The sequence below is a fragment of the Amborella trichopoda genome, chromosome 12, assembly GCF_054954075.1.
Source record: "Amborella trichopoda isolate Santa Cruz 75 chromosome 12, AtrichopodaSantaCruz75HAP2 v2.0, whole genome shotgun sequence".
Lineage (NCBI taxonomy): Eukaryota > Viridiplantae > Streptophyta > Magnoliopsida > Amborellales > Amborellaceae > Amborella > Amborella trichopoda.
The window spans coordinates 34,108,797-34,252,975 of record NC_142347.1 but is presented as its reverse complement, the minus strand read 5'-3'; the positions used below and the strand labels follow the sequence as shown (position 1 = coordinate 34,252,975).

Below are 144,179 nucleotides of genomic sequence, written 5' to 3'. Positions count from 1 at the left end.
TTTGAAATAAGCTTGACAGAATGGGACAAGACGTGGTGTCTTAATTTTTGCATTGCCCGCACGAGGGTTAAGCAGTGCTTCTCCACATCCGTGTATCTTATATTTACTGACCAAATGGTATCCAAATGGTCTCAAATCACTTTTAAATGAAATATAGGTGAGTATACTTTGCATTTGGTTTTGGAATTATGCCAAAATTCTCTGTGGATTGCAAATTATGCCTATTTTTCTATTAATATATCACTGTTGTGAGTTGTAGTGAATTTCTAAAACTATTACATGCATTATACTGAACTGTTTACAAACCAAATAGTATCCAAATGATTTCAAACTACTTTTAAGTGAAATATGGGTGAGTCTACTTCAAAAATGGCTCTGGACTCATGTTGAAATTCCTTATGGTTTAGGACATATGCCCCTGTATGTGTAAATATATCACTGTTGTGAGTTGCAATGAATTTCCAAAACTGTTGCATGGTTTGTACTGAATTTTTTACTGACCAAATGGTGTCCAAATGATCTCAAACCACTTTTAAATAAAATATGGGTAAGTCTACTTCAAAAATAGGTGCGGAACCATGTTAAAATTTCCTATAGTTTGGGAATTATACCCCTGTATGTATGAATATGTTACTGTTGTGAGTTGCAGTGAATTTCTAGAACTATTGCATGTGTTGTACTGAATTGTTTACTGACCAAATGATATCCAAATCATCTCAAACCATTTTCAATTAACTATGAGTGAGTCTATTTCGAAAATCGTTTTGGGACCATGTTAAAACTCCCTACAGATTGAAAATTAAGTCTATTTTTATCAGACTATCACACTTGAATTCCTACTCTGTTAAGGGCAAGTGAATGTGCACCATTAAAGTAAGAAATGTTCATGAATCAGTGAATGTTGATGAAAGTGTGAATGGGTATGATTGAAATTTAGTTATGCCACAGATGTGGTATGAAGCACTATGCTATGGGTTATCCATTGATAGTGTGGGGTGCTATGGTAAGAATGTAATATAAGACTTATTCCATTATGAAATAGGAGTATGCTCTATTATGAAATGAAAGCATGGAGTGAGACATGTTCTATTGTGATAACTGTACATGTTATATATTCTGTTGAGACATGTGTATGTGATTTTTGAGACGTGCCATGTGGTAAGACCTGTGTTGTCAGATGTATAATATGTGGATAAGCACTTGTGTGAATGATGGTGCTGGCAACTGCTTGTTAGGTAGGGTATCTACTGTGTGAATGATGGTGCCGGTAGCTGTGATCCTTCTCGGACGCCCCATGATAGCACGGGGAGTTAGGAAGTGAATGTGAAAGTTTGGGAGGGTCGCACCCCTCCAAATCTATATGGGCACTATGAGATAGCCATGTCTTGCAAGGCCACAAGCCTATCAAAAGCCCCAAAGCGTGCTGGGGAAGTGTGCGTATGATGGCATTATTGAATGGGTCACCCATTGTCATTGTCTTCTCTCCTGAGTGATAGTAGAAGTTTTAAACAATAGGATTGGCATGGCCCGATGATTAGGGCTTCTACCCCGAGTGTAGATGGTCAAAGGAGTGAGTTAATAGATAATTGTTGACGTGTACATTATAATATTGACCTGTTAAGATTTGCATGTCTAATAGCGTGATATCTCATTGGTTATGGCTTCATTGTAAATCATATATGATACACTGATAGATACGAATTGGGCACATGATTACATGACATCTTAATTATTATAAGATAATGCTCATAGGCAAGAGATATGGTTTCTTGATCTACTTACTGGGCTTTTTAGCTTATTCCTTGACATTTGTCTCTGTAGAGTGATATCCTGTGAGTCGAGCAAGGACTGTTGGGTGATCGCCGCTGGCAGTGGAGGACCCGGACTTGACGAAGAACTTTCTTTTGACTGTAGGTGTAGATGGCAGTTGGCCATATAGTTGTTTTGTCTGAAACTTTGTATTTCGTTGTTGGGGCGTTTGGTGCCTTGGATATTTTGTAATACTCTAGAAACTATATATATAAATGTTTTGGGTTTTTATTTGATCAGTTTTTGTATGGTTGTGTTTGGAGTTTTTGTTTTCTTTTGTGGTTTGCTTTGATTCTGTCTTTCTAAAAGCGTCGAGCGCACTTCCACCTGAGTGGCTTTCGCTACCTTTAGTCGTGGTCCCGCACTCTGTTGCCCTCTAGCGGGCAAGGCAGAAATCAAAGGGCGGGGTCGTGATAATTTCACTCCTTCCAAGGTGTCCACACGACTGTTGAAAGGCTAACACCCACCTAAGGAAGAGGTGGAGAGCTCCACTAAGGGCATATTTGTTTCGCATGAAAATATTTCTCGAAAAATATTTTCATGTGAAATAATTCCCTTATATGGTAAGGTGAGGAATATTTTCACACTAATGAGTCTCAAGAGATCTTTTTACACCAATTGACAGCCAGTTGGTATGAAATTGTTCTCACACCTAACCACAAAAGAAATGTTTTTCACATGAAAATATCTCAAAGAAAATATTTTCTTGTGAACCATATGTGCTCTAAGTGAAAAGTTAACTTATGAAACTAGGCAAAACGCAACGAAAATCAAAGGAGGTGAAAAAGCCAAGACCATTAGGGGTAGACCATTGGATGCGGAAGCAACATGTGGTCATTGGTTTTAGGATTGCTTTTGGAAAAGATACATGCATTCCTCAAAATCTCGTGCATAGAGAGCTCTATTGTTGCAATATGTTAAAAGCTTGTACCCTCCGAGGCGTAGGTATTGACCATATGTTTTTTGTGCTGGAACAATCAAGCTTGTACTGTATCTTGCAAAGTTGTTCCTTCTCTAAGATTTCCTTGGGTATGTTGAGGAGATTATATTTCCATTTTTTGGAATCTTAAAAGTGTTCCTCGATATGGTTTTAGCCAAGTTAGTGAATGTATTGTGTACTCCTTCGGATACGTCATCTTTTGCCTTCTTTTGCAATGCGAGATTTCCTATCTTTCATAAATATTTATATATGTGAAATAATACAACAAGAGAAACATTAGATTTGTTGAGAGAATCATGCCCATCTCCTGATCTTAAATAAATAAAATTTGTAATAGAAGATCAAAGGATTCATAAAGGAGGCTGGGTCATTGTGGTTGCACCTCCAATCCTTGTCACCATGGTGTGATTTTCATTTCCATTGACACCACCCTACTAACATCTTCATAAAACTAACTCTTAAACTATTTAAAAAAATAGGTAGAGCCTGTCTTCCCCACTAAATTACCAAAAAGAAAAAAAGAATTCCATTGTACATGTGCATAATCATTAGCAACCATTGCAAAAACTTGTTGTATTGTGAGAGAATGACATACAAGTGTCACACAAGAAGTAAGATGGTCATTCTACAATGAAGATTTGTGCTTGAGAATGCAATCGGCAGGACTGGGTCATATATATATATATATATATATATATATGGTATTAAAGTTTTTGTTATAAAATGGAGAGAAAGCGTGTACTGAGTGAATGAGTGAGTGAGAGAGAGAGAGAGGGAGATACTTGAAAAACATTATTAACATAGAATGAGAGAAATAGTGTATCTTTAACATTTGGATATATGATGATTATGAAATGAACATATCTGCCACCACATTAACTTCTAAATAAAGTGAAAGACAGAGATATGGGGCAGGTTTAACTGGTCTAGAGACATAAAAAAATGATTTTTTACCCTTGAAGTCTACAAACGTGATTTTTGTAAAATATTATACCTCATATTATGATTTTAAAAATTGACTATTCGGATTGGGAATTGCATATTTGAATCAGGATCAGAGTGTGACTAGGTTGACTCCCTTTCGGGGATTAAGAATTGGCCCTAATCTATCTATTACACCAAATAATTTATTCTTTAATGATTTAAATGTAAGTCATCATAAAGATGTAAGAAATATTGTTTTCCTTTAATTCCTTCTAATTTTTTGTTGCATCACTTATTTGACTGATCTGAACTGATGTTACTGAGCTTGTGGAGAGCTGACCCAACCGGCTGAAAAACTTATCCATTTTCTTAAACCTTGATTCATCCAATGTCCACATTGAAGCTTTTCATGGAGAAAGGAAAAAAAAATATAATTGCATGGAAGAGAAAGAGATGTGCTACCGCCACCAATTTATACTTTCCTTTTGCCTAATGAAGCATTACCCATTAGGTGTAACTCCCGCTATCACCAATGACAAGTTATCTAAACTATATTTTTTTGGGGGAATGATACCATGTATTTACATTGCCTTAGGGTATATAAGATTTTTTTCTATCCTTCTTTCATGAATTTTTTTTACCCTTTTTTTTTATACCAAATAATGGGGATTAATTATCAAATGAGCACTTATTTGTCCGAAATTATGAGCACCAAATTTTTTTTTTTTTTTTCAAAATTACCTTCTTGTCTGACAACGCAAACATCAGACAAAAAGATTTTAAACTTTGATTTTATTGCTCGATGTTCGAAATACCGAACCGATATTTTAACTCCTGCATTTGCTTTGGCGGACCACTAATTCCGCATCAATGAAAAGGAGAGAGAGCGCATCGCCTATACATTGTGTAAAACGACTGCGTGTCCAAAGTGTAGAGAGAAAGGCGTACTATGATGCTCAATCCATTGAGAGATGTACACGTGCATTCACAGACTTGCTTGTCCATTGTCTGAAAGCTTGGGGACTAAGACTGCAATTCTTCGAGCTAAAACTTAAATCCCCTTATACCTATCAAAATTAAATAAACTCAGATCCCCTTCTTCTCTGAAAGCTCTTGTTTGCTAAAGTTAGGTCCTTGTGGTGAGATTTCAATACCCAAGTACCCGCTCGTCACTCTAAAACCCATACCCTCCAACAATTCTTCGAGAGACTTGTTTCTTTCTAAAACCCATATCCCCATCTATTCTCCAACTTTTTTCTCGTCAATGGTAGCTTATAAATCAAAACCCATTTCTCAGTTTTAAAGCCCAATCTCTTGATGCTTTGAGGAAATTTGTGTATTACCTCCAAAAGCTCTTCAACGTTCCTATAACCCAAATAGCAAGCAGCCAAGAAGATAAAAGACAGTTTTTTTTTTTTAACAGAAGGGGTAATGTTACAGAGAGAAACTGATGAGAAATCTGTCCCTTTTTACAAAATATAAATTTTTAATGTTCACTCCAATGGCCATACAAATTCTATTGTCCCTGCTCTGTGCCTCCGCAACATCAGTTCCTGCCTTAGATAAATTCAAGCCCTCGAAACACACACAAGCAAAGAAATTAGATCCAGTAATCACAAAACACAAGTGTTTGTTTGTTCTTGGCGCAGATCTCCTCCTGAAGAGTGGCAACTTTTGAGTCCCCTCTGCGAAACATGAGGTTGACTGCAACAAACCCATATGTCTTGGTCGCTTACTTCTTGGGCTTATCATGAGGTTGACTGCAACAAACCTATACGTCTTGGTCGCTTACTTGTTGGGCTTCCCATCCCACGAGGGAAGAACGCCGATACAAATACAAATAGTTTTTTTTGAAAAGGACAGTTTTGGAAAGATAGATCTATGACGTGTGGATCAAGTCATGATCCCATGATCTATGAGAAGTCCATTGATGTGGGTTGATATTTTTTTGTATAATTCTCTTATCCGATTGACCCATACAAGTTAAAAAAAACGTGGGGCTCTAAAATGATATTTTCATGTGGTTCAAACAAGATAAAGATAAATAAGGTAGTTAAATATTCCATTTCTATTTATCTAGATAGTTGAGAGATACATTAAGCTTTTTTTTGTAGAGAAGAAAAAGAGAGTGATAATTTGTAAAGAAGAAAAAAAAAATGAAAGTTATCCCTCTTTTAGAGAGCTTTTAGAGAGAAGAAGAAGAGAGATAAAATTATCATTATTTAAGAGATAAAAAAAAGACAAAAAAAGTTAATCATTCTTTGATAGAAAAGAAGAAGAGAGAGAGTTATTATTTCTAAACAGAAGAAGAAGATTAAGAGGGCAAGTGATCATCTTCTTAAACCTTTATTTGTAGCGATAGAAAAGAGAGAAGGGAAGAAACATCAGAAAAAGACAACCTTTTATTTTATAAAGAGAAGCATCTAGAAAAAAAAAAACTTTATGAGAGAGAACCTCATAAAGGAAAAACATTGAAAAGGTGAATCATGTAAAATATTAGTGCCATTAAGTTATTTGCTTTATTTGTATGTTTTATCACTCATACACACACATCGACTTTGACATAATTTTGTACTCCATATATCATCATTATGTTATGTACATTCGCATTCATGCGATAGGGCTTTAACTGGGTGAGGCCAACATCACTCTAACCCCATCCCAGCTGCTCTGTGCATTTGTGTGCATTCGCATTCGTACGTGAGGGCTTTAACTTGGTGAGTCCAATATCACTCTAACCCCATCCCAGCCTCGACCTTCAATGGAGGTGAATTAGGTTTTTTTTTTCTAGAGAGAGCAATGGATTTGAATGAAAGAAAGAAAAAAAATCATGTCCAGTATTTGCATTGTCGAACAATAAGCAACTTAGTAAAAAATAAAAAATACGACAGGAGGGAGGAGGATGCTTGTAATTTCCCCAATAGTGTTTATATGCGATTTGCAACCTCACCTTTTATGCTAACCATAAAGAAAAAGCTCTTTACCTTTTTCTTTCCTCATCTTTTTCTCCAAAGTCTCTCATGTTAAGGAAGGGATTGTCCTTTACTATCTTTCACAACATTGTATAGGGTATTTATTTTATTCTTTACCCTCAGAATGTGTAAGTGGTTCGTGGCGTTGAATGAAGGAGGGTTCACTTTCTATCTCTAAGGTTTTAGAAATTTTACATGGTATCAAAGCTTTTCATGTTCTTTCTCTAAACAAAGATTTAATCTGTAAGTGCTTCCTCACTCTCTACATTGTTCTTTCAATCGATTCTACATTGTTCTTTCTCTGTATTTCTTTCAATCGATTCTACATTGTTCTCTCTCCAACCTCTCTGTATTTCTCTCTATGGTTGTCTTTGAAGTCACATCTTGGTTTATTAAGGTAGCCTTTGTTTCTTATTCTCTCTAGCATTTTGCTTCTTTTTCTCTTTCTAGCATTTTGCTTCTTATTCTCTGTCTAGCATTCTCTGTTTTTCAGTGGCCCAATTTCAATGGGTTCTTTGCTCCTGCCTATGTTTCTGTAGCATTTTCTGAACTGTCTCTCTATCGCCCGTTCCCTCTCTAGCGTTCTCCACAATCCTCTCTCACTGTATTTCTTTTCTCTCTCTAAACTCCTCAACTTAAACTTTGGAACTTGGTGCAAGCTTTTTTTGGCTGTCGATGGACCTAACAGAGATTTTGAATTTGAAGCCTTTCTCTTGTTGGCATATGAGGCTTTAATTGCATGCTTTGGAATATTTGATTGTATGGAAGGAGTTAGTATTTGGTAAATAATTTGTTGGAGGGACACCTGAAGCAACCCCAACTTGACATTCCACAGTAGAATGAAAAGAATGAGGCATCTATGAAGCTTGAGATGGAACAACACCAATGAAAACGCAGTATCTCAAAGTATTGGTTTAGAGAGAGTATCCAGCAAACCCACCTCATATAAAAATAAAAAATAAAAAAAATCGAACTGGGATTTTTGGTGTGGCCGTAGAGACCTGCGATTTTTGGGGTGTTTTTATGGTTTGTGGAGCTGGTTTACTCTACTGATTGAGAGTTTCTAGAGGAGTTTTTCTTTTCTCTATGTTTTTTGTGGTTTGTGTTTTTTTTCCTTTTAACTATGGTGTTTTTAAGCTTTCCATCTTTTATATCTATTAAACTCAGTAAAGACAACTATCGCAAATGGAAAGCCCAAGTTTTCAATTATATTGAAAGCTTGAATCTTTACCCTTCAAACTATGCTATCAAATTAAGAGCCACGTAAAATTAGGCTAACTATACAATAAAGGGCAAGCTTTCTATGTTTCTTCTACAGCATAAAACTTATATACTTCCTCTTATCCAATCTTCCACTCTAAATGGAGGGCTAAGATTGCTCCAATCACAATGTCACGTCTCTACACTATTTTATTACTAATTTTTTTTCTATAAACTATTTTGACACTAAATTTTAGACGTCCAATCCTCTATTAAACTCACACTAACGAAAATTATAAAAAAAATATTTTCAATAAAATAAAATAACCAAAATACCCCTAAAAATTTTAAGGGGTATTTTGGTTATTACATTTTATCAAAAAAATATTTTTAATATTTTTTATAGGTGTGACCCAATGAGAAGATGGCAAGTGGCTCTCTTTATCAAAATTGGACGGCTGAATGGTAGGGGAAGCATAAATCTTCTATGTTGTAGGGGAAGTATAGAAACCTTGTCTATGCTTTCTCTATAGCATAGAAGTTCTATCCTCCCTTTACCATCCAGCCGTCCAATTTTGATTAAGAGAGCCACTTATTGTTTGATCTTAGATTCGATGTCACAAAGTATTTTATTTTTAATTTTTTTTATACAAATTTTATGAATATGAAATTTGGTACGTGCCATCTTCTCATTGGGATGCACCTATAAAAAATATTAAACATATTTTTTGATAAAATATAATGACCAAACTACCCCTTGAATATTTCAAAAGTATTTTGGTCATTTTATTTTATTGAAAATATTTTTTTTTTATATTTTTCGCTAATGCAAGTTTAATAGAGGATCGGACATCCAAAATTTGGTATCAAAATAGTTTATAGAAAAAAAATAAAACTAAAATAAAAATAGAGACGTGTGAAATTGTGATTGAGGCAATCTTAACCCTCTATTCAGAACGGGCGATTGGATAAAGGGTAGGACATCAAACAAAGCTTGCCCAAAAAAGAACACGTGGCATATAAATTTTGAATCCTTATTTATTTATTGTTTTGACAAAAAATGAAGACCTTATGGCCTCCTGTTTCATTACTATTTTTCTAGGTCCGCACACAAGAATGAATAACTCTTCCCAAGTCACCAATCTACTCATATATCATCCCTAATCTCAACTCCAAAGACATTAAATGAATCTTTATTCCTAAACTCAACTAATTTAAAGATCCTCTCTCCATAAGTATAGGAAAATAAAGATTTCCATCAACTAATTAGGAACCAAACGTACTTCTAAATGGAGTTTGGGCTGAGGCAAACTTTGTCATGTCTCGGTATTGCCATCTCGTGTTGTCGCCTTCAAAGTTCAAACAAAGGGGTATCTTTGACAATTTCAATATTGGTAGTGGCGGTTTTGTCCATTTGAATTTAAATGTGGGGTATTTTTGTCTTTTTCGTCTGGTAATGCCAGAGGCTCTGCTCTGAGTCTGAGGCTCCCACGTTCTCACAACCTTGAGCATCGTGCGAAGAATCATAACTTTTCAATTTAAAACTGGTCAAACAAACCATGGTAAACATAGCCCTTCTCTTTACGAAATTTAACTAAAATGCCCCCAAGTTTTGGAACACTCGAAAATGTGCTCATCCTAACGATAGTGTGCAGCGTGCACAAGTAAATGGAAATTAGTCTGCCCCCCAAATTTTACATAAGATGATGTAAGTATTATGCACCAAAGAAATTCACCTTTAAGGAAATAGGGTTGTCAATTTGCCAGACAACTTAAGCCTAGCCCTAAGAAACTAAAGCTTGAGTGGCCCAGGGGTTGAGTCAGGGTCAATATAGGGTTGGGGTGGACGACACCTACATTAGGGGCACAACAGGGCTAGGCCAGCCTAAACCTTATTATTTATTTATTTTTTATTAGTTTTATTTGTTGTTGCCCCACCCGTTTTTTAGTAGATAGGTTTTTTAGAAATAATTGGTGGTTTTCAAATGCGTTAGTGGGAATGACAACTTAGGTCGATAGCTAAAACTCAAGGACTAACTTCAACCCCATTCACCCGCTTGAATAGGCCCAGGCCCTACTCCTCAAGTCAGTTATGGGAAGCACCAGATCAGGTGCCCTGGCCCAGACTAGCCCAGCCTGGTCCCAAGCCCACATGTAAATGACAAATCCTACAAAATCTTGCAAAAACTTGAGTTTCCCAAATATTTATAGAAAAATGATCCTATAGGATCTTCCCTCATATGTGTAGGACTTCAAATGATCATTATTAAATTTGACACAGATCTACAGAAAAGTCAAGTCCTACATCTATGTGATAATTTTTTAGAGAACTGTGCTAAATTTAATGGTGATTATTTAAAATCCTATACATATAGGTGGGGGAAGGTCCTATCGAACCATTACTCGTATTTATATTTCTTGTATATCATAATTTGCCCAATATAATGAAAATAAAAACTATAGGCACCTTGGATATTTATTACAAAAATAGGGTTAATTGTTTAACTTCTCCATCTGTGGTGAGGTGCACCGCGGGAGGCTCCAAGTCCCACTTGGTTTCCGTTATTCAAACTTCCAAATTTCAAAAATATCGAAAGGAAAAGTTTTGGTAATTCCCAAAAAATTTATGAAAACCATTTTTTTTAAAAACAAGAAGAGAAAAAAAAAATGATTTCGACTGGTTAAATGCCACGTTCCAAACTAATTTAAAATTGGGGAGAAAAAAATTCCCATTTTTGGCATGAAAAGGAGTCCCAAAAACTAATTATGGTAAAACCAGCCAAGATGGTAAATCAGAAACAAATGAAGTATTCAACAAAAAAGAAGAAGAAGCCAGTTTTGATTGTTGTTGGATTCAAAATTTCTGGTTTTTACTGATAGCTTTCTCTGTACTTCATTTTCTACTTTGTCTCACCCTTCCCATGTCATAGGTGCCCATCCCTCTCTGTCCTTTCCCTTCTTTAAAGTTGAATTCTTTCATTTTCTTATTCAAAATTTGTTTCTTTTGCCCCTCTGTTCTTGATCAAATCTCTCTTTCTCTCTATACTATTGGCTCTTTTGTCGGTTTTATCAACGTGGATCTTTGGGTCTTTTTCATTTTTTTATAGATTTGATTCCTGCAAATGTACGGTTGACCATTGGATTTTAGTGAATAAATCTATTCTTATTAGCAATATTATGTAATTTTGGGGATTTTGTTGTTTCATAAATGCTTTAAGTTTGGTTTTTTAAACGATACATTTGAGTGGGAAAATTTGTTCATCAACCGAGAAGGAAACATGGAAGACGATGGAGTTTTTGTTTGTGAAATTAATGATCAGAAATGGGTTTTTGGGATTCATAAGTAAGGCCAAGACTGGGTCTTCACCTTCTTATTTTTTCTATTATATACAGGAATTCTGAGGATTTCTTTGGTTTTTTGGCGAGTAAGAATCATTTTCTTCGTTTTTTAATGTCTAGTTATTATTATTATTGGTAGTGGTGTTTTTATTATCTGATGCTTTCTTTAATCCCTTGGGCTCTAAAACTATATCTCTGAAACTTTTTTTTTGTTGTTGTAACGAGTATATGCTTTCACAATTCATAACTTCTGAAACTCCCTTCTAGAGATAATTTCCTAACTCTAGGAATGGATATTTAAAAGCTTGATCTCAATGGGTCAAAATGTTCTCATTTTCAGGCTTTCTGACAGGAAAATCTGTGACTTTTCGAAATTTGGGTCACTTGATACTTGATAGCAATCACAAATCATGTTGTGTGCTTGTTCCGGAGAACAATTCAAGTTCGAGGAGGTTCCACAATCGCCAGAATCACTTGCTACAAGGGATTTCTCGGCGAGTGCCCTCTCTTCAAGAACATGGGATTGGGATTCGAGGTTTGAAGAAAGCCAGCTTGAAGATGTGGAATGCACTCTTAAAGAAGCTCTCTCTCTGAATTATGAGGTTGGTTTCTTGTGTTTTACCAAAAACTATGCCTACCCAAAATCGAAAATATTTTTTCTGGGGTGATTTCAGGTTAGATTCCATGAATGTGGAATTTTCGCTTTTTTATTTCCTCAGAACGAAGAGGTTGGGTCGTTCAGTTTCCCTGATTTAGAGGGTGGTTTATCCAAATTCAGGTTGTTTTTTTTTCTTTGCCCACCAAAGGCAAATGGTTCTCTGATTTGCAGACTGAATCCTGAACTGTGATATTGCTTTGTTTTCATAAAAATGGGGGTTTTCCTCTTTTTCATGGAGGTTCTATTATCCGAAATTCTGGATCGTTAGTACTTAAAAGTTGTATTTGATTCACAAGAAAAGACGTTTGGTTTTTTGAACATGTCTATGTTGATATCTTTCAATTCTTAAACCCACCCAAAGTGGTTGGGTTTTTTCATATTTCTCTACTGTGGTTTCAATTCCTTGTGCTCTGAAATGGCTTTGTTGTCTTTTGCCTTTTGTTTTTTTAAAAATAAAACAAAACCACGCACTGTTGAAGAAGAAGTATACTCAGCTTTTTATGTTGCACATGCCTTTTTATCCACCCAAAAAGATGTTACTGTTTGCCAGCATTTTGTTTTTTTTTTTTTTTTTTTTTCTTGTTTTCTCTCCTGTGATAATTACATTCTCTTCTTTGCAGGTGTTATGATTTTTTTTTTCCTTGTTTTTTAATCTTCTCTAGAAAAAATTTGGTTTTTATCAGCTTTCTCTTGATTTTCCTTAGCTTTGTTTGATTTGCAAGTTCAACTCTCTGAATTGTGGGGCTTCTTTTCTTTTTCACTCTCCCAAGAGAAAGTCTGTTTGTTCTCTTTTCTCTGTCTATTTTTATTTTCCATCTCTCTAATTATTGGGCAGAATTCCCTTCTTCTTAGACCTCTCAAAATACTACAATTCGATATTTGATACAGGAAGCAAGGGCCTTGTTAGGACGACTTGAATATCAGAGAGGGAATTTCAGTGCAGCACTTCAGGTGTTTCAGGGAATAGACATTAGGGGAATTGCACCTAGAATGAGTAAATCTATAGCTGAGAGACCCAAACGGAAGAAAGGGAAGTCGAAAAGTGAGCCTGCGCCTACAAATGTTATGTCCATGCACTCTGTGAGCCTTCTATTAGAGGCAATTTTACTTAAAGCTAAGTCCTTGGAGGGTCTTGGCCGTTATAAAGGTATCTGTTATTTGCCGATTCAGATATCTATGTTAGGCAGTGTTCTTCTTATTTACAAGAGTGGCTCTCTTCTCTTAGAGTTTATTCCCTTTTAATTTAAGAACCCTTTACCTCTCATATATCTTCTGATTAATTATTGGGTTTTTGGTGTAATTGTTTGTTAAGTATACCTGTTTTTCTTATGAGCTATATTACTTGAGCTTTTTCCTTTTTTATTTATTATGTGCAGATTTCATGGCCTCACACACATGCCAGCTATTTCAGGGTAGTTATGAATTGGACCTTGAAAAGAGTAGAACTTTTTACCTAATGGGTTAGCAGATTATGTTCCATATGACCATCAAAAAGCCATGGTCGTAACTTGTAAGTGTTATAACCATCCCAACCATGGATGGACAGTGATGGTGACAGCAGGACCTCCAACTTGGGTGATTTAATTTGATGTTTTGATCTGTCCACTCTCTGCCCATCACTGTCTATCCATTTATTGGATAGTAATGCCACTTAGCATCATATGTTTTCTATGACTATATGGATAACGTTATACTTCTTTTTCACTAATGAAATTGAAAATTGATGATTGATAAGAGTTGAGAGGGAGAAAAATGTGAAATTTATTGCTTTGATTCCCAGTGGTTAAGAATGATCATCATCAGAGCTATTTCCCAACTATTTGGGATCGATTACATGAATCCTGGTCTGTCATTCTGTTCTATCAAGGGTCATGCTCTCAATGAGGCCATAAGTCCCCATATCTTTTCTCACTACTTTCAATTGTGTCCTCTCGGGCTTACTCCTTGCCCTTTATAAGCCTTCCACTTGAACTAACTCGCTCCTCTCAACAGGTGCTGTACTCAGTTTGCGCTGCACATGGCCAGCCGACCTAAGCCTATTTTTTCTCATCTTATCACTTATTAGAGCCGTACCTAAGTTCTCCCAAATGTATTTATTTCGATTTCTATCACTTCTTGTCTTGCCATTCTTCCATCTCAACATCCAATCAGTGTTTAAGAATGAACTAATGAAATTATGAATTTATTTGCAGATGGATGAGATTTTCCCTCTACATAAAACAGCACCTTTGAAGGAATGATATTTTCTTTTATAGGTCGCCTTATGATCGTGCATTGAAATGATAAGTAACTAGATTTATTTCTGCTTCTTTTTTTTTTGTCTTTTCTTTAATTTTGAGTTTGGACATTTCAGATGCTGCAAGGGAATGCAAAACAATAATCGATACGGTGGAATCTGCACTGCCCAATGGGATACCAGATGGGTTTATTGATGAATGCAAAATGCAAGATATGTTTCACAAGGCCCTTGAATCTCTCCCTAAGCTCTGGAAGCAGGCTGGCCTTATTGAAGAAGCTATCTTCGCTTATCGTCGAGTACTCATCAAGCCATGGAATTTAGATCCAATAAGTTTGGCCGCTATACAAAGAGACTTAGCTGCAGTTCTTCTATACAGTGGCATTGAAGCCAGCCCACATCCTGATTTGCAAACCTCCTTGAAGATCACCCCAATGTCTAACACAGAGGAGGCAATTTTATTACTTTTGCTCCTTATGACAAAGGTAGCTTCCCAAGAAATACCTTGGGACCAAGAGATATTTAACCATCTTACATTTGCATTATCTGTAGCTGGGCTCTTTGAGCCTCTATCTGATCATATTGAGCAAATTTTTCCTGGTGTTCACCATAGAGCGGATAGATGGTACCTTCTTGCTCTTTGTTACAGTGCTAGAGGAGAAGACGAGGTAGCTTTGAATTTGTTAAAGAAGAGTTTGGGTCCTAGTGAGAAGCCCAATCACCTCCCTTCTCTTCTTCTGGCAGCAAAGCTATGTTCCCAAAATCCCAAACTTACTCACGAAGGAATAAATTTCGGCCAAAGGGCTATTGATTGCTCCAAAGATGACCATAGGCACGGTGTTGCCCACTTCTTACTTGGAGTAAATTATGGGAAATATGCTAGGCATGGTGGGGTGTCAGATACAGAGAGGAAGGTTTTGCAAGGTGAAAGCTTGAAATCATTACAAAAAGCTTTATTGACAGAGAGACAAGATCCATATGTGATTCTTTGTCTTGGATTGGAGAATGCAGTCCAAAGAAACTTGACGGAAGCTTTGGATAATGTAACCAAATTCCTTGAGGTGGTGGGTGGTAGTTTGGTGGAAGGATGGAGGCTCTTGGCACTGGTTTTATCGGCAGAACAACAGTTTAAGGATGCTGAGACAATAGTGGACATTGCTTTAGACGAGACAGAGAAAGATGAGAGCTTGAGGTTTTTGAGGTTGAAAGCAATGCTTCAAATCTCGGAAGGGCAACCCTCTCAGGCTATTGAAATATATAGAACCTTGCTCACTCTTGTTCAAGCTCAGAGGGAAAAAACTCCTTGGAAAACTGATATGGAAGTATGTTTGACTCTTTTATCAGTAAAAATGGGTAGACAAAATGGCATCACCCCCAAAAACCATGTTAAAAGCAAAAATCGAAAAATGAAAAAGTAAAAATAGTAGCTCAATAATCAAGTAACATTACAAAACCAAAAGGGAGACTGACAGCTTTTGCTTTTTTGTTTTTTCGCCTATTAGCATACACTCGCAGTTTGCAGTGAGCATCAAGGTTACTGATAATTCTTTGGTGGGCCGTCTTTTTGGACAGGTAGGTTTTGGCAAAAATTTCGAAATGAAAGCATGGCATGATTTGGCAGGCATTTATACAAGACTTGGGATGTTCTCTGATGCATGTGTTTGTGTGGATAAAGCAAAATCCATCAGCTTCTATTCACCCATGAATTGGCACGCCACAGGTTGTAATATTCTTCTCAGTTCAAAGGTTAAGCACCTCCGTTTGTGTCTATCTCCACAAAGACGACCACTTGTTTTGGTTCTATGATTATGACTATGGTCTCTCCTATAACTCTGACCTATTTAATCTAAAATCTCTGATAGGCTCCATTTGGGACATTTTCAAACGAAAAGTTAAATTTTTTTCACGCATTGCTGCATCCACCTTACATGTCCTTCTAATTTCTGCAAATTTTGAGCCTTTTTTGGGCTTATACATGACTTGGGTGAGTCTGAAACTCTGCTCGGAAAAGGGCAGAGTCCTAAGCCTGAGCCAAGTTTTTAAACCTTGAAATGAACAATACTAACATAATAATCATTTTCAGGCGAGCTTTTTGATTCCCAGTCACTACATGGAGAGGCCCTAATAGCCTTTTCAATCGCTCTATCCATTGATCCTGACCATGTTCCTAGCATGATCTCCATGGCCAAAGCACTGAGACAGCATGGAAAGAAGTCACTTGCCATTGCTAGAAGTTTCTTGATGAACGCTTTAAGATTGCAACCCACTAACCATGAAGCTTGGTTGAACCTTGGTATAGTCTCAAAGATGGAAGGTTCACTTCAGCAAGCTGCTGATTGTTTCCAGGCCTCATATGAGCTAAAACTGTTGGCACCAGTGCAAGACTTTGACTGACTGATTGATGTCTTTTTTGGGTTTATTCAGGTTCTTTTGATATATTACAGAGCTTTGCTTCTTACAGACCTATCTTGGTGTATTATGTGAAATGATATCAACAAATCACTAAGTAAGTTATTAAACAAATAGCAAGTGAAATAAGCTTATGAGTGTACTGGTTTGGATGATCAGCCCGCAATGACAGATGGGTTCAATGTAACTTTTATGTAGGTTTACGTTGATTGATGGATGACCCCTTTCTGGTCAGTAATATGACATGGATTCTGTAAATTTGGTGGGCTTCAAGCCAATTGCAACTGAAACAAAGATTCAGTGTGCTTGTTCAGAAGACTACCCCACTATGATAAATGAGTTCTTCATAAACTCAAATGTGGGTTTAGTTGAGTTTCTCTTACGTCAATCGTTGTTCGGGCTCGTTGGTTGAAACGTACAAATTCAACAGCTCAAGACGAGCATGTAAAATTTTGTCACTGCAGATTTTATGGAACTTGGAGCCTTGTTAGAGTCTCATTGCCATCTGTATAATTTCATATTGTAGCATGCATTATATATGTTGAAAATATACGCGGAAGCTTTATTTGTTGATGGCCTGATGTGTTGTTATGTACATACGGAAAAAAAAGAAGAAAAGTATACATTAAGATTATTTACCTTTAGTACAAGGTAGTTGCAATTAATCTTGACCATTGGATGTAGAATTGAATAGTTGCATTTATTCTATTAACCAAGTACAAACTTCAACAGATATTTTTTAGAACTTTGTGACGCACTCAAGCTATTAGATTTCATATTGATATTGAAGGGTTCTAAATGATCGTGACCTTTTTGTATCAATGGTTTAAAAAGCGGATCGATGATCCGGATCGGGTACCTCAAAAACCGATCCAGATCGGCCATCCGATTGGGAATCAGGTGAATCGGTCAGAATAAAGCTTCAAAAAAATCCGAAAAAATTATTAAAATTCATTATAAATATTGTTTTTTAGGAATTCAATAAGAAATGAGGGTACTCCATTAAGAATTTTCATGTTTTTGCATGAATATGTGAATATTGATATGTTCTTTCCCTGTATGAACTACTATTCAGCATTTAATTTACATCACACAAAAGGATAAACATAGAATTTTCATGGAGTAAGTATATCAACATACATGGACTACAATAAAGCATACAATTAGTAACATACGATCTAAAAATAAAATAACAAACAACGTTGTTGTTCTTCTTGGTCACGTTGGTGCCATTGATTGAATTCGTTTGACAATTCATTGATTTGATCTAAAAACGAATCATCGATATTAGCAGGCATCTGACTATACCCAAATCCTTGAGAGTTAGTGTTTTGTTGTGTTGCCAATCCAAAATCCCCGAAGCTTGTCCATCCTTCATGCTCACCTACACTGTCATGCTCATCCTTATACTGTTGCTGTTGGGACTCGATATGTGAATGATATGGCTGGGATAAGGTGGCCTCAGAATCATCGTCTCTCTCATTTTCTCTTAGACCCCCTTCCCACTCTCCCTCATTAGGCGCAATATCACCGACATCTTCGACGAATTGTGGATGCGTTGGCTGACTGCTTCCGCTTTCATGTTGCTCATCACCTTCTTCAGATCTTCCTCATCGATAGCCTCAAGGAGTGCTCTCTTGTGAAACACTGGCTCCTCCTCTTCTACTACCCATTGGTCTATTGTGTTTGTGACAAATATTTTGTCTAAGTCTATTGACCCATAATCTTCAAGCTACCTTCTTATTTGTCGCTCTCGGAGGTTTAAATTATAATGAACGTACACTAGTTTATGAAGCTTCTCAGAAGCAAGTCGATTCCTCCTAATAGTGTGCAACCATTGGAACGTACTCCAGTTACGCTCACAGCCAGTAGTAGAACATGTATGGGAGAACACCTTGATTGCTATCCTCTTTAGGTGAGGTACATCAGTACCATATATCTCTCACCATTCAGCTGGATTAAAATGCAAAAAGTATTGTAAGGGCAAGAACAATTCATAAGATTAAATATCTGAATGAACAAAATATTAGTGAGAAGATAACCTGGATCCATCATAGTTCGAGAATTCCTGGCAAGTCTAGTTCCGAAGGATCCTATAGCATCCCTATACATAGCAAGCTAAAACAAATATATTACGTTTTAGTGGATTATTCTTCACAAATATAACAACTCAATGAAATTCTTACCTTTGTTAGCATTAAGAATTGCCGCCATCTATTTTTTTACATTACTAGGGATACTAGTGCATGTAAAAACATCTCCTTTAACCCCTGCCAAGTGTTACTTGAACCTATGTACCCCACTACTTATCACTCTTTGACAGTAATTACAAATAATTTTGTCTTTTTTGTTGGGATCAAGTCTGACCCCATGTTGCCATGCAAGGTCTTCTGCAGATCTTGACATGATTCAACTGTTTTTAGATGTAAAAAGTTAAAAATTAACCTGACACTTCAACAAGAAAAATAATCACCATGTGTAGTGATAATATGTTGGGGTAGTTCATGTAGTCATATTTGTTGTTATTTGTTATTGCAAAATACCTCTATTGACAATAATATTTCGTACATATCAATTACAAACATTCAGGATAATATAATACAAAATGCAAGCTCCAAAACATGGCTACAACTCAATTATCAAGAACATACATGTTTTGCATTAAAAAATCAATAATAAAAACAATTCTTCACAGAGCTACCTAACATCAGTCATTCCAACTAAAAAATGCATTAACAACAGATTAAAAAAATACAGTTTTGCATTAAAAATATAATAACATGCATTTTTTTGCATAAATAATCTATCAACCTACAATTCTTTCAACAAAAACTTTAACAATAAAAATTTTAAATATGGTTTAATACCTCATGATAATTAAAACCTTGTCACGATTTTCACATCTTTTCGGAAAATCATCATTTTTCAAAAAATTCGATCATGGAAAAAAAAAAAAAAGTACAGCAAACTCAACCAATAAAAATTAAAAATTGGGTTTAATACATCATGATAATCAAAACCATGATTTTCACATCTTTTCGGAAAATCATCATTTTTCAAAACATTTGATCATGGATAAAAATAAAATAAAAAAACGGTACAGCAAATTTTCAAAAAATTCGATCATGGATTACAAAAAAAAATTCGATCATGGATTAAAAAAAAAAAAAAACAAATTTTCAAAAAATTCGATTATTGATTACAACAAAAAATTCGATCATGGATTAAAAAAAAAAATCACAAATTTCAAAAAATTCGATCATGGATTAAAAAAAAAATCACAAATTTTCAAAAAATTCGATCATTGATTACAAAAAAAATTCGACCATGGATTAAAAAATAGAAATCACAAATTTTCAAAAAATTCGATCATGGAAAAAAAAAAATCCCAAATTTTCAAAAAATTCGATCATTGATTACAAAAAAAAATTCGATCATGGATTAAAAAAAAAAAATCACAAATTTTCAAAAAAAATGATCATGGATTAAAAAAAAAAAATCACAAATTTTCAAAAAATTCTATCATGGATTAAAAAAAAAAACTCACAAATTTTCAAAAAATTCGATCATGGATTACAAAAAAAAATTTGATCATGGATTAAAAAAAAAAATCCCAAATTTTCAAAAAATTCAATCATGGATTACAAAAAATTCGATCATGGATTACAAAAAATTCGATCATGGATTACATAAAATTTGATCATGGATTACATAAAATTCGATCATGGATTACAAAAAAAAACAAAAAAAATTCGATCATGGATTAAAAAAAAAGAAAAAAAACAATTCGATCATGGATTACAAAAAATTCAATAATGGATTACAAAAAACTCTATCATGGGTTACAAAAACAAAAAAAAACAAAAAATTCGATCATGGATTACAAAAAAAAAAAAAAAACATTTCGACCATGGATTTCAAAAAATTCGATCATGGATTACAAAAATTTCGATCATGTATTACAAAAAATTTGATCATAATTTACAACAAAAAAAAATAAAAATAAAAATTCTGTTTTTCATAGAGCCATCTTACATAAGCCATTTTAACTCAAAAATCCACCTGTAAGTGAATAAATTACATCCAATTGAGTACATTTTCTGATAAACAACAATATAAGGAATCAAAACCTTAAATTTTGAACACATTATCATCAATAAATCAAATCAAATCGATTAAATTGAGCAAAAAAAAAAAATGTAGTTCTTTTCTTCACAAATAGTCATTGAATCTAAAAAATGAAGCTCAATTTGAATAAATCAGATCAAATTGAATACATCTAATTATAAACAACACTATAACAATTAAAAACGCTAGAAATCTAACACATTATTTCGAATATATCATGAACAAAAAATCGAAAGGCGGAAACAAAAAAAAAAAAAAACAGCACAAATTTTTTTCCACAGACATCTCTGTGTTCATCCAAAAATTCATTCGGTAATTGACCAAATTACATAAAATTGAATATGTTAAATCATAATAGACACAATAAAGATTAAAAACCCTACAAATTGAACTCATTATCTTCAAAATATGCAGTGAAATTAATCATATGGCGGAAAAAAAAAAAACCCAAATTTCTTACCTGGTTTTGTGAACCGAAGCCTTCAATCTCCAAATAACTCTGTTTTTCTCAACGATTATCAAAAATTTGTAACAGAAGGTTTGATGAACAACTTTACGATCAAAATGCCTACAAATTTTGACAGATTCATGCCCTATTTGACATGAAACACAAGGAAAGGCGGAAACCCTAAAAATGCAACTTTCATGATCCAAAAACACAAAATTTCTCAACCATTTAATCCGTCCAAAAAGCTGAATAAAGCTGTTTAAAGCCTGTTAGATCACATGCCAAAAAAAACAAGAAAAATGATAAAAAAATGACAAATTTTGAAGAATCCCATGAAGAACACTGTGCAGCCGTGTTCTTCACGGGACGTGCCGATTCCGTACAGTTACTCGTCGAGTCACTGTACAGAATCGCGATTCCCGGTTTTTTGAGCGATTTGAGACGCCTACTGTTGATTCCCGAGTCGAACCGGGCGAGTCCGATTCGACTCGGCGTTTTTTTAAACACTGATCAAAAGTAATCGGTCTCATTGTATACAATCCTAAAAAAAAATTGGGTGCAAACTAAAAAATGCAACTTTTTTATTTTAATAATTCTTTGGCCTCAATTGACTGCTTAAATACTCTCGGTCTCTCTGCAACTTGATCTCTCTAAAAATTCTCTCTAATTAGGCACAATGGCATGTCTCTAAACCCTCACACTGCCCCTCTATACCTCACATCATTTGCAACCCTCTACCTCTCTCCTCACCCACCACCACCTATCATAGGACTTAAAGCTTTTCCTAATCCTAGTACAAATCCAGGTAGACCCTTATAGACACCTGAGTGAAAATGTTAATGGGACAGTAGTGTAAATGGACTCCAAATACTAATTCTTTGGACTTGGTGGGCTGCTGTCATACTCTTTTTCTCTCTCTACAAATTTTCTCTCTATAATAAGACATGGTGGCCACTTTCACCCTTCTGCCTAATTTTTTCTCTCTGGACCAAGGTTCGGTGGCCTCTGTATAAACCCTCACGCTGCCACTCACGCCACCCTTGTCTTTCAACCCTCTACCTCTCTTATCACCCACAACCATCTATTTATAGGACTTCAGCTTTTCCAAATCCTAGTAGAAATCTATGTAGACCCACATGGACTCCTAGTGACAATGGACTCCAAATACTAATGGGACTATAACCCACCATCTAGCATTTTAATCCTAATCCAATACAATTAGGCATCTTAACAATATACCTCTTGACTAATCGGGTGAGTCAATTTAATCCCAAACCTTATCTCAGACTAATTATTCATCTAATCAAACTCATAATATCATTAGTAATGTTATTTATTTAACACCCCTTTTTATTGCTAAGTCGGATACTAATGTTTTGTTGAAGACCCTAGGCACTTGTTCTTTGCTTGGGGTATATTCTGGATCAACTTTCTCGATTAACGTTTCATCATGAATACTTGAGATCTTTAAAACTGAGATAAACATGTCTTCATAGTCTGCTATGTAAGTTTGAGAAAATTCTTTAGTCACCAACCGTCCCTTATAACACAAAATATGACTATTAGATTTACACTTTATTTTATAAATTCACCTACAACCAATTGCTTTATCACCTTATGGAAATAAAAAAAGTGCACCCGTCTGTTTTTCTGTAACATGTCACCACTTTGGATTGCTTGTTGCTTCTTCAAGGCTCTTTATTTCGTGTTCATCTATGACTTGCATCGTATTTTTTATTCACATTATAAACATAATAATCATCAAATATTTTAACTTGATCCAGGTACCTTTTGGATATTTCTTGAGCTGGGAGATTAAGGGAGTAATTTCCTTCTCTTTTGATGGTGCGGAAGTACCTAGTTTCAAAAAGAATTTTGGATGTTCATTGAGTGGTGAACACTCTTCTCCTTCTTTAACTTCTTGCAGAGCTTAATGCTATTGTATCTATCCCTCAAACTTCACATCTCTGCTTTAATGGATGTGGTGGTTATTAGATCTATGCATCGATATGCTTTTCTTTCTAATGAATATTGAAGGAAGATGCCTTTCATGGCTTTGCCATCAAGTTTATCATGATCTCTCACTGAGCTTCACGTAGGCTATACACCTGAAAATACAAAGACGTCTGATATCTGATTTCCTTTTATAGAGTAAATTATACGACACTTTCATTCCATCTCTTAACGACATGCGATTGACTAAGTGCACTGCAATGCTTATTGCTTTTGTCCAATACACTTGAGGAGATTTTTCTAACATTCACCATTGCACAAGCGTCTTGTGGATTCTGCCTTTCAGCGATCCTATTTTCATTGAGGTATCCTAGCACATATCAGCCGCTTGCTAATCCCATTCCTTTCAAGAAATCACCAAATTCATTTGATAGGACTTTTTGAATTTCTTGACTCTTGCATTGAACTCATCAGGTGCTTTGAATTATTTGAAGCAACCAAAGTCTACTTCTAAAAATTGCTCTGAAACCTACTCTGGAACATGAGGATCACGCAAACCTATGTGTCGCATAATCATCTCAACACTTGGACCATTAATACCACTACTCCTGAAACTAACAGACATGTTGAATGCATGCACATCTGGGGAGAGGCAAGCCAAAGTTGAAAGTCCAAAAGAAAACCCCCCTTCTATGTACGAGGGAAGTACTCTGTCCTCTCACTGAATCCATTTGTAAGCGATTAAATGTAATTAACAAGATGTCAAACCGGTGTGCCTTTGAACATGTTGATCTAGAAATAAAATAAAGCTCTCTACACGTATATATCCTGTGAGATGGTTGTTTGAATTTGTATTCAGTTGCTTTATGCACTCGTTCTCACATTCAGCTAAAGATCACCCCATGTCGATTGGACTTGAACCTGACCCACTAGGTCGAATTGGGTTCCGGTTACCATATAACATGCAATTTATACTAATATATTCATGTTGGGTTGGCGACTTGACATGACCAGACCTAATAAGAGCTGGATCTAAACCCGGACCCAGACCTGGACTCAAAGCCAGTTGGGTCAAGATCGAGTGGACCCCGATGGGACTTGTCAGGTCCATTGTCTGGGTCCTGACTCGAACCCATTGGAGTCGACCCCTAAGCTCCACGGGTTGATCCGACCCAATTCCCAACCGTAGTATTTGGACCGTTCACTTTTAAATTTTAAGAATCTTTATGTGTTGCACCACCCGCACATGAAATATGTGCGACTACTATAGACAACACATTTGATGTAAGACAATATCTAAAAGGTGCGGTTTCTATGAGGTTGCAACTTTAAACAATCCAATTAAGGCGCACCTCTAAATTTTATCATAATATATATATTTGGTGTTAAAAATTCTTAGGATTATCTAAAATGTATTTTCATATCTAATTATAAAATTTTAAACTCGAAAAATGGTTAAAATGATGTAGATCTATAAACATGTGAAAATCTTGAAAATGGATGGTCTAGATAATGTGTTGGAAAATGCACTATTTTTAAGACTTAAAATCTTTTTTATTATACATTCATACATCTCGATGTCAAGATGATCAATTAGAAGGTCTTTCAATATTAAAACGACCTTTTTCGATTTATTTTTGGGGTGCATCTGTAATTCTACATTTTAAGGTTGCAATCTTATATAAACTTTTCCCATATCTAAATAAACAATTGAGATAGTTTTAGTTAGTGTTTCAAAATATTGAATGGTGGTGCGAATCGTTCACCCACTTATCTGTATTAGATTGTTAGATCCACATTTAAGATTGAGTCTGGATCAGTCTGAATCGGTGATATAGAAAATATTGAAAACAAACAAAATAAAGTTAAAATTGAAATAGGAATTTATGGGGTGGGGATTTAAAAGAGACCTAAAAACGTATCAAATAAATTTAAAATAAAATAAGGAAAATACATTTAAGTGGACTTTTAAATAGGAGCTTGGGACCAATACCATTCTAAAACCAAATTGATCTCAACCGATTCCCATCTAGATTGGCCATCCGGAAAGGAAATAAGCAGGTTTTAAACCAGTATAGGAAAAATCAAACGGTTCAAATTCTATCTTCTCCGTTAGATCGGAACCGATCGAGTATTTGAAAACAAATTAAAAAAATTATATAAAAACCTAAAAAAAAAAGGGATTTGTTTGTAATGCATTTTTTAATGTCTTTCATCATTTTTGGCAAAGATTTCGGCCATTTATCCTTATTTTAATTTTTCTCATCATTTTTGAAAATTTTAAAAAATACCTTTGTGCACAAATCGATTACTCAAAGTCCATGTTTTCATAAATTTTCAACTTCATTTGGATGCGATTTGTTTAATCATGCTTTAAATATACTTTTCATATTTTATTTTTATCTTTTGTATTTTTTTAATATTTTTTTGACCGCTCCAGAATTTCCCGATTAAGCCGGTTGAATAAGCCAGTTTACTGGTTAAGATGGTTGAACCGCTTCCTGCCCGATGCCTGGTTAATTGTTCCGGTTTGATTTTTCCTACATTGTTTTAAATGCTCAAGCTTTAGTAATAATGTCACATCAATAATTTTATACAAAATCTGCGTGTGCCTACTCCCTGTAGGAACACATGTAAGAAAAAATGAAATAATATTTTTGATAAAATAAATAACCAAAATACAAATTATAAGAATATTTTGGTCCTTTATTTTTATAAAAAAGTACTGTTTATTTTCATTAGATGCGCCCTGTGAGATTCAAAGACACCCCAAATATGATATCAAAATGTTATTTATAAACGATAGATAAAAATCAAATATGATAAACAAATTACGCCACTGGAAACATGTAAGTCTATTCGTAGGTCATATGATCTACAAAAAAGGAATTAGCATTACTGCACTGGCGCAAGTGCATTACTCCAAAAGTGAAACTCTACCTACCAAGAACATATATTTGTCAAAATTCTTAATTTTAATCTGAAAATTAATTTAAATATAATTCAATGGGGATGACAAGCCCCTAACCGTTTTTTTAAATCGTCAGTGGTTTTTAAATGCATTAAGTGAGAATGAAAGCCTAGACCTTAGCTGGGGCACAAGTGCTGTTACTACCACAACCCTAACCCCATTCTCAATAATTAGGGATTTTGACAAATATATGTTATTGTTTATCTCAATATAAGAATATATTTTCTTTTCGATTTTCTTGTAGTTATACTTAATTCTATGTCATGAATTTATAACTATCACGAGAAAAAAAACTTGTATTTTTCAATTTTATAGTAAATATTTTTTAATACAATAAAATGTACATTCTTGATAGATAATTAAATTATTCTTGATTGGGATATTTGTAAAAACGTGATGTTCCATGCTTACTTCATAGTATCTTATTCTTATCCTACAATTTGATTTTATATTATGTTGAAAATATTTAGAGTTGGACCATGCTGGCGTATTACTCTAGTTTGATTTATATGAGAGTATTTAGTTTTTTATAACAACTAACTTAGAATGCACATTTAGAATTATATTGATGTATGGACATCCGACTGAAAAACATACATGATCTTTCTGACTCCTTAGAGCAAGAACTAGTGGTGAAAGAATCATCTAGAACTTGAGAATGGAACTCAACATAGATCATTGGTTGTAATGAGAACATAACATTTTAAGGAAAAATATATTCTAGGTTTGATGCCCAAAGCACGAATGTCATTTGATTAGAGTGACATTAGTGGGTCATGTAAATTCCATGATTTTTTCTCAAAAACAAAAAAAAATAGTACAATAGTTTTCACAGTTCAATTGAATATTCATTGTGATTTTCAAACCATTTACATGCTCAACAGTTATCATGATGTGCAAATCTAAGGATGACCCAGCATTGCAGTATGAGATTAGAGTTGAACTAAACAAGAAAGATAAAGTAATTTGTAATTATTATCAGAAGGTCATAACTATTGGCATAAACTGGTTCAAGTAGCATTTGGCAGGCGTTCTTGGGACGTCGCTCCGTGCAACCATGTACCTGCCAATGTCAGTAGATAGATGGCGGCGCTCTTTAAAGCTTATAAAGGTAAGAAGACAGTCAAAGAAAAAATGAATAAGGAGATCACCAGCTTGCATGTATCATAAAGTGGAGTGGATCCAAACCAACAATTCAACCACGACATAGAGATTACAATGAGAGTCAGCTTGGAAAAAGTGTACCAGCTGGAGAGGGGGATGGGTATGTATGGAGGCCTTGGTCCAAGCACGTATAGAGGGTCCGGACTGAGCATGTATGGAAGGCCCGCCTCAAGCACGTATGGAGGGCCTGGCTAGAGCATGTGTAGAGGGCTTGACCCGAGCATGAATGGAGGACCTGACCCGAGCATGTATGATGGGCCCGCCTCGAGCATGTATGGAGGGCTTAGCAGAGGGGCACCTGGTGCCAGTTCAACAGCTGAGGGGTCGTATAGGGCAACCGCGTCCTATGATATAGATGATGTTACTCCTAGCCTGTCTAGCATAAGAGGAGCACGCAATAGATTGATAAAAGCAATGAGGCCAATGGTTGAAGGTGATCCATTTGCCTCGAAGTATAAATCTCAACAAATGACCTAAAAACCATGATCAAAGGTGCACGTAATTTAATGGTAAGGGACATAGTAAAAATAATCGTATGATAATGTTATCCCCTTTAATTCAGCCAATAGCCTATTTTACCACTCTCTTATCACTGAAATTCAGAAAGCAAAGCTTGAAGTAAAGCCTCTTACAACATATGAGCTTAGTGGGGGAATATTAGATGTATAGGTAGAATATACTAAGAAATAGATTGCGGTTCTTAAGGATAGTTGGCCAGGAACATGCACCATTATGAGTGACGGTTGGTAGGACAAAGTCAATCAGAGAGACTACTTAAACTTTCTGGTTTATTACCACGTGGTACGACCTTCTTGTCCAGTAGAGATGTCTTTGCACTGACGAAGAAAGAGAAATTTGTTGCACAACTATTGGACAAGATAGTCGAGGAGGTGAGAGAGAAGCATGTGGTCCAGGTTGTTATAGATAATGCCATGGCTTGTGTTTCAACATGGTCAAAATTGATGGAAAAAATGAAACATTTAGTATAGACCCTTGTGCTTCCCTTTGTATTGATCTCATATTAGAGAAGCTTGACGAGCTCAAAACTGTGAAGGAGACTCTCGCATCGGCAAGGTCGATCACAAAATTTATCTACAACCACTCTAGGATCCTTTATTTGATGAGATAGTATACCGATAGGAAGTTAATCAAACTCGCTATCACCTGCTTCACGAGAAGCTACCTAGCCATAAACTTTATTATACAATCGCAAACCACATTGAAGAGGATGGTCACCAATAAGGAGTGGACAAAGTCTTGTGAGGAATGAAATGTTGATGCCATAATCTTCAATAAGAGATTTTAGACCAGGTGTGCCCACAATGATTTCGCAAGTGCTCATTTAGTAATACTATTAAGAATAATGGATTGTGACAAGAAATCCACCATGGGCATCATCTATAAAAGGATAGAGAAGGCGAAAGATCTATTAAAGAGAAGTGCAGTTTTGCCCCTACAGTAGTAGATATTATAGAAAAAGGTGGAAAAATCAACTGGGCTGCCTGATCCTCTATACATATGAAATATCTATTTATATGTTTAGAAAGTTTAGATTAAAATATTTTATCAATGTTAATTCAAATGGTTTCTTCATCTTTATTTTATCGGTTTCTACTTCAACCCTAGTTGTTTCTATGCATGCTTATTATTCTTGAGGATGCCATTGAGGGGGTGAAACATATTATCGAGACATTGGAGAGGAATTGTAGATCCCAATTAGCGACAATAAGTGGGGTAACATTTAATAGTTGTTGTAGCTTATAAAATTCCACTAACCTAATGCACGTCATGCATAATTAAAGCATTATAACATAATGTCTTTTGCTGATGTTTATATATAGGAACGCAAAAGGCTCGTTTGTAAGAAGGCTTGCGTGGCTCCTCGAAGTACGATGGATCTAGGTAATCTAATGTATAATTATATATTCTTTTGCACCATTTTCGTTATGAAGTATTTCGCCTCTTTCTTACAATGCATTTTACATCTCATTTCAGCTAAATTGTGGGGGTGTCATGGTGGAGACGTACTTCACTTAAAGATGATAGCAATCAGGGTTTTCTCCCAAACATGTTCAGCTACTAGATGTAAGCGGAACTAGAGTACCTTCCAGTAGATATTGGACTATAATATACTTTAAAAAAATGAGAGAAATTTTGCAAAGATATTGTTGGAAAGGTCACCTTCATTTCCACGAGAACTCAATCGTAAGCAACCTCCTGAACCATTATGGTGATTCTCCTCATGTAGATTACGAGATTCAGTTGGGCTATCATGGGAAGAGCTCTCAGGTGAAATAGAGTTTCCATTAGAGATAGAGTCATGAGCTTGCATATCACCTGGATTTTGTTCAGTAGAGGACACATGGGTTCCTGAACATGATGATGTGGCCTTCCCTGCAAAAATTCCTTATGATTTAGTCAAAAAGTAATCTTGATTGACTTGGTTGTGATATTTATCGTAGATACAGTCGAACCGTGATTGTTGGAGGAAAAGTCTCGAGTTTGGGCAAGAGAACATTCCTTGAGGCAATTGGTGAAGAGTATGAAAAACAAAATGATGATGAGCAGGGATGAGGAGAGGAGTAAAAACAAGATCCTCGTTGCTATTTGAGCAATTTGTTGGAGATGTAGGAGGCACTGCACATGTTGAATGACAGAGGGAATGGGTCATGGGAGGAAATAAAGGAGATTATGATTCTAAGACAACCCTATCCCAATCAAGATATACGCAACTTCAAATCCAGCAGCAAGAGGGTGGGGGCAAGCAAGAGGATAGGGTTGAACAAGCCTTAAAGACTTTGGACAAGGATAACAATAGTTCTCCAACTGTGAGGGATGTGAGTATAGTCAAGTCGGCATTGATGATCTTGAGACGTACATGAATTGACTCAATGAATTATCAAGAGAATTAAATGAGAAGTATCAGTGCGATGGCGACGAAGAACATAATCACCTTTTGTTTTGGTATTAAGTTGTATTTTAGTTGTTGTATGCTCCATTTTGGACTTTGTATTTATATAATTGATTATTGTAGCTTATGACTCATTTTAGGGGACATGAATGGATATCCAACTTTCTTTGCCAATACTAAAAAAGTGTATTGTCTTTTTTTGTCAATATTGGCAAAACATGTTTTCTCTTTTGTGAAGGGAGGTAGCAAGGTTTAAAAAAAAAAACGGATTGGTGACCCAGATTGGCCTCTCCAAAATTCGTGTCGGATTAGTGGATTATTGTGTCGAATAGGAGAATCGACCGATTTGGCAAGTTTCGCGCCAAATTTTTTTCAAAAAATCTCTAAAAATAGTGTTCTTTAATTTTCTAAAGTAATTAGGAATGAAGCATTATGTCTTTGTAAAAATATGTAAATATTGATACGTTGTTTTTCTGTCTGGATGTCTGTTAATCATTCATTCACATCACTAAAACACTATGGTCTAACATCCTCACTTGCAAATAATTCATGGAACCATTTATTCTATACAAGGAGGTATATAAAAAGACTATTGAAAAGACTCAAGGTTAAAAAAAATAAAAAATTATCAGATTTCACAACTAGCCTAAGCCACCTAATTTGACATCTAATAAGTACGAATGATTGATACCTCATTGTAATAAAAAAAGGGTGACGTGTGTGTAAGGTTGCCTCCTTATACTGTAGAAATAAGGTGCACCTATAAAATTTACTTAGAGATATTGTTTCGTTGTCGAAATCTATACGAAGACTCGAAAATCTCTTTTTATTGTCAGTTAGAAAATTTAAAGTTTAAAAAATTGTACAAATCTAGAAAATCAAGAAATGCTTGAAAAATAAACGGTTCAGATAACTTATTACAATATGCACTATTTTTTGGACTTGGAATCCTTTTTTTCTTCGTGTTTATTCATCTGGATGTCAAGATGATCACGTAGAGTGTTCTCCAATGCTGGAACACTCTCCTCTATAGGATTGCACCTTACTTCATAAATATAAGTATGCAACCTTATATAAAAATTTTATAAAGATAAATAGTCTCATTGTATACAGTCCCCTACTTTTAGTGCTTAATATCCCAATTTGTTTTTAGAACAATTGTTTCATGCGGGCTGGACTACAATTCTACAATATGCGGTCCAAAGGTATAAATCATCCATCTTGAAGATGGATGCAAATAGGTGGTCCATCTAAAAACAATTGTAACTAACGGTTCAAATATTTTTTTAATATAATTATTATTTCTAATTTTCAATTTTGTTTTCATATTCATGATAGTAAAGATAATATATTCTCTAAAGGGAAAAGTTTAAATAGAGCCAAAGCTCTAAACAATCAAATTAGAGCTTACCTCAAAATTTTCATTAGAAGAGGTTGTTTTGATGATCAAATATCCTCAAATTGATCATCTCGACATCAAGATGTACATGAGAAAAAAATGATTTCAACTTGTGGAAATAGTGCATCTTATAATACATTTTTGGGCCGTCAATTTTAATGATTTTCAAATTTTCATAGATCTTCTCGATCTACACTATTTTTTAAGATCTAAGTTTTTTACTTAGAAATGAAAATATATTTTAACGCTATCACAAAGATTTGCATGATTGAAACCATATTTCTCAACACTATTTGGAGGTGTGCTCTACTTGGATTGTTTAGAGCCTGAGCTCTATACCAACGTCACGCTTCTCTAAAAGATAAAATTATATTTTAAAAAATATTTATTGCCAAGCCCACATTTCTGCAATATGCGGGCTGGGCGCATGCTAACCGCGTCCTCGATTTATAACTACGAAGGTCAATATGGAGATGATCGATTTGAAAGTTTTCCGATAGTACTGCAATTTTTTTTTTGCAAGCTTTGAGGTGAGGGTTTAACTGTTAAAATATTTTCGATTGAAGATTAATAAGAGGAAACGAGAGCAACAGAACCAGTGTCGTCATCATCTATACTCGTAACAACCAATTAGGTACTTGACTTTGCTTCTACTTCTGAAACCCTAGATTTGGTAGGTCATGACAGTGCCCAATTCGCCATTAATCAAGTAAGCAAGACCAGATAATGGGGTTTTGCCTGGCTTGCTTTACTGGTCAAAGCAAGAAGGAGAGAGAGGAGGAAGATCGTGTACAATCCTCTCAAGCCCGAGCCATGGCTGCCGAAGCAGCTCAAAAAAGGCATGTTATCCCACTATTGCCTTATTCTCTGAAGCATATGCTTTTCTTTTCTCATGTCTCTTTTTTGTGAATGGATTTCTCTATGGAAATTGTACACCGAAACCCTAATTACAGTGGAGGAATAAGAAGCCATGGAGAAATTTCTAAGTTACCTTTTACTTTCTTCGCTCGTATTTTCTTCTTGGGATGAATTCTGTAGCTTCTTGTATATATCCATTGTAAGTTTCTTCTTTTGGTCGATGAATTTCTTTGGAGACATTCTATTGATAAAATGTTCTGCTGCTTCAGGCAAGAGCAATTCGAGAAATCCGCTGCAGGAAGAGCTGCCCGTGCCCAAATGGCGGCAGCTGCAAAGCAGTCTAATGTTCCTAACAACAAAGGTGGACCTGTACTCCAGGTAATTTTCATACGTATATTTTTTTTTCTTGTTTTTCTCAGAAAATGGGGTTCTAGCATATCATATGGTGATTGCTTATGGACTTCATCTGGTTATGAAAGCAGTGGCAGATGGGATGATGAGCTCTGTCACTTTCTCCAGGTAATTAACATGTAAGTTCACATCTTTCTAGTTTGAAATCTTTATTGTTTATTGGAATGTTCTGAAACTTGGCTCAAGCCTCCGACCAAGCCCTGGGAAGGATGTAACTTTGACCAAAACCCAAGAAAACCGAAAAAAAAAAAACAGACCACTAGAAATCTAGAAGTGATGAAAAAAATATGAAAGATGGAATTTGGAAAAAAAAAATATTTGTAGCTGGAAATAATTCAGTTAATTCGAAAAAAGAAAAATTTTGTTTAGAGCCGATGCTCTAAACAATCAAATTAGAGTCCATCTCAAAAATTTCACTAGAAGAGGTTGTTTTGATGCCCAAATATCCTCAAATTGATCATCTTGACATCAAGATGCATGGACATGAAAAAAATTGGATTTCAAGTTTTGGAAATAGTGCATCTTGTAATGCTTCAAATTGATTTTTATGCATTGATTTGCTAAAGAAAAAATGTAATTTTTATGAATTTATTCTATTTTTTTAAGGGCCAAGTTTGTACACTAGTACTCAGCTTGGCTAGGTGCCTAGTCCAAGTTTCTGAATATTGCTTTTGCCAATTTCAAGTGATTGTTATCATGGTATGAAATTAATGAGTAATTCATCGAATACAAGTTGGTTTTTGTACTTTTCGAGCAAATACTTTTGCATGTGTTGATTCTGTTGTTGTGTGGGCTAAATTTCTCATTGAGAGAAGTACCCCATGGGACCGTTTACCTGTTGTGAATATGGCCTGAAACTTTTCAGAGGCATCAAGCTCTATTGATTGTGGTTTGGTATGTTTTGAGGCAATTTTTATTAAAAGCTAGAGTAGGACCATGGATTAAGTATGAGACATAAAACCAGACGTAGACATATGCAAGAGAACGTGAGTGGTAGACTATCCCAAGTACACTGATGTTTTGCCAAGTCCCATTCTGTCAATTTTATCACCAAAAGACAGACTATCCCCTTGCCAGTTTTCCTTGGAGCATAGCGGAATAATACTCCCACAATATAGCTAATGTCGAAAACTTCATTTTATAACATCCACAATCTCCATGTTACTGTATCTGTGTTCTATTCTGATAATATTGAGTGAGTTGTCTTCGGCTTGGTTCTAATGAAATCTCCTAGAGTGTTTTCATTTCAGCCTCAATGGAGTTGTGTGTGCCCCTAAGCATCTCAAGGAGTTTAGGACTCATCTTTAGCAAAGAACTTGTCTTTAGCCATCCTATGTTAGGCTCCCACTCTGGACAGCAATATATTCCTATTAGGGCAATCATTGGAGTTGAGTTTCAGAAATCCTCCTCCTGTTTCCTGTATTGCAGTCTGCATTTGAACCTTGTAATCTCGCTAAGTGCTACCATCATCCATTTTTGGATCAGGTCACCCACTCTAGTCCCAGAAACTCCTTTGAAGCAAGAGTGGATGAGATAACTGTCCTTAATCTACTCTTTCAACTTATTGCAATTTTGTTTTATGCATTGAGAAGTTCAATTTTCTTTCCATTTCCAATATCAGTAGTGATGGTAACATATAAGTCACTTGCCATCCTCTAGGAATAAATTGTGCAAATAGCTCCCATACCATGACATTGGTTTCATGCTTGCACCACTGCAGCTATTTCTGTCATGATAAAAGGGCCTCTTTAGGAAAAATTTCGTGGTTCAAGGCTTGAGGATCATTTGCATCTTGGTATTTCATGGTAGGGAAGGTTTCAAATGAGGAAAAGAACATAGTCACATTGAACTTGATGAGAATCCAAAGTAATGTGAAGTAAAGGTTGCGGTTAGAGTAATGGAGATCTGATATACATTTGGCATTGTTAATGCATCTGGAGAATACTTTGGTCATTGTTGGAGGGAACAAGATGGAAAATAAAATTGTGGAAATGGAAGATGATATTATTCCCTAAATTGAATTTTCCACTTGAGGCTTATGTGGTTCACATAATGTCATGGATGGCAAGTTGGAAGAGTTCTGCGGGATATTTGGCTTCTTATATTGCTTTTGTTCCACTTTGTGGGATGGATCAGATGGCTTGCAGATGGGAATCGAATGGATTTTCCTCAGTTAAATACTTTTTGAAAGCCCTTCAGTCTATTGTAGGAATTTATCTTTGACTGAAAGTTTGGGACATTCCTTTGCTGCCTAGAGCTTTATATTTTGGTTGGGTTGTTGACCTATACAAAACTCTCGTTGGAGATCACCTTCAGCAGATGTGTTCATCTTTCATGTGAGGCTTTTAATGCTAAGAAAAATTTCAACCACTTGTTCCTGCATTGCCTTTTCCCCAGGACCATGTAGATGTTAAACTTAATGGCCTCTTTGGCATAGAATTAGTTCTGTTGTCCTCAGTTTTGGATCTCATTAGGAACAGTTTGAGTCCTTCATCAAATTGGAAGCACTCTATGGAGACTTTGACCTCTATCAAGTTCTCTGGAACATTTGGAAAGGGAGGAATAGCAGCATCTCTAAGGTTGCCCTCTTCCCTGGGCTCAGTTTGTGAGAGGATCATGCTAGTAACCCTTGAACCTTTTATACTGTCTTAGGACCATTGGAGGTAGAGGATGATTCCCGTAATGTGAATAGATGGACTGGGAGGGGGTCACCTTTTCTGTTGTAGTAGTTCATGAACATCATTGATGAAATCTCTGAGATTAGAGTGTCTTCCATGTTTCCCCACGCTATGAGACTGCCAAAGAGGACAATCATTCTGATTCTAGCAGTATCTAGCAAAGACCCTCTGTTAGTGAGGAAGGAGGCCTCTGTTTCCAATCCTCTCTTCTTTCTCTGTTCTCTGATCTAAGTATTACTTTGTCTGCCCCAATTGTGGTGTGACTTTGTATAGAGGTCATCTACAAAAAGATCATGAAAGAGGGAGCTCACGGACTTGATAGACACAGAAATTTGGGCTTGTCATAGAAATTTGCATGGGGAACTTGGTCTGCTGTGGGACTTGTTTCTGGAATGTTAAGTGGTACTGTGGATGAGCCTTTAGGGTAATAATGGTTTCTAGGATAAAGATGGTTGTTAGATGCTTGAAGCTAAAAGTAAATCGAGACCATGAACGAGGATGAGTCAGGTAAATCCCTCCTAAAGCTTTCCTTTAAACATGAGCAAATGGAGTCAAAGCCTTTGGTCAGAATGTCAAATAATTTGTGATAGGGGAAGAGAAGATAGATTATCTTCGAACATGATGCCCCTGAATCTTTATTAATTGCATCTTTTAAGTTGTGATCAGATGGAAGGTTTCCCACATCGTGAGATACTGAAGGTATGTTGTCTACTGCTTCTTGAGTGCTGGCTTTGATTAATCATTAACTCATCTTTTAGAGTGAGTTCTTTTTATCATCCTAAAATTTTCATTTACATGATACTGGGGGTGCTGCCATTGATCCCTACTGATATCCATTTCAGTTCTACTTGGAGGAGGTTGGGTGCTTATTTAAAGCCCAGGTTGGGCCAAAGTGGGAGTGTTGGAGAAGGAAACTAATCTAGTAGAGACTATTGAGCTTATGGTTAGCTTGTGTTCCACCAGTCTTATAAAGGGGCTTAGTACTGCAGCAACTGTATCTTTTAGAAGCATATCTTTTAGAAGCATGGGCATGGGTGAGATAGCATGTCAAACCTTGAGCCCCTAACCCAGAAAGTCTTGAGAGTTATTTGGCTTGTTCGGACTCTCTCTGTCTCTCGCACAGACACGCACATGCTCACATGCACACAAGAGACATGCGCCTGCACTGACATGCTCACATACAGATTGGTTTTATATACTCTTATGTTTCACCTTCATGTTTCTGATGTTATGCATATATCTTCTAACAAATAATTATTGTAAACTGTATTTATTGTACAGAGTGCGGGAATTGGGGAATCCTGGACGTCGGTTGTCAAAGGCAAAGTTGATTGAATCAATAATGGTTTCTGTTTTGGTGAACCGTAGCCATCGTTACAAGGCTGTATAGTGGTCCTTTGATTATTGTAATCTAAAGCACAATAGACTGTCATACACCTGTACAGATTTGATTCCTATAATAATTTAGAAGATCCCTTCTTGTGTGTGTTAGTGCTTAGATGCCTGTAACGAGGCTACTCGGGCAAGTGATGCATCTAGACTTAAGATGGTGATCCCTGGTTTGGCAAACAATCGATATTTTTCCACTAATTAGCCGTCAATGTTGGCTGGCAAATTCAATTCAATTCATAGTCATGTAACCCTAAAATATTATTTTGGGCTCAAAAAACCTCTTACAAAAATCATTAAGGGGTTAAAATATGCAATTAACATAAGAGGGTTATTTTTAAAAATTTTTATTAGGAAAAAGTTTATACAAAGCTGAGGCTCTACACAATCAAATTAGAGCCCACCTCAAAATTTTTATTAGAAGAGGATGTTTTGATATCCCAATATCCTCGAATTGATCATCTCAACATCAAGATGGATTTCAAGATTTGGAAATACTGCATCTTAGAAGGCATTTTTGGACTATCGAATTTTCATAGCTATGCTCGATCTGCACTAATTTTTAAACTTTAAATTTTATAATTAAAGATGAAACTACATTTTAACGCTATCACAAAGATTTTCAATATTGAAACCACATTTCTTAACAATATTTGAATGTGCGTTTTACTTTGATATCGTAGAGCCTTGGCTCTATATAAAATTATACCTATTTTATTATTATTATTATTATTTTACTCAGTTATATTCGCAAAAAATATCTTCAAAAATGCCCAAATGATCCTTATCAAGATTTGAACCCCAAAAAGCATAGGTATTTTAATAATTTGAACCACCTTAACCATCAGGGGTACTCCCATTATTTAGTTAAGGCCTATTAAGGCTAAGTTATTGAAATCTCTTTGGTTTTTTAGAATACCTTGTAGGGCAATTTGAACATTTTAGAAGATATTAAAGAAGTACTCAAGCTTTCTAATGTTAAATGCGATATTTTGCTCTATTAATGAATTTGTATAGTGTTTTAATGATTTTTACCACATAAACGATATTTTCTCTGATGCAATATGTATCCCAAATAGTATAGAACTTAAATTAAGTAAATATTAATCTCCTAAAGAAAAGGAGAAACAACTGAAGGCTTGGGCTTGCGGTGTGTACAGTTTGGGCAAGAGAGGCTCAAGGTTTCTCCTTAAATGTTACCTCTCATAGGTGTTGTTCAGAGAGAGATTCGGGCAGTACCATACTCAAGAGAGAGAGAGAGTAGGGCTGGCAACTGGTATGGCCTGTCATGGCCCTAGTGTGGTCATAGGACCAGGTGAGGTCTGCTCCTGCCTTGATCGGGCAAAAACGGCCCTGGCCCAAGCCGGGCCTCGGCCAAATAAAACTAAAAAAAGAATAGGCAAAAAAGAAAAGAAAAAAGGGGAACATGCTGGCTATTGGCCGTCCTGGCCATACCCTTTGGCTGTTGCTGCCTGACCCTAGCGGCCCTCAGGTAACATTTTATGGCCCAAACCTTAGATTTTAAGGGCTGGGCTGACCGGGTCGGGATTGCCATCCCTGAAAGAGAGACCTATCTCTCTCTCTCGCGTTGTTTTCCAGTTTCTTTTTGGACTTTGTCTGTCTTGATTGTCTGTGATATATTGAAGCTTTCCCAATTACCCATGCCTCGCCAATTGACTCCAAAACAATGCCTTCATTTTCAAGTGAGCTGATTTTGAAATAGAGGCGGTGGAGATGTTGGCGGTTCAAGTATGCTTATCTCCGGCTGGTGATCTCAGCCGATACAAAGGTATATGATAGCACTCAAATTTTCCAATGCGACAGTTTGATCATTTAGGTTCTTACTTCGTCTCGACGGTTGTGCTATGTTGTCCCTTGATATTCATTGGATGTTTTATGTACCATTAACAAGAACATACGTGCCAAAATAGAGTCTTACCCCAAAAGAATACCTCTCTTATTTAAGTTGTTTTTTTGGGAAAATTTTGTATAGAACTTTAATTCATCGTATTATTTCACAGTAGACCCTCCTTCCGTTTTTGTTTCAAACTACCTAAAAAAACCCTTAAAGATTTCACCATACCCCCTCATCTCTTATCTCACTTTTGATGATAATACTTAGCCCCAACAAATCTTTTTATACTATTTCACCTCAAAAACTTTTTTTTAATAACTGGAAATGAAAAAAGATGGTGGAAATGAAAAAAGATGGTTAAAAAAGTTTTTAAGATGAAATGGTATAAAAAAATTTATTGGGGTTAATTTTTATCTTCAAAAGTCAATAAATGAGGGTGATAGAGATGAGGGGGTACGTGAAATACTTATGGCTTTCCTTACGCTACTTGAAAGAAAAACGGAAAGTTGGTCAACCATGAAATAATATGAGTAATTAAGGTTCTATACGATTTTTTTCCTTTTTTTTTTTCTGTACAAGCAATGCTTCCATTTGTAGAATGCCAAAAGATATCCATTTACTCACTTTGGCAAAACTCTACCTAGAATTAATAATAGGACCTCAAATTTTGGGGACATAACCTCTTCATCCAATAAATTAACTTTAATAAAAAAAAAAAATCTAATGCAGATAAGAAAATAATGTATGGAGATTGAACAGTGACCATCCAATTTTTAGATTTTGAGCTCTAAGTGTTAGAAAACTCAAATTTCACAATTTTTCTTTGAGATATGATTACTAGTAATTCTTAAATGGTTCCCAAAATTTCAAATTGAAAAATTCCTCCTATGTAGGTCTTTTGACCCAAAGAATGATGCCAAAATACTAAAAAATAAATAGAGAAATTTTTTCAAAATAAAATCCCTATTCTCTATTTATTTTTAAATATTTTGGCATCATTCTTTTTAAAAATAAATTTTATTACTTTTTAAAATAAATTTCAATTTAAAAAAACTTTGTACCTTTTAAAAATAAATTCTCTATTTATAAATAGAATAGAGAATTTATTTCTAAAATATTTAATTTAAACAATACTTATATTTAAAATTAGAGTACATATTTTAAAAACAAATTATCTATTTATCAAAATCTCTATTTGATAATCTTTGGGCGTTTTAAAAAATAAAATTTTCTATTTATAAATAGAAAATAGCAAAAAAATGGTGAACCTCCCATTTGTTAACTCCGGATCGGACACTCCAAAAACCCATCAGGATAGGTGAATTGACATTTTGGATTGAGAATTGACTAAATCGGTGGGAATCAGCGTTAAAAAGAATACAAAAAATTATTAAAAATCATTATAAATGTTGTTTTTAGGAATCCAATAAGACATGCAGATACTACATTAATAACTTTTATTTTTGTGCATCAATATGTCAATATTGTGATGTTCTTTCCCTGTATGAAGATTCTCATCAAAAATTTATTAAAACATAATTAAATACAATATTTACATTGAAATTCGAATTATTGGTTTTTATTTTATTACTTTATCATCAATTACTATATAAAGTGAAATTAGTATCCCACCAAAGTATCAAACATGTATTAATTCACTTTATGCATCTAAAATTATCACAATCTAACTAACTATAATATTATATACTGAAATTGAAATTGTTGATTTATATTTTATAATTATTCTACTATACAAATAATTGTATAAAAAAAAATCTAAAATATGTTATAGTATCATATAATTTAAAAAATCTTATTTACAATTATAAGAAAATAATACATTATATAATTTATAATACAAATAAATTAATAAATAAAATACTAGATTTGGTTATCAATGTATAATATTAACTATAATATTATAAAAAATATAATTAAAAATTGATTGGAAAACGCTTTCATATCATATAATTAAAAAAAAGGAAAAATTTCGTATAGAACCCTAATTCATTGTATTATTTCATGGTAGACCTTCCTTCCGTTTTTTTTTTAAGCGGCATAAGAAAACCGCTAAAGATTTCACCTTACCCTCTCATCTCTTATCTCCATCTTTTATTGACTTTTAATTATAAAAATTGGCCTCAACAAATATTTTTATACTTCAACCCAAAAACGTTTTTAATGGGAGAAAAGAAAAAATATGGTTAAACTTTTTTTTGAGATGAAATGGTATAAAAAAATTTATTGGGGATGGTCAAAAGATGGAGATAAGAGATGAGGGGCATGGTAAAAGCCTTACGGATTTCCTTATACCAAAACTGAAAGAGGGTGAAATAATACAAGGAATTAAAGTTTTATACGAAATTGTTCCCTTAAAAAAATACAACCCTCTAAATTTTAATATTATGATATTAAAAAATTCAAACAAATATTTTACTCTAAAAATAAAATAAAAAATAAAAAAATACCTCTCGACAACACGCACAGCAGCTATATATATGTATATATAGATGGATGCCAAGGAGAGAGGGATTGTTAGGGAGAAAGAGAGGAGCGATGGGGAATTAATTTGTAGACAGAAATAGAGAGATATGGATGGCCTTAGGGAAGGGAGAGAGAGGGTTCTAAACGAAAACTTTGACATCTTTGATAAAAAAAAACATGGGAATATTTTTTTAAAATAGACGTCAAACTATTTTCTTTCCCTTTTTACTATAGAGAGTATATTCCTCGGTAAATTACAGGTGAAGAATTAGGAAGGTTTAAACGACAATTTTGCATATCAAACAAACAGACGAAACGAGAGTTGCCCAGACTTCTCTTCACCAGCAGAGCATATGTTCAGGCAAACCGTGAAAACTCACGAGAATTCTTATGAATAAAACGTTGTGAGGTGGTACAGTGGGCGTGCGCCAATCAATCAGTGTGTAAGTTGAAAGGTTTTGATGGTGTACACGTGTTGGTGACCCTTGCTGATGGGTGAACTTCACCGGGAGTATCTGGAGGCCAAAAATGGAAAAGTGGATCCAGATGGGTGTCACTGATACCCGATTCGCAGATCGTACGATTTCAGATCGGGTCGTCGATTTTTCAAAAGTATATGACAGGAGGCCAAAAATGGAAAACCAAAACTGGACAAAGAAAAATCTCAGGAAGTATTTGACAGGAGACCAAAAATGGAAAAAGAACAAGAAAAATTGGCCCAGTGGCCGGGGTGGTCTCCATGTACATTTGGCAAAAATATAAACCAAAGGGTAATATTAAGAGGGAACCTGGTCCCTACGTAATTTTCTTTTTCGTGCAAGTCATGCTTCCATTTTTATAGAATTGGTTGTTTACAATTTCAAAAACTAGGAATTAATGCAATCATGATGGGGTTTGAATCAAATAAACATAAATAGGTATCAAAACCATGGACATAATTTATAGTGTGAACTCATGGACATAATTTACAGTGTGAACTCTCGATAGGAAGAATCTAACAGGGGGCCAAAAATGGAAAAGTGGATCCGGATGGGTGCCACCGATACTTGATCTGCGGATTGCCCAATTCAGTGAATGCAAAGATTTTGATGACAATGGGTCTTGACATCAGACCATTGTCATTGAGACACTAGCTCGAGCAAACCTTCAAATCCTGATTTTATAACTATTTCTTCTTAAAGACCAGTCCATAGTTTCTCACTAACTTGCAGTGAAGCATGGACCATGCTGTAAAGCCAATCATGGCCAACTAACATTTATGGTTCCTATGTAATGACTACAATACCCCAACATGTTTTCAAGAATAGATAGGCAATCAGGCGCATATACATAGTCCATGCAAGACTAGATCATGGCAGTAAAGACCATCTCCAGTTGTCTAATTAATTACAGGGAGACTCTTCACTCTCAATCTGCAAAATAATATTTATTAAAAATAAATCAGCAAATGGACTTCCTAACAAATCAAAATGACAAGGCACATAAAAAGGGCATGTTTTGAAACAGATAATGTTCATGAACTAAAAATCAAATTGTAAAAGAAAAAATTTACATCCAAGTTTCTTGTACACCATCAAGGCATGTAATCAGCAGTAAACTAAAACTACAAGAGTACATAAGAAATTTACTTTTCAAACACAACCAAAGATACTACTTTTGCAAAAGAAAATAGATTCGCTTAAGCAAATACTAAGAACATGTTATCTAGAATAATAAATAGTATTACAACAAAAATACAAAGGAGACCTTTTTATTTTTGCTATAATTATTTATTATTTTTATAATTCTATTTATTATTCTACATAAATACAAAGAAGACCAAAATGTGAAGAGCAGAAAGGGTAGAATGGATGGTGACCAAGCTTTAAAACCTCTCCCTAGAAGTGGGCATGGAATCAAAGGTTCTTTTTACATGCATGTATTGTCACTGGAAGTTCCCAAACCCTAAAAAACAAAATTGAAATTGGCCAATAAAGACCAAAATGGTGACCTGGTTCTCCGAGATAGAGGACCATGCACTCAAAATAGAAGAATCAAGGATCAAACTTCTTGCCACAGTACTTGCAATGTTAAAACCTTCGATCCCGGCCCACTCCTTAGGAGAGGTCAGAAGATTCGTCTCCACTCACCCCACCATTATTGGTGGCAGTATTGGTATTAGCATTATCTGGTGGGAGTGAAAGTGGGGGGGTTGATGGGATTTGCTGATTTGTGGGGGTAAAGGTGAGAAGTTGAGCATTCATTCGAAGATGAGGGTTCATTGGGAGAAGACTATGATAGTGATGATGAATTGGGTAGTACAATAATATTGGGGTAGAGAAAGGCTGGGAGGTGTGTGGAGTCATAAGGTGGAGGTTCATAGTTATATATGCTCTACAAAGAGAGGTGATATCACCAATAAAATCACATCTAAAATGTGTGCAATCCCCCTAGACTACATTGGGGCTATTAGGCGTGCAGAGTTGATAAGGTTGTAATTATATTTGCTCTATTGACATGGATTGTATGTATCACCAGTAAATAGCAGCTTAAATGTGTACAATCCCCCTAGACTACCTTCTCTTCTTTTATACAGGCATTTATGCATGCCCATCCAACATTTGTAATCCCATCTCAGGACACCCAAAAAGTTGCCCACTATTTCCCAATAATCCTAATCCAACCCTTATTCGCTATCTTCAGCTAGGTTCCTTCTCCCTTCTCTCTCTAAACCAGAGCTCTCTTCTCACTCTCTAAACCAGAGCTCTCTCTTTTATCACTTGGTTCCTCAGTCTGATGCTATTCCATCGCTCTCCATTGAGAGCTGTTAGTTTTCTGGTCTCTTGGATTTGCACACATGGAGGTGTTGGAAAGGCAGTGGAGGATTTATTATGTGAGATGGAGGTTTTCAATTGTGAGGTGTTGGATTTGAGTTGACAGCTGTGATTTTTCTGGTTTTTTAGATTTGTGCAGGATGTTTTCTGCTTTTTGCGACTTCGCAGCCCCCATTGAAACATTGGTTTAATCCTGATACCAATGTTCACGAAATCAAACCGGAACGGTAAACCAGTTTTGGGGCTGGGAGCAATTTGAACCGGAACCGGACTAACCGGGGCGGTTAACCGTTTTAACCGATCAAGTAGTTCTTTTTCTTTAAAAATAGGTAAAAATTGTCCAAAATAATTAATAAAATTTGAAAAAAATAGAAAAACTTAGATTAAGTGTACACTATTATATTACATACATTTATCTTACAAAAAAAAATTGACACAACTTTTTATATAAATTAATATTTGAATACTATAAAGATATGCAAGACGATTTGGAATTTGACACTAATTCAATTAATGAAGTTACAAAGTCCAACTAACAATGCTAGTAGTAATGAGAGTGGAGAGGAGAATCATGATATTGTTGTGTTTCAATATCAGAATTTACGGGGCGAAAAATTTGAGTAAGGCTTGGTCGAGTCTGTAATGCCGCAGTTGTACCCCCTCGTCAGTCAGAAATATTTTTTGTGGTACCCCCTTGGCCAAAGTCTCCTAGACTCATCCAGCCTTCATGCTCTCCCCCACCCTGTTCTGTGTTACCCCACCCTGTTCTGTGTTACCCTCGCCCTGTTTTGTGTTATGGCCCTCAACATCTTCAATATTGTCATCATCATGAATAACCAGGTTACGGTGGCGGCTACGACTTCGTCTCTCCCTTTTTGAGTAACTCCTATGCCTCAATGCATGGACTTCCTCCCGAGCCAATCTCATTAAATCTTTCTGTTCACCAGACACCGCATCATGTTGTGCCCCTTCACATACCTGGATGACTGGTTCTTGCCAATTGTTTTCCATTGTCCCATCTGTTTCATCATCATGTGCCTCATCTTCATCATGTGTATAATTGTCATTCATGTTCATTGTCATGTTTCCTTCATGGGATGCTACAACATTCACATTATCATCCATATCGGCAACTTCCCCACTAAGAAATTCATGGTCTAGTAGTGGGGTCCTTAGTGACACCCACTTATCGGTGAGATCCCTCCGGAATATGTAATTAAGGTTGATCGGCATGTAGTCTGTGGGGGTCCTCCTTATATGTTTCTCTCTCAATTTTAAATTATAATGAACGTACACCTAGTTGTGCAGCGTCTGTGTCTTTAACCTATTCCGCCTCGGGGCGTGTATCTACTAAAATGTACTTCAATTTCTCTCACAGCTCAAGGTAGCACAGGTTTGACTCAAAACTCTAACGACAATCTTTTACAATTGCTTTGTTCGAATTTCGTGTATCGTCCACCATTGCGCTGACACAGACAAACATATAAATACTTAACAATAGAAAATAAATTGATTTAAAAAAAACCACAAATAGTAGTGCACTAAACTATTGCAAGTTTTAACTTAAAACTAACATGGATGTAATTTTGCAGCTGCTTTTTTGGCATTGTTGTATGCAAATTCCCCATTTTTTTCTATGTACATGATAAGCTAAAAATAACAAGACGCATTTACAAGAAATTAATACTACATAGAAATGCAATTCATTATTTTAAATTGAAATTTTATTACATATACGTTTTGATTAAGGTTTACTTATTGCATACACTCCATCTGAGTTTCAAGATCCGGTTCAAGCCTGTAGATGTAGTTTCTTACCCCCTCCATGTTATCTGCATCATCTAAAGTGGCATTGGAATACAAATTTCGTGGATTAAGAAAGAACCCTGCACATGGTTTGTTATATTATTAATTACGGTAACTTTTCTCGGAGTTGAGAAAGAGTCATGAATTGTGACAGTGAATCATAAATTACATGCTGCATGGATATCCTGCTGCAGTTGGTCTCTCCACCTACGATCAACAATCTCTAATATCTCTTCATTCCATATGTTATTCTCAAATATAGTTCCCTTGCACATCTCATTGTATCGAACAGAAACCCCATTGCGGGTTTATCATCAGAGTCACTTAACCTCAACACTCATACTAAAGGTTTAGTTACAGAAACAACATGGTTAAATTGAGCCCAGAACCTCCGATCGAGAAGGGTGGTTTCAACCTACCTTCCAAGTTAACTCATTGCTGCCCTATCAGTCTGCCATTCATTAGAGCGTATCATTGACCTCAATCCTGCCTTGTTTACCAATATCGATTGTATCGTGAGGAACGTTGTAGCGAATCTGGCAGTGGACTCGTTGACAATCTCTTGCATGTAATGCTCCCTCATCAAAGCATGAAGATACGTGTGATTGTATATAAACCTTGTAACCAACTTGCTCTTCAAAATACAATATTTAACCCTCTTCAGCTTCTCTATATCCTTGAGCATCAAATTAATACAATGGGCAGCACAAGGAGTCCAATAAAGAATGTGTCTTCTCTCCATTAGCAACAAGCCTGCTTTTTTGTAATTCAAAGCATTATCAGTTACTACTTGAACCACATTTTCAGGCCCAACCTCATCTACAATTTTGTCTAGGTGTGCGCATATCAGTCTCCCAGTATGTCTCTTTCTTGATAAATCAATGCTAGAGTGGTAAACAATGCCCTTAGGGCAACCTATTAAAAAATTGCCAAGATACCTATGAGATTTGTCCTTCCAACTGTCAATCATGATGGTCACTCCTGTACCTGGCCAGCAGACCTTGAACTGTGTAATATGCTTATCAACATCATGAACATCAGCTTCTAAACATGGCCCTGCAAGCTCCTTCGCAGTTGGACCTTTAACACCTAGCCCTGCCTCAGCTATAAAAACTACCATTTGTGGGTAGAAGTCTGAGCTTGCAGATTTAAATGGCAATGCATTAGCATACCAGAATATGCTAATCATCTTTCTCGCTTTTTCTATTAATACGCCTGCTAACGGAAATTTTAATTTTTTTTGATGATATTGTGACTTATGGGGATCAAGTCCAGAGGGTTCGCGGGTCATTGATGGCACATCTATGGGTTCATGTCGTTGAGTAGTAGATAGCCGACTATAAGAGAATGAGCGACTAGAGAAACTGCATCTTAATCTACTAGATGTGGATCTAAGCAATGAAGCCCATATCCTCCGCTTCCCGGTACTACATGTTCTTGAGGTTGACGGCTACTAGATGCACCATCCCTTCTCCTATACTTTTCTTGAATTTCCATTTGTCTAAAATTAAGCTCTTGAATACTGGCAATCCTAGCTCGTTCCATTTGAGTCTCAAATTCTGCCTCTTGGTCATCTTCCTCGTCTATTGGACTTTCGTATCCCGTCCTTATCTCCTCTGCATCCCTTTTTCTCTGCACTTTTTTTCCTTTTCCTTCTGTAATTATTTTTATCATTTGTTGTTTTACTTCTGGTGGCACTTCTTTACAACCGGTGACATTACCCTTTACCCAAGCAAGATGTTCTTTTAGGCGATAAATACCACCACCCATTTTCTTATTACAAAAATTACATCAAACTCTTCCTTTGTCATTCACTTTTATACCATATTGCCATGTCACGTCTCCCCTTATCATCTTATTATTTTCTTGTAAATTTCCCTGAACATAAAAGTTCATTAAAAAAATATTTATTTGGGAAAATCACTCTACCAAGGGGACCTTGTAAGCATGGATATTTAAGCCCTACTTTCTCATGAAAATGAACAAGTTACAATAACATCTAATGGAAAAAAAATTATTGTTAAGATGACCATGAATCACCATGCCATTCAATTAATATTTCTCAATAAAAAACATACATGTGTGCCTCTAGACCATGAAAGCTAAAAAAGCCATGCATGCGGGGAATGCATTAAGAAATGTGGTGAAATATATTTTCTAGAGGGCTAAGGTCAATTAAATCCTTCAATGGGGAATATGAACAAAAATTAAGTGCCCAAACATTTCCCAAAGCACATGGTACACCGTGAAATTGAATAAGAGCAGCAAACTATTAAACAAGAAGTAATCCATATGAAGATACCTCAATTCCTGATGAGCAGTTTGCATTTCATGTGATAGTGACCCTTGCCATGAATATATATTCAAGGTAAAAAGTATTTCTCAAAAGGTTCTAAATGGATGCAAAAATACATCCAATTTTCAAAAGTGGAATTTAATACACTCCTTGCTATAAGTTTAAACTATAAAGCATGCATTGCTCCAAGGAGTTCTACAAGCTAGTACAATAGATAAATTCTGTATGTTGATCAAAACTGAAGATCTGATAAGATATGCTGCCAAAACTGAAACCTCTATAAAAGTGGGCTTTAAACACAATTAAAGTTGAAGAACTAAATATATCCATTTTTCATAACATTGATGCATACATAAAGATACAAAATCTTAAGGCTTTATGACTCAATTGCATAATGAAGTATAGCCAACAGGTAGTCCGATACTTAAAGAATACTTGGAATACTTACTGTTTTTTGAATCAAAATGACTCCAAAACTCAAATCATTCATAAAAAAGGTCTCCCTAAAATTTAAAGAATACTGGGAATACGAATTTCTTTTATTGAATATATATATATATATTCTCATATTCATCACAAAAAACATATTTTTATAAATATATATATTATATAATATTAAAAATAATCCTCACAAAAAAAATATCAATTTTATTTTTCATTCAATAAAACCCTAAAATCCCCAAAATCAACCTCCAAATTTTTGTTTTTGTTCTAAAATTTGTTAATTTATTTTATACAATCAATAATATCACACAAATGATGTTTATATATATTCTCATATTCATCACAAAAAACATATTTTTATAAATATATATATTATATAACATTAAAAACAATCATCACAAAAAAAATATCAATTTTATTTTTCATTCAATAAACCCTAAAATCCCTAAAATTCCCAAAATTGACCTCCAAAGTTTTGTTTTTGTTCTAAAATTCGTTAATTTATTTTATGTAATCAATAATCTCAAACAAATATTGTTTATATATATTCTCATATTCAACACAAAAAACACATTTTCATAAATGTATATATTATATAACATTAAAAACAATCCTCACAAAAAAAAAAAATATCAATTTTATTTTTCATTCAATAAACCCTAAAATCCCCAAAATCTCTAAAATCCCCAAAATCTCTAAAATCCCCAAAATTGACCTCCAAATTTTTGTTTTTGTTCTAACATTCGTTAATTGATTTTATGCAATCAATAATCTCACATAAATATTGTTTATATATATTCTCATATTTGTCACAAAAAACATATTTTTATAAATATATATATTATATAACATTAAAACCAATCCTCACAAAAAAAAATATCAATTTTATTTTCCATTCAATAAACCACAAAATCCCTAAAATCCCCAAAATTGACCTTCAAATTTTTGTTTTTGTTCTAAAATTCATTCATTTATTTTATGCAATGAATAATCTCACACAAATATTGTTTATATATATTCTCATATTCATCACAAAAAACATATTTTTATAAATATATATATTATATAACATTAAAAACAATCCTCACAAAAAAAATATCAATTTTATTTTTCATTCAATAAACCCTAAAATCCCCAAAGTCCCCAAAATCGACCTCCAAATTTTTGTTTTTGTTCTAAAATTTGTTCATTTATTTTATGCAATCAATAATTTCACACAAATATTGTTTATATATATTCTCATATTCATCACAAAAAGCATATTTTTATAAATATATATATTAGATAACATTAAAAACAATCCTCGCAAAAATAATATCAATTTTATTTTTCATTCAATAAACCCTAAAATCCCCAAAATTGACCTCCAAATTTTTGTTTTTGTTCTAAAATTCGTTCATTTATTTTATGCAATCAAAAATCTCACACAAATATTGTATATATATATTCTCATATTCATCACAAAAAAATTATTTTTATAAATATATATATTATATAACATTAAAAACAAAAAAAAACCCTAAATTCCTAAAATCAAGCTCCAAAAAAACCCTAAATTCCTAAAATCGAGCTCCAAATTTTGTTTTTTTTGTTCCAAAATTGTTCTTTTATTTATTGCAATAAATAATACTAGTCAAATATTGTCTGAAAAATCCTAAAAAAGCTACAAAATTAAGAAAAAAAAGAACAAAAAGTTGGGTTCCGGCGTACCTTGTCTGCTTCAATCTCAAAATCGAGCCTCAAATCTCTCCATTTCAATGAAATCAAGAGTCTACAAATATATGTATCTCTTTGATCATCAAAATCCTCAACTTTTTATCAAAAAAAACTGAAAAACCAGGCCAAAATCAAAGGAATGGCGGATTTTTCATAAAAAAATGAAGAACACAAAAAAAAAAAAGGACCAAAAATTCGCAAAAATTGATCTAATCTTGGAGTTTTTGATTCAATATTGATGGATTTATAGAAGATTTGAAGGTATAGTACAATAATTGAGCCAAAAAGAAACAAAAAAGAGGCAGAAAAAAGCATAAAAAAGCTATAAAAAATGGCGGATCACGGGTTCTTCACAAATAACGGGCACTGTTACAAATAACGGCCATTATCTGCTATTGTGCCGTTATTATGTTATATCGCCAAACCAGACCGGTTTTTATAAAACTGGCTGGTTTGGTCAAAAACTCTCCGGTTCAAGGCCAAACCGGCTGAGCTTTTAGCCTATTTTTTTTCCAGACGATAAGTTTTTTTACTAGTACACTAAAACCGAACCTAATCGGAATCGCCACCCCACAAGTAGCGAGCTAACCAGCCAGTTTCGGTTCCGACCGGCCGGTTTTTCGAACATTGCCTGATACTCAAAAGTTTGTTTAATGGCCCCATTGAAACACCGGTTTAATCCTACGACTCAAAAGTTTGAAAGCAAGTTTCACTCTCTTTTATTCTATTTTTTTAACCCAAACAAATACTAGAAAGACATCCTTTCTAAATCCTCGCTCTCTCACATGTTTCTCTCTCCCATAAATCTCCCCAACCCCTCTTTCTCTCTATCCGTATTTCCCCCCAACTCTCTCTCTCTAGTCAGGCTCCCTGTCTCTCTCTGTTTAGAGAAATACCAGTGGTTTTGAAGCTTAGGGTTGGAACAACTCTCTCTCTCTAGTCAGGCTCCCCGTCTCTCTCTGTCTAGATTAGGGTTGGAACAACTCTCTCTCTAGTCAGGCTCCCCGTCTCTCTCTATCTAGAGAAATACCAGTGGTTTTGAAGCTTAGGGTGAAGAACTAGTTTCAAGAGAAAATGTTAGAGGTGTAAGCTTGGGATTGGGCCTTTCAATCCATTAACTAAGAGCCAGAAAATTTATAGGCGTGAATAATATATTTTTTATGTGGTTTTCAAATAATTTAGGGAAAGAAAAAATTACATACATATTCGTTATAGTTCCGTTATTACGGCTCTACCAAATAGTTTCTATTATTACCACCGTGTCCGTTTTTTTTTTTCATGTCAAAACAGAAATTTAAAAAAAAAACGTCTTTATCCTTTTTCGATTGTTGAACAACAGAATTCAAAGTTGAACAACTGAAAATATACCAATTTTGGTTCTTGAAGAACCGAAAATTTTGTTGAAGAACCAAAAAAAATTTTGTTCTTCAAGAACTGAAAAATATTTTCTCTCTCCTATGGCGTATTTTCTCTACCTCTCTGAAGTCATAGTTATACGATAAAATTAGAAGGGAACAACTAGTTTGAGCCCCTAAATTCAAGAGAAATCTTAGGGATTATGATTAGAAAAAGGTGTGGCGTATCTACCTCTTCGAAGTCATAGTTATCCGATAAAATCAGTGAGAATAGCTAGTTTGAGCCCCTAAATTTATGAGAAATCTCAAGAATTATGAACATCGGGGAAATCTCAGGGATCATTAACTTACCCAAAATATGAACTTACAAAAAAAAAAAAAAAAAGACGTTGGGTGAAGGGAAGAGAGTTTTAAAAAAACACCAAGGGGAGAAAGAGAGTTTAAAAGAAGAGAGTTTAAAAAATAAAATTTATTTTTACCCATGTAACATAGAGAGAGAGGTAGTGAGAGGATATGCAAGTCCACAAGAGAAAAAAAAATTCCGTTCTTGAAGAACCGAAAAATTAAAATTTTTGGTTATTAAAAAACTAAAATTAGCCTAATTTTCGGTTGTTGAACAACGGAAAATACTTTGAATTTGGTTGTTGAACAACCAAAAAAAGGTAAGGTCGTCCTTTTTTTAAAAAAAAAATTCCGTTTTGAGATGAAAAAAACGGACACGATGATAATAATAGAAACTATTCGTTAGAGCCGTAATAACGGAAACTATAACGGATTATATAAGGTTGCAGCATTAAAATGTAAAATTACAGATGCGTCTCAAAAATCTCTAGGAAAAAGTTGTTTTAATATTGAGAAACCCTCCAATTGATCATCTCGACATTGAAATATATATATATATATATATATATATATATATATATATATATATGTATAAGATTTTGAGTCCCAAAAATAGTGCATCTTGCAACACATTATCTAGATTGTCAATTTTCAAAGAGTTCTGGGTATGGGCTTATATAGTTCCAATCCATGTTGAATTTTGAAACATTTCTTATAATTAGATATGAATATAGATTTTCAGATAATCTTAATAATGTTTAAGATTGCAACCTTATAGAAACTACACCCTTCTAAGAAACCAAGAGCTGCTAAATTTGATAATGGTTCTCTTCTTAGTCGTTGTTATTGCAATAACATGGGCGGCTGATAGTTCCTCATTGATGATGGAGTCATGGTGTAGAGAAATCGATGGAATTACGGCATCTGTTTCCCTTTGAAAACACATCAAAATCTGACACACTCAACCACTCCAAAGCTTGAAGCCCTTATTATTAGAATTCATGGGAGTATACATGCACAGACATTGAATGGAGAATGTAGAATGGAAAATGGAGAGAGAAGAATAGAGAACACAACATTTACGTGGTTCAGGCCGCCGAAGCATGCACAGACATTGAATGGAGAACGGAGAGAGAAGAAGAAGGAACACAATGTGGTGCAGGCTGAAGCTTTATGTCCTCTGATCCAATGCCCAACTGGCTGCATCTTCACTATTTTGGATAAATATTTATATCAATAAGTGCCTTTATATATAGAAGACAAGAGATAAATATGGTATGATTCTTAGAGATAGAGGTAAATAGTAAGAGGCATTATCACCAAACTAACTTGATGACCAAGTAACATAGGCATCCAAAATATACAGAATCAGGTAAACTCGACCATCACACAGGATCGAGTAAACTCGACCATCACATAAGATCGAGTAAACTCAATCATCACACAGGATCGAGCAACGAAAAACTCTATAATCCAATAGGATTGAGGAACAAAACACTCAATCATCATTCAACATGATTGAGCAACAGAACACTCAATCATTAAAACATAGGCATACGAAGCGGACATGATCGAGAAATCTCGATCATCACATAGGATCGAGTAAACTCGATCATCACACAGGATGGAGCAATGAAAAACTATATCATCCAACAGGATTGAGGAACATAACACTCAATCATCATTCAACATGATTGAGTAATAGAACACTCAATCATTGAAACATAAGTATATGAAGTGGACAGGATCGAGTAAACTCAATCATCACACAGGATGGACTAACGAAAAACCCCATCATCAAACAGGATCAAGTAACAGAAAACTTGATTATCAACCAAGATCGAGTAAACTCGATCATCACACAGGATGGAGTAACGAAAAACTCTATCATTAAACGAGATCACGTAACCGAAAACATAATCATCAACCAAGATCGAGAAATAGATCATAAAATAGGATAACGTAACAAAAAACATGATCATCAATCAGGATCGGGAAATTCGATCATCAACTAGGAGGCACTTGGAAGAGCGCAACAAAAATCAGTGACGGATCTCAAGAGTATGTCTCTTGAGGGAAGCACAACATCAATGGCTTAAAAAATAAAGACGATTCAATTGTGAGAAAAGGGTCATAATTATCAGTTTCTCTCTCAAAATTTGAAAGAGCCAGTGCAAGAGATGGCTCCAGAGAAAGTGCTCAAGGCTTAAACCATACCAGTGATGGCTCCACCATCGCCAAAAACTGACCTCTGTCTGTTTTTTTTTTTTTTTTTTTTTTTTTTCACTGCCGCCAAACACTTACCTTTCTTTTTTGTTTTTTGTTTTTTTAGCCACTCTGGTTTATGCGGAATAGGGGTTTCCTGTAACTCTGATGAAGACTCATCTTGAGAAGAACCTGCTTCTTGTTCATGGCAGCTTGAGAAGAAGCCGCATCTTGTTCATGGCAGCTTGAGAAGAAGCTGATGCCATGGCTCCAACCCCACAGATCGCTCTCAAAGATCTCTCTCTAAAGCGAACTCAGTAAGGCAACAAGAAGCAGCAATCAGTTGCTTCAAATTGGGAACAAACTCGCACCTTCTCTCTCTTACCAACTTCAATCCTCGGGCGTATTGGTAACAAACGGATGAGCTACCAATTTATCAACGGTTACTCTCTCTTAATCATGACGTTCCTATCAAACATATTTTGCAATATACACCAATTGAGGCACCACTCAAGGGCTTTTGTCAATATGAGATGGCTCTTGTGGCCACCACCATTAGCAGAACCAGCGCCAGGGCCTCAATGGGGGACTGGAATAGTGAGAACAACTTTATTTAATATAGCTATCAGGTAATGGGGATACATGATCTCAAGCATCTGAAGATTGCAAGAATGAAAGGTCCTCAGCGGTTACCAAAAGCAGACAAATAGTCGCTCACAAGAGTCTTGCCCTCGTGCTTCAAGAGCAGCTACAGATAGATGTGAAGCACAAAATCCAAATTTACTCGATGCTCAAAAGAAGGCTTCAAAATCCAATAGGAAAGATCCAAAAACAAAGTCCAAATCCACTGATAACAAACCCAAGAATCCAAAAGTGCCTGCAAAACCCGCATTTGCAAAACCGCTGATCCCTTACTGTTGCTCTTCCTGCTGACCTCTCTGTGGAGACTCCTCTTTCATTATGGCCACCATTACAGAGTCAACAGAGAGCAAGAAGAGAGAGAAACAGTCGATTGCAAGCATTGGCGTGGAGGGGAAACCCGAATCTAGAGAGAGAAAATAGTTTTTTTGCCCGAATCTAGAGAGAGATCTTTTTAAGTGGGTTCGCCATGCTGCCTCTCTTTTTTTTGGATAGAGGGGAAAAGGCCCAAGCTATAGCACGCTGATACTTAGCACAAAAAGCCCCAGATGCACGGGCCCAACCAGCCCCCTTATCCCTTGTGAAAGCCCTACGAGGAGACAGATAATGAGATGGGCGAGGAGGATGGATTGAAATTAGGCCACTCGAAAAAAGAGAATGCTAGAGAGAGAATGAAATGGGTTGACGGTCTTGATATTCCCGATCTCATATCTGAGCTCGTCATCTGAGCATAGGAGTCCATTGCTCTTCGTATGAGGAGAGGAGTCCATTGCTTTGATACAATGTTAGAATTCATGAGAGCATATATTCACAAACATTTAATAGAGAATAGAGAGGAAAAAAAAATAATACAAAATTTACAATGTTAGAATTTGTGGGAACATACATACACAAACATTGAATGGTGAATGGAGAATGAAATGAAAAGAGAAAAAAAGATAATACGGCTCAAGCCGAAGCCTTACGTCTACGGATCCAATGCCCAACTCCCAACTAGCTACATCTTTACTGTATAAATGTGAATGAAGCCCAACGCCCAAATGTGAATGGAGCCCAACGCCCAACTGGCTACATCTTTACTTCTACATCTTTACTGTATAAATATGAATGGAGAACGAAAATACATCTTTACTGTATAAATGTGAATGGAGCCCAATGCCCAAATGTGAATGGAGCCCAACGCCCAACTGGCTACATCTTTACTTCTACATCTTTACTGTATAAATATGAATGGAGAACAAAAAGAGAAGAAAAGATAACATAAGTGGCTCAAGCGGAAGCCTTACGTCTACGGATCCAAAGCCCAACTGACTACATCTTTACTGCATAAATCTTTTCATCAATAAGTACCTCTATATATAGAGGATAGAGGACAAGAGAGATAAATATAGTATATCTTTACTGCATAAATGTTTTCATCAATAAGTAACTCTATATATAAAAGATAGAGGACAAGAGAGATAAATATGATATGATTATTGGAGATACAGATAAATATTATGAGGCCAAACTAACTTATGATGGCCAAGTAACTTTGACTTGTCTCTTTTTATCTTCTAAATACCTAACTTTACCAAGAGATATATACCTATACATCTATAATGATATATATTAATAGGAACCCGAAATATTCATATCCTAACACTCTAGAATCTAATATATATTAATATGAACCCGAAATATTTATATCCTAACACTCCAGAATCTAACACATAGTTGTTTTTCTGGCTCTGAAACCCTAACCTTTGAAGCTCGTTAATGGAGCTCTTAAATGGGTTGTACTGCTTTTCGCCAGTTCGAATTTGGCAGTAATAAAAACAAGTGGAAATCCTGCAATTCAAAGCTTGTAAAGAAACCCCATTCAACCAACTCTCCTGTTGAAAACTAGCTTCATTTGTTAGTGTTTCAGATCAAGCGGTGGTGATTAGGGACAAGGTGGAGAGAGAATACCAGAGAGAGATGGGGGAGACTAACTAGAGAGAGATGGGAGAGCTTGCCAAGAGAGAGAGCTTTGTTGTTGGTGGTGGCTTTTGGGGGCAGTAGAAGGCCTTGCGTGGAGAGAGAGAGGGCTAGAAGATATAATAAATAAAATTGTATGAAATCAGATAGGTTTTTAAACTTGGGATCTATGAAGAAATAAAATCTAAAACTAAGGCCTAGATATATTCTCTATTTTTTAAAGGGAAAAGTTTATATATAGCCGAGACTCTAAACTATCAAATTTGAACCTACCTTAAAAAGTTCACTAGAAGATATTGTTTTGATGTCCAAACATCTTCAAATTGATCATCTCGACATCAAGATGCATGGACATGAGAAAAAAATGGATTTCAAGTTTTGAAAATAGTGTATTTTGTATATATTTTTAGCCTCTCAATTTTCAAGATTTTCAAGTTTTCTTAGATCGGTTGATCTATACCATTTTTGAAACTTTGAACTTTATAAATAAATATGAAAATATATTTCAAGGCTATCACAAAGATTTCTAGTAGTAAAACCACATTTCTCGAACCTATTTGAATGTAAGCTCTTATTTGATTGTTTAGAGCCGAGGCTCTATACAAACCGCACCCTTTTTTAGACCACTTTCATTTCCTTTTAGGTTTTTCTTTTATGGCTAAAGCTCTCCTCCTCCTCATTGCCTGCAAAACTAAAAGCCATCTTTGTAAAGTTTCTCTCCCTAACTCTCTAAAGCGTTCCTCAGTTCACTTGCCTACCCGTGTGAGAAATCTCAATGTCTTTGATCAGAAACAAAATCATATCATCTCTCCATATTTTATTGGACATCTTTTAGTTACTTTGTTTAAGCAATGTCTGATTTAAAAAACACGTTGATGTCTCGGATCGAGCATCCCAAAAACCAATTCGAATCGGTGGATCAATAATTCAAATCGGCAAATTAGCCGGATCGGTTGGATTCGGCCTTAAACAAATTCAAAAGATTTATTAAAAATTATTATAAATGTTGTTTTTGTAAAAATCCAATAAGAAATTATTAGAAAATTATTTATGCAACATTATAACTAAAAAGAGCCGGTATCACCCAAACCTAGAATCAAGAGAAAAAAAAAAAGAAAAAGAAATTATATATATATATATATATATATATATATATGAAAATGATCGTATAAGCCAATGAGCTCACAAGTAAAAATGAGCCCAACGGCTCAGATTGAATCTGGGCAGATCTGGCGATCACAGATGCTCGATAGTATTTGAATTTTAATTTTTTTTTACAATTCCAAATCACTTGAAATTTTAGGCGTGTATTCATAAAAAATAAACGAATCTTTAAAAAATATCAAAAAAATATTTTACATAAAAATAGTAACTAAAATACCCCCCTAAACTTTCAATGCTATTTTGGTCAAATTATTTATTGTGGATTATTTCTTTTATATTTTTATTAGGTGAGGCTGGATGAGGAGAACACATGCCAAAAATTCCAATTAATTTAGATTTTTTTAAAAAAAAATTAAAATTCAAACACTACTGGACATCTATGATCGTCAGATCGGCCTAGATTCAATCTGGGCCGTTTAGCTCACAGGATCATTTTATATATATATATATATATATATATATATATAAATGAAAAAGGCTTCTGTGAGCCAATAGGCTCACAATAAAAAATGAGCCCAATGGCCAAGATTGAATTTGGGCCGATCTAATGATCATGGATGCCCGATAGTGTTTGAATTTTAATTTTTTTTTCTGTAAATCCAAATCACTTGAAATTTTAGACATGTATTGATAAAAAATAGGTGAATATTCAAAAAATATTAAAACATATTTTACATGAAAACAAATAATCAAAATACCCCTATAAATTTTTAGGGGTATTTTGGTCATTTTTAATCTTACGGATTATTTTTTTTATATTTTTATTAAGTGCGGCTTAAAGAGAAAAATATTTACCTAAAATTTCAAGTTATTTTAGATTTTTAGAAAAAAAATTTAAAATTCAAATACTCTCAGTCGTCAGATCGGTCCAGATTCAATCTGGACCATTGAGTTTATACTATTATGTGAGCTAATAAGCTCACCCTATAATTGACATAAAATTTCACAAAAAGATGACATAAAATTTCACAAAAGCTATAATTTGTGGCATTACAATCATCAAATTGCATCTTTAAGTAGTAGAGAACTAAGGGCAAAAAAATCTAACACATATGTTCTTGATATAATGCAACAAAATGCATGAATAACTGAAATCGTATTACAATGGTTGAAAATAGTTAACATTAATCAAATTTCATGAGCCAGTTCAGTTTCTAATATCCAAACTCAAAAGTATATATCATTTAGGTACCACATGAAGATAAAACGACAAAAGATAAATTTAAAACTTAAGGAATTAACTATAAAACTTTATCTAGCATAAATTGGCAACTGTAAACAACAAATCTATAGACAAACAAATTTCTCTGATCAAAATAAATTTTCAAAATAGTAAACAACAAAAAATAAATTTTATAATAAGTGGTAAACAACTAATTTTTTCCAAAAAAATTAAATTTAAATTTTAAAACGTTGTGATTTCAATAGTTTAACAAATTTCTTTGATAATTCATAGAAAAATTTACAAAATAAAAATTCACATTACCCGATTTTGATAAAATCTAAGCCGTTGGAGATTGAAACAGAAATTCAAAAATCGATCCTTTTACAGAGATCGATCGAAGCTTTTCCCAAACTACCGATGAAACAATATGAAAGTTAGGCCATGATTTGTGATTCCATGTTGCAAAACTGCAGAAATTGTGGACTTTAAATTGAAGCTTGTATCAATACGATCATTCAACAACAAATTTGGATCAAATCGATGCAAAATGTTCATGGGAATCACATTTTGGCAAAAGAACCCTAACGCGCTAAAAAACACCCGCAACTTCCGCTCAAAAACAAAATCATAAAAAAAAATACAGAACAAAAAATCTGATTACCTGGTTTTGATAGAAGCTAGTATTAACATGATCATTCAACAAAAAAATTGGATCAAATCGATGGAAAATGGCCATGGGAATCACATTTTAGCGGAAAAACCCTACCCGCTCAAAAAAAAGAAACTTTCCATAAAAAACAAACTCATACAAAAAAATACAAAATAAAAATTAGATTACTTGATTTTGATGGAAGCTAATATTAAAACAATTATTCAACAAAAAATTTGGATCAAATCGAAGCAAAATGGCCACAGGAATCACGTTTTGGTGGAAAACACTAAACCGCTCAAAAAACCCAATTTTTCAGTCAAAAAATGCATAAAAATGCCACCTTTTGGGTTCGATCCAACCCCAATCATTACCCTCAATTACTAATAAAAAGAACTCTAAAAATCAACTCAAAATCAAGGATTTCACTATTGGAGCAGCTTTTTTGGGTGAAAAAAGGGTAAAAATGGGATTTACTGTAGCAGTGTTGTTTTTTCTGTAGCAAAAGACGTTTTATTGTAGCAAAACGTCATTTAACTGTAGCAAATCGTTAGTTTTCTTATAAACCCGAGGGATTTTCAATATATTGCTTGAATTAGCACGGGATTATCGATTTTTGGGTCAAACTGGGTGATTCCGTGCTGACCCGCCATTTTTTAAATCACTTATTAACGTTATCGGAATCGGACGGACTCTTTCCACCAGGGAATCGGTGAACTACTTCTTGTTCGATCCAACCCAAGAATTGGTAAAACCCTTGAACCGGTGCTAGACCAGTCAATTGACCAGTCCACTGGTCCAGCAATGAACTAGCTGGTTCCAATAGTGGGTAGAAAAAACATTTTATGCGTTCTTCTTTTTGTTTTTTTTTAAATTTTTTTGGAAAAATATCTCCTCACCTCGTAATTTTAACTTCTCTCTCATTGGATCCAAGGATGAAAAATATTTTTAACTTCTCTTTCATTGGACCCAAGACGAAAAATATCATTTTGGAAGCAAAGACTTCTATTTTTCTATTTTGCAAGTCCCTTAATCTTTTTTTTAAATGAATTTTTTACCCCAATAAATTGAAATGACATCCCATCTTGGGAAGGCTCGGTTTTTTTAAAGAGTGGGGGAGGTTGCAAAAGGAGTGCTTGTAAATGGGCTGGAGAGGTGGAGAGAAGAAGGGGAAAGGGGGCAATACGAGACAAATTAAAATAGAGAGGTACGGATTGCTGTTGGATTCTAGAGAGAGAGAGAGAGCAACAAGGTGGGGCAGAGAAGTACAGGGACGTGGCTTGACAAGGTCGGGGCATCCAAGGAGGCTAAGGGAAAGAGGAGGAAAGGTGGTCTGAGATGGTGCCGGCGGTCTCAGGTTGCCACCTGTTTGGGGGTGGTGGGAAGGCCGAGAGAAGGAGAAAAAGCATGGCAGGTAGCTGCCGTGTGGGCAGAGGACGGGGAGAGGAAAGATGGATTAACCAGTTAGTTAGAGAGAGAGAGGGAGAGTACAAGAGGTTAAAGAGATGGATTAACCAGTGGGTTAGAGAGAGAGAGAGTACAAGAGGTTAAAGAGATAGATTAACCAGTGGGTTAGAGAGAGATGTTGTAGAGAGAGAGAGAGTAATCAAAATTTCATATTTCTCTCACCCCTAAATCCCCGTTTACTGATGCTCTGCTCTCAGAGATAGAAACCAACCGTGGAAAATTAATCTAGACCCTCCTCTCTCTAGAATTCCCACCATCACTCTCTCTCTCTGCCTCACCAGAGTCTCTAAAATCTCCTTCACCACCACCCTCTCCCTCTACACCGCTAGAGCCTTTGTCTCTCTCCTCAACAGGCATTCGATACTTGCAAACAGGGCAAGTGCTGTGGAGCTTCAACCATGGAAGAATACAAGCAGACATGGCATCTCTTTAGCCTCAACGCCAATTTCAAAATCCTCCAAACAAATGGAGCAAACCAACCCACTTTCCAAAATTCCACGAGAGGAGGTGCATAGGGATTTGTGTGTAAGTTATATTTATAGATTGGGTTAGTAACTTTAGAAATATAAATAGAATAATGTTAAATCCAAGGGATTTGTTTTTTCAACTTTGGAACATTTCGGATAAAACGTAGGTTGAGAGAGAAGATATCTTTTTAGTATGTGATGGTTAAGAGAGCACGTGAATTTAAGAAAGAAAAGCTAGGGAAGAGAGAAAATAGGTTAAAGGAGATTAAATAAGAAAGTTAATTTTTTTTTTTGTTAAAGTTTATTTAAAAGAACGCTTCCTTTCATTATAGGAGGTGACTGAATTAATAAAATTTGGTATTGTGAAGAGATTTTTAAAGTGGATTCTCTTGCAGACTTTGAGAGAGGTATGTTCTCTCAATTTTGGGGTGAATTCTTTTATAGACCTTCAGAGATGGTATATTTTTTCAAACATTTTCTTTTTCTTTTTATTTTTATGGTGTTAGTATTTCTTTGCATCAATTTACATCAATTGGTATGAGCACAAGTCAGATCCAGATCAAGTTAGATCCTGAGAGCAAGTTAGATCTAAACAATCAAGCTAATCCTACTTCTGCTATGGATTATCGTTGAGTAGAAAATTTTACTAAAGCCTTAGAGGATTTTCGAACTGAAGTACTTGAGATGAATCAAGAGATAAATCAGAGGTTGCAACAGTTGAAGAACAATCTTCTTCGTGAAAAAGGTACTCACAACCACATTCATCTTGCACCAATAATTCCGAGACAAATCCAGGGTGTTGATTTCAAGTATATTGAAGAAATTTACAAGCCAGATCCACCGTGTTCTATAGAGAAGCCAGATCCATCACGTCCTATAGAACGACTATGAAATTTTGACATTAAAATCGATCTCCCAAAATTTCATGGTCAAGTGTGTTCATCAATTGAACTTGGTGTTTTTTTAGAGCTAATTCCTTCCTGGTTAGGAACAATCAGCCGAAGCTTGTATTCAACAATTACTCTCGGAATACAGTTGCAGACATTAAGTCTTGAAGAAAAAGTATCGAGGCTCATTGTGGGACTTCATCACCAACTTTTGAGCTCGAAGTCGAGCTTCTCTCAACCCAGGGAAAATGATGCAAATAATATTAGGGTTATTTAAATTTTTATTATTTTTTAATTTATCTTCATCAGGAATATGAGAGGAGGTGTCCAAGGATATTTGTAGGCATTGAGTTCGTGTGTAAATTGATATTTATGGATTGAGTTAGTTAATTTAAGAATATAAATGAGATATTTTTGGGCATTGAGTTTATGTGTGAGTTGATATTTATAGATTGTGTTCGTTAGTTTAAGAATATAAATAGGATAAGGTTAAATCTAAAGGGTTTTTTTTTTTAAGTCTATTTAAATAGACGTTTCTGTTTATTGTAGGTGGGGAATAAATTAATAAAATTTGGTTTCGTGAAGAGATATTTGAGGTAGATTCCTTAGCGAACCTTGAGAGAAAGTATATTCTCTCAACTTTGGGGTGAATTCCCTCTCAGACTTTGAGAGATGGTATATTCTCTCGACCTTTTATTTTTATTTTTATCTGATTTTATTTTCTCAATATGCATTATATACTTACTTGCTTCATTCTCGGCCAAGCTTTGCAAATATGAATCGAGGCTGCTCCCTTGTATTATCACAGCTTGCTCAAATGGGTTTATCAGAATGACCCATTCTTGATGGTTTTCTTTTTGGGTTTCTCTTATTGAATCCATGATATTGAAAAAAATAAGAGCCCAAAAGGAGAAAGCTCTGTTTGGGCCTGAAATAACAGTTGGGTTTTGCTCAAAAGTGGCTGAGTCTGTCATGGATGAGGTTTTACAGCTCTTTGAATAAGAGGAGAGGAAAAAAAAAAAAGGATGCTGGGAATTTGGAAGAGAGCGGTTTAGCCAGAGTGTGTGTGCGTTGAGAGAGATTGCGGTATCATGTGGTTGACGGTGAAGGGGAGGGGTATAAAAACCGCATACGCCCACAGGAAGGTTATGCAACCTCCTCACTCTCTAAAAGAAACCCACAAACGAAAGATATGATGTCATTGTAATTTTTATTGGGGCAAAAGGTTCATCTCAAAAGGGATTAAGGAGGTAACAAGATAGGAAAAATAGAGGTCATTTGCTTCCGAGTAATATTTTTCGTCTTTAGATTCAAAGAGATAAAAAAGTTAAAATTCGGGGATAAAGAGATATTTTTTCAATTTTTTTTATTTTTTTTTTTTTTAAAAAAAAATAAGTTGCTCCAGGGTATTTGGTCTTATCGAATTCAAAAAATTTAGGGTTTTATAAAAGAGAGATTAACAGGGAGAAAGAATGCGTTATTCTATCTTACAAGAGAAAGCCTATACTGAAGGGTTTACGAAAAGATTTCCAGCATTAACATAGCGAGATTCTGATTTTCAACATCAAGAAAGCGAGATTCTGGTCAAGAATCAACCAGCGTAGGAAAAATCGAACTTGAACGGTTGACAGACATTACCCCAACTGGTCTAACCGGTAAATCGTCCGGTTTTTCTAACTAGGCAAGTCTTGGGCAATCAAAAAAATGTTAAAAAAATAAAATACAAAAAAATCTAATAAAATATAAAAAATATATTTAAAGAATGAATAAACAAAACACTTCCCAATGAAGTTGAAAATTAATGAAAATAAATAAATTTTAAAGAATTGATTTGTGTGTAGGGGTATTTTTGAAATTTTTAAAAAAGATGAAAAAAAAAGTAAAAATATGTATTAATGGCCAAAAAAATTTCCAATATTTTCTGGATGAAAAAAATTAAAAAATACAGTAGAAAATCCCTTATTTTTAGGTATTTTGCATAATTTTCTTGATTTTTTTTAAAAATACTTAGGGGGTTACCAAAACCGACCGAAATTGGAGTTGGCCAGTGGCCAGTTCTGATCTCATTGGGTGGTTACCGGTTAAACTGCCTGATTTTTCCTTCATTGGATTCAACACTGGGTAACTTTTTCTATTTACTTTAATATTAAATTTAGAATATGCAAAAATAAATGAGAAATATTTTTTTTTTCCATGTTGGTTCAGGAATCTAGGTTTTTACAATTTGAATTTTTTTAATTTTAGTTTATTTTGAAAATATTACAATTTGTAAAAAAACCCCTGAAAATAAAACCCAAAAATGTAAAAAATAGAAAAATAATATTTTTGGAGCTCTTTTATTACTATTATTATTATTTTACATTCTCTGTTTTATAATATTGTAACTTTTAAGGGCGTTTACAATTAAATTTTGTCAAATATTTAAAAGGTAAATCCAAATATAAAAAAATTATTTGGTGCAAAATTTATTTTTGTACTTCAGATTTTTAAATTTAACTTGTACGGGTTTTAATATTTTGTAAATGCCATTAAAACAATAATATATGAACCAGGCATGCAAAAACTTTTTTTTTATTATTTTAATTCTTTGAGCCCCAGAGAGTTGCTTGAGTCTCAAAGAATGCAGTTATTGATGCTTAATGTTGATGGGTTACTTCTTTCTTGGAATTATTTTTTTTAATTTCCCATATTTTTGTTCTTTTGAAATACGCTTCGTGCTGTGATTTTGGTGTAGGATTTTGTGGTATGGTTTGTAGGATAATGTTATTAGCTGTTTGAGACTCTAATATTGGAACTTTGGTGTCTGAATTGGGCAAAAAAAGACCTCAAAGGAAAAACATAATCGACATGGGGCTAGATGAGAAGAAAACTAAAAGGAAGACAAGTGAGAAAACATTTGTATTTATTATTTAAAACATATAAAAGGAAGGGGAATACATCAAGTTAATGAGCATTTGGTTCACGTCTTTGGAATGTAGCCAATTGTGCCAAAGTTCCCCCTTCTATATATATATATATAGTATGAGATGCTAAAAAGCATCAAACATCAGATGAGGAAAAAGCAAAGAGGCAAATAAGTGAAAATGAGATCAAGATGTTGATATTGAAGAGGAGTTTGAGTACTCCCTCAGACAAGAAGGAGATTTTGGAAAGAGCCTGTCACCTCAGTATCTAGCAAGCCAAAGAGGCAAGGTCCTAGAACAACACCAGGCTCCTGTGTTGGCTGGGGAGCAAGCAATAGAGCGACCATATTTGTCTGCAGTTCGTGTTCGCCCTGTTACAACAGATCTTTTAGTTTTCGAAACACAAATGGGTTATATATTAGCATAAAAATTCTATTTCAACACAAAATGGATTTTCAACAAATAATTGGCATGCAGGCTTTCCATCAATCTAAAAAGTCAGTCACTTTAGCTTGTTATAAATTTTATTAACACTCTATAAATGATGCATTAAGATCACAACTTTTTCATGCATAAAAAAATCAAAACCCAAAATCAAGTATGATTGTCGTGAACCTCGTCTAAGCAAACCAGAGCAAATTTCCAACCAACATATTTAAATCAAAACTCAATATACATCACTCTAACCAACTAAAATGATGCCCTATAATTTTCTGATTTACTCCTTGCTCGTGCAAATCTTTTCTCAACTTCAAGTAGTATCTTAGATACAAATTATGAGCAAAACCATCAAACAAATTCACCAAATTTGTAGACTTGTAGGCCTTATTTTGTTAATTGTCTAAAGAGAAAAACTTGTTGAGCTTTTCAGGAGTATATTGCAAGAGAGGGTAGAGATGTTGTTAGAAGCAATCTGGTGAGAGAAAGAGGTAAACAACACGGTGCCGCTGGTACAAGGTACTTTAACCCCTCCAAAACCCGTCTAATATATAGCTACTCAAAAGGAAAAAGAACTAATACACTGCTCCTTCAAATTTACTTTTGCCAAAATAAAAATAAAATTGGCCCAATTATTTTCAAATATTTTAGAAACACCCCTATTTTTCCTTCAACATTCCCCCCTTGTTTCAAATTATTGTACAATCATCATATAGAATTTTTGGTACCGATATATAAGTTGTTGAGCTTTACATCCTCAGACAACAAATCTATATATATACATATATGATCCATCCACTTTCACACCCTTTCCCACACTCAGTAATTATTGTGATGTAGTACATGCTCATGAACAAGATCATGAACTTCATCTATATGCTTTTAGATTAGTGCTCTCTCTCTTATCCTCCAAAGTGCATCTAGTACTCACACCATGAGATATATATTACATAAAGAAATGAGTCTCGGTTACCTAAAAAGGTGAATAACCATCGGAACAATGAATAATGCCATGATCTTAGAGGGATACAAAAATTGTCCAAACTGGCCATCACAAGATAGAAATTCGAGTTAATAAGACATGTTAGCATGCTCAATGAGGCATGTCATCTATAATTGTCCAAACTAGCCATCACAATGCGGATCATAGAGTCAAAAGACTGCTAGTTATAGGGCATACTTAATTGTCTATAATCCAAGCTAGCCATCACAATGCAGAATACAGAGTCAAAAGACTGCAAGCTGGAGCTAATGCTTGATGTACCATGCCAAATCTAAATGTCTAATCTAACCTCGCAATGCGGATAACAGAGTCAAAAGACTACTAATTGGCAGCAGTTCGCAACACTCACCCCTCTGAGGGATGTTGCCACATATATTAACCATTAAATATCCAAAGACATAACCTGCTACCCTCAGAGGGCGCTTATATATACGCACAAGCCTCATCTCAACAAAGGCGGATATGCTACACAGGCAAATGGTAATTACATAACGTTCCATATAGTCAATAGCTGCGCCACCAAGGTTCATTACTAGCTCGCCACAAGAAGCATGTGAATATTAATCCCGTACCCCCTTAAACACTTTTTATATGTGTTCATGTTGACACCCTTAGTCAATGGGTCAACTATCATGAAATTTGTATAGAGATATGTTATTTCTACATCCTTCTGTTCCTCAAACTCTCTCACAGAATGATACATTCTATCAATGTATTTTGCAGTATGGTACATAAGATATTTGAAAATAACAGTTAAAGTTTGTTTACACAACAAATAACCACTGGATTGCTCTCAAATTTAGCCAAATGGTATCTCACTGAATTCAAATAAATTGCTTCATTGGTCGCCTCATATAAGGCTACATACACTACCATCATAGTTGAATGTGACATGCTTTTTTGTATGTGGCTACCCCATGATATACATGCTCCTCCATAAGTGAAAGCCACCTAGATGTAGATTTGAACTCATCCTCTCCACCCCCTAGTTAGCATCATTGTAGCCTTACAATTCTAATTTATCATCTCTATAGCATAGGCTATAATTGGTGGTCCTTTTGAGGTATTTAAGGATTTTTTTTTTACAAGCTTTCAATATTCCATACTTAGGTTACTCATATAATAGCTAGCAACATCCACTGCATATGCTATATCAGGGCATGTGCACTTTATCATATGGTTTAGTGATCCTACTGCGTGTATACAAGGGATCTTTGCATAACCTCCTTCTCCTTGTCAGTTTTAAAACACATCTTTAGATATTTTACACCTTTTCTCATATGGGTTTCCATTAGTTTAGATTTACCCATTCTAAACCTTTTTAATATCTTTATAATATATAACTCTTGGCTTAGGTAAAATAGTCTTCTCTTTCTTTCTCTATTAATTTTCATGCCAAAAACTTATTTGAGCTCTCCCAAGCCTCTTATCCCATTGCGAGGATAACAATTATTTTGTATTTTTATAACCTTAGGCTCACTACCTGTAATGATAGGGTCATCCACATATAACACCAAATAAGTTTACCCTTACAACTTTGGGTGTATACACAATAATCAATACTTGTATTAACAAAAGGATATATCTTTAGCGCATCATTAAATTTCAAGTGCCAGACTGTTTAAGTCTATAAAGGGATTTATTTAACTTACACATTTTGTCCTATTGTTATTTAGACGTAAAGGTCCTAATTTTAAAATGGAATAGATAAAAAGAAAGGGAAAATGAAGGGGGCATGGCTACATGAGATGAGAGCCATGTGGCCATTAAGAAGCAGCATTTAACTATTTTCTCTCTACAAGTATCTTCTTTCTCTTTCTTTAATTGGCTATATTTTGAAATGGTTTTTTAGGGGTCAAGGTACCTTGCGCGAACTCATTCTCTCTCTAAATCATCTTTTTCTTTCTTATGCTTCTTTATGAGCTAGGTACAAGGACTTGCTTCTCAACACCATGGGAGCCAGTGTCATGGGATAAGATTATAATATTGTGTTGTCTCTTGCACCTCTTTTTCTCTATAGATTGTTTTTAACAACTATTTTGCAGCAAGCATATCTTCCCTCTCTTATAATATACTCATGGAAAGCTCCTTCTCCACATGTTTCTCTCTCTAGAAAAGCAACAAAACTGGGAGATAGGGAAAACACATGGACGTCAGTCGATGGGTAGAAAGACAAAAGAGATGGGCATTGATTAATTTTTTATGTACTATCACAGAGAAATAAATTTTTTGAGCCCTCTGGATGCCTCTGACATAGTCAAGACTAGGAAAACATTATTTGAGTTATATAGGGATGTTGAGGAAGTGGGGACAAAAAAATGTGTCCCAGTTTATTTGGACAATGCAGCCAATTACTACCCTTGGGGCCAATTACTGCAAGCTCGTTATCCCACTGTCTTTTGGACATTTTGTGCAACCTATAGTACAGATTTGATGCTAGAGGATATAGGGAAGATGGACTATGTCTCTAAAGTTGTAGAGAATGCAAAAAGTATTACAAAATTTATTTACAACCATTCCTTTGTCATCAATTTTATGATGAAGTATACAAATGGAGGGAGGTATTGAGGTCGGTGATAACTAAATTTGCTATCAACTTCCCATATTGCATATCATGTCCAACCATGGTTACATCAGCTGCCTAGAAGGCTAAGAAGACTAGTCAGAAGGAGATGGTGGATTTGATTTTGAGTAGTCACTTTTAGGCTGGAGTTTGTAATGTAATTCGAATTATAGAGCCCTTGCTCAAGATTTTGAGAATTGTATATAACCACCTTATGCCGACCATGGGTTACATATATGAGGCCATAGATAGGGCCAAAGAAGCTCTAACAAAAAAACATTTGAGCAGAGGAAAACCCAATATGAAGAATACTATTAATGAAATATTAGGAGGACAGTTACATCGCCCTATACATGAAGTTGGGTATTGTCTCAACCTCTAAATACTTCTACAACAATGACATATTTTCAACTCATTTTACAATTTTGGAGGATTGCTTATCATGGTGGAGAAATTATACCCTACGATACATATACAAGCGAAGTCTGATTGAGAGTTGTGCGAATATTAGAATGCATCATGAGCATTTGGCAACTTTTAGCAATTGCCTTGTGGGGTAAGATCCTCTTAGGTAATTCATTTTGGTGGAGAAGTGGCGAGTTGGGAATTATAATCAAGCTCAATATGAAGAAGGTTTATGATCGGGTTGAATGGAAGGTGTTGGATGAAATCTTGCACGTATGAGTTTTGGGGATATGTGGAGGAAGTAGATTTATGGGTGTTTGTCATTAGCTCACTTTTCTATACTAGTGAATACGAGTCCTAAGGATTTCTTTAATGCATTGAGGGGTATTAGGCAATGAGATCCTCTTTCTCATTTCTTATTTACACTCGTTGGGGAAACTTTTAGTCTTATATTAAAGAGTGTGGAGGCAAGGCAATGGTTTCGAGGTTTTCAAGTTTCCTTGAAGGCCCCAGTTTTTTCTCACCTTAAATATGATGATGACACAAACATTTTTTATTGTGCGTATTCTGATCATCTAACATATATTAGAAAAATTTTAAAACGTTGTCCGTTGGCTCTTGGCTTAAAGGTTAACTTTGGTAAGACCTCAATTATTGGGGTGGTGTGTGATGCATCTTCGGCTAATCAAATGGTTGGGATTATGAATTGCATAGTGCAATCTTTTTCAATTACATATTTAGCAATGCCTATTTCAAATTCAAGATTACTAAAGGAGGTATGGGACCCAATTGTGAAGAGAGCCAATGTGAAGTTAAGACTTATGGAAGGTCAAGAATTTATCTCTGAGTGGCAGAATCATGCTTATAAAATCTTCTCCCTCTAATATTCCAATATACCAAACATATTTATTGATTATGCCTTCAAACATTATTAAAAATGTTGAACAGTTAATGCGAAACTGTTTATGAGGATCTATTGGTGACAAAAAAAAAAATTCATTTAGTGAGTTGGGAGAGGGTATGTGCACCAAAAAGGGTTGGTAGTTTGGCATTCAAAAGCTTAAGAACATGAATCGAGCCTTAACTGCTAAATAGCGGTGACGATCTTTAGATCAGGAGGATTATCTTTGGAAGTAAATATTGATTACCAAATATGGAGAGGACCCATTAAATCAGTTTATTCCCAGGGAGAGAGGTGGATTGAGACAATCCCATCTTTGGAAATCCGTCATCTACATGTTATCTTTTATGGTGAGACCTATCAGATGGTGCGTGGGTAGAGGTGAGGATGTTCTTTTTCGCAATAAAAAATGGGTCTCTAAGATGGCGTTTTATTTCAAAGATGCATAAACCCGATTGCAAAGGTGAGTTGAATTTTGCTTTTGTTTTTGGGATATTACCTGTCGCTATAACCGGGTTCCTGCTCTAGTGTATAACCAACTCACTCAGTTGCTTCATATGCTAGTTAATGTACACATTTCAAATGTGGCAAGAGATGAGGCAACATGCGAACTTGAGTATGATGGTAGCTTCTCGGTCAAATCAGCTTATTCCTTGCTCTTCATGATCGCATTAGATGGAATCAGCTGGAATTAAAGGACATATGGAGATGGAGGATACTTTTGAAAGTGTAAGGATTCATTTGGGTAATGATTCAAGGTAAGGCTTCTATTGTTGATAATATTAGAAAGAATGGGAAGGTTCTAGTCAATGTTTGTCTATTTTGTAAAAATGATGAAGAAACTTGTGCACATCTTTTCTTCTTTTGTCCCCTCTCTTATCACATATGGCAATGGCCGATGCAAAAAATTAGGGTGATGATGGCTATGCCAGGGTCTTTTCTCCCATGTATTGATGCATCTTAAATTGGCAGGATTTTTAAGATTGTCTATAAAGTGACCACTTATCTTTTGTACATGAAAGTCACTATCAAACTTGTCCCTTAAATTTTAGAATGGGTGGTTGTAAGAGTGACATTGAATAGACACAGTTTTAAAAATAAATAAATAAATAAATAAAATAAAATTCTCGGACTTCGTGACTCATCCCAAGCCATCCAATTTGACATCCAATAAATGAGAATGATTGTGACCTTCATGTACAAAAAATAAATGGTCTCTTTATGGACAGTCTCATTTCTAGAAGGAAGGGGTATGATTTGGAATATTTTCAGATGAGCTATTATATGGGAGCTATGGTTAGAAGGAACAAAAGAATTTTTGATGGTATATTGTTGGAGTTCCAAGAGCTTAATAATAAGATTTTGCGTACTATCTGGAGTTAGTTCAATGTTACTAAGGGAAGCCATGGGATTTCTAAGGTCGATATCTTGCTTAATTTGGAAAATCTTATTTCTTATCACTTTCAAAAGTTTAGACCAAACTCTCGATGGATGTCGTCGATAGAAGGATGTTTGAAGCTTAATTTTTAGAAATCCTCCTTAAGAAATAGAAGGATGTTTGAAGCTTAATTTTTATAGATCCTCCTTTAGAAACCCAAGGAACGCTGGAGTATGTAGAGTATGTAGAAATAGTTTGGGTTCAATTTTATTTTGTTATGCTGGGACATGTAGAGTTGTGTCCACAAATCGTGCTGAATTAGCTGCTCTTTTACAAGGAATTTTGATATGGAAAGAGAGAAGTTTGGAGAATATTTTGATTATTGAAAGAGATTCCCTTAATATTATCAATTGGTGCTCTTATGTTCCTAAACCTGATTGGCTTAATATTATCAATTAGTGCTCTTATGTTTCAAAACCTCATTGGCTTAATTTTATCAATTGGTGCTCTTCTGTTTCAAAACCTCATTGGCAACTTAGATCTATATGGTTACAAGTGATAGGAATCATTATCTTCAAGGTAGTTCCTTTCCAACACATGTTTATAGGGAGGCAAATGAGCTTGGAGATGGCTTGGTGAAGAAAGTGGTAAATCTGGATTAATAAGTTATATATTCTGTTTTATTTTAAATGATGTAATATTTCCCTTCCGTTATTAATAAAAAAATAAGTGCCCTTGTCAAAAAAAAAATTTATTAAAATTTCGAATTTACATCAAATTTTCTAATCAATACATTTGTTTTCCCCCAGACCTTACCATAATTCAAATTTCATATTTACATAAGAGATAAATTAGAGAGAAGAGAGCTCCTTTTTATGGATGTGGATAGAGTGAGAGAGAGAGAGAGAGAGCTCCTTTCAAAGGATTTTTGTGTATGGATGTTACGGGAGAAACCTGATGAAAGAGAAAACTAGAAGAGCTTTTGGAGAGCAATCTGCTACCCTCAAAATAATTTTAGCTCTAAGGAGGTGCGCTTTTTGTTGAACCGTGAACTTGATCCGAGGATTTGAATGTCTTAAAATTTTGGAGTTTTAGAACATTGGCTGGATGTGTTCTGTGAGTAAATTCCTTAATAATAATAATAACAGCTTCGGCCACCACCACCACCAGTACCACTACTATCGGTAACAATAACAATAACAATAACAATAACAATAATAATAATAATTAGAATTAGAATTGTCCCCATTTATCTTTTCTACATGAAGACCACAATCATTCTTGTCCCGCAACTTTCTAAACAGATGGTTGTAAACGTATCATTGAATAAACACAGTTCTAAAAATAAAAATTCTCAGACTTAAAGACTCCAATTTGATATCTAATGAGTAAGAATGATTATGACCTCCATGTATAAAAAATAAATTCTCTTTGTAGACAATCCCATAATTTATCAAACTGCATATAAAACTATAATAAACTATTTAATATTAGAGCCAATTGTGACTATATTCATACACATGATCACATATTTTCTGATGGGTATTTTGAAATTATATGAAAAGATACGAGGCAGAAAATTAAATTTTAAACAGTTCATCTCTTATGAGTATTTGGACAAATTTTCCTAATAATTATAAACCTCATTTGATTCTTACTACCTTTCAAAGAAGAGACTATACAATTAAAAAGGAGGACTAATAATGCAACCCAAGTTGTTCGTTTCAAACCAATAAACACGCATAATTTACAGCATGGATTGAGTACAATTGGCATCTTTCATTTCTCCCTCCTTCCATCGCTCTAGTATCTCAGATGCTGAGGGCAACTCAGAACCTTCAAAAGCATGCTCAAAACTTCCATAATCATCAAGCCCACTTTCATCTATCCTAAAGCGTGATAATTCAGGTAAAGGATCAAATATATCCTCCACATTTTCCTCGAGGGAAAAGCATTCATCTCCATTAAAGCTTACATCTCTATCCTCTTCACTGAAGGTAGACAACTTAGTTGTAACATCACATAAAGCATATTCTGTCGGAATGTTCGATCCACACAAATAACACAAGGATTTTGATAAGTTTGTGACAATGGGTTCAGACATCAAACCCTTGTCATTGAGACACTGCCGTAGCTTCTGGAGTTCTTCAATACTGATTTTATCACTGTTTCTTTTGAAAAGATTGGTCCATTGCTTCTCACTAACTTGCAGTGAAACATGGGCCATGCTATTAACCAGAGTAATGGCCCTTTTGAAGTCATGGCAAATTAAAGTTTGACATATCATTTCGGTGAAGATGGACCAATGGGGTAATTCACCTGCTTCCAAAGCAGAATCAAATGCATGTTCCAACAAATGCATCTGCAAATGGCAGAAAGGGAAGTTAATGTTAGATCAACTCATATAGAAAGTCTCTATTAGCTCATACTAATGGTAAAAAAGTTGGCTTTCATGCAGTATATGGTTGGATGCTGTATACGACAGGACATCACTAGCAGCTCTTAGCACAAGAATATAATTAGTATGTTCCTTTATTCTACAAAGTATTGTGATTCTCATGTACTTTCTCCCATTGAACACAATGTTGCTTCTTAAAGGATGTGCTCTAAAACTTAGCTAGCATAAGTCTCTTTGTTTCAATTCCTAGGTAGTCCCATGCTAGCCTATCAAATAACAACAACAGCAGCAGCAGCAATAATAATAAGAAAGTTAAAAAGGACCAATTTTTGTTTCCTGAGCTGCAAAATAAAAAGTAAGTACAACCACAGATAGAGAGAGAGAGGGGGGGGTGGGGATTGCCCATGTGACCATTAAAATGCCAGAATATGCCCAACTTGTCAAAATAGACAGAATCTAATATTTAAATCCAAGGAAATACAGAAGCTTCAAGCAACACATGCTGCTTTAGTGCTTGCATGCTGGGGAAACCACAACAAGGTTTACCCCCTTTAAACTCCTATAACCAAAGTGTTGAAGTCAGGCTCAGAGTTAAAAATCAACATATTCATATTGAAGAGTTAAAACAAATCATTAATTATCAAAAGAACTGCAAATTTTAAAGGTGTGGGTGTGGAAACAAAACAAAAAGAGGATAAGACCTCAGCTTAGTAAGCAAATAAAATTTCAACAAAGAGTGCATTTGTGGCAATCATGGAAAGGGTTTACCATTCCAGCCCTGGATGCTTCAACAAGTAGCCAAGCATGTTTGTTTTGATCTAATTGAAAGCCAGAAAGAGCCATTTCCTTGTACACATGTTCAAAGTATTCCCACTGGAGTGAAATAGCAGAGGCCTCTAGCATTAGACTGTAAGTGTATGCATCAGGAGAATTAACACCATGACAATCAAGATTCATATCATATCTGGCTTCAGGCATCTTTATCCCTTCAAACAATTCTTTAGCTTTGGTGAACATATCATTACACCCGTATAGCTTCAGCATAACATTTATAGTTCCTATGTTAAGAGTGCAATACTCCTGCATGTTTTCAAAAATAGATATGCCATCACGCACATATCCACCGTCCATGCAAGACTGAATCATGCCAGTAAATGCCACCTCCAATGGTCTACTAAGAGGAAGACTCTTCAGTTTCTCAATCTACAAAATATTAATTATTTAAGAAATATAAATCAGCAAGGGACTTCCAAAAAGAAAAAACAGATGATAAGACAGAAAAAGGCATGTTTTGAAACAGATAATGTCCATGAACCATAAATTAGAAAAAAAAGAAAAAAGATCATATCCAAGTTTCTCAAATCAGCAGTACAGTAAGATTACAAGGAAGATATATTTCCCAAACAGATTCAAATTTACTATTTTCTGATGAAAGTTAATTAGACTGACCCACTCATATACTCTCGAACGCTGAAGAGAAAACTCATTACATAATGTCATAAATTGCAATATGACAAAAAATAGAAAGGGAGCCCAAAGTGAAAAGACCAAAATGGTGGATTGAATGGTGACCAAGCTTCAAAACCTTTTCCAATAAGTATGAAATCAAAAGTTTTTAAGTGCCTGTACTGTGGGCAGAAGTTCCCTAAACCTTAAACCAACAAACTAAAACCAATCAATGAAGACCAAAGTGGCAAACAGGTTCTCCGGAAGTAAAAAAAACAACCGCAATCATAACATAAATGATCCATAATCCCGTTCTTAAATAAGCCAGTTGGTTTGTAGAATAAGAGTTGAAAGGTAAGGCTGTGCAGGCTGGTGGCTTTCATAAAGGTTGTCTTGCATTCATATTTGTCTCCTCCATCCTCTTTGGAAGGCAAGAAGCTCCTTTCCTAGCATCTTGGGAACCCCAAAAGGCTTGGGAGTCCCCGAACTTCTTGCCACAATACATGCATTATTTGAACCTCTGATCAGAATGCACTCCTAGGAGAGGGGTCCGAAGATTGGTCACCACAAACCCCACCATTATTAGAACTACTAACGCTATTATCAATTGAGCAATGGTAATGGTGGGGGTTAATGGGATTTGCTGATTTTGAGTGGTAAGTCTAAGAGGGTGATCATTCATTGGGAAAAAAGGGTTCATTGGGAGAGGCCATTGTTTTTGCAGGTTGCAACAGGGAGGTTCTAACTGTGATTGGTACTATAGCAATGTTTGTTTACCTAGGCATTTAATAAAGGGAAGAAAAGTGCACTATCATATAGTCCTGCCTGTTCTATTTGCATTAATCGTGGCCGAGGCAAAAAACAAAGAGGTAGAGAGAGAAACTAGAAAAGGGGACAGGGAGTTCGAGGGGAGGGCTGTGGGGTGTGGAATCAATAGGGTTGTAATTACATATGCTCTATCATAGGTTATATCAGCAAGCACAAAAAAAAAAGGGAAGAGCATATACCCTCTTTCTGGGTCCGCAGGGAAGTCCATCCCAAAAGAAAGATATATTCACAAGACCCAGATTTCAATTCTTATTCTTCTCTTTTATCTTCCCTTTGTCCAAAAATTACATATTTATAGAAGAAATCTTCAAAACCCAAGCTTGCACAATAAGAACCTTATTCGCTATTAAATCCTACCCCCTCATCTTTTCATAATTAAAGTCCAACAAGATAACTAAAAACCCTAACATTATCTAAGGGTTGGGAGAAGGTCAACTTCGAGCTACTTGTGTTCAACGTTCCCTTTATAGGCCTTTTCAATAGTTGGTGATAGAGTCTCACCATTTGCCTGAGTACCTTTTCCACTTTATAAAGCTAATTAATAGAACACTTTATGTGCATGTTCTTGATGTAGGATTTCAAGCATACCCTTGATTTCTCCTCCAAGCTCAAGGGCTTATATTTCACATGACGGTTGGTGTGCCATCTTCTTCATAATGGCTTATCCAAACTTGTAGAGGTTCATGGTTCTTAGCATTTTTTGCATTCGGATTACCTTTTCATAGTAGCCAATATAATCCGCTTTATTCTTTGTCTGATGTCAAATGTTAAGATTTGATGCCGAATCCACTAGATTACAAGCACCCTCTTCTCGGCAATTGGTATTTTCCAATCATCAAAAACATCGATTCATTTCACTAATCTCACCTTTACGGTCTCAAATCTCTACATTGAGGCCTCCAATCTCTTCTCGAAGTTTATCGATCTGGACTCAAAAATCTTCCATCCTATCTTTAATTTGCTGATTTACAACCTCCATGATTTGTGGCAGTATATCCTCGGTCACAAGAGAGGGCTTTGGCGGCATGGTAATAGATGGGTCTCTTAAGTTTTGATGTATGGATCTCATGGCTCTGATACTAATTGATGTAGGGAAGAGGGACAAGAAAATAAAACAAACAAGACGAATACACACAAAGAAAAGGTGCTAGAATGTACCCTCACTCTGGTTTTGCATTGAAGTCAACCCAAAAGAAAGATCTTTTCACATGACCCAAAATTCAGTTCTTTTTTATATCTTCCGCTTGTCCAAGACGCACAAATTCTAGAAGAAACAATCAAAACCCTAACTTACATAAAAAGAACCCTAATCACCATTAAATCCTAGCCATTCATCTTTTCATGATTAGATTCCAACTAGACCCTTCCAATCTCTACAATAAAAAAGGAGCAAAAAAACTCCCAAGTGAACGAAAAATAAATAAAATGCTAAATACCCCAAGCCCAATTCCAGTCTTCTTAAAATATTTAAACAATAAAGATATCTAATTACATTACTGACTAACCGAATCCTTCCGCTTTGAGAAACTTGTAAGAAAATTACATTGGCGTACAAAAATGCAGGAAGTTGTCTAATAAAAGAATCACATGCTACAATTCAGCAAGAACTAGGCATTATTACCTTGTTTGCATATCTCTTCATTGTAAAGGTGGAGAGTGCGAGAGAGGAGGAAAGAAATCTGGGAGAAGGAGAGGGGGGGAATGCAACTCAAGAGTTAGTGAAGCAATAATGTCATGCACTCATGACATCAAATAAGTCCCATTCAGGAGAACATTTTTTTCAATATATCAGTAGCACTATTTTTCTCTTACACCATTGTTTATTTTTCGATCAAATTCCAACCTTGTGGTAGATTCTCTGCCATCATAATTGCCTCCTGTTAGTATGAATAATATCAAAAACACATATATTTGAGAATATGCCATCAAGTTTCAAGAATGGTAATCTTTGATTTCCTCACTTTCGGCCAGTTTTGGTGAACCGGCCAGGTATTTTAAAAATAATTCAAAAACATTTACATAAAATCCCAAAAAATAAGCGATTTTGTTTGTAATGCATTTTTTGATGTCTTTCATCATTTTTTAAAGATTGGAAATTGCTTTTGGCCATTAATACCCAAAAAATAAGGGATTTTGTTTGTAATGCATTTTTTAATTTTATTCATCATTTTTGTAAAGATTGGAAATTGTAAAAATAACGGATTTTGTTCGTAATGCATTTTTAAATTTTTTTTCATCATTTTTGTAAAGATTGGAAATTGTTGTGGCCATTAATAGTTATTTTTATATTTTCCCTTTTTTTGGAAAATTTCAAAAAAAAAAATTCAAAAATACCTTTGGGCACAAACCAGTTCTTTAAAATCCATTTTTTTCATTAATTTTAAATTTTATTTGGATGTGCCTTGTTTAATCATACTTTAAATATATTTTTTAAAATCCATTTCTTTGTTTTTTTTTGTATTTTTTAATGCTTTTTTGACCGTCCGAGACTTACCCGGTTAGTACGGTTGAACCACTTCGGGCCCCATGTCCGATTAACCATTCTAGTTCGATTTTTCCTAAACTAAGTCCAATAGATTCAAATTTAAACCCTCTAAGCCCTCTCGCTCTCCCCTATGAGTCTACCCAACCAGCCAATCAAATTAAATTTTGAGCAAACCAGAGACCCTGCAATTTTGGGGGATCTTTAGAGATTATGATGGTAATACGCATTCCTCTTTATCAGCTTCCTTGGCACAAGTGACTCCACTTAGGCTAAGGCCAATGCTTTCTTAAAGGACTTTAAGTTTGACCCTAATTGGGGGAAATCTTTTCATGGAAGGGGATAATGCTAGTGTTATATTTTGGGCCAACGAGAGGAATCACTGCCCTTGGCATCTTGCTCCCAATTTTTATAGTATTTTTTATTTGTGCGTGCGAATTTAAGTTGGCTTCCATCATATTTGGCATGAGCCTAACATGGAGGCCAACGCGCAAAGGAGGGTCCTTCCATCTCAGGGCTGCCACCTGTCTCATGAGTTTTTGGTTTTAGGATCTTGGTCTGGTTGTTTATTCTCTCCTAGTCCTTTACATCTCTTCCTACCTTCTTATCTCTACTTCTCATCCCATATCTCCGCCCCCCCACCCTCACAAAAACAAAAAATGAAGAAAACAAGCCCCCGTCTTACTTTCTCCCTCTGCTCACTTGTCTACCTTCCTCGCCCTTCCTTTAGCTTTGGCTTTTCTCTATAACTTTTGTAGGAACAACTTTCTCGGGACTAGGATATTTGTCACACTTTGGCCTATTTCTGAGCACCCAATCTATGGGCTGCGTTTCTCTACCTCCCTCTTAACCAAGTCATCCTTACCCTTTTTTTGCCCTGGTCCCCCTTTTTTTTCTTTACGTCTACATCTACCAGTCAGTGGACCACGCCAAATTCCCTCCCTTACCCATAGTGGCTTAGCACCAAGCTTGTGGGTGACCTCCAAACCTCCACCCATGTTTGACACATGCACTCATCAATAGGTACCTTCTCTCCTCTCTCTCTTTCTTTAACTTGCTTGTGGCTTTTATATTTTGTATAGAGTACCCAAGTATGGGGGTTGCCTTCTTTCTCCTCTCTCCACCTCTATCACTTTCTCTCCTCTCTTAATCTCTCCTCTCTCCCATCTTTCTTTCACCCTTACCTCATCTCTGATCTGTCAAATTCTCGTAGTTCCTATCCGCCTCCCCACCAACTAATATTAACTGGAATGGCTGAGTACGCGTCGCTTGGGTTGCCAACCACTCACTTTGTGCCTTCATTTTCTATCACCTCTCTCCCTCTCTTAATCTATCTCCCTGCATATTTCTCTCACCCGTAAGTCACCTCTCTTCTGCCTTTTTCTCTCTATTTTTCTCTCGCTCATCCAATCATAATAGCTCAAGTGGCTGAGCACCCGACATGTGGGTGGCCAACCACCCCCCTCCATACTAAAGCATTGCTTTTATAAGAACACCCAACATGTTGGCAAGCCTCCATACTAAAGCATTGTTTGTATAAGAACACCTGGCTTGGGTGCTGCCTTTCTCTCATTACTCATGAGAACCTTTGTATTTTATTTCTACTTAGTAATACACATTTAACAAGTTAAAAAAAAAGAAAGGGAGTGCTAGTCTGACCCTGAATATGGATGTTTGAGGAATGATATTATCTTCCTTACCTTTGTGTGGGGGGAAATATTATCCTAAACTAGCTGCCAATTTCTAATGTTGATAGGACCCTTGAGGGCAAGGCACAAAGCCTACGTCAGGCAGACCTAATTCCAAAGAACAGTTACGAATATAAAGGGAGACAAAAGAAATGAAAAACAAAAACCCTAGCTCCCGAGTCGGTCCCTTAAAGGTATTCCTACTTTACTTCTTACTTTAAGTGTGAATAGGGAGGTTGGGATGTGGAAAGATGAGGTGGAATAGGGGGGTTGGAACGTGAATTGTTTGAACAAGAGGCGAAGGTTGGCAGTGCTACATGGGATTGGGTGATTAGAGCAACATCAATGGATTAAACAAAATAAACATCATAAAGTTTTAGCAAAGGAGAGCTTTCCTTTGGAATAGATTTTTGTTTTGGATGCTGTTAACTATGGTATAAAAGAAGAAAAGAATTACAGTGGTCTGTCGAGATGGCCCACAGGCCGAACCTTTTGGCAAAAACAAGGCTTTCTCATAGATAGTAGCCAGCTTTCCTCTAGAATAGAACGCAAGGAAAGATGGGGTGGAATAGCGGGGTTGGGACATGGATTGTTTCAACAAGAGGGGAACGTTAGCATTGATACATGGGATTGGTGGATTAAAGCAACATCAATGGATTGAACAAAATAAACATCATAAAGTTTTAGCAAAGGAGAGCTTTCCTCTGGAATAGACTGCAAGGCGCTAGTTCCCAGTCCACTGTTGTTCAACACTAGCTGGGGGGAGGGGGGCGGGGTAGAGGAGGGGCCAGAGGGGTGGGCAGATGGTGGTGGGGGGTAGGGGGGAGGAGGGGAAGAGAGAGAGAGAGAGAGAGAGGATGAAGCCATGGAATATTGGTAGCGGATGGAGGCCTGGGATATTGGTATGGAAGGAAGAGATGCGATGGTTTACCATGGTCAAGGGCAAGGTGAGATCTTGGGATACTAGGGACAAGGTTGGGGAGGGATGGGAAAGGGAAGGGCAAGGTGGTTGTTTCCTGTCGATGACAGTCATAAATAGGATAGTTCATAAACAATAAGCATTGTTTGGCATGTTCTTCCAGAAAATCTTAGATGGGGCTTTGAACGAGCATGAGTTCATAGGTTCCAGCCACAGGCTTCTTAAGATGGGCCCTGATCAGTAAACCATATGAAAGCTGATGATAGGTGGATTTGGGTTCAGCAAGAAGTGGAGGACCCAGCAAATGTGTTTCATAAGGTCCTTATTGTCAATTTATATCAAAGCCCAAAGAACTACAAAACTATGATAAGCCAAGTAGTGTGCATTTTACTCCCAATACAAAAGCAAACTTAAACAATTCACATATAGGTCATAGGTAATTAATAACAGAAGCGTTTAAAATAATGCCAGGTGCTCCCTAGGGCAGCCAGGGGGGTCTAGGCCATTGAACGACTAGGCAGGCAGCCAGGGGCCTGGGCTGGGCGGCCTGAGTTCAAATGGGAACAAGGGGTGTCCAGGATCCTGCTTTAGGTCCAGATTTTGTATAAAAAATGCACGAATAAAAAATTGCATATTCATGCATCTTTTATAATCCAAACAAAAAACAGCAAAAATAACCCACCCAACACGCATTTTTGCACCTTAGAGGGCACAATCCCTGAGTGCCCGCCTGGGGTCCCTAGGCAGGCGCACATGGATAGCTTGTCTAGTTGGCATTGGCACTGGGCACACTGCTTTTTGAAACTATAACAGTGTGTGCTCCAATTATCACGCTTTGTATGTAGTTAACAGTGCAATGGATTGATTTACTATTACTCCCTCCAATAAAAATTAATTAAAGAATGCATAGACATAAAAATCAGCCTTTTATTACACAATCAGAGAAAAGTTTAAAGTGAAATTATTCATTGTTTAAGAAGCATCGAACATAGAAAGCAAAGAACGCAAATGGTTTGATTACAAAAGCATGCCCCTTAATTTGGATCATACGCAGGAAACAAACCTGAGTCATTGCCTCTTTCCACCTCCCATTGTTGCAAAGGCAACATGCTAATTCATAGTAAACACTGGCAGTTCCAACTACTCCTCGTCGCTCCATGTCTTCAACAGCTTCAACAGCCTCATTAACTTTGCCCTCTGCCCATAAGCAACTGACAAGAACTGCCATATTCAAAGCAACAAAAATAAGATAGCATAGAGAAAGAAAAGTATTTGTCATTAAAAGAATTTCCAGTTTCCTAACAGTACCCTTGTATGTGAGAGCTTTCGGAGCTAGACCACCTCTTCTCATAGTTCCAAAGAACTTGTGAACCAGATCATATTTACCTGATTTCAACATCACCTTACAACAAGTACTTTTTGTAAGACCACCAAATATAAATTGAGGCTACATATGTGCAAGTAGGAATATATGCAAGGGGAATGATGAAACGAGGAAATTACAAGACTGTTATTTCCTACTAACTATTCATTAAAATTTCAAGAGCTTGGACCAACTAGATTTGAACACAAAACTCAAATTTGGCCTAGAGTTCCGATTTGAGGCATCTAAGGAAGCTTTGACAAGGATTGGAGGCATCGATTCGCATTGAGTGCAAAGATTTGAGAATCCGCAAATTTCATATTTTCAATATAATTCATATAATTGATTCATTTTCTTATTGATATTACTAGATCTAGTGCTATTCCATTTATTGTTGCAGTTTTGTTGCATTCTATCAGAAACACGAGCAAGAAATTTTTTCTTTTTTCCATTTTCAAGTATAGAGACTTCTTTCATCTATACAGAGATAATATTTTATGTATTTAATGTTTCATCTATACAGAGATAATATTTTATGTATTTAATGTTGCCTTTTTTAATTTGATGATACCAGATAGATATTTTTATGGTACTTTTTTGCATCTAGTGTGCTTCTATTGTTTTGACAGTAGAATTTTCTCTTAATGTTTTATTAAATCAAATTTTTTCATAATTTGATGCATAAAAATAATATTTTATTTCTAATGGTTATTGTTATTTAATAATACCCATTAGATATTTTTATGGTTTTTCATATATCTAGCATGCCTCGATTATTTGAAAGTAGTATTTTCCCTTGAAATTTTTGTTCAAAGGGACGGGCCACAATGTGACGTCAAGAGTTCCAAACCTACCCCATTAGAATGTCAAAAAAAAAAAAAAAAAAGATGTTTTTATGGATGTATTAGAATGAAGTTGCCATTCTTTCTTTTTTTTTTCCTTTTTCTTTTTAACTTAATGTTGTTACCGTGATATATGTCAAATGCCTCTCGTAGGCATAGATTGTTTCCAAATTCCAACGTAACATTTCCTCTCTATAAACATATTTTTTATTTACATAAAAATATCTTTAACTCAATATTTAATTTTTTTTTATATTTTGTAGTATATAAAAATATCATGGTTGGGTGTCATGCTTTCTTTTGTAGGCTTAAGAGATGTCGATTAAGCATGGTAACACAGGGTGAAGCTATTGGAAATGAGTACGGGATGGGTGAGGTGTTGATATAGTGGGAAGGAGATGGCATGTACTATTAATTGCCTAAAACATCACCTCACAAATTTTCTGAGTGATGTGTAGCCTTGTCTGGATGCATCTTCACGAGTGAGGCAACAAATTCAATGAGCTACCTAAGTTGCAAAGGGAAAGAAAGTCCAAAGACATATGTTAGTCGAGGCAATGAGGAGTGAGTATTGTGCACCTTCTAAACAGGAGGGGCTGGAAATTTTGAGGCCCAAATAGAGCTTACAGTAGAAGATATGTTAGTTAAACAGTTCTGTATAGAAGAGAAGGATGCAAGAGGGTAGAAGCTTCCAATAGTAATCCATTGCCTGCCAAGCTATCAGTACCTGGCATGGAGGGGTGGGCGTATGCACCAGGAACTCTTCAAGTCTTACACCATGCTAAGATCTTCTACTACTTCGTGGTCTTCCTAACCCCAACTGCAGGCCCACTGAACCTATTAAAGGTCAAATTAACCAATTTCTTTGTCAACCCCAAGCTGAGCATAAGGCCCTTCAGCCCAAGAGGGAAGTCAATCAAGAACAAGAAATAGAAAGCAAATACAAGTTGGTTCTCTGATACGACCATTCCATTCAAAGCAGCAAATAATCATTTTTTTGTTTTTTTATGAAATATCATCGACCAAATCAGTTCATTATAGCACAAGAAGGACTAAGATTTCGGAACCCGTCTGCAAAAAAGCACGCAGGCCCTTGGTTGGATGAGGAACTGGCTGAGGAAGAATTATTCCTCTAGAAGTACAAGCAGATATGGCATAAGATTGGAATTATGATTATGTTTAATGGCTGATAGGATGGGACAAGGTGATCTATTGTTTATTTTTTTATGTTGTACCCAAGTGGGGCAGTCTTCCATGCCAATACAGATCTCTTCCACAACAAGAAGATGGGAAGCTTATGTTTAAGATTAGTGCCAGAGTTTGGGGAGGACAAAGTCGTTCAGATCATCGCTAATAATACAAAGAGCTATATTGAAGTAGTAGGGAGTTTGATAATGAAGAAGAGAAAGCATTTTGTTTGGAGCCCTTGCGCTCCCTGTAGAAACCTCATGTTAGAAGCAATCAGTGAAGTTGAAGTGAAGGACCGGGTTAAGAAAGCCATATACAATCACTTCATCCTAAGCTTAACGGGGCAGCATTTTGAGGAGCTCATAAAGCCTACTATAAGTAGGTATGCAACATTATACTTGATTACAATTAATCGTAGGGCATCAACTGCAATAAAAGAAAGTGACAAAAGAGGAATGGGTTTCAGCAACTGTCAAGGAATCAGATTGGAAGAGAGGCCTAAGAAATCATTAAATGACCGTAGAATTTGGGATAAACTCAAGCAGATTATTGGTTTGACAACCATGCCTGTACTTGTCCTACAGTTGGTTGATAAGTGTTAAGCCTGCCATGTGATTCTCGTATGACACACTGGACCAAGCAAAGTAGGCCTTAGAAGCCAACTAAAGATTTCACACTAGAAGTGTCGACTATCATTGATGAGAATTGGTCTAGCATATTGAAACATCAAACCCATGCAATAGGTAACCTTTCATTTCAATTTGCAAGTTATATTAATATCTTAATTTGTAACTATTTGAACCAGCCATTGATATTATCAATGTATTGAGGTTTTTTCTTCAGCCCTACATATCACCAACAACTATGTAAGAACGGGCACCATAAGGCAATGGGAAGAACAATAGACAAGAAAAAAGCAATCCAACACCACTAGATCTATCTTTTTCAACTCCTTTCATTTTTATCTTTTCAACTCCTTTCATTGTTCAAATGTCCCAAAATGAAGATGGGAATGCTACAATTGCACCCCAAAAGGAGTTAAAGACGTATGTTAAAAAAAGGAATTTCATACAACCTGAATTCCAGAACAATCATGACTCGAGTGTCAACTTAGAACCATCTACTAACTATTCTCATCCCACTATTTCCTCACATCCAAGTTCAACCCTGGTATTAGACCTTGACTTACGCATTGCAGTATGCGTAAGCGATCCTGTCAACGATATCCTTTAGGCAACTTTGTTTATTACAACACCGTATCACCTTCTTATGGCGCTTTCTTATCATTTTTATTTATCATATGTAACAGAAGCTCTATCACCACCTCAATGGAAGTCTACGATGTAGGAGGAAATGCAAGCTCAAAATAACATGTGAGTGTTTGTAGTGAAATACAAGGCGGATGGCACAATTGAAGGATACAAGGCGACATTGGTTACAAAAAGTTTTTCTCATACTCATGGTATAGATTACACGATACTCCCCCCCCCTGTAGCGAAGTAAATACTGGTAAAATCACTCACCCTTAGCTGCAAATAAATCTTGGTCCCTACATCAGCCACATGTCAAAAGCGCCTTTTTACATGGAGATCTTCATGAGGAAGTGCATAAGATCATGCCTCTAAGTTTTCAACATCATGGGGAAAGGGGAAAGAGGAAAGACGCGCAAATTACCAAAAGATGACATATGGACGTAAATAATGGTCAAAAGCCTAGTTTGAAAAATTCGGTGAAACCCTGCTAAAATTTGGGTTTAGATGGAGAAGTTGATGTACGTGAAAAAAAAATGGTACCAAGTTTATAACAATCATTTTGTATGCCAGTGATAATGTAGTGACAAGGGAAAGTTTAGCAAATATTGAAGATCACAAATGTCACCTACGCGGTTAACATAAAGGATTTGGGTCACATGACAAGGTCAAAGAAGGGAATCTCTATTTCTCAGAGGAATTATGTGTTGAACATGTTACAATAAACCAGAATGTTGGGAGCCAACCGATGGATACACCTACGAAGCATAAACTTTGATAGTGTATAAAACCTAGTCCAAGTGACAACTTATAAAAAAATTCTTAATTCAATACAACAATGTTACATCAACATATAAAATTCCAGCCACCAAACTTAGCTTCAAATACAGAAAATTACAACTCTAATTGGTCCTCTGTCCAAGTCCAAGACACAATACACTTAAAAAAGGAAAATTACAACTCTAATTGGTCCTTTGTCCAAGTCCTAGATACAAGATACACCAAGGAGAATGATTTAACTCATGACAATACACTTGGACTTAAAAATGCAATAACATACAAAACACATTACCAAATAATACATGACTTTGGAATTACATCATACACTTCAAATTTAATCTCCTCCTCCACCAAATACAAACATTATATGTGTATAATTGATTTGATCATGAGAAGCCATACATTAAGCTTATATTTGCCCAGTTTACAGCAAGAAGACTTAGCTATGTACCATGGGATGACTTCTAGATGGCAATAAGATATCTACTAATCTCGCATCATCAGATTGAGAAACAATTAAGCATCATATTTTTTTTGAGTGAGGTTAATGATTGTATTTCTAGAAGGGTATCAGGAATACAAGGGGGGCACTATAGAGCATCCACAGGCAGGGTGTCTCGAAAAAAAAATAGGTCACTGCACAGTGACCCTATACAGAAAATTGGGGCTTATAGGCTTGCCCAGTTACAATCAATATGCACTAGAAAGACAAAAAACTATGCGCCCACAGTGGTCCAGAGCAAAAAAGGAGACGGACCGGCAACTTAAGTTTGAATAATACAACATCCCAAAAAGTCGCATTTTATGCGGATGCATCTGCTTGGGCTCTAGCTCCATCCTTAGTCAAAAGATCTGTGAACTCGTTGGACGTCCTCCAAATATGCTTCTAGGAGACGACCATATCCCTGCAAGTGTAAGCAATATCATCATAAATAGAGGATAGGTACCACAAAAGTGGTGTGTTTCCAGCAGCCCAGGAAATGATATTTTGGGCATCCCCCTCGACAAACAACTGTGATCCCCAAGAAGAGTCGAATCTTTTCAGTCCCAAAACTAGAGCCATGGATTCAGCATACTGAGAATCTGCATGGCCTAAATGCTCGAAATAGGTTGCCAGAACATTGCCACAGTGGTCTCGAAAAACTCCTCTAGCTCCAGCTGGTCCAAGGTTCCCCAGAGATCATCCGTTGAAGTTAAGCTTGATGGTGCCTTCTGGTGGTGGCAACCAATTGTTGGGTCTTGATACCCTATGTGGTTGGAGCTCAAGGATGTTTTCCCATTGGCTAAGGAAAGTATTAGCCGATATCTCAGCAAAGGCTCTGTGGTTGGAGGCCCAAAAGATTACTAAGGAAGTAACCTTATGAAAGAGAGCTGGAACTTCGTTCTTTAGGCCTTGAAAGATTCTGGAGTTCCTTTCTAGCCAAATGACTCAGAAAGTGACTACTATAGAAGCCTTCCACAGAAATCTTCCGGCCTTTGGCCAATGAGAGACAAGAGAAGAAGAGATGAGAGCCGGGACAGAGGGTGGAATGACCCATGAGAGGCCAAACAGCTAGATTAGAAGGCTCCACAGGTCGTGGGCCATGCTACAGTGAATGAACAAGTGAGAATTTAATTCCTCCTCACATAGACACATATCGCACCTGTTGGGGATCGGGATCCCTTTCCTTTGAAGCTGGTCTACTATGAGGACTCTTGGGAACAACCAATCCAATTGAATGCCTGCACCTTAGGCGGAGCAATGGTGGACCAGACCATTGAAAGGACCGAGCTGGGTTCAGAGGAAAGGTGGGTGGCTGAATAAGTTTTCTATAGAAGGAGGCCACCGAAAAAAAGGCAGAAGGGGAGAGAGTCCACACGAGAGAATTCCCCCCCTGAGAAAGCAATGAAGTTGGAATGAAGAGAGGCCAAAAGGGTAATGAAATGGCATGTTTCCTCCTTTGTTAAACGTCGTTCGAAGGAGGGATTCCAGACACCGCGGTCCCCAGAGGCGACCATTTCCTTTGTGATGGTGGAGGCTTTATTGGAGGCAAGAGAGTAAAGAGAGGGGTAGAGGTCCCTTAGAGGAGAGTGGCTTATCCAAAGGTCTGACCAGAACCTTACTCTTGTGCCTTCTCTAGGATGGAGGCAGATGAATTGCTGAAATGAGGAGAGGGAAGACAAGAAATACATCCACGTTCCTGAGGCCCTATTTGTCGATCTCCCCTTGGGCACCCAGGAGTCTTCCGGAATACTATATTTGCTGTGAAGGACCTGTGCCACAGAGAGTTGTTCGGGGTAGCCAATCTTGACCACCATTTATCTAGGAGAGTTAGGTGCATATTTTGATTTATGAGAGGACTTAATAAATAGGATCCAATAATGAGGGGAAAACACGGGAAAAGAGAATGCTCAAATCACTCTCAATTTGGTGAGTAATGGAATGATATGAGCATGGAGATTAGGGCATAGTTTCCTCTTTCAAAATCTCACCAAAATAATCAATAAGAAAGTCAATTAATTGGCTGATTTGGATCCAAAAATTGCAGAGAAAATTGGACAATTAAATCTTAAGAAAACACTATAAAATCTCCTCAAATTTAGATCAATCAATTAGAAATCAAATCATCAACCTCAAGAAACAATCTAAACTCAAGATCACATAAATCAAGATGAAAATGTACCATCATACCTTGCAGTAAATGTGAATTTACAGCCATCAAAAAGTTTCATGAAAGGGCTTGATGACAATCTCGTCAAATAATCAAATATTCATGGAGCTAAGATTTCATCTAAGTTTGAGATCAAGTTTCAATAGAGTGGAGTTTTCTCTCACAAGATCTTCACACCCCTCTTTCTCTCACAAGGATCTTTCTCAAATGAAAAAACAGAAAAAAGAAGATAAAAGCTAGATGGCCCGCCACTTTCTTGGAGAGTTTCTCTCACTAAATTATAGAAGTGATGAGAGAGAGAGCAGAGAGCACGAGATATGAAGGATGTACCTCTTTCTTGTAGGTATTTCTCTCCCTAAAACTTTTAATATGGAAGAGAGAGAAAAAATAAGTTGTATCAAAAATGAGAGATTGAGGGGGTATATATAGTTTTGAGAACAAAGATGCTTTAGAATATTCTAGATGTGCCAATCTAGACTATTAAAGTACATCATCCATAGCTACAAAAAGAGGTTTGATCCTAGCCTTCCACCATCCATCATACCATCTCAATGTGTGGATGGAATTAAAATACCATTATCTTTCATTTAATCCATAAAAATGCCCATGCTCAAATCACTTAATAAATTTAAAATCCAAAGTTAAGGCCTGTCCATTGTCATTTCTTAAAACAATTCGGGAAAATCCAATTTCTTGCTCGGAAAAATTTTGAAAAATCTCCAAAAATTCCCAAAACGTCACTAAGCATTTTCCATCAAATTAACACATTTTTGCACAACTTGAAAAATATTTAAAAGCGAAATTTGGATCCTATGGAGTTGAATTAGGTATCGAAGCACTCCATTCAACTAGACTCGGAATCCAAAGTCGTCTTCTCAGTATTACCCAACAAACCCATGACCTCAATGTTAATCAGGGTCTCATGATTCGGTTTATCAAAGTCAACCAAATTGAGTGGCTCGGGATTCTCAAGTTGTAGTGGATTATAGGTGCACCCCCAAGGACATGCACTCTTATGGATGCAAGTATCTCTTCACAGTGGAGACTTGGAAGAGAGGTTTCGCATTAGCGATTGTATATGCACATATTATGAGAAAGTCTAATAGCTTTACCATGTTGAGGTCTAGGCTCATGTCCTCTCAAAGCCTTAACCTTCTCATACAAGGCTAAATCACACAAAATATTTGAGCTCATATCATCATCAGTCAATCAAATACACAATACCCTGGATTGAAGTACATTATACATGGTTACAAAGAGAGGTTTAATCCTAGCCTTCCATCATCTATCATGCCATCTTGATATGTGGATGGGATTAAAACACCTTTAACCTCCATTTATTTCATAACTCACTTCAAATTCCCTTTTTATAAAAAGCCCATGCTCTTTTCAGATGATCAAACTAGAAATCAACCTTAAGGGTATAACCTTGAGGTAATTAGGCACATTTTTTAGCAAAATTCAAATTTGAAACTTTTCCTCCATTTTGAGAGAGCATGTGCAGCCCATAGTTGTTGGATACAGGAACAGGAATGGTTCCGGGATCAAGGGCACGATCGGTGGATCGAAGCTATACTGAAGATCCTTGTGTTAAGGATCAATGCCCGTACAGCCTCAAAGGTAGGGATCGAGGTCCATGTGTGTTGGGGATCGAGCTCCTTTTTTACATAGGATCAAGAATTATTATATAAAGGTGCGAAATCTTATACGTAAGAAGCGAAATTCCCGAGGGCATCTTTTTGAGTTTCTTAACTCAATGAGCGCATCAGTAAAAGTGATCCAACATATTATGGAGCGAAGAATAACTTTTATAGGAGCGAGCTACATTTTCTTGGAACATGGGTTCCTTGCGTCGGTTTGAATAAGGATCCACGGCTTTAAAATGTAGCTCCAGCATTGTTGACCAATAACATGCAGGCTTAGTCTTCTATGAAATAAATAAGGAACTTCAAACTAATCCATTGTTCATTATATTAATATAATAGATAGATCATTTCATTAAACAAATTATGACATTCTAAATAGTGTAACGAAATACAACCCAACACCATATATACATGGAATAATTGTGTTGCTAGTATTACTCTCTAAATAAATAAATAAAGGTGAGTACTCATTATTGAGGATCACGAACAATTATTTATTGATGTAAAATTGCCATACAATATTGTAACTATTGATGTAAAATTATCAAAAAATATTAGTGGGCGAGAATTTGTGGTGTTGTGTGGTGGGCGGTAGGTTTTGGGGGGGTTGTATACAAGGAGCGAGGGAGGAAGGGAGGGAGCGAGAGCATTGTATAACCTTGCAAGAATGGAGGGGGGAGAGCAAGCAACGTCCAAACCTTAGCATTGCAATTTACCATCCAATATCAAGATTTTACAACCACTTGAAGGGGGAAGAGATATTCCATCATTTCTCACTGACAATCCCATATTGGTGGGATCTGGATGCAATATATGGTGATCCTTGTGTTCCATTATTTTGGAATCCAAATCCCAATACACTCTGGAATGTGAACCATAAGACTAGGGAAATAGATATTGTAATGTTTAGGAACGTGAAATTAAATTGTAAGGAACTCGTTCCCTTACAAGATGGAACGAGATCTCCAAAATACTAAATTGAGTTTCAGATGAGATCCGCTTCGAGATCGAGAAAATTGTGGTTTTGCAAATGATCGTCAAGCAAGGGAGGCAAACCCGGTAACTATGGTGCAACCAATCATATGGTGCCACATGTGTAAGTTAGTTAAGTACACTTTTACAATTGTTCATAGGGTTTTAATTGAATATCAAACCTTATACCCCATCTAGAAGGGTTTACATTTTCCGAAAAAAATTTCCTCAAAATGGCCATGCCATTGTGTATATGATTGATTAGTGATGATATGAACTAGAGTATTTTGTGTGATTTAGCCCCTATATCAAAAGTTTAAAGCTTAAGAGAGGACATTAACCTAAATCCCCATTTTACAGGCATTCTCATAGCATGTACATGAACAGTCGCAAATGGAAAGTTGCTCTTCTAGATTATCCACTGTGAAGAGATATGCACATATGCCAAGAGAGGAACCCCCACACCATGCATGTGCATCTCCTCTTAGGGTGCACCTGTAATCTACTAAAGCGTGGGGATTCAGAGTTAATCATAAGTTTGACTTTGCTAAACTATATCATAAGCCCCTGATTAGCATTGTGAGTGAGTTTTTAAATGGTGCCAAAATGATTTATTTTTATGGAAAATGATTAAATGAAATTTTGAAAATTTTTTAAAATTTCGGGGGATTTTTTAGAGCAATAAAAATGAATTTTTAAAAATATTATGTATAATGCCAATTAAGGACAGACACCCTGAGGTCTGCATGAGACATCTAAATGGCTTGTGGGTGTCCACGTGGCCATGGGAGGCCTCCATGGTGACGTGCGGGTGACATCAACCCCCATGGACCCCTTTGTCATTGTAACAATCCTAAACTTTCAAAAAAAAATATATATATATATACATATATAATAATAATATTAATGGTGTTAACAGAAATAAATACAAAAATAAAAATAAAAATAAATAAATAAATAAATAAAATAATAAATATATATTAGTAATGATAATAATAATAATAATACTAATATACCGTTAAGCTATTGTTGCTTTTATATTAACAATAATATATATTAACAATAAATAAATGATATTATTGTTAATATACTTGAGGGTTCAATTCTACTTGAGTGGACCTTAGGTCCACCACTTAAAGTTTTATAAAAACACCTCTTTAAGGTACACCTTGCATATGAGGTGTATCGTTTTTATTAGCCTGTCTCTCTCTTTCTCTCTCTCTCTGCGTTTTAGGGTCAAGGGGCTTCTCTTTTTTTCTCTCATTAAGAGCTCATCGACCCTCCCTCAAGAAGCATCCTCTGCTTCAACAAGAAAGGAGATTCTTTCGCTTATATCCTCTACCCAACCACAACTCTCTGTACTGGACCTTCTCCATTTATAACCTCTCTCTAACCATGGTCTATGAACCATACACACGATAACACATATGATAAGCCCACATCCAAAACGGATGCTCCCTCAATTTCAGAATTAAAGTAAGTGACATCGTCTTTCTGAAACATAGTATGTTTTTAATAAATAGTGATATTTCCGTCCAGGATCTTTATTTTATAAGTTTTGTCTGTAAGTAACTTCATTGTCTCGAAAAATAATCCATTCTTTTTAAAAATAAAATGAAATAATTATTTCTGCTTATTATCATGAATTTTAAGAGCGATAAATTTTATGCGCACATGACCTCATTATCTTGAAAAATAATCTTTTTAATTAAAATTGTGATATTTTATCTATGTTAGAAATTTTAAATGCTGTAAATTCTTAGAAAAATAAATTTATTTATTTTTCTTGTCTATTGTTAGAAAATTTTAGATACTATCAAATTATAAGAAATAAATGTGATATTTCTGCTTTTAGTAAAATTGTGAGATTTCTTTCTACTGTTTTAAAATATTTAGACATTGTGAATTTCATGTGCAAATGACTGCCTTATTATCTGAAAAATGATATTTTTGCATTTGATTATAGTATTGTTGTGAAATGTTTAATTGCAAATTAACATACCATAAATTGTGATAATTCCGTATTCTTGAATTTCTATAAGAGTTTTTCTATACATATTAGATTGGCAATTATGCTAGAATGTCTTTACGAACTGCTACCTTTCTAAATTTGAGCCCAAAATATTTGATTGGTTATTTTTGAAATGTTATTGAAAGTGATTGTTATTAATGGTGTTAGTGAGATTCATATTAATGATTTCAGTGATATGTTGAGTACATGATATTTGCTGCTTTCAAATGTTTAAAGAGATTTAAAAATAATTTAAGTATGCAAGTGGACTCATCCGGTTCGCCGATGAGGTATAAGTGGACCTACCCAGGACGCCGGTAGGGATTAAGTGGACTCATCCGGTACGCCGGTGAGGTATAAGTGGACCTACAGGGATTAAGTGGACCGATCTGGGACGCCGATAGGGATTAAGTGGACTCATCAGGACGCTGATGGGGTATATAGGTGACCTACTTAGGACGCCATTAGGGTATTTTGTGAAATCCTTTGAATTATGCACTGCCGTTAAAGTGTTATGTGCATTTCAATTATTCGGATTATACTTAATTATGCATTTATTGAAAGTGAAACTGTTGATGCATTTCTGTTAATAGATCTTCTTTTTGAAAATATTGATATCTTTTAACCATGATTATTTTTTAGGATTATGATGATCACTTACTGAGTAGCCAAACTCATCAAACTATGGTAAACATTTTTTCAGGATAACTGCGGATTCATTTTGAGTGCTAGTCAAGATCAACCTTGGAAGATAATGTTGTTGTGCTAGCTTTCTTTATTTACTTTGTAAGACCTCGCCATTGTAAATTTGTCCTATCAATAGATGTATATATGTTTTGTCTGTCACATCTCAGGAATAACAGTATTGTAAATTCTTGGGGTGTGACAGTCATACTGACAATTGTTATCTTTTAAGGGGGTTATTTAATTATGGAATTCTGTGGATTTTTTAAAAATGAAAAATTGAATTTAGGCACATATATTTTGCGTGAGAATTGAGTTTTGCACGCGTGTGAGCCCTTTTAGAAGGGGCATCAAGGTCTGATATTTCAATTGAAACCTTAAAGACAATTGTAAAAGTGCACTTAACTAACTCACACATGCAACACCATATAATTAGTTACACATTCTCTTTCAAAATGAAAGGAAAGTTTTAAATTTGAATATTTCTGAAAAGTGTGTCTAATTACCTCAAGAGTATGTCCATAAACTTGATTTCTAATTTAATTATTTGAAAAGAACATGGGCTTTTTATAAAAGGAAAATTTGGAATGAAATATGAAATAAAAAGAGAATAAAGGTGTTTTAATCTCATCCACACATCAAGATGACATCATGAAGGACGAAAGGCTAAGATCAAGTCTCTCTTTGTAACCATGAATAGTATACTTCAATGGCCAAGATTAGAACATCTAAAGCATCTCTACACAAAACACTATAAATACCCCTTGAATCTTTTATTTTGAAAACAACTCTTTTTTCTCTCGAAGTGGCATGCCCCACTATGTTCTCTCTCTCCTTTTCTTTGATAAGTCTTCGGGAAAGAAAAACTCTCTTATAGAGTCACGCCCCTCTTTTCTCTTCTCTCTTCTCTCTTCTCTCTCTCAAACATTTTCTTAAGTTTTAGATAGAGAGAGATCCCATGACTGGCACTCCCTCCTTAAGTAATTCATCTCCTCCATCATGAGAGTAAAGTTTTAGTCAAAGAAACAAGAAAGAAAGAAATGAAGATCTAGAGAGAGCGTACTTAATGAAAGCTCCATTTGAGAGCTTCTAGCTCCATGGATATTGGATTATTTAGAGAAATCATCATTAAGCCCTTTCTTGAAGCTTCATGATGGCTGTAAATCCACATTTACAGCAAGGTATGATGATTTATTTTCATCTTGTTCATGAGATCTTGAGTTTAAATTGGTCTTTGCCGTTGATGATTTGATTTCTAATTGATTGATCTAAGCTTAGAGATATTTTTATAGTGTTTTGGTGAAATTTAATTGGCTGAATTTTTATGCAATTTTAGATATACGTCAGCCAATTAATTCACTCTTTTATTGATTTTTTTGGTGAGATTTTGGAAAGACGATTATGTCCTAATCTCTATGCTCATACTATTCCTTTACTCACCACAATAGATATTGATTTGAGCCTTCTTTTTTCCCATGTTTTCCCCTCATTTTTGGATCCAATTTGCTAAGTCCTCTGATATGATGGAATGTGTTATGAAAGTGTAGAAGATATGATGCTTCATTGCTTCTCAATTTGATGAGACAAAATCGGCCAACGTCATATTACTATCTTGAATTCATCCCATAATACATAGCTAAGAGCTATGGTCGTAGACCAGAAAAATATGAACTCAATGTTAGGCTTCCCATGATCAAATCAAATATACATATATAATGTTCGTATTTGGTAGAGGAGAATGAATTTCAATTGTATAATGTAATTCGAAAGTCATGTATTATTTAGCAATGTACTTTGTATGTTTCTGTGTGTTTTAGACCAAGTGTACAATCATGTGTTTAATCAATCTCCTTGGTATATCTTCTATATTGAACTTAGTCAATGGACCAATTAGAGTTATAATTTTCCTATTAAGTGTATTTGAAACCAAGTTTGGTGGCTGGAATTGTGTAAGTTGATGTAAGATTGATATAATTGAAGCATTGTTGTATTGAATAGAAGAAAAGAAAAGTTATGTTGCAAATTGGACTTGGTTTTATATACTATCATGAAGTACATCATCCATAGTTACAAAGAGAGGCATGATCCCAACCTTCCATCCTCCATCATGCGATCTTGATGTGTGGATTGGATTAAAATATCATTATTCTTTATTTATACCATAATTCACTTCAAATTACCCTTTTATAAAAATGCATATGCCCAATTCATTTAATAAACTTAAAAAGCAAAGTTAGAGGCTTGCCCCTATCGTAATTTGGCACATTTTATAGCAAAGATTTGAAATTGAATTTCCCTCCAATTTTGTAAACATATTCAACCAATCACATGGTGCTTCATATATGAGGTGGTTAAGTGCACAATTACAATTATCATAAGGTTTCAATTGCAATATCAAACTCTATGCCCTTTCTAGAAGAGTTTGCAGATGTGCACTCACCACAAATTTCAGACACAAAACATGTGCCAAAAAATCAATTTTTGAATTTCCAAAATTCCATCAAAATCCAAAACTAAAATCCATATTTAGTAACAAATTATCAAATGACAAATAGATCCTATAAGGGATTGACATCATCCCCAATCAACTCCACATGGGGCTGATGTGGACTCCCCCACAAGCCCACATGGACACCCATTGGCCATTTGGGTGCCATTAGTGGCAATTGCATTATGGTTGTTCATTATGGTATCAAAAATATGTAAATGCTGAGAATTTATCTTACGTTGAGTATTTGTTGCCTATTAAGTTTATTTTATAGTCAAAGCGAAATTTAAAATGCAACTCATGACAATAAAATGAATCTCTCTAACTCAATTTTTTTTTTCTCGTATTAACTTAGGAGTTTTGACTTTTAACAAAAGCTATATGGAAGAAATTTAGTGGAATAGGCTGCTAGTAGAGAGAGAGAGAAATTTAATGAAATTGATTGTTCGTAGAGAGAGAGAGAGAGGTGGATGTTAAAAGAGAGAGATGCAAGAGAGGTGGATGCCAAGAGAGAGAGATATATGCAAGAAAGGTTGATGCCAAGAGCCAGAGCGAGAGATATTTGACATGGTAAAGTGAAGAAGCCCGAAAAATTCCCACAACAGGCATTTAAATAAGCAAATTCCTTTATAAAAAGCTTAACCACCGGCAGTAGTGTACAAACATTAGTCACATGCGCAGGCTTCATGTTGACCTATGCATACATAGGTGTGGGAAATGATTGGCTAATGCAGTGCTATCAAATTCGATTCACTTCGGCTGAAGAGACCAAAGCCTTTGGATTTTAGGCATAAACCGAAGAGAAGCGAAACATGGTGATGCTGCCTGTGACGACCCAACTTAAAATATATATATATATACATATATAAAATAAAAATAAAAATAGTAATCATAATAAAATAATAATAATAATAACAAAATAAAATAATAATAATAATAATTATTATTATTATTATTATTATTATAATAATAATGGTAATAATAACGAACAAATAAATAAATAATAAAAATAATTACATAAAGAAATAATTTTAAATGATGTTCATGGTGTTAAAAATACACAATGGGGCCATCCTTTTTATTTAACACGATTTTGCATCAAAAAAAATTATTAATTAAAAAATACAAGAGTGAGATATCCATCATTACACACTCATTAGCGTGAGGTGGCACAAAATGGCATTAAATGGCCCATAAAGAATGAGAGGTGGGACAACGTGGCATTAGGTGGCCCATAAAGAGTGATAAGGTGGCACAAAAAAGCATGAAGTGGCTCAAATTAAAAAATAATAATAACACATGAAGATATGTGTCAAATATGGATTAACTCACCCCACTTATAAATAACTTCCATTGGCCCTTAACTAAACCCCATAATTGGTTTTCTCTCTCTTCTCTCAAATGTGAGCTTCTTCTCTCTCTACGTAAGTTTTCTATTTCTTTCTATTAATATCATTTTCTCTCTCTCCCTCATCATATCTTGCTCATATGATATTAATGATGTTTTTATAATTCTATTATAATAATATTATCATTCTTATGTATTATTATTACCTCATAATAATGTTATAATTTTAAGGATATTCTCATTCTCATAATATTTATTATTATTATCTCATAAAATATTATGATAATATTATGTCCTCTTTCTCTCTCTCTTATTTCAATGATTTTATCTCTCCCTCATCATATTCTCATAATGATACTCATAATTTTCACATTTTCTCTCATTTCATTTATTCTCTCCCTCATCATACTCTCTTGATGATATTATGATTAATAATATTCTCATTATTATACTCTCATGATGATATTATGCTTTCAATAATATTCTCATACTCTCTTGATGATAATATGATAAATAATATTCTCATTATGATATTATGCTTTTAATAATGTTCTCATTATCGTACTCTCATGATAATATCATGAGAATGAGAATATCCTTAAAATCATAACATTATTATGAGGTAATAATAATACATAAGAATGATAATATTATCATAATAGAATTATGAGAACATCATTAATATCATATGAGCAAGATATGATGAGGGAGAGAGAGAAAATGTTTGAAATAAGAGAGAAAACTTATGTAGAGAGAGAAACTCACATTTGAGAGAAGAGAGAGAAAACCAATTATAAGGTTTAGTTAAGGACCAATGGAAGTTATTTATAAGTGGGGAGAGTTAATCCATATTTGACACATGTACTTCATGTGTCATTATTTTCTTTTTTAATATGAACCACTTCATGCCGTTTTGTGCCACCTCATCACTCTTTATGGGCCATCTAATGTCACTTTGTGCCACCTCTCATTCTTTATGGGCCACAGAATGCCACTTTGTGCCACTCAAACTAATGAGTATGCAATGATGGACACTTCACTCTAGTATTTTTTAATTAATATTTTTTTTTTATGCTAAATTGTGTTAAATAAAAAGGATGGTCCTATGGTGTATTTTTAACACCATGGACCATCCTTTAAAATTATTTCTTTTTGTATGTAATTATTTTTATTTTTTATTTATTTGTCACTTACTATTATTATTATTACTATTTTATTTTGTTATTATTATTATTTTATTATGGATATTATTTTTATTTTTATTTTATTTTGTTTGATTTTACTTTATTTTTTATTATATATATATTTTTATTTTTTGAATTTAGGGTCATCACACCGCTTCAATCAGATTCAAGCCGCATTGGTTAGATTCGGGTATGCTTTGGCCAACAAAGAAATAGCTATACAAAAATATTTTTTATGTTTTATAATTTGTATATATCTTATATATAATATCTCATTTATTTATACTAAAAAAAAAAGAAGTCTAAAGTCTTCGCCCAAATCGGCCGAAGCACCGAATTGCTTCATTTTTCTCACTAAACCGATAAAGACTCCAAAGCGAATCTGACAACATTAAGCTAATGAGTTGTGGTGACTTTGAATAAGCCATAAATTATATGGTGGACCACTACCCACTTTTCAAAAAAATTTAAGAAAATTTGCAACTTTCAAAAAAATCAAAGTGACAAGCAATATGGGACCGTCATTTCAAGCCAGTTCAATTCTGATAGAACCAACCGATTACTAACAGAACTAGTCGGTTCTGTCAGTGAATCGGCCGGTTCAGGGGGGGACCTGACCGGTTCCTGATCTATAACAGGAATCAAATCGGCTTCGATGATTCCCTATCTGCATCGGCCTATTCCAATCTGGATTTCTAATTTTCACGCTCCCGTTATATATCGAAAACAAATCAGGTCCCCCCTGAACTAGCCGGCTCACTGACAAAACCAATCAGTTCTATTAGTAATTGACCAGTTCTATCAGAACTGAACCGGCCTGAAACGGCCGCCCCATGTTGCTTACCTTTTTTGAATTTTTTTTTTAAGTATAAAATTTTTTAAAAGTTTTTGAAAAATGGACAATGTCCCACCCCATAATTTATTGCTTCTTCAAAGTCACCACAACTCATTAGTCAATCATTTCCTACACCTACGTATGCATAGGTCAGCATGCAGCTGCACATGTGACTAATGCCGATACACTACTATGGGTGGCTAAGACTTGTATAAAGGAATTTGCCTCTTTAAATGCTCGATGTGGGACTTCTTTCGGGCTTCATTACTCTACCACATGAAATACCTCTCTCTCTCTCTCTCTCTCTCTCTCTCTCTCTCTCTCTCTCTCTCTCTACTAACAGCCTATTCCACTAAATTTGTTCCATATGGCTTCTTTTAAAAGTCAAATTAAATTAATGCCAAAAAAAAAAAATCAGTTAGAGAGATCCATTTATTGTTATAAGTTGCATTTTAAATTTCATTTTGAAGATAAAATGAACTTAATCGACAACAAAACACTTTAACATAAGACAGATTCTCAGTATTTACATACTTTTGATACAATAATGAACAACCATAATGCAATTGCCACTATTTTTTTTAGAAACCTAAAAAACTAAATTTTTGAGAAATTCTAGTGACTTTTTTAAATTGTTTTTTACTGAGATTGACCGATTCTCCGATCCGGATTGCTGATCCACCAATCCCTCACGGTTTTTGGGGTGGCCGATCCAGGTCACCGATCCATTTTTTTAAACCTTAGTTTTATTAAAAGTGATTTACTAATGGAATTTTGGTGGATTTTTTAGAAATTAAAAATTGGAATTTATACACATATTTTAAGAGTGAAATTCGAGTTTTGTGCATATGTGTGAGCCCTTCCAGAAGGGGCATAGGGTTTGATATTACAATTGAAATCCTAAAGACAATTGTAAATGTGCACTTAATTAATTCAGACATGTGGCACCATATGATTGGCTACACATACTCTTTTAAAATGGAGGGTAACTTTCAAATTTGAATTTTTCTGGAAAATGTGCCAAATTAGGTATATGCCTCAAACCTTGATTTCTAACTTGATTATTGAAAAGAGCATGGGCATTTTTATAAAGGGAATTTAGGGTTAACTATGGAATAAATTAAGGATAATAGTGTTTTAATCCTTACCACACATCAAAATGGCATGATGGTGGATGGAAGACTAAGATCAAGTCTCTCATTGTGCCACAGATTGCTGACATGAATGGCCATGATTCACCAATCTAGAAGCATTTCTATATTAGAAGCCTATAAATATCCCCTCATTCTCTCATTCTCCACACACATAACTCTCGTTGTCTCTCTCTCTAGAGTGGCACGCCCCACTCTCTCACTCTAGAGTGGCATGCCCTAGCCCCTTTCCTCTTCATTTCTCTTCATCATGTCAGATTAGATTCGAGTGTAGTGAGGAGAAGAAGACCTAGTGAGAGAGTTGAATTAAGCTCCATTAAAGCTCAATTCAAGCTCCATCAAGCGAGAGGATGATCAAGCGAATATAAGGCACTCAAATTGAGTACGATCATCTCTTTTCTCCATTGATTTTGAAATAACTCGAGCTGTATAATCTCATTTACAGAAAGATGTCTCCATCTCACAGCTCCATAATTCATGAGTGCTTGATCTTAAATTGATCCTTATGATTAAGGGAGTGATCTATCTTTGATTGAGATAGTTTTTCTAAGAGATTTTCTATGAGTTTTATAGGATTTAATTGACAGAAATTTTCTGGGATTTTGGGATCAAGATCAGTCAATTAAATAACAAAATTGATGGAGCAATTTTGAGAATTTTCAAGGGAAACTATGTCTGATTTTTTCTCCATAGCATGCCTACTCATTTTGAGCTTGATCTTGTGATCTAAGCCTACATTTCTCCCACGATTTTCCCAACAAAGTTTGATCCCAGATTTTCAAACCCCTCTAATCCAGAAAAAATGTAGATCCAAGAAGCTTGACTTCCCATTACTCTGATAGAGTGAATTTGGCCATCGCATTTCACACTATGTTACATAGCCAAGACCTTGGCCGTGTACTGGGCAATATGAGATCTCAAAGGCTTCCCATGATCATGTTATTTTGGTTGCTTGAGCATTCATGTGATTGTAATGTGGAGATCATGATTTGATAAAGTCATATGATGAAAATTGATGCATAATTTTACATCTAATTTTGCATAGTGCTGAATTTTCAAGAGCACTACTTTTAAAGTTGTACACTTCATCTCCTTGAGTAGTTTTGTGTTGTTGCCGACAATGGATCCAAAGTGAGTTGTATCCTCAATGTAATGAGTGTATAGAAGGGATAAAAGTGCCATATGTAGTTGAGGCATAAAAGTGCCATATGTATTGTAACTTGCGAGGAAAATCGAGTTGTATCATCAAGTTTGTCTCAACTTTTAAAGTCTGGTATACCTTGGATTTGGTTTCTATACACTATCACTTTCAAGCCTTTCACAATCCCCCTGCTCCTGATTTGCTTCAACCCCAACAACTATGGGCTAGAAGGAATTTTTTGGGCTGAAAATTTGCACATTTGATTCAAAAAATAAGCAATTCCAGAAAAATGAATCTAAGTTCTTGAATGCCAAGATCCACTATCCACCACATGGACAGTCTATGTTAACTGAAAATCACAAACACATTGTCCCCATTTCTTTAGGTGAATTCAAGCTGCTTCTTTTTTTTTAATCACTTAGATGAGAACTACATGTATGCAACAGATCTCTACTTTTTAAAGTAGCACTATGGTATAAGCTTGGTGGGAGTGGCCTTCAGGGATCACAGTACTTATGCAAAATTGGACATCAAGCAACAGCTGCAACACTAACCCCAAGGGACTTTTCTATACAATAAAAAATAAATAACAGATAAATAAACAAACAGCAGTATTTGCATTTCAAAAAAGTAAAAGCACGAGGGAAACTCCTCCACAAGTGAATAATTCAATATTTTCTTGGTTGTTAGCTACAAAGCAAAATAAATGGTTCAAATTACCTCCATAGCAAGCCCATAAGTTGCTCCAGAAGGCTTTAACCCACTATGCCTCATTTGTCCCAGCACCCAGAATACTCCTTTCCAATCTCCGCATGGGACACAAGCATTCAGCACCTAATAGAAAGACAGTAAAATCAACCAGTTCTCACAATAAGATGAACTCAACAATACAAGAACTGATGTATGGCAGGTTGAACCATATATAAGGACCAAAAGGCAAACATACTGCATTGTATATGACCACATCTGGTTCTAAACATGGATTCCAGCTTTTGCGCTGGACATTCAATGCTTTTTTTGAAGGCCTCTGTCTCATATAGTCAATAACTTTTAACAACTCCTTGACCTGACCAGCTTGCCCAAGCGTTACAGCAATACTATGGTATGCAGCCATATCAGGGTAAAGGAAATAATCTTCCTGCAAAGAGCAGCCATGCAAAACTCAAATTATAAGTTAGGTATCGCTCACCAAACAATTGAAGGTGTTACTGATTTGTAAAAAAGCTATCAACCCAAAGGAACTTACTAAACTTTTCTTTTAAACGAAGTCAAGTCAAAGCAAATTTCGAATCAAAGATGTTGTGAGCAGAAGATTACACGCATTTCATTGAAAATGTCTAGAGCTTCACTAGGCCTCCTTGCCTTTCCTAGTACAGCCAAGAGTTTTGTATATACAAACCTGTATAACAAGATTCTATCAAGAACAAATGCTTTCCCACCAGCAAGTTGAATATAATTTCAGGTGAAAGCTTTTATAAATTGAATTTTACTTCCAATATTGAAAACTTATGAGGTGGACGGCATAATTATTTATTTGAGAAAATCATTCACTAATAACATAGAGCAAAAGAACTTGAACACATCAGTGACATATTTAGTTTATGTACCCCTAATGAATTATTTGGTGACATATTTAGTGTAGTTACAATGGCTCTTAACAAGTGACAAACAAAAAATGCAATAAATTCATATCAATTAGCCCTAGCCTCATTCAGACAAATCGCCACAAGTTTATGTATACAAAGCTATTCTATCAAAGGTATGTTGGTCTTAAAATTCATCATATCATCCCCATTTTTTGTCTTAAACTTAAATCACTTTGATACAAGATATTGAGAAAATAATATGTGATTACTACAGCAAAGGTTATTTGCCCAGACCATGATGCAGTGTTTTTTTTATAATGTTCACAATTGTATTGATGGAGAAAGAAGATACAGAGTAAAACACGTGCATATAAACACATATACAAACTCATTGCATGCCTGCTTAGCAGGTGCCCTTTACAGACCCCAAAAGGGGTAAAAAGTAAACTTAAAAATAGCTCTACAGTGACACAATTAGAAGGGAGGAAAAAGACTTCTAAGTAGCCGAAGGATTGAGGCTTGCACCATCCCTTGCTAAGGTGTCAGCCACAGCGTTAGCTTCCCTGAAAACATGCCTCCAGGAAATTCTTAAGGATCCAGTGATGCTAGCAATTTCATCGATTAATGGCTCAAGTCTCCACGAGCAAGGAGCGAGCCCTGAAGCCCAGGTAATTACATTACATTACCATGACACAGTGTTTATAAGTGAAATTTGTTCCCTCCCATTGGGAGTGAGGCAAGTTTGACAATAAGCTTCTTTAATAAATTTGAAGGAGAGTGAAATAATTTTTCATGTCGATTCAGTAGAGAAACTATACAGAGCTATCACTAGTCTGAATGCCACCTAGGTGTGCTTGTAAAACACTTCATAATCAAAACCTGAACTAAAGCAGCTCAAAATAAAATATAGGATTTGAAAGAAATCAAAGAAAAATTCTACTTGAGAATTAAGTCAAATAAAAGAAAGGCTAACAAAGCATATCTCTTCATGGTCCTTGTTACAGAACTCAAGACAAGAACAAGCCAAATCGTACAAAATTGATGTATAAGATCCAAAATGGATCCAAAAGATGAGTGCATGAGAATACTTGAGATCAAATCAAAAGGCTACATGACTGAGATTAAGTATATATAAAGGTGATCTAGGCGGTATGTAAAGGATGAAATATAATGTCTATGAAACCTGGGGGATAGGGTCCTAAAATTCATGGAAGGAATTAGGAAGAGAAATTAGGGTTCTTGGAGTTAGGTTTTAGGTTTAAAATAGGAAAACTAGGGATACATAGGGAAACGATGCCTAAATTAGAGGTATTTAAGTGTTGGGGTTATGTGGCATTTAATGACATTATGAGCACGTAAAAATGTGACTATAGTGACGTGATAGCTCCAGTGGGAGCATAGTCCGGATGGACTGTGTGGCATGGTCCAAGGTGGATTAAGAGGCATCACTGATGTCGTGACTCACCTAATTTTTTATGGGTTATGGCTAGGTTGATGTCTAAAATCCCGTAAACCTAGGCATTTGTGCACAACCAATAGGGGTTTCGATGTGGGGTCATCCCTTAATAAGGTCGACGTTGTTGCCAAGTTGGTAGGCCAAGGGACTGGGTGTGACCCATGTGTGCAGTAGTTGGCCGAAGAGAACAAGGACCAAATCCTCATCATTGTCATTGCACGGCATGTACACCAGATAGCCGTCAGAGAAGCCCTTTGTGAGCGGGTGTGTCATGTACATGTGCTAAAGAGATGTCTCCCAGCAACACTGGACTTTGTTAGGACCCATGATGTATTGTACTAAAATGGGGCATAGACTTGTCTGCAGGGAGGAACCTGTAATCCATGGGCGAAGATTGTGTCTCCTTCATTTATTGGCTCACTTTGATAGTCCAAGCACGAATCCTTGCGAAGGATTGTGGCTCATGGGAACTATTGGGCCAGTTTGAGAACATTACAATGAGATGCGGTTTCTGGAAAGGATGGATCCCACGGTATACTTGTGATATTCCTAACTCTTCCGATTCAATTCCCATCAAATCTTCTTAAATATGTTTACTTATATTTTAATTATATTTTAGATAATTAAAATGAATTTTTATAACTCTTTGGATAGTTTATTTTAGTGAAAAATGACTTTAACATCCAGAAAAATTAATTTTCTGGATTTATTTTAGAGAGAGAAAAATATTTATTGGTTTACTAAAATTCTTTTTATTTATCTAAAATTCATTTTGGGGTGTAGGGCCCATTGGAACTTTAGGCCCACTACGTTTGTCATGTCTAAATGTCATGTAGAAGTTTTGGTTGAGGATTTGGCCTTCACTCTCATGGGCACGTCCTCCACACACAAGAGACCACAAAGCTCTCCTGGCCAACAAACAACATCCCTGGGCATCTCTCCGACTTCGACCTCAACAAAGGACGACCCACATAAAACCTCAACACTAATGTTTATGCCCAGGGCTAAGGGTTTTGGACATGACTTTGGCCATAAATGGTCTAATCCTAGGTCAAGTCAAACGCATATACTTCCACTGAAGTGCATAATCCATTTTATTTACATGCTCTCTAAGCCTTTAAAAGCCACAATCCCCAACAAGTACATGTTGCACATGACCCAACACAAGATGTCCCAAACACCAAAGTAAAATGGATTTTTAGAATTTGTGCAATAAATAATCATAACTTTCAAACGATATATAGAATTGATGCAATTGGACCATTAACATGCCCTTAAATTCCCTACGAGCTACATACGTTTTAAGTCATTCCAGGTAAAGTTTGACTAGGGACAAATTTTGACTAAGTTTCTGATGGCATTCCAATAACTTAGGACCAAAGGGTGCATGGAAAAGCCTCTATGTGTAGTCTAGGGACTCTATTGTGGTCTGGGATGACAATTTCATGATCAAATTCAAGAACTGATCAAATTTCAGATGTCTACAGAGAATAACCATTCATGTTCAATAGCACAGCTTCATACTTCAATATCCAAATATTTAACCCATAAACAACATATTATTATTTTTAAATGGTGCCAATCCATTAAACCATCCACTCTTCTCTTTAAAGTTCTCTAAAACTACAATAGAAAATATAACCTCACAAACTCCATCATGATCTATTTAGTTGTAATATAAAAGAGTTCTCTTCCTTGAAATATTATACTTCCCAGTTAGGGGAATAACTTAAAGTGTTGTTCTAACCAATGTTAAAGAAGTCCAATTCAGCTGCCTAGATGACAGAGTGGACATCTAGGTGGGCATCCAATTCTGTTGGATGGGCATTCTAGGCACTACGATTGATGTTTGGGGGATTGAATTAGATACCAAAAACCCCAAATTGATATTACAAAACCCTACTCTTAGAAAAGGGGAAACATGAGTCTCAAAGTCAAATTAATATTCAATAAGTCTTAAACTAAAAATAAAAAAGTAAAATGAAAGGGACCCGTATCCTCAAAATCAAATTTCTACATCAGTTCATCACCACCAACAAACTGAATGTCACAACTCACAAATCACAACTTACATAACCAACAAAACACATAAGTCCAATTGTGTAAACAAAAACAATTCATCCAAATATGACGAACTCAAATTGGCAATTGAGTTTCATCATTAATACCAATAATGTCCACAGCGGTATCAATACATCTAATGCATCTAATGATGATGCCATGCCATCATCATCAAAGTCATCTCCAACATCCATACATTCTTTATATTCCACATTATCCTGTGAATCTGACTCCTCATCCCCTTCCCTCACTCTCTTCAATCTCTTCCCTCGAGATTGAGATCTCGTGGCCCCCATGTGGCCTATTAGTTATCCCATAAACTTGGCCCCAAGTCAAAGTCCCCTATGGGGAATAATCTATCATTTGCAGCTCGACCAGCCTCTCGCATGTACATCCAAATGTTGACAGTACCAGGCTCGATTACATCACATTATAGATATTGTTCCTTAAGCTTCTCATTATAATGAATGAAAACAAGGTCATTCAGCTCAAGTATGTTTCTCTTTTTTCTATGTATATATTATACAAAGCATGATGCATGATTAGAACTCAAAAAATCAAAATATAATATTAGTTGAACGGACAATCAATTAAATAAGTTAAGAAATACCAACTCAAAGGAACTAAAGTTATTATCACAACCAGATGAGCAGCATGTCAAGCTCATTATGCCTAGAGCCATCCTCTAGAAGTGATTAGAACTTTGTCAGTGATTGGTCCACCATGAACCTAAATTACAATATTTCATAAAAACAAATAGCGTATAAATAGTTTATAATTATAATCAGAAATCAAAGTAGATCTTAGAAGTTAGACTTACAGCCAAGCGCTCAAATCATGAATAAGCAAATTTTAAACTTACCACGAAAAAGTGTTTTTCTCTACCTTATTACCAATCATAGTTGCTTGGATCTTCTAAGATGGGGGTTGCTCCTGCTTCTGACGCTCAATCTGGCACTCCGAGACACAAGATCTCAATTCTGGGCATTTCCTTGATTTAGGGATCTCGATCCGGGAAATCGAGGGACTAGATCCTGAGCTAATGGGATACAAATCCATATGCCCAACATCATGGTTCCATGAGTAACTGGAACCACGATTCCATCAACTTGGAATAGATTATCTTCCACTTTGGGAGTGAGTTTCACCAACACATTGTCAGGTTCATACAAAATGAAGTATGGATCTCCAATTTTTATGACCTAAAAACTTTCTAAAGGCCATGATTTCCTATATATTTTAAAGTTTACAACTTTACACACCTTGTGAATCGTGACTTGTGAATAGTTGCAAAGCAAGGCAACAAGAGAGGGCAAGGAGAGAGGAAGAAGATGGAAGGAGATAGAAATGATATTGTATAGTGGTTCTAATCGAGGAATGAGGTCATGATCAATAGGCCTAACTTCCTTGGGGCTAGTTCATTGGGTCTTATCCACCTCTCAAAGAACTTCTATATCTTTGAGTGTCCGTCACCCGAATTGAACCACTCATGGGATAGCCTTATAGTTGATGGAATAACATCATCATCACCATCATCATCAGTTAAGCTTTATCCTAATTATTTGCAGTCGGCTACATGAATCATGCTCCTCCACTCATAGGTTCAGGATTCATGATAAAATGTGGTAAAGTTTTACACTGGCTGCCTACCTAACACAATCGACCTCCTTTACTCAGGCTTGGTATGGGTTAACGGAAAGTTTAAGGTCCTCACCCTTATTAGACCTAGGTGATGGAATAACATACATGCTTGGAAATGTGAGGGTCTCACTCATCTATATATCATTGAGACCTAGAAATCTTTGATGAAGGACAGTTATTGAGAATTATATGTGGCAATATCTTTCCTTTTTATCCCCCAACAGAAGAGCTTATCTATCGCAGTGTTTCTTTGTTGGAAACAATCTATTGCAGCATTCTTAAATATAAATTGTCAAGGAGGAATCAAATACAACCAATTGGTGCCAAAAATGAGGTCATGGGCATATGTAGGCAGGCCAATGTAGGTGTGAAATTTTTGTAATGGACCCACAAGTAATTTTGAGTGTGAAACTTGCTTAAATAATTGTTCAATTAAACTCGCAGCAGAACTAGAATACATGGATAAGTGATCTTTGGGAGCCTCGCCCCTAAGCTCAATGGACCACAATCCCATTCAGTTTAGCATTCACTCCTAGGCTGTTATGGAACACGCTCCTTTACTGTTAGTGTTCTTGATCATTTTACCTCACAATGCATGCACTCATTCCTTCAACTACGGATCTTCGAGCCTCCCTCACTCCCGCGTTCTTGTCTCCAATCCCAGAAGCTTCCCTCACACCCATTGCCGGTAACTATGTTAACAATTATGCACCAAGTGTCTCCATTGATAATGTTTACATGTCCAGCTCCCTCGACTCTCAGTCTTGTTCTTCTATACTAGGCATGACTCTCGTTAAGCACTTGTTGATTGTAGACATTAAACATCCCATAGTATCAATTTGAGGATTATCATAGAAATAAGCAGGGTTGAGATAATTCCCTGCTAGGTGAAGGGGCCTCTCTAACTGTGAGTTCCAATCTTCAAAATAGGATAATAATGTTTTTCATTATATCCAGAACTCTTCCTAGTTTCCTCCTTGGAAACCTTCCATTGCCTGGCAAAACCTCAACTAAAAGTTTGATGTGCTTGGAGGGTATGGACAACCACATTCTAAAACCTTTAGCAAAACCATCTCAGCCACTTTCTTCCCACTTGTTGTCCTGGCTTACTTGCTTTGAACCAACTCTTGAGACAAAAAATGGCCCTCAGCTTGCCTGTTAGGTTGAATTAGATTATAAAAACAAAAGAGAGGTGGCTAATCTAATCACCCTAGGCCTCACTAAGTCCTTGTCATTTGTGAAGCTCCTCATTATGGCCAACACCACATACGTGGTTGTATATGAATACCATGATAACTCTGGCTTTCTTAAGTGTTGAAACCATTGCTTTCATCTTGCTCAATGTTCAAAGAAGCGGATTCGACCCGCCTAGATGGCCAGGGGTCCTAGCCCCCAAGGTGGATAGGCAGGTGCCTGGATACCTTGCCTGCCCTAGGATATGGGGGTAAGGGGATGAGTTGAGAGAGGGACAGGATATATATATATATATATAGAGAGAGAGAGAGAGAGAGAGAGAGAAGCCATGTGGAATGAAGAGAGGGAGAGAGAGACCATTGTACTATTAATTTAAGTTGCTACATCTATTGTCATTATATCAATATTTCAATACATTTATGTTGTAGTTAAGCAAATGTACACAATGATACCATTTACTTTTGATATAAGAGGTCACAATTCTCATTGACTGTTAGATTTGAAATTGGGTGGTTGAGGATGCGTCATTGTTTGTGACACTTCTATCTATTGGATTTCAGATCCAATCACTAAAAGTGATTGTGATCTCCTTGTATAAAGATGGTCTCATAATATGCAATACCTATAATTAATTGTATTATATTAATAACTTTGTATTTTGGTATTTGATAGTTAATAATATATTAATGTATTAGTATTCTACTATCAATTGTATATCAGTGTTTAAAGAAACATCATTGACCCATTTATTAATGATATATTGGTACTGACAGCATTGACACACATATCAACAGTAATACATTAAAGCTCAATACATTTGTACTGTGGTTAATGGTACTATTAGTATTATATATTAACATTGTATATTATTATATTTGTGCTATTGTACCAGTAATATATTAAATTTTAAAGAAACACCATTGGCCTTTTATCAATAAAATATTCACAGACAGCAATGACACACAACAATAATATAAAATAACATCTTAATTTTTAAGAACATCGTTGACACTTGTATTAGTAAGATAGTGACATTGATGCGTATCACTTGCAAAAAAAATAAATATATTAATGTACATTATTAATGCATCTATACTATGGTACAAATATGGTACTCTATGGTGAATAATATATTAATAAATATTTGAACTAATAATACTACACTGCCACGATATTATTAACATATTTATAGTATAATATATGTTTACTATAGTTAGTAATACATTGATATATTTGTATTATGGTACTAATAATATATTACTAATTGTTATCTAATAATACAAAACCTTTTCCCTCATTTTTAGGGGGTAAAATTTCACAAAAAAAGACCCTTGGCTGAGTGCATCAAGTACAAATATTCAATTAATGAATAAAAATTCCATAAAAACATAGAAATATTATTAAAAATTTTAAAAATTTATATAGAAAATGGGCACACCAAAAATGGGCAATGACTGTTTATTAATTAGGCCTAAGAAGGGCGAGGACTTTAAACTTTCCTTTAACCCGTCCCAAGCCCGGGTAAAAGATGCGGATTGCATTAGGTAGGCTGCTAGCGTAAAACTTTGTCATATCTTTTCATGAATTCTGAACCTATGTTATATCAAGGGAAGAATGGGATTTAAGTTGCCGACCCCAATTGATGCAAATTGATGATCTGATACCAATTGATGCAAATTGATGTTCTGATACCAATTGATGCAAGGAGAAATAACACCAGAAAAAAATAAAAATAAACAAGAAAGGTTGAGAGAATATACTCTCTCTCAAGGTCTACAAGGGAATACACCCCAAAATAATCTCTTCACGAGACCAAATTTTATTAACTCATTCACCACCCACGTTTTACCCATTGTTGAAAAGATAAACCTCACGTTTTAATGTTATCCTATTTATACTCTTAAACTAACCATATTTAACCTTATCCTATTTACATTCCTAAACTAACTAACCCAATCCATAAATATTAAGTCACGTACAAACTCAATGCCCACCTATCCCTGCGTACCTCCTAATTTAAAAGATAAACTCAAAAAAAAATTAATAATAATAAAATTATAATTTGAATTTTGAATTGTTTTTTTCACTGCATCATTCTCCCGGGATTGTGAGAAGCTCAACCTCGAGCTTATCGAACTCATATCTTTTAGGAACTTTCTCAAAAGTTGGTGATGAAGTCCCACCATGAGCTTCCAAGAGTAATTGTTGACTACGAGCTTGGGTTAATTATTCCTAACTAGCGATGGATCCAGCTCCAAAGAAGCACCATATCCAATAGATGAACACTTTTGACCATGAAATTTTGGGAGATCTATTTTAATATCAAAATCTCGTTCTTGCTCTATAGGATGTGGATTTATCCTGTAAATTTCTTCATTACGCTTGAAATCAACATTCTCGATTTGTTGTGGAATTACTGGTACAAGATGAATGTGGCTACGAGCACCTTCTTCACAATGAAGATTGCTCTCTAACCGCTTCACAATGAAGATTGTTCTCTAACCGCTGCAACCTCTGATCCAACCGTTGCATCTCCTGCGTACTTCAGTTTGAAAATCCTCTAGGGCTTTAGTCAAAATTTCTCCCCAACGATCATCCATAGTCAGAGCAGGATTAGCTTGATTCACGGCCATGTAAACTCTGGACGCTTTTGGTGGCATTGTAAACTCTGGACCTAACTTGCACTTAATCTAACTTGCTCTGGATCTGACGTATTTAACCTTATCCTATTTACATTCCTAAACTACCTAACCCAATCCATAAATATCAACTCACGCACAAACTCAATGCCCACCTATCCCTGCGCACCTCCTAATTTAAAAGATAAACTCAAAAAAATAATAATAATAATAAAATTGTAATTTGAATTTTGAATTTCTTTGTTTCACTGCATCACCAATTAATTGGGATAAGGCTTGGACGATGATGATGATGACGACGACTATTTATTAACTAAATTATGTCTATTTAAGTAATAGTATATTTCAAGGTCTAAAAAAATAGATCGGCGACCCGGATCGGTCACCCCAAAGACCATGGCGGATCAGTGGATCAACAATCCGAATTGGAGAATCAGTCGAATCGGCGGATTTTGGCCCAAAAATATTTCAAAAAATCATTAAAAATCTCTAAATAAAGTGTTTTTTGAGTTTCTAAAAAAAAAATTGGAGTGGTGCATTTATATACTTTCATTACTTCGTAAAAATACGTGAATTCTGAGACGTCATTTTCCTGTCTGGATGTCTATTAACCATTCATTTATATCATTCAAAAAACGAGCCTATAATAATCAAGGATATAAATACGATATCATTCTACACAAAGGAATTAAACATACATGCACAAAATTTAAAAAAACAGCACACTATAAATCTACACAAAGGAATAAGACATCCATGCACAAAATTTTAAAAAATAGGACACTATCATTCTACTCGAAGGAATTAAACACGTATGCACAAAATTTAAAAAATAGGACACTATAATTCTATACAAAGGAATTAAACATACATTCAGAAAATTCAAAAAAATAGGACACAATAATTCTAGACACATGAATTAAACATACATGCATAAAATTTTAAAAACTAGCACACTTTAATTCTACACAAAAGATTTACATTCTCAACTCTCATGAAATTTAAAAAAATAACAATGCAAAAAATTTGCATTTTATTGCATTAAAAAAATTGATAATAAAATTGAATAAAAGCAAGTTTTTTCCCATGAAAATTATTAAATCATGACATAAAATTGAATATAATTACAAAAAATCGAAAAAAATTGTATTCTTATACTGTACGTATCAAGAGCATATATTTGTAAAAATCCCCAATTTTATTCAGGAAAATCATTTAAAAATAATTACTCAAAAAATCCTCGATTGTATCCATACGTATCTTGCAAAATTGACCTAGAATTCACATTTAATCAGACAAATAAAGTTTATGATCTTGTGAAGAAAATTATTTGCTTCAAAACGTCCCAAAATTTACAGAAAATAGTTCAAAATCGAGGCCCTAATTGAAAAAATAGTGGCTCCAAAACGCCGTGAAAACCACAATGAAATTCATAAAAAACTTCATAAAAAAAAAAAATGAAATGATAAATCATGGTACGGATGGATCTGTGAATTGAAACAATGAAGATCAAAATACATACCTCAATTTGACTTAAATCGACCGAATTTGATTGAAAATCAGATCATGTTCAAGCTTTTCGGGAACGTGTGAATAACACAATTTCTTGAAAAATCGACCTACAATCCTTGTTTAATCAAACAAATAAGCTCCACAATCTTCTGAAGAACACGATTTTCTTCAAAATGCCTCAAATTTGACACAGAATAGATTAAACTCTGGCAAGAAATCCAAAGACTGGCAGATTTTCAAGAAGCCGTGAAAAAACCATCAAAAATGGGGTGGAAAATTCGTGATGTTGATTTCAATCCTTTGATCAAAGTTTTATAATCAAACAAACACTTGATTGATGCTCAATTAGTGTAACAAAAATCGGGCGGTTCAAATTCTAACCGCTCGGTTAGACCCAATTAAATCGGAACCGGCCAGTTCTAGATTCGGCTGGTTTTGGTGAATTGGCTAGGTATTTTAAAAATAATTCAAAAAAATTTACATAAATCCCAAAAAAAAGGGATTTTGTTTGCAATGCATTTTTAAATTTTTTCATCATTTTTGTAATGATTGGACATTGTTTTGGACATTAGTTCTTATTTTTATATTTTCCCCTCTTTTTTGGAAAATGTCAAAAATACCTTTGGGAACAAATCTATTCTTTAAAATCCATTTTTTTTTTCATTAATTTTCAACTTCATTTGGATGTGCTTTGTTTAATCATGCTTTAAATATTTTTTTATATTTTATTACATTTTTTTTGTAGTACTTTTTTACCACTCGAGACTTGCCGGGTTAGGTCAGTTGAACTGGTGGGTTTACCAGTTAGGCTAGTTGAACCGCTTCCTGCCCCATGTCCGAATAACCATTCCGGTTCGATTTTTCCTACACTGTGCTCAACAATGCTCTGAACCAGTATTTAAAAATTTGGTGCCCCGATCCGGAATCAAGCGATCCGGATCAGAATCGGTTGGACCCTCTCGGATCTTGCCATAAAAAGGATCCGGCCGATTTGCTACAGTAAATGGCACGTATGACGTCATGGATCGGTGCATGACGCAAGAGATCGGCAATTCGCTATCGTGAATCGTTGAGTCCCACCGAGTTCGTAAAACTAGGGCATGTTTGAAAAAATAAAATAAACTAAGGGCATTAGCCCATCACAGATGGCCCCCCAACCTAATATACACCCGCACTTGCTTTTAAGCGTGCACGCAATTAGCCTATTGCGCAAGCTTTTATAGAGGAAAAAGTGAATCTCATTGTTCAATGTGGGACTAATCGTCCCATTCACCTTTTTGCACCAGGTTGAATAATCAAAACTCTCAATCATAGCTTCTATGCATCTGTGCATGTTGTGAATGCTGAATTTTCTTGTAGCATGTTGCGTGCTGTCCGCACTACCATATTAAATGGTTTTTCATTTTTTTGGAAGCGTGTTGTTGAGAGACCGAGGGATCCAATCCTCTCGACTTCAAAACTTTATTTAGGAGATTTTGTTAGCTACTACATCTTTTTAAAAAAAAAAACTCAGCCGCTTTTTTTAATGTCATAACATTGAAATTTAGAAGGGCTTTTATTTTTGTTTTTAATCATATGTTATGGAAGCATCTCCTAATAATTATTTAATCATATTATTATAATATTATAATTAATAAGTACATTGATAACCAAATATTGTATTTTATTAATTAATTTATTTGTATTATAAATTATGTAATATCCTATTTTTTCTTAGATTTATAGTGATTTTTTGAAAAAAAATTGGAACAAAAATTGAAAAAAAAATTTTTTGAACAAAAATTGCCAATTCGGCCGATTCTTCGATCCAATCCACCGATCCGACACGGGTATGGGTGTGAACAATTCGGGTTACCGATCCGCTTTTTTAAATATTGCTCCTATCAAAGCTGCAAATGATCCAAAAGCCTAAGAAAAAGAACCTACGACAAAATAGTGAAAAAGGTTGTGAAAAGGGGGGACTCGGCAATTCCCTACAATGAATCGCTGATACGGCAAGGGAAAAATTGTATTTTGTGGAAGGAATCGCCTGGATCTCGATATATTTAGGGACCTGGATTGTCGTGACCTATACCCGTTCCGCATCGGAACGTCGATTTTTTAAATGGTGGTTTTTTTATATTCCTTTGAAGTGTAGATTATGCAGCAAAAATCCAACAAAATATAATTAAAAAAACTATTATGATGCAGCACATCCTGATAACTGGTAGATTTAAAGGAAGATGACTTTTTTATTGATAACATTATGCTTTATATATAGTTTCACATTTCACAACATCCAAAAGCGTAACAAGCTTCTTTATTTGCAATCTTAAACTTTACATTTAAAAGCATTAGAGAGAGAGAGCGATTCCATCACAACGAAGAACCAAATGAATCTTCTCCGCGTCTTGTAGCCCCTTCAAGTGGACAGGAGCAATCCCTAAAAAGTGGGGACCAAGATCCTATGGAGATCCCTATCTGGAGGGCTAGGGGAAGATTTCGACACAAGGTAAAGACCTTGTTTGGGAGATCCCCGTAACTATAGTCCAATATTCTAGCACCTGCTATATTGATTGCAAAGATGACTACAACCACCTAAACTACATAACTCTTCTGCACTTCCTTAATGCATTTTTCCACAAAATAGAGAAAAAACTGTGTTGTGCATGATGTTTGATGCATCAATGGACCTCAAAAACATTGTCCCCATTTGACAATTCACCATCAAATTCATAATATGTTTTTGCCTCTTGGTCCATGAGCCAATTACTATGGTGATCCCATGTCTACTGCCGGCATCATTAAGTGCCTTGAAATGATCACGGGCGACTAGCTCCTCTTTTAGTAGGGGCTCCTTAAGTTCATATGGTCTAGGAAGCACATGTCCAAACCCATATTGCGCCACGCCTTCCATGATGACCCGGAAGCACTTCAAGTTGGCGGCATGGAATAGGATCCTTTTCCTTTGGTTCTTTCTTGAAGTGATTCTATACAATTGTTTGCCCATTTTTTCAAATGACAATCTTGGGTTTTTTTTTCCTTTTTTTCCCTTTTTTTCCCTTTTTTTGGAAGGGGGAGGGGAGGGGTAAGAATCCATGTCTCGTTGATCAAGGCCCTCTCTTGCCAACTCCAACGGCTACAACTAGACCCCATTCTTGAACATACATTTCTTTTATTTCTTCCCAACTATCGACCAGTCTAGTGAAAGCATCAAGCCTTTTTTACTGCTTCTTTTTCTTTTGAACCCCCTCTGAATGTTCTAAAATCTCTCTCCTAACTTCTGTGGGAGGGACTTCAGTACAAGGGGTTACATCCCCTCGAATGCTCATCAAATGTTTCTATTATCCATTTCGGATAAGGCTCTAACGATGATGATGATGATTCAACTTTATTAAGTATAGTGTAAGTATTACAAAAAGAAAAATAAAATGAAAACTTTATTTTTGAAAAAATCATTATTGTGGAGTATGATGAAGACAATAAGAAGTACATTTTAATTTAAACATCAAAAGGATGATGCAAAACTCAAGAATTTACTATTTACTTATGTACTTATAGAACTCGAGTAAGTATAGGATGTAACACTAAACTAAATACTAAAATTTGAAAAATTAAAAACCCAACCAAGAGAAATATTCAGTAATTTAATCAAAGGATTCAAAAGAATCAAAGCTATAAAAAGTTCACAAAATGATAATCCACTTGCTGCCATGGTGAAAATAGTCGCCAATGAATTAAAGAGAATCATCAAAAAATGGAAAAGGGGCAATAAAGTAGAGAATAAATGAAAGAGAAAGGACTTAAAGAAAGGGCACATTTAGAGAGAACAGAGCTAGAGAGACAAAGACCATGATTAGAGAGAACATATAGAGAGAGAGAGAGAGCTAGAGAGAAAGGGTACTATTAGAGAGGGGAGTTAGAGAGAAAATGCATGATTAGAGAAAGAAAGGAGTCAAAGAAAGTTAAAGAGAAGAGGCATAATTAGAGAGAGAATATTTAGGGGGATAATAGGTACCACTAGAGAGAAATGACACAGTTAGAGAGAAAAGAGTTTGAGAGAGAGAGGCATTAGAGAGAGATAGGACACATTTAGAGTGAGAAAGGAGTTAGAGAGCAGGGCACAAGAGAAGAGTTAAAGGTAGGAAAGGCATGGTTAGAGAGAGGATTCGAGACAGAGAAATAGCATGGTTAAAGAGAGAAATGTGTCAAGAGTTAGAAAGAGAAACAGAAAGGACACGGGAAGCAAAAAGAGAAGGTGACAGGCGAACTTCCTAAAAATAGGTTAAACGAACTTCCATTGCTGGATGGAAGCTGCAGATTCTCATTTTTTGAGAAGCCAGTTTCCTATAGCACTTCATGTCATCAAACAAGTGCTATAATAAACAGGAACTTACAGCTTCTGGAGCTGGAACTTAGAATTATCAAACCTGCCCTTATTGTCCTTTTCCAATCATAAGACACATGTAAGACCAATAAAGTACAAAAAAAAATCCATTTTAATTAAGTTTAATGACATTTTATTAAGAATGGTTATCCAATCTTAATAGAATACCAATGAACAAAACCAAAAAACACTCTTGAATATCTGTAACAAATGGAAAGCTAAACTTGAAATATATATATATAGGAACAAAAACCAAATATGAAAAAAGAAACAAATCAAAACACCCAATATTCATAAAAACCAAACCCAAAAAAAAAAATTTAAATACACTAACCTTTCAGGTTGCAATTGATCTTGGCCCAAATCAGTTGTCATTGGTTGCCAAAAGTACTCCGTCACGACTACTTTGAGCCACAAAAGAGTTTAGGGTTGAATGCTTTTTTATTACACAAGTAATCGAAAAGTTCTAAAATAATTTAATGCTGTAATCTTTAAAAAAAACTCAAAAATCAAGTATTTTGGAAGTCTCTCTCTGTAAGTACAAAATAGGCCTGAGGGGGTGGAATGTCCCCAAAACCCTTTTCCCCCTTTTCAAGGGGAAAATTGCATTTTTACCCTTAGTGGAGGGCATTATTCCACCCACTTGCCAGGGCATAGAAGTGCCAACTAGGCGGTAGCCAACGCATAGTCAGCCCCTCGAGAGCTTAGGCGGGTATCTAGGCACATCACTGCCTCAGACCCACCTCAGGCACTTCGCCTTGACCATGTGTTCTGACTGCCTAGCCAGCCCAGCCCAGCAAACCAGGCTGCCAAATTTTCAAACCTTGATTCTCACACTGCATCAATTGGGCATCAACGTGACATGGTTAAGGAGCTAAAACTTGAATCCTTAAGCATAATGGGGGGCTTAAATGATTTAGCATAATGGGCAAAAGATTCACATTCATATATTTCAAGAAGATGAACATATATTGTGAAAAATCATCTAAAGTAGAAAATTGCATTATATGCCAGAGTACTAGAAAATCAGGGAAACAGCTGATCCCACTCGTAACAAATTATGCCATGTTTTGCATCATGTATCCAACAATTATCTTCAATAAACATAACATTTACAAAGGAAAGATAGAATGATACACATTCATCTGCAAAGAGCACTCAGCTTTGTTACCACTTACACATTTTACAAATAGTATACTGTTAATAAAATAAAACATATACAGTTGCAGTGGATGATCGACTATTAATTACAACAAAGAACAATTTCTAATGCGAAATTACCAGCATATCATCATAATAAGTATGAGTCAAAAAAAGAAAAGTGAAATAGATCGTTGATTCAGGAAAATGAATGATAATTATCCATAACAGATTTACTTTCAGGATGAAGAGAGAAAAAATCACACCAAAAAAACAAAAATCAAGCCTTAGGCTCCATGTCCTTGGGGTAAAAGATTTCATCACCCTCTCGCACAGATTGATGCTGTAAATGACATTTTGGTCCAAAATACACTCATAAAACTTCTTCGAGAAAAAAATAAAAAAGCAGCACAGGCAATTGGTAGACAAAAAAAATTCACAAGCAACCACAGTTGTAATTAAGTACTCTTGCAAGCTACTTTGAGGCTCCAATCCCCCGCCCCACCTACCCAAACTTCTTGCAGCACCCACCAAAAGCTCAATGTTCACCTTTTTTTCACATTTTTCTTTGTGTTTATAGAAGGGCAAGGAGAATAAAAATCAACCAGACTAATAATACTGAAAACATCAATTACCAAATGGGGGGGTTCCACTAGACTCCTTTTTTGGTTTTTGGGTGATGTTTCTTTTGGTTGCATTCCATACAACTTGGGGTAAATTTACTACTCATCACAATCTATCAACAGAAAGCACACACAAACAGTATGGATTGGGCATGAATTTTACATCTGTAACGCGGGAGAATATGAATTGCGCAGTTCATAGATGCTTGAAGTTTCATCTTAATGCAAGAGCGCAAGTTAGACTGCCTAAGGCACAGCTTCATGTTCAAGCCACCTAGGAATTGGCTATATGGAATTCCAAAACTTAGGAATGGCATCTAGTTACTGGATTTGTGCCTCTACCGAAGCATGAACCTGAAGCATGAGGCCCATCAACCTTTTGACCATTTCCAATTCATCATATTTACATAAAATTTATCCAAGACATAGTTACCAAGATTGGGATCAAATTAAAGTTGGATTAGGGATCGGGACCATGGAATCTTGAACAAACAAAAAGCCCCCTAAGGTAGGGATCATTGTCCTTACACATGAAATCAAGGGATCTTGATCCTAATAAGTGGGGGATCTAGATCCACACTTAATCGGGGTTGAATGATAAATTGTTCAGGACTGAGCTCCTTCTAGTTAAAAAGTGGAGCCCAAGAGCAATTAACTAGTTGATGCAAATAAAAAAGTGCTTTTTTAAAAAAAAATTATATTTTTTGGACTTAGAAAATACGTTATTTGGATTTTTAGTTTTCTTTAAGGTTATTCTTGTCATTTTTTAGTTGCAGTGATTAAAGGGGTAGAATTGGCAGTTTAGCTTCTTTTCTTAAAAAAAAGATGGATATGAATAGGGATTAGCATGGTTGGGTTCGTTAGGATATGTTAAACTTGTTTTTAACAGAAAGGAGAGATAGAATTTAGTTTGTTATTTTTATTTTATTTTAAGTTATTATTCATTATAAGTTTGTATTTAAAGGGAAGAGGTCCCTTATTTGTAGATAGATGGTGATTGGAAAATAGAGAAAGCGATTTCATCTTGTGAAAAGATCTTGGGGTGGACTCCCTTGCAGACCTGAGAGAGGGTTTAATCTCATAACCTTTTCAATTTAATTTTTTTATTTTTATGATTTATTATTTTTCTCCCTACATCAGTTGGTCTCAGAACAAAGAAGATCCAACCATCGCAATGCCACCGAAATGTAATCCTGATATGGATGATCACATGGGATATACTTTAGAAAATCTAACCAAAGTCATACAAGACGTTCGAAGCAACGTTCATGAAATGAATTAGCAGTTGCAACAGTTGCATAATATTATTATTCAAGATGAGGGTGCTTGCAACCATGAAAATCCAACTCCAAATTTTTCCATAGAGATGACTCGAGGTCCACACTAACTTGGGGTGCCGAACCTGAATGTGACAATCACATCGTGATGCAAGAAGCACGATTTGAGGAGCATCCACATGATTTTGGTATTCAGCTTGATCTTCTTGAGTTTTATCAGGAACTTGAAAAAGAAATCACAATTGAGCTTGAGATCTCAGTGTTTTACTTCAAGATGAGCACAAAGTATTTGATGAATTGGTTTATGCAAAAGTGCTGAGGCGTATGATTGGACTACATCACCAATTATTCGATTGGCTTTTGAAGGATGTAAGCTCGAGGTCGAGCTTCTCCCAATCTCGGGAGAATGATGCAAATAAAAAAGTGATTCTTTTGATTTTTTTTATTTTTATATTTTTTAGGACTTAAAAAATATGTTATTTGGATTTTTAGTCTTCTTTAGGGCTATTCTTGTCTTGTTGTAGTTGTACAGATTTAAAGGGTAGAATTGAATTTTTTTTATTTTTTTTTAAGATGGATATTGATAGGGATTAGCACGGTTGGGTTGGTTAGGATAGGTTAGATTTGTTTCTAAGAGATAAGGGAGAGATAGAATTTAGTTTGTTATTTTTATTTATTTTTAGCTTATTCCTTATAAGTTTGTATTTAAAGGGAAGAGATCCCTTCTTTGTAGAGAGATGGTGATTGGCATATAGAGAAAGTGCTTTGATCTTGTGAAAAGATCTTGGGGTGGACTCCCTTGCAAACCCTAAGAGATAGTATAATCTCTCAACCTTCTTTTTTTTTTTTTTTTTTTTTTGATTTATTATTTTTCTCTCTGCATCATTAGTATAAAATTCCACATTGTATTACAATAACACATTGTAATACAATATTACATTGCTACACTATACTACAATACATGCTATTATACTACATTCTAGTACAATACAACTATTAAAATATATGTTTAAATATACTATGTTAAACTACAATATTGTGTTATATTATAGTCTAATATACAACTAGAATACTATAGACAACTATTAATATATACTATAGCATACTATGTGGTATATTATATTCAAGTATACAATTAGAATGCTCCATTATATGCTAGTATACCATATGTTATTATATTTAAATCTACTATATACAATTATATATTGTGTTCCATACTATATACTGTACACTATACCAGACTATACTGCTATATTATATTATAATAGTAGGAAATTAGATTTCTTGTAAATAAGGATGATCCCAAATAGGAAAAATCGAGATTCGAAGGTGCAAGATCCTCTTCTTCACATAATAGGATTAGGATTTCAGAGCAGAATCAAACCCTTAGTAGGGGGATTATGGTAATTAAGATCTAATACTAAGCATTGTAGATTATTGCTACCAACATTGATCGAGGACATAGCTAGGTCAACTTGGACTCGGTTGAGTTACTCATCCTCAGCAGGGTGCTGAGGCAAGTATCAATGCCAACATCGGGGGAGATTGCTAATGTACGATGCTCATGTGAGTACTATAGAGACTCGCCCGAGTACTGTAGAACTCATGGGTAACCCAGTCTAACTTGCCCCAGTTCTATAGTACTCGAGCAAATCGCTATAGTACTCACCTAAGAAATGTTCGCTGTTGAACAAAAAAGGGGAGTGGAAATCTGCCTGTTTTTCATTTTTTAATGCTGAAGCCCCAAACCCCATATTTTCATCCAAAATTTTAACTTAAGCTTTTTATTTTACAAGAACTACCTATTCAAAGTCTTAGATTCTAGGGAAAATACTCGATTTCATGTGTTTTGTAGGGAAAAGATTTTGGCAAGTTCTCAACCCGATTTTGAAAATTTTCGATTTCTTCAAAATAGAGGGTCAATCTTTGAAGAAAATCAAAACCTAACCCTAAATTTTTCTTGATTCTGTTAATTTTCCAATTATTTATACGTTTCTATTCTTGGGATCTTTCTCCCTTTTCCTTATTTTCCCTAGCCCTTTGTGTACTTGGGCAAGACTCAAACAAGTATTCTCCGACTTGGCCAAGTAATTTGGTAAGGGCAGAGGCAAAGTTCAGAGCCCAAGTCGAGTTTCTTAATATTGGTTACCAATGTATCTTCTACATCCAGTGCCAAATATCATGCTATAGACAACAGTAGTAATGGAAAACATTCCCACACCACAAGCTTCTCCCAATATGCTATTATACAACCTTGATAGTTGTATCAAATGTATTACTTCTAATATTTCAATATTTGATGTACGTTGAAAGTGAAGAAATCTAAACAAACGTGCAAATTGGCTTCATGCTAGAAAAAAAAATAATATCACCCAAACTTTTATATACATGGTAGTCAAATAGGGGAAAAAAATATTTCTCTCAAAAAAAATCATCTTACCTGCTTTTATGATGCTTATAATGATCAGTTTTGTAGACCCATTCAACAACAAACAAGGCCTGCATCCAATTGCCAACAGCTCCAAGTCCTTCAATGATTTTAAGTAGATTGTCTTCAGTGAAAACTATGTTTGTATTACTCATTAACCTTGAAAACTTCCAATTCCGTTTGCTAAGGTTCAAAACATTCAGCCTACCCACAAAGAAATTATCAGATATGCTCTTGCAAGTCATATAAAAACCAGGCATTAGCACAATGAATGAATCTTTTATCGCAAAAAACAAAAATAACAATAATAATAATAATAATAATGGAATGGAAGAAATACAGGAAAGAAACTTGGAAAGTACGCTATCGATTGTTCACTAATCCCCTTAATAACAAGCAACAAGGAAATTCAAAAATATTACCAATCAGTAAGATCCAAATGAATTGTCAAATGGACATATCAAAAGGTAGAGAATTTATTTATTTAGTCATTCATTCATTTTGCCTGAGAAATTAGATGATACGTCACGTTTAACCAGTTTAGCAATGTACAACATTTTGCATTTCCAGAAATTCAAGACACACACAATCTGTGACCTTTCACTGCAGGAGGGAGAGAGAGAGAGAATTACTATCTACAGTTGGGTGGAGGGGAGCGATAGAATCCAATACATAAACAACCTACTCTTGTTGTAACAAGGAGAGAGAGAATCCAACACACAAGCAACCAACTCTCATTAAATATTGAGATAGAGAGAGAAAGAGAGAGAGAATCAACAGTCAAGAACCAACTCTCATTATAACAAGGAGAGATAGAGAATACAACAGACAACCAAACAGAGAGAGGGGGAGGACGGGCGGGAGGGAAAGTGAGTGAGAGCAAACAGACACATTTTCTCAACTCATGAGCTTACCTGTGAACAAGCATTCTGACCCGGCTCTCATCCCCTTCACGCCTCCCATACCTCAAACCCTTCCTCCCTCCTTTAACCAAACCCCCTTCCTCCTCTGCATCTTCTCCCCCAACAAAACCTAACAATTCCTCTGAATTCCCCGCTGAAAGCATCTCCCGAAATTCCTCCAAATACTCGACCCTAAGCTTCTTCCCTTTATACTCTTCACTAACCCTAGCAAGCCCTTTTACATCAAACCCCCTCACCCATGGCCTACCTGCAAATCCACCATTGAACTCCCTCATTATGGACCGATATTCTTCCCTAGCAGCTCTAACCCGCAGAGCTGCATCCATGGCTTGTCTCTCCAACTCCGAGAGAGGCTTCTCCCCCCCTTCTTCATCTCGCTTCTTTTCTAGGGCTTGGGTAAGGCGATTTGCTTTGCGGTTGGCCTTCTGAATCTCCTTTTTACGAAGAGCGTGAACTATTTTGGGGGTAGGAAAAACGCCTTTACGGACGAGTTTTTGCTTGATTCTTCGGGTGTCTGGCTCGAATTGGGAGGGATATTTAGGGTTGGTATTTGGATTTTGAGGAGGAAGGGGAAGCATAGTGGTTTGCATTTGCATTTTGGCTGCAGAGAAATGTATACAGAGGAAGATGGAGAGGTCTTTCAGAGGCTACATACGGCGGGAATCAAACGTTGGGATTTTACACAATGAGAGTATTTATGCGGGAATCTCAATTGCATGCAATGAAACATGCGGAAAGGAGCTTACAGTTATTCTTAGCGATTAGATGTAAAATTGGAGGGTTAAGAGGTTTCACAAGAGCATCTTCTTTTATATTTTTGAGTGATGCTCTTATCGTTTAATTTAAAATTTAATGAACAAGAATAATTATAAAGGCATATAATAAAAAATAAAAATAATTATTTGTATATTTTTTCGTATGGATGAAATTTAAAAAAATAACCATTTATCATTTGTACAAAGAGTTTATAATCATGTTTGTTTTTTAAATTTCAAAATAGGTAATTGTAAAAGTGTCATTAAGTATACAAAAAATTAAAATTTATTTAAAATACAGACCTTTTATATATAGATATTTCTGCTCGTGTCCCCTTAAATATTATTTCTTGATCAATCCCATGAAAAAAAGTTTAAATCTTTTAGGCTTGCGTCAGTAAATTGCAAAAATTGTACGGACCACTTTTGTACATTATGCCGACCAATTTTCTTTGTTACAAAAAAAAAAAAATTGTGTGCTCTGCCCTTCAGTAGAACAACCTTTTTGCCTCTAAAAAGTCAACCATTTGCCCAATCTCAGTCAAATCTATCGATAAACCCCTTTGAAAAAAAACTATGAAGACTGTTAAATCTGAAATATTTACCTTTTTGTTTTCTTAAAAGAACTATTTGAAAATGACCTCTGAAAATTCACAATATCTAACATCACTGCCTTCCCTTTGAAATCAAATGGCCTTTGAGTAATGGCCTCTGAAAAATCCCTCTGAAATTTGATCTAAAACCCATTTCTGTATTTACTTTTGAAAAATGACTTTTGAAAACAACTGATCTGCCTTATCTAAAAAACTGCCCCTCTATTTGTTTTTGCTTATGGATATTGATCTCAGGGTCTAGATCTGTTTCAAATCTCACCCCACCACTCTGATACATTATTGTCATTGACGCTTTGAAACCCTTTTTTAGTACAATGATAAATTACTCCACAGTGTGATAACCCTAACATAAGAATATATATATATATATATATATATATATATATATATATATATATATATAAAGAGAGAGAGAGAAAAAAAAAGTTTATATAAGGTTGCAACATTAAAATGTAGAATCACATATGCACCTAAAAAATCTACCGAAAATGTTGTTTTAATGTTGAAAAAGCCCTTTAATCAATAATCTTGACATTGAGATCTATGAATATGAAAAAAAAAAAAGTTTTTGAATCTCAAAAATAGTGCATCTTGCAACACATTATCTAGACCGTCCATTTTCAAGATTTTTATATATTTATAGATCTACTTGATTTTAACTATTTTTGGAATTTAAAATTTTCTAATTAGGTATGAAAATAGATTTTAAAATACTACTAAGAATTTTTTACAACAAAATTACATGCTATGATAAAATTTTAAGGTGCGCCTTAATTGGATTGGTTAACGTTGCAACCTTATAGAAACCGTACCCTATATATATATATATATATATATATATATATATATATATATGGGGGAAAAGATCTTGTCAGTCCATGAACTGACAGCTACAGTGTTAGCCAACGGTCCAGATTCAATCCGGACTCAATTCAATGGTCACGACCTCATTTTGTATTTTCATTTTCTTTAAACAAATCCAAATCATTTGAAATTTTGAGCGCCTATTCTTCAAAAAATATGAGAATCTGATAAAAATATCAAAAACATAATTCGTAAAATATAAATTGGCCAAAATTGCCTTAAAATGTTTCTTATTTTTGGTAATTTATATTGTACGTATTTTTATTTTTATTTATTTTTATTAGGTACGCCTTGATGAGAAGAATGAACACCTAAAATTTCAAGTGATTTGAATTTGTAAAGGAAAATAAAAATTCAAATACAAAATAAAGTCGTGATCATCAAATCGGACCAGATTCAATATGGGCCATTACATGACGTTGTAGTTGACATACCGAAAGTGTAAGAAATTTTGGCTTGCATATAGCTTGAGGAATGCCCAATATCTATAATCTTTCAGTGCGTATTGGACGGTCCTTAATCTCCCTCTTTCCTCTCAACAATTTCAAAAGCCTAACCCTAACACACTACAAACTACCCCCTTACACACGCCCTCTCTCTCTCTTTCCCATTTCTCTTCCTCTCCCTCTATCTCTCTCTCTCCCCCACTCTCTCTCTTTCCCATTTCTCTTCCTCTCCCTCTATCTCTCTCTCTCCCCCACTTCTCTGCGCAACAACCCCACTTCCTCTCGCTCTCTCTCCCATTCCTCTACTTCTCCCTCTCTCCCTCTACCTAAAATTCCAAAGTTCCCCACCATTTCTCCTTTTTTCCTCTATCAATATCTCTACGTCTTTCTCCCTAGCACACAATAGTTGCCTTCCATTAGCTGTGGTGTGGGTTCTTCATGGAAGCTGGCTATGAGAGGTGAGACAAAGAGAGTGAAGAGCTTAGCATGCATTGTTGTATGATGTGAGATACAGAGAAAGGGGGAAGCTTGTAGGTGTGGGTTGGAAGCAGGGGTGCGTTGTGAGTGAGATAAAATGAGAGATGAACATCCAAATTGTTGTTAACATGAATGTTAGAGATAGAATGGTGGTGGGAAGGGTTGGAACATGGGTGGGTTGTGGGAGAGGTCAGTTAGAGAGAGAGACAAATACCAAACATCTTGATTTTAGGTGCACTAGCAAGAGTGAGAGAGCGATAAAGAGGGTGGATGCTTCTTGGGCCTTCGTTAGCTGGCTGACCTTGAGTTTTCCTCTTCGAGCTTTTATCATTAGTGTTTGTTTGGGAGCTTTGTGAAGCATAGGACTCCAAAATCTAATAGATTTTTATTTTTAAATATATTGTTGTGGCCTTTTACATATTTTAAAACTCACTAACGATAGGAATGATTGGTTTTTTTACTCATACATCGTTTTGATGATGTTTATAGAAGTCTCTCAAATAAAGAACTGGAACTGGGAAAAGGACTTAACAAATGAGAATGGCAAAATCTTGGAAAACACTTGAAATATGTATTGTTTTATATCTTTAAGGGTTTGTAAATTAAAAGTTACATGCACGATGCTTGAACTTCCTCAATCTCAGTCATGTCAATAGCGAGAGAGAGACTATGTGTCAGGGAAAAAGAGCGAGCGAGAGTGAGAGAGCTCTGACATTATCTACAGAGCAATACTTCTAAAAATAATGCTTGTAGAGAGAGATGTGTAAAGAAAGAGAGAAAGAAATGGATAGAGAGATAAAAAAATCCCTAACTTGAATGTGTAGAGAGAGACTTTATGAGCTATTATGTTGTATGAACTCATTCGATTGTCGATTATTTTATGATATATTTTAATAATTAAAAAAATTGCATACATCATGTATTCATTTTTTGTATATTCTTATATTAAAATGGAATAATGATGGATATATACATGATTTTTCAACTCATGTGAGCGAAATTCATAATATATTTCTCATTGCATATCTAGGTACCCTCCCATTATCAAATCATGTGATCAAGTTTTGTACATTTATGTGATTATTTATGTGAATGCTCATTAATTTCTATGTACTCTCCATTTCATATTTGATTGCTTATTTCATTCCTTTTCTTTTTTGTATATCCATTAGAAAAGATAAATAAGAAGTGATATATATATATATATATATATATATATATATATATATATATATATATATATATATATATATATTTATTCCATGTGCTTCTTAAAAATATTTGTCGTATCCTAGAGAAAGAGATAAAAAAAAGGGAAGGATAGCATGTACTTCCTAAAAATGTTGCCTGTGAGCGAGGCATGAGTCTTAGGTGTTATTAACTACCCATAAAAACGGTGCTTCTCTCTCTATCTCTTTCATAGAATATTAGAAATAGAGTTTAAGAAAATGTATATATTCACACTATATACTTCTTAGCCCATATTCCTCATCCAAGAGGGGCGTCATCTCTCTTATTTCTCTTATATCTTTCTGTTTTTCGTTTTTTTCCCTTAATCAACTATAGCTAATAGTTTTGTTCATTATAGTTTCTTTGTTTTTATTGATGAGTGGTAGTCAATTTATTGTAGATTTTTGAGCACGTATGGGAAATTGAGTAAGAGGACAATAACAAAGTATGTTCCAACTCTATACTTAGCCGATGTTATTGTTCATCTATTTTGATTTTTTATTTTTTAAATTGAGTTTTTGATAATAATGATAATAATTAATAATTATAAGAACGATTGTAGGATTATTATCGTAATAATTTGTTATTTACATCTTATATTATGCTTTAATTATACATTTTTAAGCTTTTTTACAATAGATTTTAAAAGTCCTAAATATTAACATTGATACAAGACTCGTCACTACAAACTAAAAGTCTTTTGAAGATAAATTATGAATTTATGTGCTCATTAATTTTATTTATGGCCAATCTTTCAATAAATTTTTAATGTTATCAAAAATATTTTTCTTTTCATGGAAATAATTTTTATTAGCAAATTTAAATAATAGCTTTATTTTTATAATTTAGTAAATTTAATTTTCTTAAATAGTAAGTTTCTTTGTGTTTCTATGCTTTCTAAAATTACAATAACTTCTAAATTTTATGATAAATTCTCAAATATTTGAAACTAAATGAATTCTAAAAAAAAAGAAAAGTAAAAAGGAGACCAAAGTATCTATTTTTGGGTTTTTTAATAATTTACAAATTTTAAGTACGAATTTTCTAAAATTACAATAAATTTTTATTTTTTATTGCTTTAAACCTTAGTTTACACATTTTTCCTTTTGAGAGTTTTAAGCCATAAAAATGTAAATTTTTTATGCTTTAGAAGTAATTTCTTATCCATTCTGTCAAATATAATAATATAGTGTATATTGGCTTCTCTTTAGGTCACTCTTCTCTCATTATATTTTATAGTTAGTATAACAATAAGTTCTTTTGTTATTAGTATGGTTTGTTTGTCTTTCATATCAAATGTGCGTTTTGATAGAAGAATGCACACAACTTATTAAGCATGTGGTGTTGACTATTGTTTGTATCGTGTTTGCTTGTTTTCATCTAGTATCATCCTTATAGTTACGGTATAGTACTATTTACAATTGTTCATCATTCATAAGTTCATTAGGTTATAAGAGGTGGCAATATATATATATATATATATATATATATATATATATATATATATATATTTTTTTTTTTTTAACAATTAGTTGAAATAGAGTTGCTGCCTTTCCATAAAATATGCATAGCATATTGATGGATCATATATATGAGAAATTTGTGATTGCTTATTCTATTGTTACGTGCAATACACATAATCCAACTAGTAATATATTACATGAAAGTTTCTTTTAATGCAAAAATATATACCATAAATAGTATATATAGTATTATATTGAATAATATATTGTAATGAAAATTTTCCAAAATAGTTTTAAAAAGGGTTTTGAAAAGTTTTCTAAGGAATGAAAATTATTATATTAAATAATATAATAATAATATACATGATAATATAATTCAAATATATGATGTTTTTATATATATTTATTTAAAACAAATATAATATATGATAAATATAATGAAATGATAGAATATAATGTATTACATATTATATTCTATAATTTTATTTTAGGGAAAATATCTCTACTCACCCTAATTTGGTGTATCATTTTTTTGTAGAACCTCAAATTTAAAGTATATTTGGTGGCATTAACTTTTTTAAAAAGCTATATTCTAACCCCCTAATCCCAATTAACTTAAATGTTTTATTTTTTGTGACTTTTTTGCCCTAAATAAATATGTGAAGGACATTGATGCACAACCCCTCTTTAACTCATTTCACTATGTTTCCCTTACCATTTCTCTCGCTCTCACACTCTGCGTCCCTCCTTTGTTCCTCTCTCTCGCACCATCTCTCCCTCCAAACCCTCTCTCTCTCCCTCCCAACTCCCATCTCTCCACAATTTCTTCATCTACTTTATCTCCACACTGTTGCTGATTTTCTCACCCTACAATTTTTGCTCTATCCACTGCTTTTCTCTTTTGGTAGTGGTTGTTGGGGACAGTGGCCTTGATGGGTTGGGGATTGGGGTCTCCTCTTTATTCTCCCTTCTTCTTTGCTCCATCTCTCTATCGTTGGGGCAAGGGTTTTCGATGAATCTCTCTCCATCTCTCTATTGTCCCCTCCATTTTTAGCTTTTCCGTCACTCTCACTCCTCTATCCCACTAGTTGAATGTGTTTTCTCTCTACTGCTTCTCTCTTATACTCTCTCAGGATAACTCTTATACTTTATTCTCTCTCAGTCTCTATATTTTTTCTCTCTAAATTATGTAGTTTTACATCTCTCCTTGCTCTTCTATAGATTTTTATACTTCCTCCCACCTCTCTTTGGGTCTCCTTACTCTCTCTTTGATACCTATATGACATATCTTTGCTTTTGCTTTCTCACAAGCTCTCTCTCTAAGGAAGATGGATTAATATTTGGGACCCTCATCTTTGAGCATGCTTGGTGGGTGGAGACCATGGGGTTGAGAGAGATAGGGTTTGGGGGGAGAGAGCCATTGGGATAGAAGTTTTGGGGAGAGATGGCGAGAGAGAGGAGCAATGCAGGAGAGGTTGCATGTGGATGTCTTTTATGTGTTTGTTTAGGGGAGAAAAAAATATTATAAAGAGCAAATCCTTTGGGTTCATAGGGCCAGGGGTTTAGAAGATAGGTTTTTAGATAAGTTAATGCCTCTAGTTAGAGTTCAGATTTGAGGGTCTATTGAAAAAGGAAACACCAAATTAGGGTGTACATAGATATTTTCCTCTTATTTTATATATTATGTTCTATATTATATTATGTAATCTTATTTTATATGTTATAAGTATATATATTATAATAGTATATTATATTATATTATGTTATATTATTTTTATATATTGTAATGTTATGTTATACATTACATTTTTAAAGAGTAACGTGATCCAAGCTCCCATAAACCTAGGTTTTTCTAATATACGTTAGCTATGGAAAGTAGGTACGATTTGTGATCGGTTTTTCTCCTCATTTATTAGTATGTATTTCTAATTATTTTTTTTGCTCTCTATCAAACATTTTATGGTAGTCAATGTGTGTGCCAAAGCATTAGTTATGTTGCAGAGATTGTTCACCATAGTTTGTATCTATCTTGGTTGAATGTTATAAGAGCTAAAAGTTATCCAAATTAAATTTACACAACCAAAGCGGACCAGCTGATCTGACCACTTGGACCACCTACCAAGGTTGTAGTTGGTCTGGTCCAAAATTTAAACTGCGATTGGCAACAACTCATAATCAATATTTGATTAATCTTGACTAGTTCGACCAACATGTTTTGAATGGTTAGATTTGCCCAACAACCTTGAGCAACTTTGTTTATCCTGTCCAACTGATTTGTCCAATGGCATGAATGATTTGAGTAGACAAGACTCTTCACTAGTTTGATAGCCAGTTTGATCATGATAATGCTGGTCCAAGCCAATTTTATCAAATTCATTTGGGAGAGCTAGAAGAAACGGTCATGGGCTCTACCACCAATTTGGGTGAAGTCTTTGAGTGTATTCAAAAAATAAAAAAATTCAACAAAAATATGTACAAGTAAGCTTCTCCTAAAATTAATATTTACCTTGGGAGATTTTGTCAAAACATTCTCAAGGTATGAACTAATTAACATTGTGTTCGTATCTTCTGATTTAAATTCAATAAGCCTATCAAAATACACATGATCACAAGTTGGAATAGTTAAAAATAGGCACGATTTTAATAATTGATAGTTAGGTATATCTTACTAAATTTTTCTTTATTTAGTGGTATGATTTCGAATATAAATACATGGCCTATTTTGATATTTTGAATATATATCAATGACATTTTCAAAATGTTATGGACCTATTCAAAATGTTGGAATTGGGTTTGCTTTCTTTCGAGGCTATAGCGAAAGAATCAGAATCACATCTAATAATGTAGGCCTAAATATCCTCACGTCTATTTAGATGCTATGCAAGAGTCAAAAGTTGCTTGTTTGGCATCTAGTTATAATCAGGAATAATATGCATTTCTTCACTATATTAATAATTTGAAATAACATGGCTGGAATCACATGTTTTTGACATGATAAGAATTTCAGAATAACATCTTTATATTATGATAAGCTGTTATTTATCCTTTTTTTTTATGTATTATAAAAACCTTTCATGAGTGTTTACATAATTTCAATCGAATATCAATTTTGTGATACCAAATTGAAAAATTGGGCGAATTTTGAGTAGTAAAAGGGTTTAGTAAATTGGACTATAAAATATGTTAGGAAAGTGGAGGAGACTGAATAGGTATACTAATAAGTGACTTTATGTTAATCTTTCTATATCTTCACCTTGCAATCAAATCTATTTGAGATTAATTATGTGGGAGATTTTGTTGAACACAATTATCTCTATCTCTATTGCAGGTTTTTAATTAACTATCTACGTGGATCTTGTTCTGTGGATCTTGCAATCAAATGTATGTGGATCTTGCAATCAAATATATGTGGATTAAGGTTTCAATTAACACTTTCTATGTCTACAACTGAGATGTAAGTTTCAAATTTGAGAAAACCTCGGGAAAATTTCAACTCGGATAAGATCAACCCAAACTTATATATAAAGATTCATGATTTTGCTTTTTTTTTATACAATAATTTAGACAGAGAGAGACAAAGAAACCAATAGAGTTATACGAAGAGTTTTTTGTTTTATCTTTCTTAATTGAGATCATCACCTTATGATCAATCTTGTGGGGTTCTATCCATTTATAAATTTATAATCAAATATTTTTTGCACAATGAATACAAATGCCATTGTTGTTTCTTGGGGTGGCTTTCTCTATATAATTATGCTTTCTTTCTCATATGTTCTTCACAAGTTCAAGATTATTAGACAAATTGTTTTCCATTTTCTCTTTGCTAGTTTCAAGCTATTGTTGTTCCTTGTGATGGTTCTCTCTCTGTATGTACGGAATTATGCACTCTTTCTTCTCAGCTCTTCACAAGTTCAAGATTATTAATACAATTTATTTTCCATTTCCTTTTTGCTGGTTCAATCTGTATTGTTATTGAATCAACAATGAAATCATGTAAATTTTGCATTTTCGATTGTCTTTTTATGTAATTGTTTAACTAAAAAAATATATTTTTATCTTCTTCTTAATTTGATTTTGGGTGCAAAAAGAGAGAATGTAAGATCTTTAACTCTCTCTCTCTCTCTCTCAGTATGCATGTGTAAATTACATTAGCTCTGTCTCTCTAAATTACGTTCGCTCTCTCCCTCTCTTTTAATTACACAGTTTTATCTCTAGATTACATTGGCTCTCTCTCTCTAGAACCCTTAATGACCATCACGGCTTTTTAAGTGTCGTGATGTCTCTTAACGACCTTCATGGCTGTTTAAGTGTCGTGCTGCCTCAAAACATTAAATGGTCTATGACCAACATGATAGTGAGTCTACCGTGATGTCTTCACAGTCCTAAGCTTACTGTGAAGGCTATTTTGGTAAAAAGTACAAATAATGAAAAATGGGTATGACTGAGGTTTTTGGAAGTTTAAGATTTATTTCATTAACATAAATTTTATATAATTTCTCAAGAAAAAAATTCAGAATTATGGTTCATTAAATGCCAGTTGAAGCTAAATTTGAACATAGCTTGCCGGTCCAAAAATCTAGCTTGGGCTAGATCTGTTAGTAGTTGATGTTGGTAATGTTACATCACAAGTATGATTCCTACTATTAAATTACCCTAGGAAAGGCTGTCTGTCCAAACTCCAAACCTGATTTGATTGGATAATTTGTCAAAACTCACTGTTTGAATGTATTAATTACAAATCTTATTCAAGTAGTTGATCAACTGATTCCACACAAGTCCATAATATTGTGTAATACAGGTAACAAAATCCTAGACATCCTTGTTCATAATCTTCAACAAATTTAACAACAACTAATTTCCATTGTTGAAAGGCTTGAAAACTTTATTGAAAATTAATCAAAATAACGAGAAGATGGGGCTCAGGTGGCCAAACTGGCCTTGCTAGGTCCTAGTTGACTCGATGAACAAGTTGACTTAAACCTTTGGCTACCCACTAGGTTCTAGACTCCTAGTTGACTCAATGAACAAGTTGACTTAGACCGTTCGACATTGTCGGCACACCAAGCAGGTAACTTTTTTAAAAAATATATAAAAAATTAGCTAACAAATGAAAAACTAAAAAATATATATTGCACATTTTTCTTTACATGAAATTATAGAAAACATATGAATTCTTAGAGTTGGGTTGTTGTTTGAGTGCCACATAGTTATTTCACGTTTAAAATAATTAAATCTCAATAATGACATTCATGTGATGGATTAAAATTCAACATTTTATTCAAATGAGTCAATATGTATCTAAAATCAAACTGAATAACGTGGTGTCTCATTGGAATCATGACAATTGTGGCCCCAAACATCACATAGTTGCTTTGAAAAAATAACTTCCATGTTGAGAAAATACAAAATTGAGCAAAAACTCTTATGATGACTACTCCAGTTAGAAAATGCAATACTTTTGGCAACAAACATGTGATTGAGAGATAATTCTACAAAGGTTGGGATATGCAAATGAAGTGATTGAGAGATAATCATATGAAGGTTGGGATATACAAATGAAGCAAAACTATTCATGCCCTTGCTAGAGCATACTGCCTATTTACACTTTTGGGTAAAATATAATGTAGGGTTAATTTTAGGATCCCAAAATTTGTAGATCTAAGCTCTTCAATTCATGGTTTAACCTAATTTTTTTTATGAATAATGCCTCAAGATTAAATTTTTTGTATGATAATGCCTCAAGATTGAAGAGATATTGTCCAATTTTTTTAGGTGGATATCTAAGTGTCGGAAAACTTAAAATTTATACTTTCTTTTTTAAAAATAATCATCTAATGATTTTTTTTTGGTTAGTATAGTGTTGCACCTTCTTTCAAGAGAAAATGAGAAATACCGTTTAATTGGTTAGAGAGGTGAGAATCTCGTAATCAAAACTCTCTCTATCCAATCAACCCAAACTTATATAAAGGACTCTTGGTTTTCCTTTTTTTCGCTTAGAAAGAAATCATATGATAATTTAGAGACACAGGAAATTTTCTCTGTCAGAAAGAAGTCATATGGTAATTTAGAGACACAAGAAATTTTCTCTCTCAGAAAGAAGTCATATGAGATTTTAGAGATGACATACGAAGAGTTTTTTCTCTCAGAAGAAGTCATACGAGAATATAGAGATAGAGGGAAACCAGTAGAGACTCGAAAATTTAGAGATAGAGGGAAACCAGTAGAGACTCGAGAATTTAGAGATATAGGAAACCAATAGAGACATACAAAGAGTTTTCACTTGCATCAAGGTGAGTTCTCCTTGTAGTTTTGGTTCTCTTTTTCATCTTAATCCTGTCTTTTTGGTTCTCTTTTTCATCTTAATCCTGTTTTTCTTAATTGAGTGCATCATCTTATGTTCAATCTTGTGGTTTCTATCTATTTATTAACTTATGATCAATCTTGTAGTTTCTATCTATTTATTAACTTGCAATCAAATATTTGTCGTACAATGAATGCCATATCCATATGCCATTGTTGTTTCTTGGAGTGGTTCTATCTAAGTAGGTATGGAATTATGTTTGGAATTATGCTTTTTTTCTTTTTAGTTCTTCACAAGTTTAGGATTAGTAAGACAATTTGTTTTTCATTTTCTCTTTGTTGGTTCAATGTGTGATGCTAGTGAGTAAATAGTGAAATATGTAAATTCTACATTTTCAATTGTTTCTTTGTGTTAATTGTTTAATCAGAAACACATTTTTTTATCTTCTTCTTAATTTGATTTTGTATGACAGAGAGGGATTGTAAAACTACTATTTATTTTTTCATTTTCTTGGGTCAGTCAGGAGCTTGCAATCACTTTGTCTCTTCTATTCTAAGCTCCTTAAAATATGTAAGATTATGAAATTTTTTTATTTTTATTTTCTCGAGTTAGGATCATTTAATATCATTCTAATCCTTCTAACCAATCACCCAATGGACTCAATTACATTATATCTCCTTACATCAAGAAAACTCATTTCCAGTTATAACGCAAGTTTTCAATCAATTCTAGAGATACGTGTCAGATATAATGCAAGTTTTCAATCAATTCTAGATATATCTCTCCATAGATCAAGAAAACTCATTGCCAGATATATTGCAAGGTTTCAATCAATTTTTCTCTCTTCAGTAGTCAGATGTAAGGCCAACTCATATCTTATTATGATAAAATCATCCAAAACTATATAAGATTCTTGATTTCCTCATCTTTCTCAGAACTGTGAGAGAAGGTTCATAGAAGAGAATCAAAAGATTTCCTCCTCTTTCTCAAGACTGAGAGAGAAGGTTCACACAAGAGAATCAAAAGATTTCCTCATCTTTTTCAGAACTAAGAGAGAAGGTTCATACAAGAGAACCAAAAGAGACATAACAGAATATGACATCTGTTTTTATATTTTCTTAGAGTTAGAATTGAGAGGGAGAAGGAAAAGAGACATACTAGAATTTAGAGAGAGAGCCAATAGAGTCATACGACCACCAAATTTTGTTTTATTTTTATCATAGTTTTTTGCACCAAGGTGAGTTCTCTTCCTGTCTATGATTCTTTCTCATCTTAATTTGTTTTTTTAAACTGTGTGCATTATTTTATAATTAATCTTGTCGGTTTCTGTTATTAACCGTTTTACTTCATCCTAAATTTCTCATACAATGAGTGTCATATCCATTATTGTTTCTTAAGTTAGTTCTCTCACTGTTGTATCTTGTATGCTTCTCAGTTCTTCACAAGTTCTGATTATTTTCTATTGTTTCTTTACTATATTCATTCTGTGTTGTTATCATGTCAAGCTGTCAACAATGGCATCATATAATTGTTACTGCCTTTTGAGTTGTTTCTTTGTATTCATATTAATTATGTGTTGATATCATGTCAAGTTGTCAACGATGGCATCATGTAATTGCTAGTCTCTTTTGAGTAGTTTCTTTGTATTCATTTAGGAATTGTTTAATCATCAACATCAAAAACAAATGTTTTTATGTTGTTCTTAATTTGTTTTTGGGAGAGAGAGAGAAAGACTAGTTATATTGAGAAGTTTGGTACTTTCTCTTGAAATTATATTCTCTCATTGGAGAAAGAATTTCTCTCTCTAGGGATAAAGGATTTCTATTGTAAAATTACCAGAGTTTTTTTTTTTTTCTTGAGTTAGATAGCATCTTATAATTTTTTCCCTCCTTCTCAATTACATTAGCTCTCACTCCCTCTCTCTTCTATATACACTGCTTAGCAAATTTTTTTCTTGAGTTTGTTAGGATCTTACAATATCACTCTGCATTCCACTCTTAATCCTCTTCTACATATGCTGACCTCTCCTTAAAGTGTTCTTGAGTTCCATGCCTAGTCAAATCGAGGGTGGATTAAGCCTTTGGAGTTGGCCTAGAGAACCAGGGATAGGTCCTACTATATATGGGTTCACATGCAATTCCAGTACTTGAAGAGAAGAGGATAAACCTAGCTCTTGAGAAGAGGACAAACCTAGCTCTTTAGGGATCTAACCGGTGAATAAATTGCCACCAAGATTAAGATCCTGAAGCTTTTTTAGGTTCATGAGACCATGAGGAATGGGGCCTGTAAGAGAGGTTAAGGCCTTTCAGGCCACAAATTAGTGGGTTAGGGATCGAGCCAAAAAGTGCATTGTAGAGTAAATCTAAGTATATGAAGTTTGAAAGGTAACCGATAGTTTCAGGGATTGTTCCTTGGAGATAATTCTTACAAAGATCGAGATTGGTTAAATGGGGGAATGACCTAATGGTTAATTGATTGAGAGTGCCTTCAATATTTGAGTTTGAGAGGTTTGTCTCGATTACGCTTCTATGACCACTGCATCCAGTGCCAGTCCAGCTGTAACAATCAATCTTGTTATTGGTCTTGAACACCCAAAAACCCAAAGTTTGATTTTTAGTCTGATTTTCCAGTTCAGCAATGCTTGAGCTTTCTAGTTATACTCTTGATAAAGCATCAAAAGTATGAATAAGACTGTGAAACATGAACCGCCTCATTCTTTGGTATCAGAGAACTGAGCTCAATGGTCAACTTTCCCTAACACATGACGACTCATTATGTCTTAGTTTGGTAGTCATGAGCTCGATGCAATGCCCGTACTGTTGAAAGCTGTAGAAATGTGAAAAGTTTTCTAGCAATTTCTTCCAAGAAGTAGTTGATTGTGGTAGCAATTTTGCATACCATGAAGTGCATTAGCAATAAGTGTTCGTTTCTAGAGGTTCCATCTCATGCAGCTATTAAACGAGCTACATTTTCATGAGTGGAACAAGTTCCATCAAATTTTTAGAAGTTAGGATGATGGAATCTTAAAAGGAATGGCATGTTGTTTATATAAGACAAATGTGGCTTTTCACATGCCTCTGGTAGATTGATGCTAGGAATCTGTATACTCCTAAGCCCTTCCTTGACCATCTTGTGTATCTACTCCATCATGAAATATGTTTGTTCCCAACTGACACGACCAAAATAGGAAACTTTTCACAAAAATAAAAAATGCATTTGAAGGGCATTGACACATCTATTAGAAAATTTAGTTTCCTTATTTTGAGAAGGATCCAAGCATTGATAGCCATGAATAACTAGGATCCCTTCTAACTATAAAGCTATTTGAAGGATCCCTTCTAACTATGAAGCTATTTGAAAGACTTGGTAATTCTGATGCAATCTAATTTACACAAGTGAATGACATGGACTTTTTATTTCTTTTTTTGAATTATGCTAATTGTATTTTAATAATTCTTTTGTTTGTTTTCTTTTACCTCTTTATTTATCTCCATGGCTTAACTTCGACTTTACTTGTTTTGTACTCATTTAGTTGCTTAATGTATTTCTTTGTGAATTTATCTTTGCAACAATGATAGTCATTCAAGCATTCCACATTTTAGTTATCTATCTTAGGGACTAAAATTACTAATTAATTGGATCTTTTTATATGGTTTTAGGCTCTGAATTATTAACTTGGAGAAACTTGGAGAAGAAACGAAGTGGAACGACAATGAAATAGAAGAGGAACAAATGCAATTTTATAATCAATCTAGCAAATGTTAAGTTCCCCTTAGTTATGGGTTTTATCCAAGTGATGAACAAGTTTACATTTATTATTTGCAGAGAAAGATCAATTCTCTTACAATACCTGCAGACATCATTAAAGATCTTGATATCTACAACTTTGACCCTTGGGCTCTCTCTGGTGAGTTCAATTACAAATAAATAAAAATAATCATAGATTAGTATAACATATAACCCAACCCATTTTGCTTATGAAGTACTAAAGCACATCATTTTAATACTTGAGTTTAGCTATAGTACCAAATCACAATCTTGTTAAGCCATTTAAACCTGTTACTGATTTTGTCATCTTTCTTTGGATAAGTTAAGCCTAAGTTAAAACCAGAACTAAAATTATAAACCCTATTAATGTATTTCTGATTTCATCAACATAATATGTTGGTGTTGTCGACTGTGATACAATAGAATGTGAATAATGTGACTTAAAATCAGAACTAGACTCATCAAGTTAATTGGTATATCTATATGTGCATGATTGCATCCGTATAATTTGGTGGGATTGCATCCTATGATACAGATTAAAACATACAATACGCTTATATGTTCAAGATCGCTTCCTTTGGAAAGAGGGCTTTAAGCCGCTCTACTAATATAAGAAAGAGTTGTCTACAACCGTTCTTTATCCACTTGAATGTTGAGATAAATCATTCCCATTGTTAAGTTTATTAAGGAGTAGGTTTGTTCATCAAAACCATTCCTCACTAGCAATCGACGATTGAATTATATATATAGCAACATGTCATGCTAAACTTTTCATCATTTTCATTATCCGTTTTGTAACCTCGGCAATTTTTTAAATGTTTTTTAAGTTCAAAGCCATATATAAAATATGTTAAAACTCGGTGGTACGAGAGAAGTTAAGGACTAAAAGTGTAAAAGGAAACAATGCATATTATGGACGATAAATTTACTACTAAATTGTAAAATATGCGAAATCATTTATAAAAACTTTCAACAGACATTGCAAATGAACTCTAAAAGCCCCCAAGAGTATTATAAAAAGGCAGGAAGAAGAAACAACAAATGGAAACAAAATGAAGCTATACTCTTATATCCCATCAAAGCAACTTAAAAAATGTCCTTTCAAGAAAATAATACGTGAGCCTTGCAATCTATTATGACTCACTAGTAAACAAATGCAATTGCATGATCCTATACAAGAAATTGGTCTAGCCATACTACAGATTCAATGCTGAAAATTTCAATATATAGTCTAAAAGTCTAAACTACCAACCAGGTAAAGTGACTCTACCTCCAACTAAATCAATTAGAAGACTAAAAACTAACCGTAATAACTGGTACAATTATTGAAAAGGATGCAAATATCTAGTAGAATAAAAATTTTATTAGGTATGATGTAAAATAAATATTCGCAAACATAAGGTTCTCAATAAAGTAACTCTAGGACATTGTAACCAAAAGTTCCCAAGATTCGAGTGAAATGCAGCCTAGCCAACCATATTCAGAGCCTGATTTGAAAGGTTCATAATCTGCAATTTTGACTTTGGAGTGTTCAAATAGAATGACAGTGTGTGATGTGACATCTCTATAAATGCTAGATAGTTGTACCTTATCATGTAAGTATTTGAGTCCCCTTGTAGCATCAATTACAATTTTACCCAATCAAGCATTAGACCAGACTAGGCTCCTTGAACTATCTTTCTTTTTGCACATACAAGAAAATTAGAACTGGAAATAAGTCTTTTCAAGTAGAACATAATGCATATTTATAGCAATAGAGTAACTATAGACAAACAATAATGTGAAATGGAAATTCAAAATGCAATGCAAGATATCTTTTAGAGAGCATAATACATGGAGGTTTCCTCAAAATAGTAGCCGACAACTCAACCACGCTGTCATGCCTCAAACTTGAGACTATAGAAATATTGGGATCCACAAAAACTACATACAAAAAGTTATAAATGCTAAAAGCGAGGGGAAAATTAACAAACAACTAGTATCATGAAGTGTACTCCCTCAATATGCAGACAAGTTATG

General features: G+C 34.9%; 4 protein-coding genes and 2 long non-coding RNA genes across 44 annotated transcripts; 3 read left to right on the top strand and 3 right to left on the bottom strand.

Moving 5' to 3' along the window:
* The first annotated feature begins 11,089 nt into the window (after window positions 1–11,089).
* On the top strand, window positions 11,090–17,060 carry NPGR1 (no pollen germination related 1). 26 transcript variants are annotated; one of them, XR_016045633.1, is made up of 8 exons: window positions 11,090–11,270; window positions 11,525–11,786; window positions 12,731–12,989; window positions 13,219–13,254; window positions 14,196–15,400; window positions 15,651–15,798; window positions 16,162–16,584; window positions 16,686–17,060. XR_016045633.1 is itself a non-coding variant. In XM_088853403.1 (8 exons), exons 5-8 carry the CDS (start codon window positions 14,079–14,081, stop codon window positions 16,470–16,472), a joined length of 1,683 nt encoding a protein of 560 aa, XP_088709529.1. In that variant the 5' UTR covers window positions 11,090–11,188; window positions 11,525–11,786; window positions 12,731–12,989; window positions 13,219–13,352; window positions 14,035–14,078; the 3' UTR covers window positions 16,473–17,060. The 26 variants fall into 26 exon arrangements, 19 of the variants coding, with proteins under 19 accessions (XP_088709529.1, XP_088709525.1, XP_088709530.1 ...); XR_016045638.1 differs by having other exon boundaries at window positions 15,651–15,895; XM_088853403.1 differs by adding an exon at window positions 14,035–14,097 and having other exon boundaries at window positions 11,090–11,188; window positions 13,219–13,352; window positions 16,162–17,060.
* Window positions 17,061–32,120: 15,060 nt separating this feature from the next.
* On the top strand, window positions 32,121–36,892 carry LOC18430909 (uncharacterized). Of its 3 annotated transcripts, none has more exons than XM_011623829.3 (4): window positions 32,121–32,300; window positions 32,589–32,697; window positions 32,802–32,838; window positions 36,690–36,892. In XM_011623829.3, the coding sequence occupies exons 1-3, from the start codon at window positions 32,188–32,190 to the stop codon at window positions 32,814–32,816; spliced, it is 237 nt and encodes a 78-aa protein (XP_011622131.1). In that variant the 5' UTR covers window positions 32,121–32,187; the 3' UTR covers window positions 32,817–32,838; window positions 36,690–36,892. The 3 variants fall into 3 exon arrangements, with proteins under 3 accessions (XP_011622131.1, XP_011622130.1, XP_088710379.1); XM_011623828.3 differs by having other exon boundaries at window positions 32,802–32,849; XM_088854253.1 differs by lacking the exon at window positions 32,802–32,838.
* A 9,290-nt stretch (window positions 36,893–46,182) lies between these two features.
* Window positions 46,183–46,944, bottom strand: LOC110006964 (uncharacterized). The gene has a single exon (XM_020665242.1). It carries the CDS (start codon window positions 46,942–46,944, stop codon window positions 46,183–46,185), a length of 762 nt encoding a protein of 253 aa, XP_020520901.1.
* An 18,255-nt stretch (window positions 46,945–65,199) lies between these two features.
* On the bottom strand, window positions 65,200–67,077 carry LOC148779541 (uncharacterized). 3 transcript variants are annotated; one of them, XR_016046280.1, is made up of 2 exons: window positions 66,825–67,077; window positions 65,200–65,784 (listed from the first exon to the last, which is right to left on the bottom strand). It is a non-coding gene; the product is annotated as an uncharacterized LOC148779541 (long non-coding RNA). The 3 variants fall into 3 exon arrangements; XR_016046281.1 differs by lacking the exon at window positions 66,825–67,077 and adding an exon at window positions 66,580–66,791; XR_016046279.1 differs by lacking the exon at window positions 66,825–67,077 and adding an exon at window positions 66,101–66,573.
* Window positions 67,078–73,723: 6,646 nt separating this feature from the next.
* On the bottom strand, window positions 73,724–126,911 carry DG1 (Tetratricopeptide repeat (TPR)-like superfamily protein). 10 transcript variants are annotated; one of them, XR_016046274.1, is made up of 10 exons: window positions 126,234–126,911; window positions 125,332–125,523; window positions 104,714–104,795; window positions 104,343–104,534; window positions 104,117–104,230; window positions 83,171–83,264; window positions 82,926–83,083; window positions 78,395–78,452; window positions 75,268–75,702; window positions 73,724–74,463 (listed from the first exon to the last, which is right to left on the bottom strand). XR_016046274.1 is itself a non-coding variant. In XM_006841053.4 (9 exons), exons 1-9 carry the CDS (start codon window positions 126,836–126,838, stop codon window positions 73,849–73,851), a joined length of 2,487 nt encoding a protein of 828 aa, XP_006841116.1. In that variant the 5' UTR covers window positions 126,839–126,911; the 3' UTR covers window positions 73,724–73,848. The 10 variants fall into 10 exon arrangements, 5 of the variants coding, with proteins under 5 accessions (XP_006841116.1, XP_088710414.1, XP_088710416.1 ...); XR_016046276.1 differs by lacking the exon at window positions 83,171–83,264; XM_006841053.4 differs by lacking the exon at window positions 78,395–78,452.
* Window positions 126,912–135,215: 8,304 nt separating this feature from the next.
* Window positions 135,216–142,412, top strand: LOC148779540 (uncharacterized). The gene is made up of 3 exons (XR_016046273.1): window positions 135,216–135,300; window positions 135,420–135,545; window positions 142,052–142,412. It is a non-coding gene; the product is annotated as an uncharacterized LOC148779540 (long non-coding RNA).
* The last annotated feature ends 1,767 nt before the right edge of the window (window positions 142,413–144,179 follow it).

What these genes read in the sequence shown, in the direction of transcription:
- NPGR1 (XM_088853395.1), top strand. Translation starts at nt 11,595, where the DNA reads ATGTTGTGTGCTTGTTCCGGAGAACAATTCAAGTTCGAGGAGGTTCCA. An exon ending in CTCTCTCTCTGAATTATGAG is followed by an intron (nt 11,787 to 12,730) that starts GTTGGTTTCTTG and finishes TATTTGATACAG; the next exon opens with GAAGCAAGGGCCTTGTTAGG. An exon ending in GGGTCTTGGCCGTTATAAAG is followed by an intron (nt 12,990 to 13,218) that starts GTATCTGTTATT and finishes TATTATGTGCAG; the next exon opens with ATTTCATGGCCTCACACACA.
- LOC18430909 (XM_088854253.1), top strand. Translation starts at nt 32,188, where the DNA reads ATGGGGTTTTGCCTGGCTTGCTTTACTGGTCAAAGCAAGAAGGAGAGA. An exon ending in GCCGAAGCAGCTCAAAAAAG is followed by an intron (nt 32,301 to 32,588) that starts GCATGTTATCCC and finishes CTGCTGCTTCAG; the next exon opens with GCAAGAGCAATTCGAGAAAT. An exon ending in AAGGTGGACCTGTACTCCAG is followed by an intron (nt 32,698 to 36,689) that starts GTAATTTTCATA and finishes TTTATTGTACAG; the next exon opens with AGTGCGGGAATTGGGGAATC.
- LOC110006964 (XM_020665242.1), bottom strand. Translation starts at nt 46,944, where the DNA reads ATGATTAGCATATTCTGGTATGCTAATGCATTGCCATTTAAATCTGCA.
- DG1 (XM_006841053.4), bottom strand. Translation starts at nt 126,838, where the DNA reads ATGCAAATGCAAACCACTATGCTTCCCCTTCCTCCTCAAAATCCAAAT. An exon ending in GAAAGCTCTCACATACAAGG is followed by an intron (nt 83,084 to 83,170) that starts GTACTGTTAGGA and finishes TGAATATGGCAG; the next exon opens with TTCTTGTCAGTTGCTTATGG. An exon ending in AAGCATCCAGGGCTGGAATG is followed by an intron (nt 74,464 to 75,267) that starts GTAAACCCTTTC and finishes TGCCATTTGCAG; the next exon opens with ATGCATTTGTTGGAACATGC.